This window comes from Capsicum annuum, chromosome 8 (assembly GCF_002878395.1).
Source record: "Capsicum annuum cultivar UCD-10X-F1 chromosome 8, UCD10Xv1.1, whole genome shotgun sequence".
Taxonomy (NCBI): Eukaryota; Viridiplantae; Streptophyta; class Magnoliopsida; order Solanales; family Solanaceae; genus Capsicum; species Capsicum annuum.
The window spans coordinates 8,061,376-8,205,554 of record NC_061118.1 but is presented as its reverse complement, the minus strand read 5'-3'; the positions used below and the strand labels follow the sequence as shown (position 1 = coordinate 8,205,554).

At 36.2% G+C, this 144,179-nt stretch overlaps 1 pseudogene; it reads right to left on the bottom strand.

Moving 5' to 3' along the window:
* Positions 1-28,373: 28,373 nt before the first annotated feature.
* On the bottom strand, positions 28,374-108,139 carry LOC107879141 (annotated as a pseudogene).
* Between the last annotated feature and the right edge of the window lie 36,040 nt (positions 108,140-144,179).

Sequence of the window (144,179 nt, the reverse complement as noted above, 5' to 3'; positions counted from 1 at the left end):
ATAAAATCGAGATAAGAATGACAGAAACCACATATCAAAAGATTTAAATAGGAAACAACCTAACGTAACAACACAACTAAACATTCTTCTTTACTAAAGAGAAACCTATGGCCTTTAAGGCTTTTATAGCAAACAACCTAGCAAACAACATAGCGATTACGGGTTTATGGAGCAAGTGATGAAGAAAATGATACTAAACTACACTTAAAATGACACAAATAAACTGAAAACATTCAAACACTACAATAGCTAGTCAAATCATAATACTCCAAAATATGAAGATAACATGCTCGGGATGAATGACCTCTAATGTTACAACAGTTTCGAGAGCAAGCCTAACAAAAGAAAATATGAAATTTAAACCAAATCGATCCAAAGTTCTGAATAAATTTAAAGAAAAACTACACATTTTAACATCTTACAACATGGGTTTTTAACGTAGGATAACACAATGAACAGGGAAAGACAACAACTTGGTGATCAACGATGCTTTAACTAATTAATATATCACCATGAAAAATATGCTTAAAGAAATCACAATGTGGGATAACCAATGGTTTAGCAAACATCATAATGATCAATCAAATCCTATGACCGAAAAGGCCTCTACAGGTACTCCAGCATACAAAATTATCGCAAACAGCACTATGTCTACAGAATGATGAGATGAAGTAGAAATAACTAAAAACTAAAGGGGACTGAGCATTACCTATTTTGGAGCAGCAAAACGGGACTCGAGGCTTCGACGGAATTTCAACTACCACTGAAAAGTTGATGTCTTATACAAAAATCTTGACTGGCACATCGCTTTCTCTAGAGTTTTTTGCTAAGGAACAGTTCCCTCTTCTCTCAACCCCTCTTTGCTCTACTTTTCCTTTGCTTTCATAGAAAGAAAATTTTTTCACTCTCTCTTCTCCGACCTAGCTAGCTCTCAGAAAATCTTTTTGCACTGAAATTCCTAACCCTAGAAGTTTTCCAAAGAATTTCCAATTCTAGAATCTCCCCCCTATATTTGTTTCTCCCCAAAACAGTGAAGCAATGAGTCCTTATATAGAAGACCGAATTAGGGGTTTTTAGGGATTCCAAAAATAGGATTTTATGAATTTAAAATTCAAAAAAAATCCCTCTACAGCTTCCGTATTCATCCTCAAATCCCCCAATTTTGAATTTTCCTCCAACAGATTTTGAAAGAGGTCCAATAGAAAATAGGGAAATGGAATAATCTCTCTCAGGCCAATCAAAATTATCCAAATATGTACCTTCATCCCAAGATTTATGGAATATGGACGTTGGGCAGGATACCCCATCGATCTTCTAGAAGATTTTTGAATCCTTTTATTGTCCTATGGATGTGTGAGATGCCTGTGAAGAAAAATAGATGGGTTGGGGCTGATGGAATTGGGTTTTCGCTGGTGTCATTGAAGCTGATGGAATCGGGTATTTGGAGTTGGTCGTGTTGCTATGTTGAGCGATTTGGGGATCTATTCTTGCTCTTGTTGAGGGTTGTTGTTTGAGAGAGATTAAGAAGTAGTATTGGGCCGGGTTAGGTGTAGTTTGGATGGGCCTGGGCGGTCTAAGTGTGTTTTGGGAATTAAAATTGGGATATTAAATTACAACTTAGGCCATTTCATTTAAATTCTTGCCAAATTGAATATCGATTGGCTAATTGTATCACAATTGGGGCCCATTTGATTTCAATTAAAGTCAAATTTAATTAATGGACCAAATTAAATCACAATCCAACACGAATTAAGTGAAAAATTAATTCCGAGTTTCTCAATTTGATAAAAATCAAACAAATATTCCTCCAAACAAAATAATTTGAGAACAAATCACATTTAAAATCAAGACTTTATCTATTTGGATTAATTTTCAAGTTTAATCAAGAAAGTCTAATTTTGATAAAAAAAATGTTCATTTAAATAACAAAATTTATATAATCTCGTATATGTAAATACGAAAACATATAATCGTTAATTAAATGATAAAATTAATTCAAATAAATATTTTAAATTGTATTTATTTGAATAAAATAATTGTTGTGATTTTATTTTAAAATTGAAGAAACTCAAAATTAAATTGGGTTGTGGAGGACAAAAATTAGGTGTCAACAACTGCCCCCTCCCTTTGGGTAGGATGAATGCAAGTAGTTTTGGGAAAGGGAGGTTGACGTTCCTAATTTTTGTCCGACCACAAATTCAAATCTGAAAGAGGTTGGTTTTCTATTGAGTTTCATGGAGCTATGGCCGGACCTTGGCATCAGGTTTCCTACATATCTTAGGTCACATGAGAATTTAGGCCACTTGTAGTTCATAAAGCTTGATTTAAAACATTATTTTTTTTAGAAAATTCACCAGCTATCTCGGTTTTAGAGTTTTGATGAAACCGATAAACTGGGGAATGAGGGGATTTGGGAGAAGGTTAGAACGCAGTCGAGTTTTCTACATAGATACCTGCCTACATAGCCCTAAGACTCAAGGAATCAAACTGCTTGTAGTTTGACTCAATCAGTAGAAAAGATAGTCTTTTATTTCAGACGATCTTTGGCTCAGGATGAGTGACAAGTTGATCGAGTTGCGAAAAAAAAGATTCTAACCTCTTAAACATGAACATGGAGCTCTTCACATCCACAGGTGAGAATTTACTTGGGCATAATTTCCAGAACTCTAGGAGTCCTATCACTCAAATTTGGAAGAAAGAGAAGGTTAACCTCGGCATGAGTTAAGAAATATCCCATTGTTAAAGCTAAGACTTAGAATATCCCAAAATACCCACATGCCTTCTAACAGGGGTATGATTGGATGGTGGTGGCGATCATCCTTTAGCTCGCATCCAAAGAGTTTGACGTCCCTCTTTAGACTATGTCCCGTTTTGCTGGTAAGAAAGTGTTCCACGTTGTGCTGCGTCCTATCTGAAGTCGCCTGCACTTGTGGTTTTGATTTGAGATTTTCATCCTCTCGGATGCTCTCGACAATGCTTCAAACAAAAAATATTAGTGCTAAATATAATTCATGAAAGAGGTATGCAGTCTTTTACCATATTTCCACGTGAGTTGTGGCCTGAAAAGCAGAGTCATATCTTCATATACCTATTTGAAATGAAATAACTAGAAACAACAAACACAACAACCCTCTTGGTTGTTGTATAATTATGACATTTGTCGGTTGAATATGTCTTCAAAGTGGGGTAGCCCTTTTGGACACCAGCGATACTTTATGCAGAACGGTCCCTACAACAGTATAATCTGTGTTGGTGTGTCAACCCTTTTGGTTACCTATATCACTTGTTGTATGTGGAATGATAACCCCTCCGATCATAGCCAATGATTAATTTATAAATTTCTCTTAAATTATCAATCTTTGGATAATCTTGTGCATTTGTTGTTGGATACGAGGTGACTTACAAATGTTCTTTGAATTGCTATCTTTTAGGTAATCCTGCACATTATCCGACCTTGCATAAGAGATGGCTTATAGGTATGCCTCCAATCGCTATCTTTCAGGTGTTCCTGCACATCACCCGACCTTGGATACAATATGACTTATAGATATCTCTCAAATTATTAGTCCTTGGGTAATCCTGCACATAATCGATCTTGGATATAAAGCGGCTTATAGAGAATCCTTGGATTTATCAATTTGATAATCTCGCATATTCTCCGGTAAGGATTTAGTTGCGACTTATGGATAACCTTCAGACTGTTGATTTTTGGGCGATCTTGCACACTATCCGATTAGGATGTTGTCGTGGTTTACGAATGACCTATAGGCTATCATCTCATAGGTGATCTTTCACACTATCATATTTCAAATAATGTGACTTGTAGATGACCTTTAAATTGTCAATTTCTAGGAAATCTCATATATCATCCATCTTTAGACACTGACTTAAAGGAGTCCCTTCGAATCGTGTACTCTTGATGCATTCAGATGTTGATTCATAAAATGATGAGATATCCTCGATGCCAATATTTGTGTCCAGCGTGTCAACAGATATTAAATGATGATGATATCCTCGATGCCAGGGTTTATGTCTTGCATGTCAATAGATATAAAATACTGATGATATCCTCGACGCCAATATTTATGTCTTGCATGTCAACAGATATGAAATGGCCTTCTCGGCAAATGATATGAATGGCCCTCTTGGCAATGATATGAAATATCCCTAATGCTATGAAGTGGCTCTCTTGGCAATGATATGAAATGGCCCTCTCGGCAATGATATGAATTGGCCTTCTCGGCTATGATATGAATGGCCCTCTTGGCAATTTGAAAATAGTTTCACCTGAGTTTGTTTGTCTGCGTCTTGTTTTCTACATGTACCTGTACTCAAAGTAGACGATTAGTAGACACAAAGTCACTTTTTCTAGCGACTATTTTTTAGAAAATCTCTAAATACAATATTTGTAAAGAAAACAAGACATTTTTGTTTGTCGTCCATGATCTCAAAAAGTGAGATGGACAATTCAACAGGTCCTCAATAAATGGGTATTAAACCCATTTTTAGGGCTACCTAAAAATACCGTTCTTGAGCATTAGTGCTCTGGTGTGTCTTCCAATTTGCTCGGGAATTTTTGAAAGAGACTCTTATTTTTGTGTATTGGTCCCTGCATCCACAGAAAAATGATTAGTTTGAGTGAAACTACTCCGTGTTGACCTTCTTCGATTCTCCGTTTGCTCCACGCCATTTTTTGGGTACTCCACCATGTTGGTACCTCCACCCTGGCTCCCTGCTCCTATAGACGCCTAGGCAATCACTAAGTAAAAGATTTTGTAAAGATTTTTCAAAAGTAGTCTTATTTTAGTAAATAGTTTCGAAAGTTTCTATAAAAGCTTTCTAAAATCTCTGTCAGTCATGTCATGTACTAGCTCAATGAACGTATTCCTCTTAGTTTTGACTATATCCGATGGAGGAGTTCCAGAACTCATAATCATTGTTGGAGGGTTCTACAAATGGTTTTGTCATAACGGAAGATTTAGTTTACCTAGACTTTATCACAGGTGGTGATTCTCAAATCTCGACTTCGACCTCTAGTACCGGGGAATTTGAAATATCTTCTAGTATTTGGTGGAAATTTTGAGGCCTCCCTCAAAATTTTTGCCCCAGTTTAAAGTTGTTTGATATGATGCCAACTCGAGAAGATCCGAAGTCTTTATTGGTCTTCGTTCTCTTTGTTGGATGACAATCTTCCTTTTATGAATTTTTGAGATTTTTTCTTGAAAATTTTGCCCCAGTTTCCATTTCCTGGGGTTATATGACTGAGCCGTTGGGGCGCTTACGTATCTCGTTGAAGCAGGAATCAGGTCAAACATAGTTCAAGACTACGCTAAGGATATATAGAAAAATCTAATAGGTTGAGCGAAGCCGACATAGGCCACCTACGTATCTTATTCTTGAGAATTCAGGTCATCACGTAGTTCATACATAAAAGGAAAGGATAAATTTTCCTAAGGGGTTGACCGAAGCCGACATAGGCCGCCTACATATCTCATTCTTGAGAATTCAGGTCAAACGTAGTTCGTACGTAAAGGGAAAGGGTTCTAGGCAATTACATATCATAAAATTAATACTATTATAAAGGTGATTACAAATAAGCCAAGAAACAAAAACTATAACATCTTTCAAGCACAATTTCTCTTTACCGCATCAGAATTAATTGGTTTGGTCTACTCTTGACCATCCATCTCAGGTAGGATTAGGGCTCCTCTAGGTTGGGCTTCTTTTGATTTTCACATTTCTCTGTATCTACTACTAACTGCTCCTCATCACCTTTTTTATTTCATCATTATTTCCTTCGCTTTGTCTAACCCTTGACATGACATGACATTGGCAGGTTTTTAAATTATTGCTACCAAAATAAACCATGCTAGATAATCATATTTTAAAAAATTACTTCTTAAATAAAGGGAGTTTTTTTTTTTGGAAAATAAATAAAAACTATGGCTCATGACCCACAAAAATATGGGCCCATGCCTTTTTGAAAGTTGTAAAACACGAAACAAAAATTTGAGACATAAAAGGGTGGATCACAGGGCCTTCTCCGGATCATCACCGATTTTAAAAACTATTAGTAATTGCCCTTTCATCTACTAAGATGGGTGACGGGTTATAAGTAGAGTGGAGGTCCAGTTTTGCAAGGCCTCCCCTGATGCAATCTCCTTCACCCCACCGGACTTTGGGAAATCATCTGGTAGAGCATTGCATCCTTCGAATAGATCTCCTATCCCATCCCCAAGACCATCATCTTTTGACATCTTATGTACGGGAAATGACTGGTACAAGAGCGACAAGGGCCTAAACAGACTCTCCTTTGAATTATCTTCAATCTCATCTTTCTTTCTTGGTTGGTACTCTATTCTCTGCTTAAATACTTTTTCTGGGACCATAACAGGCTCAATAATTCCTTCCAAATCCTTACTTAAGGCAGCCATAACTTTCTCTATCTTCTCCACTTCTTCTATTCTTTTGAGTCCTTCTAATTTACCTTTGTGATGGCCTTGCTAGATGCCTATTCACCCTCTTTTTCAATCATATTAACTATAGGTCCCCCATGATTAGGCAATGGATTACTGTTAATATTTGGTGTCGGTGACTGAAGCGTGATGACCTTCTGATCGATCAAATCTTGGATCTTATGTTTCAAGTTAATACAATCCTCGATACTGTACCCCGCTGCTCTTGAATAATAGGCACAATTTTGATCGGTATAAAAGAATTGAGAATTAAGATTGGTAGGCTTTGGTGGAATAGGCTGGAAATAACCAACCTTCATCAATTTTTTGAAGAACTGGGTACGACTTTCAGCCAATGAAGTGAATTTTCTAAGGGGCTTCTTTTCAAGGTTTATACGTGGGGGGTTATACTGATTTTGATTAGCAGGAGGAGGTACTTGATGATAGTTTGGAGGTGCTTGGAAGTTTATTTGATTGTTTGGAAGAGTAGCTTAAACATAAGACTGATAATTTGGCTGCAGAACTTGACATTGGGGAAATGGAGCTTGATATTGGGGTTGGGCATCAAATACAGGCTGAAGAATTGATGATGGTGGTGAGGAAAGAATATTCCTAGGCTTGAATTTCCTCTTCAATTTTTTGAAAGAATCAGTAGAGACCTAACCTATGTCTTTACTTTTCTTATTTGGGAACATGGAAGTCCCAGATGATGTTGGGGTTTTGACAATCTTTCCTGTTCGAATGCCTTCTTCTAAAGATTTCCCAATTTTCACCAAATCTGTGAATGTTTCCCTGACCGTGGATACCATCCTAGTATAAAATTCTCCCTCCTGAGCATGAGAGAATACAAATACCATCTCCTCTTCAGACATAGGAGGTTGCACTTTAGCAGCTTTTTTCCTCCAACGGAAGGCGTAGTCTTGAAAGCTCTTGTCATTCTTCTGCTTAATATGATCTAGTGAGTATCAATTAGGGACTATCTCAATGTTAAATGCAAATCTATCGAGAAAACGTTTAGCCAACTCCTTTCAATTAGACCATCTTTTCAGTTCTTGAGACATGAACCAATCTAAGGCTTCCCCGCTTAAGCTTCAGCTGAATAAGCGCACCAATAATGACTCATTTCTTTCTATCCCAACTATCTGATCATAATACCTTCTTATATGGACCACTAGATTGCTGGTACCGTTAAATATTTCAAATTTAGGGATCTTGTAACCTTCTGTAGATCTACTCTGGGGTGCACACATAAATCATCGTACCCTAAAGCATTATTATCACCCGCCCCATGAGATTCCTTGATTCTCATGATCTCTTCATTTATGGCTAGCAACTTATTTTCATGCTCAGTCCTTCACTCCTTCTCTTTCTCCTTGTAATGTTCTATCTCGAGATTAGGAAGGGCATTATAGATGTCAGGGGATATGATGACTTGATGAGGATATAGAAGAGCATCTTGATTTCATGGGTGAAAGAAAGTTGGTTGGTAGGTGGGGAGGGCATTTTGAAAATTGGAAAAGATCTGTGGAATTTGAGAGTAGTTTGGTGGAATTTAAGAAGGATTTTGCGGATTTGGAAATGAATTTGGTGGATTCAGAGGTAGATTTGATGGATTTGGGGATAGATTTTGTGGATTTAACAATGGGTTCTGGGGATTTGGGATTGAATTTTGTGGATTCAGAGAAGGGTTTTATGGGGCGAAGGATGGATTTTGTGGATGGTAAGCATCTGGGTTATTTTCACGATTGGTATTTTGGACAAGTAGAGGGGAAGAGACGGACGATATATTATTTGACTGATCCCTAAGAATAGGCGTACTGAGGGGAGGTATTTGGAACGGAGTCTCGTGTCCTTCTAGAGCGGGAGCATTGACAGTGATGACCAGGTTAGCTAAATCTCGAGTACGATTTATTTCTTCCTGAAGCATTTCTAGCTTTCTTGCGAGTTCCGCAATTATCTCACTTTGTTCCACTATTACATTGTCCTCGATGGTCAATGTATTTTCTTCGTTATTTCCAGTCAGAGGATGGGATTTTGTGTGCTTTTGGCCGGGTGAAGTAAGGATGTTCTGCCAGCTTATTTCAACATGGAGTAGTTTTTCTATTATCTGTAAAGTAAAACAACTCAAAGGCAAACGTGTTAGTTTCCACATGTGATAAGTAATGCAAAATACTTGACAAGAAATAGCCACTTAGAGTTGTTTGTATCATAGCCAAATTCATCCATAGGAGCATAGTGGATAAACTTGCCTTTGATCCAAACAAACGCACATAAACACATAAAATAGTTATAAAAACATTATAATAATGTGTATCCTAACTAGGGTGACCCTTTTAAGCCAAGGGTTTGGGCCTAACAATTTTTAAAGAAAAAATATATGCTTGTTTAAGGTCAATCCATTAGCCCCCAACTTTTATAGACACTAAAAGGGCATAAATACCTACAAAAAATAGCAAAAGAGGGATACAATCTTTAGGCAAAGAGAGATAACAAGAAAGAAGACATATTCCCACAGGGGATAGAAAATACTAATTCCTGAGTGCTTCTTCTATCAGCCTTCGTCTTTTTAGCTTCGTCCATTTCTTATATTGGTGACATCCATTGACGTTCAAACTGTGTCTTAGATGCAACCTCCCAAATCGATCAATTTCTTGCTTAACTTGCTTCAATTCTTCTTACGAAAGTAAGCAAATCAAGCTTTTTCCCAACCCCCAAAGGATAATAGATTCAATTAGACAGGCATACATTTTCTTCAACACATAAATATGGTTCGTCTATAATTGAATCGGGGTCAAAGACGCAGGGCAAGTTTTCTAATGGGCCCAATACCCCGCTCGATTATTAATAACCAGATGAGTTCTTCACTTGGGTCCTTTTAATGGAAAATTTCAAAAATAAAGGGTTCATCCACACGCAAAATTTCTATAGAGCTAGCAGAAGAAGAGGAGCCCTCTACGCAATAATCACCAATTCCAACAATTCAATTTCAGTCACTTTCAAAAGGGAATAGTCACTAATCCTCTGTAGACATAACAATTTCTTATCTTCTCAGAAAGTAGGGAAGGAGTGAGTGAGACAGAGAGAATGCAGAGTTATAGTACAAGCTAACAGACTGCAATGTTTGTTAAATCATCCATACAAATTGGGAGAGAGCAGTCTGAAGAAAATTGGGAAAAATTATTGCAAAGTTAGAAAGAAGAACATACCTCGATTTATGAAGAATTACAAATCGATATGGTGTTGTTGGAGATGTTTCAAGGATCATATTTGAGTGTTTGCACATACAGAATTGAAAATCTTGTGTTTGAAGTGGGAAGATGGAAAGATGGATGCTTCTAGAGGTAGATCATAGAGGATTTGTTAGCGATGAATTTACCTTTCTGCCCTTGGTCATCCTCAAGTCTCATTTTTTATATAGTAGAAAAAAAAAGAATCAGTGAATTTGCTATTAAATTGATAATAACCATCACTGAAGTTTGTAATATTTTAAAACTATAGCTTAGTTTGGTATATCTAGTAGTTATGTTTGTGTAGATAGATAAATTTTTCAAAATATTTTAATCAAGTCCCCTTAATTTCATTTCGTTATAAAACAAATTTATTTCTTCAAATTTAGATTTTTTATTAAACCACCTTACTGTTACGTTAGAGCAAAATCAATCTATTATATATTTATAATATCTCAGATAGACTTTTTCTTCATAATCATCTAATTATGGATAAATAGGTTTTTGCTTCATGCCCATATAAACATTAGACTTTGACAAAGACATTATTTTTTAACTTGGGACTCTTGAGTTAAGATTATGAATGAACAATTAAATTAATTGATAAAATTTAATAATCCATGAAAATTTAGTTCGATAGTATACAAAGTTTATTTGGAATTCACACCAGGTTATGTAATAGTGCTTTCATGCAATGATAATAATATATTGTTAATCTAAATAAAGTCTTCCAAATAATCTTTTTCTTCAAGTACTTACAAAATCTTGATCAATTTTCAATTGAAAAATCAATAGTAATTTTCAATGATTATGAAGACTTAATTATTGACTCATCAAAAAATTGTGATTTAAAACGAGTTAATCTCATTTTATCCCCTAATATTTAAGGATTGGAAAATGATATTAAGGGAATATTTCTGCACCAAATACTAAATTCGAGAAAATTTCTATTTGACGCTATGTTCAGGGTATTTACATGGTCATTGATTTTGTTTTTGAGCAAGAAATTTGTGTAGTTTCAATCTGCAACAAGGGTTAGTTGGTTAGTGGAGTCCAACTGTCATTTAATGTAACTAAGATAGACGAGTCAGTTATTCTTGTGCCTATATACACATAGTAGAGGAGTTTTAAATAGCACACTACAATAAAACATTACCAATTACTTTTTCTCCATTTCTTAGCTCTAGAAGCTTCTTCAATGGCAGATGCTCATTACCTGCAACTTTAGAATTCTCAAATTTGATATGGTATCAGAGAGGCAATCTTTCCTTTAACTACGCTTTAATTTTTCGACCAATTCCGTTGTTAATTTCTCCATGGGAGAATAACAATCTTATGCAACAGCTGGCGTTCCTGCAGTAGCAGCACTTGATCATCATTATCCTCTATATCTCCATGCTTCTGATTCTCCGGGAATAGTATTGATTCCAATCAAGCTCACAGGGCAAGAAAATTAATCCTTGTAGAGCAGATCCATGACACTAGCACTGTGAGGTAAAGGTAATCTTAGCTTTGTCAATGGAACTTGCACTAAGAATATGTATAAAGGAGAATTGGAAAAATTGTGGGAGAAATATAATGATATAGTCTTATCGTAGATAGGTAGCACTATTTCTGCTGAGTTACTTTCGAGCATTGTGTATGCTTTGAATGCTAAAAAAGTTTGTACCATGTTAAAGGAATGATTTGATAGGTCAAATTTGACTAGAATCTACAGTTTGTGGTCTGAAATTGCAAATTTGAAATAGGTCACTGACTCAGTGACTAGTTATTACTCGAAAATGAGAGACTTTTGAAGTGAAGTTGATGTGATAGTACCATCACCCTCTTGTGACTGTGAAGAATCCAATGCCTATGTAGAACAATTAAAATCGATTTGAGAAGTAGCATTTTGTCTCGAAGTCCCATTGTTACTGTGAATGAAGCATATGCAACGATTACTCAAGAAGAGAGTCAGAGAACATTGAGGGTAATGGATGCACAGAACAATCTGTTGACTATGTTAGCTGATAGAGCTTAGGATTTTAGACCCAAGAAGTCTGGTCATTATAAGAAAAGATACAAAGGATCTGGAAGACCAGGGGGTTCAGGCTTTGGAGAATCTGGTAGCCCTTGTATACATTATGGATTTAAGGGACATTCCAGTGATAATTGCTATAGGATTATTGGCTATCCTCCTAATTTCAAAAGCATAAAAAGGCATATCAACAAGCACAACAGGGTCAGATGGTTACTTCAAACCATCTGCAAATGCCACTACTAATGCCATACCCGCACCTTCTTCTTCATATTTACTAGCTCTGAGTACAAGCTATTTCCCTACTGAGAAACAGTATTAACACATGTTGGACAAGCAAGGTTTAGCTGAAGGTATTAGTGAGTGTGCATCCAACATTGTAGGTATACATTCATCACTGTCTAATAGTTTCTTATGAATGGATTGTTGATTCTGGGGCATCACACCATATTACTCCTTGTAAAGAGTTATTATATGACATTAAAAACTTAAAAGATTACTTGAGTGAAAGGTTTAGGTCCCTACTGGTGGACGATCTTAAATTGCTAGTGCAGGCAGTACAATAATTTTTGGTTTGTCAAAAATGAAGAATATGTTGCATGTCCCTGACTTCAAGTTCAATCTTATGTCAGTGTCTAAGATAACCAAGGACTTGTCATGTGTTGTTCTATTTTCCCCAGATTTCTATGTATTTCAGGGGCTTTACAATGGCAAGGTCTTAGGGATTGATAGAGAGAAAGAAGAGCTATATCTTCTATAGGAGAAAGTTAATCCACATGCAAATCCTGTAATTTCTCACAGCAATACCACATGTGACCTTTGGCATCTTAGATGGGGACATCCCTCATCATATGTGATGCATCAAATAATATTTCTTAAAATGTTACTGTACACCAACAACCAAGATAAGTTCCATATCTTCCCTTTAGATAAGCATCACAAACTACATTTTCCCACTAGCTATAATAAAGCTTTTGCCTATTTTGATTTGATTCATGTAGATTGTCACGACCCAAACTAGGTCCTGGTCGCGACGGCATCTCAATTCCATCGAGGACCGAAAACTTCCCCCTAAGCTTATTCCAATATAACCAAGAACACCTAGCAACGGATGGATACCAATATAAGGCAAGATATGAAAGATAAACTCAAAAGACTATATAAAGTCAAAATCTGAATCTATCCACAATAACCATGTCCACATTATCCATAAAACCTCTAACAAAATCGAGTACCAATAAAGTGTTGGGACATGCCCACGACCATAGCCCAAAACAAAAATGAAATAAAATTTATAATACAAGAAACCAAACATGAAATGAAGTCTTCCAAAGAATGAAATCTCACCACTTTAAGTCAACTCCCAAACTAACCACAAACACCCGATCACTGTGCATGAGGAGCAAAAGTATGGGCAATTCCTTCATCGCGTGGGGATACAACGTACGAAGATGGTTACCGGTTGAAGCGCTAGCATGTAACTCAGGGACAAAGGAAAAAATAATGCCATGCATAATAAAACTAGTAAAAAATCATACACACCACCAAACGTAAACATATATATATATATCACATGCCGAGGAAGGGAACAAGACTTAGCATACACTTCAAAACTTTAACCTGGACTATGTAGCTCAACCGTCATAAACAGTACCCACGAGCTGTATGGGTTTAGCTTCCCTGCTGAATGGGCCCTAGTGCGTGTTAGCCGCATGAACTGAAGGTATCGAGGAAGACCAGGGAATGTCCCGACCCCATGTAAATCCTAGATATAAATATACATCAATAGAGTGAACTATGCATACAGGTCATGAAAACCAAACCTCATGTCGGCAAATATGAGTTTCTAGTACAAGTCATCCAAGACCCAAACCTTCACGGCTTAGCTACATAATCCCCTTTAAGATTAATTTAAAATATGTTTCACATAAACTATTTATTATTCAATAATTCAACTTTTAAGGCACACATTGACATCGTCATACCCTTACGCTTGCAAGGTTATCTCTATGCCATAATAATTACATTAATTTAGGAGAATGCCTTGACCCTCTTTATGTTCATTAAATCAAGACATAGCCAACAAGGCCTTTAATATCCATGTTCATTTCTTAACCCTTTTAAATCATGTAATTATGTAGGGGGATAAGTCAAACCAAGTGAAGAAATCATATTTGTTGACAATTTCACAAACAAGTTGAGGGCACATAATTTTCCAAAATCATAACCAAGTAATTTGAGGGAAATCGTACTACCCCAAAATCCATTTACCATTACCATGCATCCCACAATGTTCAAATCATAAGTAAAATACGACTGTTGCACAAATAACCATGGAAAAATAATTAAATAACCAACAATGTCAAAAAGCTCTCAACTATATCACTACCTACATCAAAACCATACATTAACAACTAATTGATGTTATTAAGAAAATACAAGTTCAGGGGAAAAAGGTACATGCCTTAAACACAAGAGAATTGGAAGAAAGCAACACCTTTCATCATCCTTGAAAGAAGGATGAAGGTGAACTCGAGGTAACCAATAACATCCTTGTAAGAGGGTTATAAGGGGACAAGGTAATGTTGGACAATTGAACCTATGGTTTACTACCTTTTCCAATCTTAGAAATAAGTGTATTTGGAGTGTAAGTCATGTCAAGAGCATCATCCTAGAAATAGGCATGCTTGATTGAGGTTTTGGGTGATTACGAATTACACACTTGTTAGGTGCTTGAAAGAGCCAGTGGGTGAAATCATTGTAGTTTTATTGAAAGATTGACTACAATGACTTTTGACCTAGCCTAGCCTTTCGTCAACAACTAAGTTTCATGGTAAACCATTATCAACCCACATGCTTTACCTTTAGGTATACATAATCCCAAGATCTTCTCTAATCTTGATTTTAAATCAAAAGTGTCATATTCATGCATTGGTAGTCGAAAATTGTTACAAACAAATCCCCCTATTTTATTTTACATGTCTTGTTTATTATCATTCCGGGATTAGAGTACCCATAGGACTTGAAATTTATAATTCATTCCTTGTGGATTCGACCGCAACTCTAGTTGGGTTATTGGCAATGGCCACCTCACCCCTCAAACATGGGAGTGAGTTGAGCGTTATCACTAGCTTCCGTGCTACAGACCCTATCACGGTGACCCAGCCTCTATGACACAAAGGCTATCGCGGAGACTAGCCTCCGTGATACGGGGCTATCGCGGAGGCTCACTGCCTCCATAATCCAAAATGCCTCAAACTTCATCCAAAAATTCCAAAACTCTTCCGAGTTACCCTTTTAACACCCCCAACTATGCTTGAGTCAAAAATTGATATTTCCAGTTTGGAAAGGCCAAAAATAAAGTACCCAAAATTTTGAGGGTGTTACATTGTCCCTCCTTAGGATCATTTGTCCTCGAATGATGGGCTAAGACACGTTTTCCATGAGAATAACTAAAATATACTAGAAGCAAAGTATAAACCCAGATAATAACAAGTAAGAATAGAATTCATACCTTAAGATTCTTCATCCGTCACATGGAATAGAAATGGATACTTAGCCTTCATATCCTCTTCCGCTTCTTAAGTGGCTTATGCCATTTTATGATTCCTCCAAAGGACTTTTACTAATGTTATATCTTTAGTCCACAACCTACGAACTTGTCTATCCAAGATTTCTATCGAGAAATCTTCATAAGATAGGGAATTCAAGACACCAACATTCTCAATCGAGACCATCAAGGAAGGATAACCTATGTATTTCCTCAATATGGACACATGAAACACAGGGTGTATAGAACTCAAACTCGCAGGCAACTCTAACTCATATGCAACATTTTCCACTCTCCTCATAATCAAACATGGACCAATGTAACGGGGATTGAGCTTCCCTTTCTTTCCAAAATGTATCACTTCTTTCATGAGAGATACTTTTAGGAATACCCAATCACCCACATTGAACTCCAACTCTCTCTATCTCACATCCGCATAGGACTTTTGGCAACTTTGGACAATCTTAAGCCTATCCTGGATCACCTTTACCTTTTCCATAGCTTGATAGACTAAATCAGGATTGAACAACCTTGACTCTCCAACTTTGAACCACCCAATAGGAGATCTACACCTCCTACCATACAAAGCCTCAAACAGTGCCATAGTAATGCTAGAATGATAGCTATTATTGTGCGCAAACTCTACAAGAGAAAAATGGTTAACCCAACTACCACCAAAGTCAATCACATAAGCTCGAAGCGTATCCTCTAAAGTTTGAATGGTCCTTTTCGCTTGCCCATCCATCTGCGGGTGGAAAGCGTTACTAAGGGTCACCTTGTCCCCAAACCTCAGTGAAACAACCACAAAAAAAAGGATGAGAACTAAGTGCCATGATCTGAAATAATAAAAACTAGAGTACCATACAACCTCACGATCTCCTGAATAAATAACTTGCATAATTCTCAGTAGAATAGTTAGTCCTCACTGGCAAGAAGTGAGCAGACTTAGTCATCCTATCCACGATGACCCAAATAGAATCAAATTGATTCTAAGACAGCGAAAGACCGATAACAAAATCCATAGTTATCACTTCTGTCTTTGATACCGATAACTTAATTTCTTGAGATAACCCACTAGGACTCAAGTGCACCATCTTCACTTGTTGACACACCACATACTTAGCAACAAATTTTACCACATCCCTCTTCATGTTATTCTACCAATAAATCTCCTTAAGGATATAAAACATCTTTGTTGAACTAGGATAAACCGAATAGCTCAACTCATGAGCTTCGGCTAAAATTCTATCTCGCAGCCCATCTTCATTGGGAATACACAACCTGCCTTGGTACCTCAAGATACCATCATCACCAATCTCAAAATCTATCATCTTCTGCTTACTTAGATCATCCTTTATTTGCATCAAGATAGAATCTAATACCTTTTTCTCCTTTACCTCAGTACCAAGAGATGACATCACCACCTCTTGCACAAACATACCACCATCCTCAGAATCAAAGAGATGAACTCCAAGATTAGCCAAGCGGTTAATATCCCTCACCAAGTCCCACTTCTTCTCATCCACATGAGACAGACTTCCCATAGATAACCTGCTAAGAGCATCAATAACCATGTTAGATTTAACTGGGTGATAGTAAAGACTCATGTCGTAGTCCTTGAGTGACTCAAGCCATCTCCGTTGTCTGAGATTCAATTCCTTTTGGGTAAACACATACTGCAGGCTCTTATGATGTAAAATGATATCAACATGAACCCCATATAGATGATTCTGCCAAATATTCAATGAGAACGCCACAACTAGCAACTCTAAATCTTGAGTTGGATAATTTCTCTCATGTACTTTTAACTTCCTAGAAACATACGCTACCACCTTGCCATACTACATCAATACACAATCAAGTCCCACATAGGATGCATCATAATATACCACAAAGCCATCGCTACCCTTGAGAAAGGTTAAAATCAAAGTAGAAGTCAATTTAACTTTCAGCTTTTCAAAACTCCCTTCATAAGAATTGGGCCATAGAAACTTCACCTTCTTCTGAGTTAACCTAGTCAAAGGTGCAATAATCGTCGAAAAGCTCCTCACAAATCTCATATAATAACCTGCTAAATCTAAGAAACTCCTAATATTGATTTAACTCATGGGTCTAGGACACTTCTTAACCACCGCTAAGTTCTGAGGATCCACTATGATCCCTTCAGTAAAAGCAACATGACCTAAAAAAGTAACAACATTCAACCAAAATTCATACTTAAAAAACTTAACATACAATTGTTGGTCCTTTAGGATCTGCAATTGGCATGATCCACCTCACTCTTTGAATAGACCAAAATATCATCAATAAATACAATCATAAATAAATCCAAAAACTGACAAAACATTCAATTCATGAGATCTATAAACGCCACTGGGGTATTGGTCAAACCAAAAGACATGACCACGAATTAAAAAAATGTCCATACCGAGTACGAAAGACGGTCTTAGGTATGTCCTTCTCCCTAATCTTTAGCTGATGATAGCCCGAACAAAGATCTATTTTAGCGAAACGATTATCACCCTGAAGCTGGTCAAACAAATCATCTATTCTTGGAAGAGGATATTTATTCTTTACCATCACCTTATTCAATTATTGGTAATTAATACATATCCGAAGGAAACCATTCATCTTACGCACAAAAAGAATGGGAGCACCTCACAGAGACACACTAGGACGGATAAAGCCCTTGTTAAAAAAATCTTTCAATTGCTTTTTAAGCTCCTTAACTCAGCTAGAGGCATTCTATAAGGAGGGATAAAGATAGGACGAGTGTCCATAACAAGATAAATCCCAAAATTAATTTCTCTATCAGGAAAAACACCAAAAAAATCATTAGGGAAGACCTCAAAAAATTCACTAACCATGAGAACATATTGTTAAGAAAGACCTTTCGAGTTAGAATCTTTAACCCAGACAAAATGATAAGGACACCCCTTGGAAATCAATTTTTAGGCTCTAAGATATGATATAAACCTCTCCTTAGGCACTAAGGAACTCCTTTACCACTCAATAGCTGACTCATTAGGAAATTTAAAGATGACCGTATGGGTCTGATAGTCTAAAGAGGCATAACATGAGTGCAAACAATCCATCCCCAAGATAACATCAAAATCTAACATGTCTAATTCAAATAGATCCACTAAGGTTTCTCTACCATAAAAGATACCACACATACCCTATAGACTCTTCTGGAAACTACAGAGTCACTCATCGGGGTAGAAGTAGAAAAAGGGTCCAAAATACACTCAAGACTAAAACCAAAATGCACAACCACAAATGGGATCACATAAAAAAGAGTAGAACTCAAATCAAGCAAGAAATATATCACCACAAAAAGGAAAGTTTCAACATACCAGTGACGATATTAGGTGATGCCTTGGGTTCCTGACGGGTAGTGAGATCATAAAGATGATTCTGACTAGTGCCAGAGCTAGATGTGGAACCTTTTTATATAGGCGCAAATGAAGAGGCTACAAGAACCTTATTTGCCCCGTAACAACATTGCCTAAAAGATAGTTCCTCTAAATATGACTAGGTTGGCCTCATCTAAAATACTTATTCCTCACTACATCACAAAAACCACGGTACAATCTCCCACAAAATCAACAAGAGGGATATGACGGAGCTGACTGGGCCATACTGGCCTGAGATTGAACACCCTGCACCCAATAACCATCATCATTCTAAGAATAATGATCCTTGGATGGCTTTGGATAAGGAGCACTAGCTGTAGAATAAGAACCAGAGTTGTCCCACTTCTTCTTAGACCACTTACAACCATCCTACCACTTTTTTATTTACCTCTGCCCTATTTTAAATATTGAAACTTCTTGCTCTGTCTATCCTTTATATCGGCTTTTTTTTTTCCTCCACCTCCTCAACTTGCTGCTTATATACTACTAGTTTAGAGATGTCCAAATCCTTATTAAATAAGGCAACTTTGATTTACAAAATCAACTCATGAGATAAACTAAAAGCAAATTTCCTTAATCTATCCCTCATACTAGACACTAGCTCGGGAGCATATCGAGACAATTGGTGGAATTTTAAGGCATACTCTTTTGCTATCATTCCATATTATTTTAAGTTCATAAAATCCTCTGCTTTTGTCTCCCTCAATCCTGAGAAATAAAGCGGTCAAGAAAAGCACTAAAGAAGTCATCCCATAAAGTAGACTCAGTACCATCTCCCCTAAGATTCTCCCACTCTTTGTACCATTGGTACGCTACATACTTCAATAGATAAGTAGTGAATTCCACACCTTCTATCTCAATAGCATGCATAACTCGGAAGATCTTCTCCATCTCATCTATAAAACTCTGAGGATTCTCTACCTTAGTACCCCTGAAGTAGAAGGGCCCAACCTTATAAACTGGTCAACTCTAGTGGCCCCAAAAGAGCTTACAATAATACCATAAGAACTCGTCTGAAGTGACTTAGATATAACCAACTGGGTTAATAGATTAATGAATTAGTAAAACTCTGCATTAGTAATATCTCCCTGAGGTGGCTGAGTTTGAGTACCACCAGTTGGATAAAGATCAGTGAAAACACTGGATCTCCACAAAAATACTCAGAAGTAACAACCCTAGATCAGGTCTGTACCCGGGGAGTAAGACGAGATCTATCCACATTATCCCCAGTCAAAACAAATGAGTCTCTAATAATATTAAATCATCTGGGAGGCATGATCTAAAATGTGAATAAATGGACATTAGAAAGATTTGAGACCTTAGACTCTATATCCCAAAATAGATAACAAGAAAGGAAAGCATTCCTAAATGTATTGTAGCCTCTTCCTTATAAGTGTGGTATGCTACACACCCACATAAGACACTCCACTGGACATGGCTTTATAGATACCCTATGACATCAAAACCTAAGATCTGATACTAATCTTGTCATGACCCAAACCAGGGGCTAGTCGCTACAGGCATCTCAAGTCCACCGAGGACCGGAGACTTCCCCTTGAGCCTATTCTAATATAACCAAGAACACCAAGTAGCGGATAGATACCAATATAAGGCAAGATATGAAAGATAAACTTAAAAGACTATATAAAGGCAAAATCCAAAACTATCTAATACCCAGTCCACAATATCTACAAACTTTAATAAATTTGAGTACCAATACAGTATCGGGACATGCCCCAACCATAGCCTGAACCAAATATGAAATAAATTCTATAACATAAGCAATCGAACATGAAATAAAGTCTTTCAAAGTATGAAAGTTGACCATTTCAGGTCAACCCTCGAACTAACTACGAACACCTAACCACTATGCAGGAGGAGTAGAAGTATGGCTAGTTCCTGTATCGCATGGGGATACAACATCTAAAGATGGTTAGTGGTTGGAGTGCTAGCATATAACTTTGGGATAAAGAAAAAAATAATGCCATGCATAGTAATTCAAAACCAGTCAAAAATCATGCATACCACCAAATGCAAATACATATATATATATATATATATATCACATACTGGGGTAAGGAACAAGGCTTAGCATGCACTTCAAAACTTTAACCTGAACTATGTAGCTCAACCATTATAAACAGACACCCATGAGCTATATGGGTTCAACTTTCCCTGCTAAAAGGGCCCTAGTGCACGTAAGTTGTACGAATTAGAGGTATCGAGAAAGACCAGGGAATTCCCCGATCCCATGTCAACCCAATATACAATATTTATCAATAGTATGAATCATGCACACAGTTCATCATGACTAAATCTCATATAAAAAACATGAGTTTCTAGTATAAGTCATTCTAGACCCACACCTTCACGGCTTAGCTACATAACCCCCTTTAAGCCCAATTTAAAATAAGTTTCACATAACTTATTTATTATTCAATGATTCAACTGTTAAGGCACACATGGTCATTGTCATACTTTTAGGCTTGCAAACTTATCTCTATGCCATAATAATCACATTAATTTAGGGGAATGTCTCGACCCCTTTTCTATTTATTAAATCAAGACATAGCAAAAAAGGACTTTAATATCCATGTTCATTTCTTAATCCTTTTAAATCATGCAATTACATAGGTGGATAAGTCAAACCAAGTGACAATATTAGATTCGTTGACAATTTTACAAACAGGACAAGGGAAAATAATTTTCCAAAATTGTAACCAAGTAATTGGGGGAAACCATAGTACCCCGAAATCTATTTACCTATCCCATGCATCCCACAATGTTCAAATCATAAGTAAAATTTGAATATTGCATAAATAACCTTGGAAAATTAATTAATTAACCAACCATGTCAAAAAGCCCTCAACTATATCCATACCCACATCAAAACCATGCATTAATAACTAATTAATATCAATAAGATAATATAGGTTTAAGGGAAAGAGGTACATGCCTTAAAAACAAGAGAATTGGTAGAAAATAATACCCTTTGGACCCTAGATGATCACCTCTTTGAGCCCAGTCTTAACTTGAAAAGGGGATTTTGAGAAAGAGTGGTTGAGAGTAATATAAATGAATTTCATAGGATAAAAACTAATGGAAATAGGCCATTCTGATGTTTAAAAGTCATGTATGAGTGAAAGGAACTTACTACCCCTCATCCTATTTAAAAATAATAAGACAACTAAAAAATAACACAGGTTCGTGGAATGGACCTCATCGTGAAGGCTAGCCTCCGTACCGTGGACCCTATTATGATGACCCATAATCTGTGACACGGAGTCTATCACCAAGACTAGCCTCTGTGACAGAGCTATCATGGAGGCTCACTGCCTCCATGACCCAAATCTGCCTCGAACCCTATCTAAAGTTTCTAAAACTCTTCTGGGTTACCCTTTTAACATCCCCAACCATGATTTGATTCAAAAATTGATATTTTGAGCACAGGAAGGAAAAAAGTAAAATACCCAAAATTTTGAGGGTGTTACATAGATGTATGGGGCCTTATAAGAAGTCTACATATGATAAAAAAATAATACTTTTTTACTATAATCAATGCATGGAGAAGATACACCTGCATTTGTTTGATACAATCTAAATATGAAGTTGTTATTGTTTGAAAAATTTTCTCTCTCTTATTAAGACTCAATTTGATGTTACTATGAAACCTTGAGATCTGATAATGGGATTTAGTTTCTCAACTCTCACTGTTCTCAATTGTTTGCCTTTCATGGAATAATTCACCAAAGTAGTTATTATTACACTCCTCAACAAAATGGTACAGTTGAAAGATAGCCCAAAAATATTTTAGAAGTAGCTATAACACTCAAATTTTAGAGTAAAGTACTAATAAGTTTTTAGGGAGATTGTGTCAACACTTTTGTTTACTTGATCAATAGACTACCTTCAAAGGTATTAGAAGGGAAATCACCTTATACCTTATTGTATGGAAAGGATCCTTCACTTGATTCTCTCAGAGTGTTTGGATGCCTTTGTTATGTCAGTAGATTACCTAGAGGTGACAAGTTCTCTGCAAGAGCTAGAAAATCAATCTTGGTAGGTTATTCTCCAACCCAAAAAGGCTATAAGTTGTATGATTTAGAAGATAAGACCTTCTTTGTCAATAGGCATTTTAGTGTTAGAGAAAGTAAATTTCTCTTCAAATCAAGCCAGTAAATTGACAAAGCGAACTTAAATTTCTTCTCTTCTGCTAAATTTAATATTCTATTGGAATATGATGATCCAACTCTTTTTCCCTCTACACCTTCAGTTGCTACACCCGTTGATGTTAATTTCCAACTTGGAGATGATATTGGAGAATTAAACCTTACTCTTGAATTACCTTCTAACTCAGCCATTGCAGTTCCTACAGAAGGTGTTGAAATTAACTCAGAAGTTCCTGATATTATTGCTAAGCCAATTAATTGCATTGGTACAAAAGTCCCTATAGTACCATTTTCTGCTAGACCTACCAGGACAACTAAACCTCTCATTTAGATAAGTAATTATTTTTCAAATATCAAAGAGAAAGGTCTTAGTGGTCATCTTATATCTAATCATGCATCATATCATCACCTTTTCTCAACTTATCAAGTGTACCTACAAAATTTTTCTAGTATGACTGAACCAAGTTCATTCTAAGAAGCATCATAATATCCTCAATGGGTTCATGCAATGCATTAAAAAATTAATGCATTGGTAGCTAATAACATATGGGAGATCACCCATCTACCTCCTAGACAGAAGACTATAAGTGTTAATAGGTATACAACATTAAATACAAATCTAATGAAGAGGTAGACATGTACAAACTAGATTAGTGGCTAAAGGCTACACCAAAGGTAAGGTCTAAACTATTATGAGACATTCTTTCTAGTTGCCAAGATGGTGTTAGTAATAACTCTAATTAGTATTGCTGCTTTAACAGGTTGGGATATGTATCAGATTGATGTTAACGATGCTTTTCTATGAGGTGATTTGGATGAGATTGTGTATATGGACCTTCCCTAGGGATTCTATAAATAGGGGGAGATAAGGGTTTGATAACTTTTAAAGTCCTTGTATGGCGTGAAACAAGTTTCTATGCAATGGAATATTCAGCTTAACTCATCATTACTGGAAGATAATTATACTCAGAGTCCACATGATTATTCTATGTTTACTAAATGATAAGGTTCAAACATTATGATCATTCTTATTTATGTGGATGATCTTATTATCATAGAAAATAAGCAAAATCTCATCAATACAATTAAAAAATACCTACACAATAAGTTTAAAGTAAAAAATCTAGGAGAACATAAATATTTCCTAGGGATAGAGGTGATGAAATCCAAGAATAAAGTTTTACTCAACCAAAGAAAATATGAATTGAAGAAAATCTCTAGTCCTGGTTTAGGTGGTGCTAAACCATATTCTGTACCATTAAAATAAAATGCAAAGTTGAAAAGTGTGGCTTATGATGATCAAGTGGGAAAGGTACATGGTGATACCTTATTAGAAGATACTACTGCTTATTAAAGACTAGTTGGAAAATTGATTTATCTGACAATTACAAGTCCAGACATTTGTTTTGTTGTACAATTACGTAGTCAATTCAGGCAACAACCCAAGAGGTTTCATGGGGATGCAACTCTAAGAGTGGTTTAAACATTCACCTGGATTAGGGGTTTTTATAAAGAAAATAGCTGAGCTGAAGTTGAAAGCTTATTGTGACTCTGACTGGCAACTTGTCCTAACATTAGAAGGTCAGTGACAAGTTATGTATTTCAATTTGGAGGTTCGTTAATCTCATGAAAATCAAAGAATCAACACATTATCAGTCGTAGCTCAGCAAAATCAGAGTGCCCAAGCATGGCTTCAATAGTCTCTAAGATAATCTTGATAGTTGGTTTTTTAGAAGTCATTGGAAATCAGGTTCCTAATCCTGTAGAGTTGTTTTGTGATAATAAGTCTGCAATTCAAATAGCCTCAAGTCCTATATTTCATGAATGCACCAAACACATTGAAATTGATTGTCATTTTGTGAGTTAAAATCTTCAATTAGGACTGATCAACCAGCTTATTTGTCCACTACCTTGCAATTAGAAATTTACTTACTAAAGGTCTTGGTATAGGTCAACATTATTTTCTTTTATCCAAGCTTGGTGTTTTAGACTTATTTCACCCTGTAGCTTGAGGGAGTGTATTAAAATGATTAGTTTGAATCTACAATAAGGGTTAGTTGGTTAGTGGAGTCCAACTGTCATTTAGTGTAGCTAAGATAGATGAGTCAGTTATTATTGTGCCTATATATACATAGCACATGGAGCAGTTGTAAATAGCACACTTCAATAAAACAATACCAATTTCTTCTTCTCCATTTCTTAGATTTCGAAGCTTCTTCAATGGAAGATGCTCATTATCTGCAGCTCTAGAATTCTCAAATTTGATAGATATGATTAATTTCTGAGACACTTACTCTATTATTTCTTTCACTAATAGATTAAAATATAATAACTCAAGAAGGTAGGTGTTATTAATTAGCCCATCTTGCAGATGCATTTAAGCTATCATAAACAAATACATTTTTACAAAATTTTTGTTGCTATTTTTTTTGTTGAAACAGAATATTGAAGATTCAATTATTTTGCTTTTTGAAGTTACAAAAGAATTCAGGATAAATTACTTAAAACAACTTTAGTTTATATTATTACACAATATCTCAAATCCCAAAACTAATTACAAAAATACCATTTTTATAATTTCTCTCTATAATTCATATACATAACTCTACCTTTTCATTTATATGCTTTTTTGCCTTATAAAGTGACAACAATAAAGGAGTCGTATTCAAGAGGTTACCAAGTTTGAATACAAAACAGAAAAATTCCATCATGGAGCAAAACTCCATCAACTATTTCCTCTTTTCCCCCAAAATTGACACTTCTTCAACCCTCAAATTCACCCTGCAACTCCTTTAATCTCCATTTTCTTCATTCTTTGCACTCTATACTTTCAGCAATTCAACCATACCAACAATAACACAGAAAAATCCTATATCTAGTGGTTCAAGAGAGCACTAGACTTAAATAGTAATTCCACTTTGTTAAGAAAAGTGCGAGGTTGATAGCCTTAGAATTTTCACTTGCTTGATTCAATAGCAATGAATACCAAATGGTGATATCATTCTTATTGGAAAAAAAGAAAAAAAGAGGGAAAATGGGGAAGAAAAAAGGTATGTATATGTATGGAATTTGACATTCCCAAGAGTTTTTATGTCACAACATTTACATATGTATGGAATTTATTGTTACTTCATCCCATATACATAACATTATTATGTTCATGAGCCCGTATACTTAAATTTGTTATGTATATGTGGTGAAATAAATATTGATCGACTTTTTATTTTAGAACATATACATTAGAAAGTTATGTATATGTTACGCATTAACAGTTTTATACATAAAACAGTTATGTATATCTACCCATTTACCTTATTCTGTTATGTATATGTGTTGAAACAGACACTTCTGGACTGTAGTATTTTTAGAACATATACATTATAGAGTTATGTATATGTTATACATTAACAATGTTATACATAACATAGTTATGTATATGACTCTGTTAGACAAGTTAAGGTGTGTTTATTTCAGCCTATATACATAGCACTATTATGTATATGAAAGAATATTAGGCATGAATATTAAGTATTGTTTTATGTTTTCAAGTTTTAAAATTTTTTGTTTAAGTTTTGTTACATATTAAACTAATATTGGTTTGTAATATATATATTATTACAAGGGATACAATTCGGATGCAATTATCGAAATCAACCCGAGATTCCTCAATCTCTAATTCTGATAGTTGAAATTGATTTGGTGGTTCAAAATTTTAAAATTGAAAATTTATTATTGAATTTAAGGGATCCATTGTTTACAATTCAATTAATATTGAGTTAATTGTGTTATGTATTTAATTCAAATATTTTATTTTCTTAATTATAGTTAAATTTGTTAGTTCAGATACATAAGTAGTAAGTACATTGGCGTCCATTTATGTATATGAATAATTAAAATCTGGGAGAGAGAAAAATTAAATAAAATATTGAGAGAGGGGGTAATTATGAGCAAACTACTGTGATTTTTGTTATTTACCCAAAAATTTATCCCCAAAAACTTAGCCGGCGTTTGGCGATGAAACCTAAAATTTTTGAAGCTGGAGTTATGTTTGACCATGTCTTTTTGAAAGATTTTTTAGACTTTTGAAAAGTCCTTTTTAAATATAATTTTATATCCCTAACTTTTAAAAACTATTAAAATCGCCCAACTAACTAATTTACCTACTAACATACAACTAAATGTGATTCTTAAAGTTAATTTAAAGCCTTTAAAGCTGTTATAGCAACACAGAGTACTTGAATATGGTACTGGAACCATAATACTCATAAGAGATGAAAATACCATGTATAATAATTATTTTCTGTAAAAAGAACAGCTAACCCGATTTCAATGATGAGACAAATCCAAATAATTTTGTTATTGTGTTACCCCTTTTGTAACACCAGCTAACCAAATAACTATACAACAGCTAACCAAATAAAAAGTTAGTGACTTCACGTTTTGTAGCATCGCTTTCATTTTAGAAAGAAAGACAATTCTATCATCAATAGGCAATTTGCCTCGATAAGCATCATAATGTCGGCCAGCTTGAGCATACCTTAATTAATATCATGAGATAACTGCTACCTCCAACTAGTGAGAGAGGCTTTCCTAGTTCTGTGAAATCATTTATAGAAAGAGGTTCATAACATTGTGAACTGAATCCAATGGCTTTTTTTGCTTGCTTATTGAAAGGAGGCTTTAATGGCCCTCTAAGGATGTCTACATAATGGAGTGGAATTTTTGGATCACTTCATTGTCTACATCAATAGTCCCTTCTGAAGGAAGGTCACTCATATTTGGATTTCTTAATCTCAAGCAAAGATACCTGAACTATTTTACTCTCGCGGCATAGTGAGTTATTTCTTTTGGATACAACATAGTCTCTAATAACTCAGTTGTTTGGCTATCACCACCATTGCAAAAATTAGATATTGTTGTTGGAATCACATCCAGTCTTATGGCCTATATTATCAGAAACTATACCATCACCAACTTATATTGAAAAGTAAAAGCGATTCTACAAAATAAAACAAGGATAAACTGCATAAAACAAGACTTTGATCAATACAACTGTTGGGTAACTTGTAGATATATAAGATATATTAGGAAGTCAACACTTTTTTTAAAAATATTTTTAAGTTTCGCGTATGCTCAGTTCTTTCTAAAACTTGTGTATATCCATCACAGATATAAATAAGAAAACATTTTTAACTTTGGAAGAGCTCTGACAAAAAAAACTATTAGTAGCCTTAAAAAAATTAGATTACCTATATAGTAGCAGAGCGACAAGGTGATCAGTTGAACATTTTTCTTCAAAACATAAAGATTTAAATGTCAAAAAAAATATATGACAATTATATTGCACAAAATTGAATTCTTGAATTATAATGAACCTGCTTTCTTGTCCAATGATAAATACTAGATCTGTCCATCTTCAGAAGTCTTGAAATGAGTTTCTCGACAACTTATACTATTGTTGCAGTTCTTTTTTATGTGATAAACATTGAGTAGACAGGTATAGCGAATCTTTTTATGTGTGTAAAATGTATATTTGTACTTACACTTGTCCAACATCTCTAGGTATGTTGGTCAGTTGACTTGAGATCCCCAAAATTAAAACAACATTAAATACACTCTCCGTTGTTGCCTTTAATTCAGGTGCAATACCCATTATTGGAACACTCATCAACCTAACCGTTCCATTAACATAATAACACTACAGGTATAGTTTGTCAAATTTTCTATATCTCGACTCCCACAAGTCCATACGCATTTCTTCATCACATCTCTAAATGGCTACAACATATATCAAAAGATTAGACAATTTACGTTATTAAAGAAAACAAATCAAATTATGTGAATGAATAATGTATCTATTCTAAAGAAAAAAGCCAAAAAGTGTAGTAAATACATTAAGAAACTTATGATTCACATACAAAACAATACAAAAAGGTGAAAAAAGAAGTGTTCAAAAAACTATGAAATAGAAAATGGAGTACATGTAGAATCTAGGATGAGATAAATAGATCCAACTAAAGATATGAAAGAATACGAGTAATGTATGTGGAGAACATTCAGCTAAAGTGACATAGACTCTGAATAAAACAAAGATAAAAATCATAGAATTGGAAGATTGGCCTAAATATCAATTGGAAATTTGGAAACTATATCAGACAAAGCAACATTAAGCATGTCAAGTAGCCGTTCACTGACAACATCTTCTAGAGTTATGTGTGATGCATTCAGACCATCAACAAATTCATCTGTTCTCCTATACCATAATGTGTAAACAAAACATAATAAGAAATTTTTTAACTTCAAGTTAGTGAAACTCAGATTTTACCTATTACAGGTGACCCTCAAACTCAAATATTAGTTTTTTTTTCTTTTTCTTCGATTTATCATATATGTTTGGGTGTGTATCTAATACTAAATGGCTAAAATCCTCGCCATATATTTTCCAGATAGCATTTTTTCTCTCTAGAGTCATTAATATAGTTCCTAAATAACCAAACAAAGATCAAACTTTGTCTTTATTAGTTACATTAACAGGCATATATATAGTCCAAAGTAGAACATATAAGGAAAAATTTTGGAAAACGAATGAATAGATTGAAGAACATAACCTAAGTAAAATGTCTTTGTGTACTCTGCACATACTTCACTACACCTATCATATATGTCACAACTCGAACCAAGGCCTGGCTGTGATGGGTATCTTAAGTCCACTAAGGACCTAAGATCACCCTTGCGCACCTAACCAAACAACATAATATCCCCAACATCGAAGCAATTTTGAACATATAACAAGATAATTTTAAATAATAAAGGGTATGTCTATAACCGAATAACCATTGACCAGCCAAAACAATCGACCAACATCACCCAAGTGCATAATAATCAAACAAAGCCTTCTAACACAAGAACCAAAACCTGTCTTGGTCGGGACATATCCCTGACTCTAACAAATGACAATGAAAATGATAATGTTAATGATAATAAAAAATCTTAATTCTAGTCTATGATAATAAAAGGATGAAGTGTCTAAGTCTTTGGAAGAATGAAAGCTCACCACTTCATCACAATGAAACGATGAACCGACCCGATCCACCTAACTCTGTATAGAAAAAGTAGATATATCTTCTATGCTTGTATCCCATGGGGATATAATATTTAGAAACAGTTAGTGGGGGTGAACACTAGTATGTAATAGGTGGTTAATGATAACATAATGATATGGTCATCAGTTCAAAATCATTCAAAATCAATGTACATAATCAAATATATATATATATATATATCTGTAATATGCTGGGATAGAAAACAAGGCTTAAAATGCCCTTTAAGACTTTGGCCTGGAATGTCTAGCTCAACCTTCATTACATAAGAAGGCACCCATGGGCTATATGGGCCCAACTCTTCCCCAGCTGGTAGGCCCCCAGTATGTGTAGCATATGCACTATGGGGGACTCAAACCTTCTGGCATATCAAGGTTACACAAGCATCAAATCATATAGTATAATATAGGGGAGTCGAACCTTCTAGTCATATGATAATAATAAGAGGGACTCGACCCACCCGATCATATAGGCCCCCATGCCGATAATCACAGTTTTCAGTATTGGTCCTTCAAGACTTTCACTTTCATGACTCAGCTACACAACCCTCACTAAAGCCCAATTAAAAAAATTAGCACATACGTTATCATTTATTGAACCATGATATACATTTAGGAATACATTGTTGGTATCGTCATATCAAATACACTTGCAAGATAACATCAACATGCCAAACTAATTGTCATCACTTAGAGGAAATTCGCAACCCCATTGGTTCAAATATACATTAGCTTGGAGAATAACACAATCCCTTAAAGTTCAATTGAAAAATTATTATGCTTCATTGACTTTTTACATTATGCAATAGTTCATGAGTAGTTCAATATGCATACTTTTCATATTCAAAACCAATTTCACAATATGGGGTTGGGGTCATAATCACTTCAAAAGTCACAAGTTTGGGAAATCACAATCCCTAGTTCATTAACCACTCATATACATCAATTTAATTTTTAAAACCACCATATAAACATAACCTATTATAATACCCCGTACTTTTCCTAACTTAATTTCATCCCTAGAATGCCAAGGATTAGCTTTTAAGATGAAAAACTTTTTATTTCATATGTAATTTTCCAGATTTAGACATTCCATTGTGTGGAAAATTGAATAAGCTTTCCATCAATATAAAATTCATGCAAATCCAATACTCAGCAAAGAAGTTAGGGCATTTTTAGTAAGCAGTATGCCAACTGGGCAGTCACCGCACCGCGGTGAAGGACAATTTCATAATTGTCATTTTCCAGTGAACCTCCACAATATTAACGCATTGCAGAGAAGTCTAATTTTCCAATTGTCAGTTTCTAGTAAGCCCACGCGATTTCACCGCATCGCGATGATGGTCAAAATGGCATTCCAAAAGGGCACCACGGTAGTTCTGTATCACAAAGAGTTTCCAGTTCCCAATTATCCCTTATCTAGTGAGCTATCATGATAGTGGCACGTCGCGGTGGCCTATTAAATAAGGATTTTAGTTCTCTTTTTTAGTTTTATTTAGAAGTTTAAAAAGGGTATTTTGGTCAATTCCCAAGCCCCAATCCATCCAAAACAAGATATTAAACCCATTCTAAGACTATTATGCACATTATTCATCAATTTTCTCTCAAACAAAAACCCTAGAACTCGAAATCTTCTTGTCCAAGAAATTAATTCCACTATTGTTTCTCCAAGAAAGCTCAAAATTGAGGATTCCCATGACAAGATAATGAAGAACTCAAATAGGAATCAATAATTCAAGTTTCTTCATCTAATCATCAATCAAGGTATATGGGGTTTATGAACAAAGATCCTCTTTCATCCTTGTGCCCAAAACTAGCTTTTAACAACAAATTTATATGGTTTTATATGAATATACATGATTTTTATATTAAGGTTTATACCCAATGTTGTTATTTGTAAGATTATGAGATTTCAAGTGTTTATGAAGATGAATTTCATATTTAATCTCATATTTTCATGCTCGTTGTAGTAAATTTCAGATTTTGAGTTGAATTATCATTATTTTCATTACCAAACATGATTATTATGACGTTTGATATAAATTTGAAGCATGGGTTACTAAGCCCAAATTTGTATATTGATATTTCAAGAAAGATGATGCTTTAAGCATCCTATGATCAGACTTTCAGCAAAGCTTTGATCTTTTGATCCTCAGTTTAGTTATGGAATCCACTTTATAGATTTATTACAAATTGCAGAGTTCAGATCAGCTTTATTTATAGATTTAATCAGATAAATGCATAATTGATTTTAGATAAACCCTTATGCTAGTTTTTAAAGTAGATTTCTAACAAAATAAGAATACAGATTTAAAGGGAGTAGTATTTAGCACTAAGCGAGAAGTGTGGGATTAGCATGCCCTATCTTCCACAGAATTATGTAGCCAACATAATTACAGATTATCAAATTATTCCCATTCTAATATGGATGACAGATTTAGCTTGTGATCGATCATATGGACAGTAGGTTATACTCTCTAGAAAGAGTATTGCACCTCTTCTCATTGTGAGTTTTCCCCTTAGGGGAACAAGATGTTGGACTCTATGTTAGCTTATATAGTTTACGTTATTTTTTCCTAATAGTAAATGCTTTTCTAAAAAGAATAACAGAAAAGCTTTTAGAAAACTAAGTGTAAAAGGCTCACAAATTTATTCAGATTATGCTTTACAGAAAGATATTAGCTACAGATTTTATCTTTCAAATTTTAGTTACATAAGTGAGCTCTTTCTACATTTAGACAATATAATTTATAGACAAAACATTAGCACAACTTTTAGAACTAAATGTTATGACTCACTAGATTTACAAAGTATGATTTGCTATTCATGATTTCAGATTACAGTATTTTAGATATTCCAACTTATGTGAGTCATTTACATTTAGCATGCATTGTTCTACAAATGATGATGATGAGATAATGTTTTACTTATGGATTTCACCCCTATATACTCAGTACATCCTCAAAGTACTGAGCCGCATATATGTCTATGTGCTACATTATCTCATAATGTAGGTTTAGGTGCTCAATATCAGCAGCATGGGTAGTTCGAGCATCTTCATCTACATCCGACAGTTGGTGAGTTCTCATAGTTTGGGGACTTATTCATTCAAATTTTGCCGCTTATTAGTTTATATGATTTAGTATTGTCCTCTAATAATTTGAGTTAGCTGGGGATTTACCTACGTGAGAAAGGTTCTTCCCACATGAGATGAGGGAACTTAATATAGAGGAGTTTGTGAATTTGAGGTAGGGCTCAATGACAGTGAATAAGTACTGCCTTAAGTTCAATCAGTTCTCTAAGTATGCCCCTGCTCCTAGAGCAAGTATGAGTAAGTTTGTTACTGGAGTATCTAATTTGGTAGTTTGGTGTGTAGGACTGCCATACTTATTGGAGACATGGATCTTTATTGATTATTGATTAATGCTCAGCAGATTGAAATCGAGAAGTTGAAGGAAAGAGAGAAAAAACAAGAGGGCTAGAACAGGGCAGTTTGAGTATGGCTAGGCTAGGTCTCAAGGTGGAAATCATTTACAGATTCAGAATTGTTCATCAATGCCAAAACCATCTTTAGCTAGTGCTCCCTCTCCCAGAGGTAGGTAGAAGCAGTGGGGTAAGTCTTCTATGTCCAGATCCCAGAATAGTATGAGTGGTAGGCCTAGTTATCCTCCATGTTCTAGGTATGGTAAAAGTCATCTTGATAAGTTTTTAGTTGGATAGAAAGGTTATTTTGGTTGTGATAAGTTTCTGCATGGGATTAGAGATTGTCTGGATACTAAGCAGGGAAACAAAATTGGTTTTATGCTCAGGCTACTAGTGCACCAACTCCTTTACGTCTCCTACTTCCTTCTCAGGGCATATTATCCAGTACCAGTAGTGGTTAATGCCAGAATTAATTTTATGCTTTGCCATCCCATGAGGAGCAGGAGGATTCACCTAATGCTATTACTGGTATGCTTCATGTTTTTCATCTTGATGTTTATATGCTATTAGAGGGTCGAGTTTCTCTTATGTGACCTCATTAGTTATAGTAAATTTTGAAATATTTCCTGTAAAGATTCCTAAGTCTTTCTTAGTTTATACCTCAGTGGGTGAGTCAGTTATTACCAAATAGATCTATAGAAAGTATTCTATCATTGTCCTTCATAAAATCAAGTTAGTAGACATAATAAAGTTAGATATGGTTGACTTTGATCTTATTCTTGGTATGGATTGACTCCATTCTTATTATGCCTCCATAGATTGTCGCACCCGAGTGGTGAAGTTCTAATTTCTATTTGACTGGAGAGGTAATTTAGTGTCCCCCAAAAGCCATTTCATATCTTATCTTAAAGCCAAAAAGTTGATCTCCAAGGATTGTATCTATCATCTAGTTCAATTCAAAGACACAAAGTCTGAGACTCCGAAAAATTAGTAAGTTAGTGTAGTCAATGAGTTTCCTGATGTCTTTCCCAAAGATTTGCTAGGGATACCTCCCGATAGGGAAATAGAATTCGGTATTGACCTTTTTCCAGATACTCAGCCCATCTCAATACCTCCATATCATATGGATCCCTCCGAGATCAAAGAGTTAAAAGAGTAACTCAAATATCTTTTAGATAAAGGCTTCATAAGGCTAATATTTCTCCATGGGGAGCTCCCGTCCTATTCCTGTGAAAGAAAGATGGTTCTTTGCGTATGTGCATTGACTAGAGTTAGTTGAATAAAGTTATAGTCAAAAACAAATATCCTCTTCCTAGAATTGATGACCTATTTGATCAACTCAAAGATGAAAGTTATTTCTCATAGATAGACCTCAGATCCAGCTATTATCATCTTAGAGTAAGGGAATGCGATATTCCAAAGACAACTTTCAGAACCCATTATGGTCATTTTTAGTTTCTAGTCATGTCCTTCGGGCTAACAAATGCCCAAGTAGCCTTCATAGACTTGATGAACAGAGTGTTCAAATAGTATTTAGATATGTTTTTCATAGTCTTTATCGATGATATTCTTGTCTACTCTCATAGTAAGGATGATCATATAGATCATCTTAGAATTATGTTATAGACTCTTAAAGACCACCAGTTGTTTGGCAAATTCAGCAAATGTGAATTTTGGCTAAGATCAGTAGCTTTTCTTGGTCATATTGTTTCCAGTAAGGGTATTAAATTTGATTCCCAAAAGATAGAAGCCATAAGAAATTGGCCTAGACCAATCTCTTCATCAGACATTCAGAGTTTCTTGGGTCTAGCTACTTATTGCAAATGTTTTATTAAAGGTTTCACATCTATTGCGTATCCTAGGTCTAAATTGACCCCAAAAAGTTAAGTTTCAGTGGTCAGATTCCTGCAAGAAGTGTTTTCAGGAGTTGAAGACTCGACCCACTTCAGCCTCAGGTTTAGCATTACCTGATGGTACAGATGGTTTTGTGGTTTATTGTGATGCCTCCAGAGTTGGTTTAGTTATGTTTTGATGCAGAAAGGTAAGGTTAATTCCTATGTCTCTAGACAGCTTAAGACTCATAAAAATAACTACCCTACCAATGATCTTGAATTAGCTGCTGTTGTGTTTGCTTTGAAAATCTGGAGACATTACTTGTATGGGGTGCATGTTGATGTGTTCACAGATCATAAAAGTTTGAAGTATGTGTTTACTTAGAGAGAGTTGAATCATCCTTAGAGGATATAGTTAGAGTTATTGAAAGATTATGGTATGAGTGTGTTATATCATCTGAGCAAGGCCAATGTGGTGGAAGACGCCCTTAGTAGATTATCCATGGGCAGTGTTGCTCATGTGGAGAATGATAAGAAGGATATAGTTTGAGAAGTTCATTAGTTAGCTAGATTGGGTTGTGAGATTGGTTGATTCACCTGAAGGAACTATTTGGGTTTAGTGTAGTTTCAAATCTTCTCTGGTTTCAAAAGTAAAAGAGAAGCAAGATAAGGATCTTGTTTGGTCAAACTGAAGGAGTCGATTAACGACCAAAAAGTAGAGGTTTTCTCCCAAGGGGGAGATGGTGTGTTGAGATAATAGAGCAGATTATGTGTGCCATGTATAGATGATTCAAGTCAGCGGATTATGACGGAAGTGCATGGTGGGCTTATTCCATTTATCCAGGTGATACCAAGATGTACCGTGACTTACGAGAAATCTATTGGTGGAGTGGTATGGAGAGAGATGTAGCAGAGTTTTTAGCAAAGTATGCAACTTGTCAATTGGTTAAGGTAGAGCACCAAAGAACTAGTGGTATGTTGTAAGAGTTTGGTATCCCCAATTGGAAGTGGGAAGAGGTGAATATAGATTTTGTGACTGGTTTACCCTATAGGCGTCGTCAACACGATTCGATTTGGGTGGTAGTAGACAGATTAACTAAGTCAGTGCATATCTTGCCAGTTTACACATCTTACACAGTTAAAGATTATGATAAGTTTTATATCAGAGAGTTAGTCAGATTGTATAGTATTTCTTTGTCCATCATCTTAGATAGGGGTACTCAATTTACCTCTCAATTTTTGAAAGCTTTTCAAAAGGGTTTTGGTACCCAAGTTCTCCTTAGTTTAGCTTTCCATCCACAGACAGATGGTCAGGCAGAAAGGACCATTCAAAAACATAAGGATATGTTAAGGCGTGTGTTCTTGATTTCAAAGGTAGTTGGGATGACCATTTTCCATTGATTGAGTTTGCTTATAATAACAGTTATCATGCTAGTATTCAGATGATGCTGTTTGAGGCTCTTTATGGGCGGAGATATAGATCGCCGGTTGGATGGTTCGAAGTGGGTGAAGCCACTTTGATTGGGCCAGACATGGTGTTTTAAGCCATAGAAAAAGTTTGGTTGATTAGAGAAAGATTGAAAGTGGCCCATAGTCGTTAGAAATCTTATACATATTTAAGAAAGAGAGATCTTGAGTTTACGGTAGATGATCATGTGTATTTGAAAGTTTCACCCATTAAGGGGGGTGAATAGATTTGGCAAAAAGGGGAAGCTTAGTCCCCATTTTGTATGCCCCTTGCAAATTTTGAGTGGTGTTGGGAAGGTGGCATTTGATCTTGAGATACCCATAAATTTATCCTCAATATCCAGTGTTCCATGTGTCCTTGTTGAAGAAGTGCATGGACGACTCAGTTGTTATAGTTCCTCTAGAAAGTACAGATATTCAAAATAACCTTTCTTATGAAGAAGTTCTAGTAGTGAGTCTTGATCATCAAATTCATAGAGTAAGGAACAAAAAAGTTCCCCTAGTCAAAGTTCTGTGGCTAAATAAGTCCGTTGAGGGTGCTACTTGGGAAGCAGAAGCAGACATGCGTACAAAGTATCCTTATCTCTTCTCCACAAACTTATATTTAGCCGAAGGTAATAGTCTTCCTTCATTCAGTTCATTTCCAATTTCAGATTCAACCATATAGCTATTTTTAGGCAAATTCATGCACTCTCAGATCAGTTCAGTAGCTCATTAGGATGAGATTAAGTCATTCAGTTTATTTCAGTTGAGCATGATAGCTTATAGCCTTAAATTCCTCAGTATTTTTAGATTTAATTAGCCACATTTGAGAACGAATGTTCCCAAAGGGGGAGATATTATAATACCCCATACTTTTTCTAGTTTAATTTCATCCCTAGAATATTAAGGATTAGATTCTAAAATGAATACCTTTTTATTTCATATAGAATTTTCTAGAGTTAGACTTTCCATTATGTGGGAAATTGAATAACCTTTCCATCAAGACCAAATTGGCCTAAATCCGACACTTGATGAAGAAGTTATGGCATTTTTAGTAAGTAGTTTGCCAACTGGGTAGTCACCACGTTGCGGTGATGGAAAATTTCATAATCTTCATTTTCCAGTGGACCTCTGCGATATTGGCATGTTGTAGAGAAGTCCAATTTTTCAATTGTCAATTTTTAATAAACCTATGCGATTTCGCCGTATCGCGATGATGGTCAAAATGGCATTTCAAAGGGGCACCGCGATAGCTCCGCATCGTGGAGAGTTTAAAGTTCCCAATTGTCCCTTATCCAGTTAGCCACCATGATAGTGTCACATCATGGTGGCCTATTAACTCAGGATTTTGGTTCTCTTTTTCAGTTCCGTTTAGAAGTTTAAAAGGCGTATTTTGATCAATTCCCAAGCCTCAATCTGTCCAAAAGATGCGATTAAACCCATTCTAAGCCTATTATGCTCATTATTCATCAATTTTCTCTCAAATAAAAACCCTAGATCTCAAAAGTTTCTTCTCCAAGAAATCAATTCCACCATTGTTTCTCCAAGAAAGCTCAAAATTGAGGATTCCCAAGATAAGATAATCAAGAACTCAAATAGGAATTAATAATTTAAGTTTCTTCATCTAATCATAAATCAAGGTATGTGGGGTTTATGAACAAGGATCCTCTTTCATTCTTGTGTCCAAAGCTAGTTTTTAACTGTAAATTTACATGGTTTTATATGAATATCCATGAGTTTTATACTAGGGTTCATACCTAATGTTGTTATTTGCAAGATTATGAGATTTCAAGTGTTTATGAAGATGAATTTCGTGTTTAATTTCATATTTTCATGCCTATTATAGTATATTTGAGATTTTGAGTTGAATTATCATTGTTTTCATTACCAAGCATGATTATTATGATGTTTTGATATAAATTTGAAGCATGGGTTATTAAGCCTAAGTTTATATGTTGATATTTCAAGAAAGATGATGCTTTAAGCATCCTATGATCATATTATTTACAGACTTTCAGCAAATCTTTGATCTTTTGATCCTCAGTTTAGTTATGGAATCCACTTTACAGATTTATTATAGATTACAGAGTTTAGATCAGCTTTATTTACAAATTTAATCAGATAAATGCATAATTGTTTTATGATAAACCCTTATGCTAGTTCTTAAAGTGGATTTCCAACAAAATGAGTATACTAATTTAAAGGGAGTAGTATTTAGCACCGAGTGGGAAGTATAGGATTACCGTGCCTTATCTAACATAGAATTACGTAGCCAACGTAGGTACAGATTATCAGATTATTCCCATTTTAATATGGATGACAGATTTAGCTAGTGATCAATCACATGGACAGTAGGTTATACTCCCTGTCAAGGGTATAACACCACTCCTCATCGTGAGTTTTTTCCCTTAGGGAAATACGACGTTGGACTTCTTGTTAGCTCACATGGTTTATGTTTGTAAGAAGAACCTCCCTTATATATATGCTTTAGATAAAGTATTTTTCCCTAATAGTAAAGGCTTTCAGAAAAGAATAATACAAAAGCTTTTAGAAAACAAAGTGTAAAGGCTTACGAATTTATTTAGATTATGCTTTACAAAAGTATATTAGCTATAGATTTTATATTTCAGATTTCAGTTATAGAAGTAAGTCCTTTCTACACTTAGATAGTATAATTTACAAACAGAACATTAGCACAACTTTTAGAACTAAATGTTATGTCTCACTAGATTTACAAAGTATGATTTGCTATTCATGATTTCAGATTTTAGTATTTCAGATATTCCAGCTTATGTGAGTCTTTTACATTTATCATGCATTGTTCTACAAATAATGATGATGAGATGATGTTTTACTTATGTATTTTACCCCTATATACTCAGTACATCCTCAAAGTACTAATCCATATATATGTTTATGTTCTACATTGTCTCATAATTTAGGTTCAGGTGCTCAGTATCAGCAGTGTGAGTAGTTCGAGCATCTCTATCTACATCTGACAATTTGTGAGTCCTCATAGTTTGGGTACTTATTTATTCAGATTTTGCAGCTTATTAGTTAATATGATTTAGTATTCTTTTCGAACAGTTCGAGTTAGCTGGGGGTTTGTCCTAGCGACTCTCTATTTATTAGTAGTAGAGGCTTGTCAGATTGCTAGATATTATTCAGACTTACAGTATTGATTTTCAGACATTACTTCAGATTCATTATCAGTTATTTCAGACAGTTTTCCACATTTAGTATGGCTGTGATGTCTATGTTTCCTTTATTATGAGATCCAAAATTAGTAATAGGCGATGGGGTTAGTTTAAGTCTGCTCGTAGTCTTGAGCATCGTGTGACGTCTTGAGAGTAGGTTTTAGGGAATTACAAACTTAGTATCAGAACCTAAGATTTATAAGAGTCCTAGGTAGTCAGACAAGCCACGTTACGTAGAGTTTTGATCATGGGTGTAAAGCGTTCCATATTTTTTAGCAAGAGGCTATGGGAGGTTCTTAGGAAATCATCTCTTTCTTTCATGATCTATCGTGCTTACATTATATCTGCTTTTAAATTATGCTCTTACATGACTATTTAATATGCCTCCTCGTTGAGCTAATGCTCATAGAAATAATAACCATCCACCGCAGCCTGCTGATCCTCTGAATGAGAATGTATTCTTTGCTGAGTTTAGGGCTATCTTTCAGGAGTTGGCCTAAGATGTAACAGCTAATGTTCAGGGAAACCATCAGGCTCCATCCCACTTCAATAGAATGGGGATTTAGATACAGCTAGAATTAGAGATTTTATGAGAATGAATGCGCCAGAGTTATTTGTGTCAAAAGCAGGTGAGGACCCACAACTTTATTTAGATGAGGTAAAGATGATCACCCAGATTATACATGTTTCTAAAAAAGAGAGTGTAGAGTTAGCATTCTATAGATTGTAGGATGTAGCGTATGATTGGGTAGTGATGTGGAGAATGGTAGAGGTGAGAATGCTTCTCCTATGAGTTGGCAGGTGATTCAAGATTTTTTTCTAGACAAGTTATTCCCATGTAAGATAAGAGAAGATAAGATAGAGAAGTTTGTGAATTTGAGACAGGACTCAATGACAGTGAAGGAGTACTACCTTAAGTTCAATCAGTTATCTAAGCATGCCCCTAATATGATGGCTGATCCTAGAGCAAGTATGAGTAAGTTTGTTACTAGAGTATCTGGTTTGGTAGTCAAAGAGTGTAGGACTTCCATTCTTATTGGAGACATGGAACTTGCTATATTGAAGATTCATGCTTAATTGATTAAAGCAGAGAAGTTGAAGGAAAAAGAGAGAGGAAATAAGAGGGCTAGAATAGGGTAGTGGGGTAGGATCACCATCTTCAGCTAATGCTCCTACTCCCAGAGGTAGGTAGGAGCAGTGGGGTAGGTCTTCTATGTCCAGATCCCAAAAAGTATGAGTGGTAGGCCCAGTTATCCTTCATGTGCTAGGTGTGGTAAAAGTCATCTTGGTTAGTGTTTAGCTGGACAGAAAGGTTGTTTTGGTTGTAGTAAGTTGGGTCATGGGATTAGAGATTGTCTGCATATTAAGTAGGAAAACACAGATGGTCGTACTCAGACTCAGGCTACTAGTGCACCAACTCCTTTAGGTCGCCCAGTCCCTCCTCAGGGCGCATCATCTAGTACCGGTAACGGTCAGTGCTAGAATTAGTTTTATACATTACCATCCCATCAAGAGCAGGAGGATTCACCAGATGTTATTACTTGTATGCTTCTTGTCTTTCATCATGATATTTATGTGCTAATAGACCTAAGTTCGAGGTTTTCTTATGTTACCCCATTAGTTTCAATAAATTTTGAAATACATCCTGAAAAGATCATTGAGCCTTTCTTGGTTTCTACCCTAGTGGGTGAGTCAGTTATTTCCAAACAGATCTATAAAAAGTTTCTTATCATTGTGCTTCATAAAATTATGTTAGCAGACTTAATAGAGCTAGATATGATTGACTTTGATCTTATTCTTAGAATGGATTAGCTCTATTCTTATTATGCCTCCATAGATTATCGCACCCGAGTGGTGAAGTTCCAGTTTCCAAATGAGCTAGTCTTTGAGTGGAGAGGTAATTTAGTGTCTCCCAAAAGACATTTCATATCTTATCTTAAAGCTAGAAAGTTGATCTACAAAGGGTGTATCTATCATCTAGTTTGAGTCAAATACACTAAGTCTGAGACTTCGACAGTTCAGTCAGTTAGTGTAGTCAATGAGTTTCCTGATGTCTTTCCTGAATATTTGCTAGGGGTACCTCCTGATAGGGAAATAGAATTTGATATTGACCTTCTTTCAGATACTTAGCCCATCTCAATACCTTCATATCATATGGCTCCCGCCGAGCTCAATGAGTTTAAAGAGTAACTCAAAGATCTTTTAGATAAAGGCTTCATAAGGTTTCTCCATGGGGCGCTCCCATCCTATTCATGTGATAGAAAGATGGTTCTTTGCGTATGTGCATTGACTATTATCAGTTGAATAAAGTTACAGTAAAAAACAAATATCCACTTATACGAATTGATGACCTATTTGATCAACTCCAAGGTACAAGTTATTTCTCAAAGATAGACCTTAGATACGACTATTATCAGCTTAGAGTTAGGGAATATGATATTCCAAAGACAGCTTTCAAAATCCATTATGGTCATTTTGAGTTTCTAGCCATGTCCTTCGGGCTAAGAAATGCCCCAGCAACCTTTATGGACTTGATGAACAGAGTGTTAAAATAGTATTTGGACATGTTTGTCATATTCTTTATTGATGATATTGTTATCTACTCTCATAGTGAGGATTATTATGCATACCATCTTAGAATTGTGTTACAGACTTTTAGAGACCATCAGTTATTTGCCAAATTTAGCAAGTGTGAATTTTGGCTAAGATCAGTAGCTTTCCTTGGTCATATTGTTTCCAGTAAGGGTATTAGAGTTGATCCCCAAAAGACAAAAGCCATAAAAAGTTGTCCTAGACCTATCTCTCTATCAGACATTAGGAGTTTCTTTGGTCTAGGTGGTTATTACAGATGTTTTGTTTAAGGTTTCTCATCTATTGCGTCTCCTATGTCTAGATTGACCCAAAAGAAAGTTAAGTTTCAGTGTTCTGATTCCTGCGAGAAAAGTTTTTAGGAGTTGAAGACTAGACTTACTTCAGCCCCAATTTTAGCATTACCTGATGGTACAAATGGTTTTGTGGTATATTGTGATGCCTCCAGAGCTGATTTGGGTTATGTTTTGTTGAAGAGAGGTAAGGTAATAGCCTATTCCTCTAGACATCTTAAGCCTCATGAAAATAACTACCCTTCCTATGATCTTAAATTAGCTGCTATTGTGTTTGGTTTGAAAATCTGGAGACATTACTTGTATGGGGTGCATGTTAATGGGTTCACGAATCACAAAAGTTTGCAGTACGTGTTTACTCAGAGAGAGTTGAATCTTCATTAGAATAGATGGTTAGAGTTATTGAAGGACTATGATATAAGTGCGTTGTATCATCCGGGCAAGGCTAATGTGGTAGCAGACGCCCTTAGTAGATTGTCCACGGGCAGTGTTGCTCATGCGGAGAATGATAAGAAGGAGTTAGTTTGAAAAGTTCATAGGTTACCTAGATTGGGTGTGAGATTGATTGATTTAGCTAAAGGGAATGTTTAGGTTTAAAGTAGTTCCGAATCTTCTCTAGTTTAGGAATTGAAAGAGAAGCAAGATAAGGATTCTTGTTTGGTCAAACTTAAGGAGTCGATTAAAGACCAAAAGGTAGAGGTTTTCTCCCAAGGGATAGATGGTGTGTTGAGATAATAGAGTAGATTGTGTGTGCCATGTGTCGGTGATTTGAGGTATCAGATTATGGTGAAAGTGCATGGTGCACGTTATTCCATTCATCCAGGTGCTACCAAGATGTACCGCAACTTATGGGAAATCTATTGGTGAAGTGGTATGAAGAGAGATATAGCCGAGTTTTCAGCAAAGTGTGCAACTTGTCAACAGGTTTAGGTAGAGCACCAAAGACCTGGTGGTACGTTGCAAGAGTTTGGTATCCCCACTTGGAAGTGGAAAGAGGTGAATATAGATTTTGTGTCTGGTTTACCCATTTGTGTCATCAACATGATTTGATTTGGGTGATAGTAGACAGATTAACTAAGTCAGCTCATTTCTTGCTAGTTCACAGGTCTTACACAGCTGAAGATTATGCTAAGTTGTATAACAGAGAGTTAGTCAGGTTGCATGGTTTTTTTTGGTCCATCATCTTAGATAGGGTTAATCAGTTTACCTCTCAATTTTGGAAAGCCTTTCAGAAGGGTCTTGGTACCCAAGTTCACCTTAGTTCTGCTTTTCATCCACATATATATGGTCAGGTAGAAAGGACCATTCAGGCACTAGAGGATATGTTAAGGGCGTGTGCTCTTGATTTCAAAGTTGTTGGGATGGCCATTTACCATTGATTGAGTTCGCTTATAATAACAGTTATCATGCTTGTATTCAGATGGCTCCGTTTGAAGGTCTTTATAGGGGGAGATGTAGATCACCTGTTGGTTAGTTCGAAGTGGGTGAAGCCACTTTTATTGGGCTTGACATGGTATTGGAAGCCATAGAAAAAGTTTGGTTGATTAGAGAAAGATTGAAAGTAGCCCAAAGTCGTCAGAAATTTTATGCAGACGTAAGAAGGAGAGATGTTGAGTTCGCGGTAGATGATCTTGTGTATTTGAAAGTTTCACCCATGAAGGAGGTGAAGATATTCGACAAAAAAGAAAAGCTTAGTCCCTGATATGTAAGCCCCTCCCGGATTTTGAGTTGTGTTGGGAAGGTGGCGTAAGAGCTTGTGCTACCTGCAGATTTATCCTCAGTTCATCCAGTGTTCCATGTGTCCTTGTTGAAGAGGTACATGGACGATTCAACTGTTATAGTTCGTCTATAAAGTACATATATTCAGAATAGCCTTTCTTACGAAGAAGTCCCAGTAGAGATTCTTGATTATCAAATCCATAGACTAAGGAACAAAGAAGTTCCCCTGGTCAAAGTTCTGTGGCAAAATCAGTCTGTTGTGGGTGCTACTTGGGAAGCAGAAGAAGACATGCATACCAAGTATCCTCATCTCTTCTTCACGAGCTCAGATTCAGCTGAAGGTAATAGTCTTCCTTTATTCAGTTCTTTTCCAGTTTCAAATTCAGCCATATAGCTATATTTATGCGAATTCATGCACTCTCAGATTAGTTCAGAAGTTCATTATGATGAGATTCAATCATTCAGTTTATTTCAGTTGTGCATGATAGATTATAGCCTCAGATTCCTTAGTATTTTCTACTTAAATTAGTCATATTCGAGGATGAATATTCCCAAGGGAGAGATATTATAATACCCCATACTTTTCCTAGCTTAATTGCGTCCCTAAAATGTCAAGGATTAGCTTCTAAAATGAATAACTTTTTATTTCATAAGGAATTTTTGAAATTTAGACTTTCCATTGTGTGGGAAATTGAACAACTTTCCAGCGATACTAAATTTTCCCAAATTCGACACTCGGTGAAGAAGTTAGGGCATTTTTAGTAAGCAGTGTGCCAGCTGGGCAGTCACCACATTGCAGTGAAGGAAAATTTCATACTTGTCATTTTTTAGTGGACCTCCGTGATATTGGCGCATCGCGGAGAAGTCCAAATTTTCAATTGTTAATTTCCAATAAGCCTGCGCGATTTCATCGCATTGCAACAATGGTCAAAATGGCATTCCAAAGGGGCACCGCGATAGCTTCGCATCGCGGAGAGTTTCCAGTTCCCAATTGTCCCTTATCCAGTGAGCCACTGTGATAGTGGCGCGTCGTGGTGGCCTATTAAATTGGTATTTTAGTTCTCTTTTCTAGTTCCATTTAGAAGTTTAAAGGGGGTATTTTGGTCAATTTCCAAGCCCCAATCTGTCTAAAACATGAGATTAAACCCATTCTAAGCCTATTATGCTCATTATTCATCAATTTTCTCTCAAACAAAAACCCTAGAACTCAAAAGCTTCTTATCCAAGAAATCAATTCCACCATTGTTTCTCCAAGAAAGCTCAAAATTGAGGATTCCCAAGACAAGATAATCAAGAACTCATCTTCAAAAACTCAAATAGGAATCAATAATTCAAGTTTTTTCATCTAATCATCAATCAAGCATTGTTTCAGATTTTGAGTTGAATTATCAATGATTTTCATTACCAAACATGATTATTATGATGTTTTGATATGAATTTGAAGCATTGATTACTAAGCCCAAGTTTATATGTTGATATTTCAAGAAAGATGATGCTTTAAGCATCCTATGATTAGATTATTTACAGACTTTCAGCAAAGCTTTGATCTTTTGATCCTCAATTTAGTTATGGAATCCACTTTCCAGATTTATTATAGATTACAGAGTTTAGATCAGCTTTATTTATAGATTTAATAATATAAATGCATAATTGGTTTCTGATAAACCCTTATGCTAGTTTTTAATGTGGATTTCTAACAGAATAAGCATACAGATTTAAAGAAAGTAGTATTTAGCACTGAGCGGAAAGTGTGGGATTAGCGTACCCTATCTTTCACAGAACTACGTAGCCAACGTAGGTACAGATTATCAGATTATTCCCATTTTAGTAAGAATGACAGATTTAGTTTGTGATCGATCACATAGGCAGTAGGTTATACTCCCTGGCAAGAGCATAACACCTCTCCCCATCGTGAGGTTTTCCCTTAGGGGAACAATATGTTGGACTCCTTGTTAGCTCACATGGTTTATGTCGGTTAGAAGAATCTCCCTCATAGATAATCTTTAGATATAGTATTTTTCCCTAACAGTAAAGTCTTTCAGAAAAGAATAATAGAAAAGCTTTTAGAAAACTAAGTGTAAAGGCTCACGAATTTATTCAGATTATTCTTCATAGAAAGATATTAGCTACAAATTTCAGCTTTCAGATTTTAGTTATAGAAGTGAGTCCTTTCTATACTTAGACAGTATGATTTATAGATAGAACATTAGCACAACTTTTAGAACTAAATGTTATGGCTCACTAAATTTACAAAGTATGATTTTCTATTCATGATTTCAGATTTTAGTATTTAAGATGTTCCAGCTTATGTGAGTCATTTACATTTGGCATGCATTTTTTTTTACAAATGATGATGATGAGATGATGTTTTACTTATGCATTTCACCCCTATATACTCAGTACATCCTCAAAGTACTGATCCACATATATGTCTATGTGCTACATTGTCTCATAATGTATGTTCAGGTGCTCAGTATCAGCATTGTGAGTAGTTCGAGCATCTTCATCTACATCCGACAGTTGGTGAGTCCTCATAGTTCGGGGAATTATTCATTCAGATTTTGTAGCTTATTAGTTTATATGATTTAGTATTCTCTTCAGACAGTTCGATTTAGCCGGGGGTTTGTCCCAGTGACTCTTTAGTTATTAGTAGTAAAGGCTTGTTAGACTGCCAGATATTATTCAGAATTACAGTATTGATTTTCAGACATTACTTCAGATTCATTATCAATTATTTCAGACAGTTTTTTGCATTTAGTATGGCTGTGATGTCTATGTTTCCTTATATGAGATCTAGAATTAGTAACAGGCAGACGGGGTTAGCTTAAGGCTACTCGTAGTCTTGAGCACCGTGTGACATCTCAGGACCAGGTTTCGGGGCGTTACACCCATACAGGGACAAACACGAAACATCACATAAACAACAGTTATTCAAAACCCTCAACCCATGTTTTCAATCCAGCCTCAATACTATATGAACAACACTTTAAAACTTATGCTTTTAGCAAATTAATAATAAGGGAAGAGTAACTTATCTGAAATACCAAGTTTCACGAAAAGAATTCAAACCTTGAGCCATTGGATGGCCTGCTTCTTAGAAACCCCAAGTATCATTGCTTGAGAATTTGAGAGAGCTTTGTAAGTGTTTGAGTATGTTATGTATGAGAAATAACCCTTAAGTGATTTATGAACATGGGGTTTCAAATGGGTGAGAAGGAAATTATCCAAAGTGCCCTCAATTTAAAACCAAAATTTAGTTGTCAGTAATTAGGAGTATCTATATGACACGTATAGACTCATAACGACTTATCACTACAAGTCGTAGCCAAGACAGTCTCCAAGGAACTCACAATCTATTGACTGTATGACTCAACCTATATGACTCATAATAGGACCCTATGACTTGTAGGGTCTAGTCGTAGTCAACCCAACAACTATTTGGGGTATACACTGGACACCTACAATTTATACCAATGACTCATAACAAGTCCTTATGACTTATAGTGAGCCACTCGTACTCAGAGTAGAACTCAGCCACACACTTTCTGATTTGGTTACGATTTGGTCCAACTGCTCACCAAGACCCTATGACTCGTCAGGTGAGTCATAGTCAAGACAGTGAAGATAAACTTTCAGAAATTTTCAAGGACCAAAAACCTAGGGCGTTACATACTTCCCAATTAGGATCATTCGTCCTCGAATGACAGGACAAAGCAATTTATTAGTATGGTTTGACTCTACATACAACCATACTTACCTTTAACAAAACAAAAAACAAAGATATTAAGGAATACACATACCTCAAGCACGATTATCTAGAATGGGAAACAAGAATAGATACTTGGACTTTATGTCCTTCTCGGCTTCCCAAGTAGCTTCCTCGACCTTTTGGTTCCTCGAAAGAACCTTTACCGATGCCAAATCCTTGGTCCACAACCGACGGACTTGCCAATCCAAAATCTTGATCGAAACTTCCTCATAAAACAAGGAATCTAAAATACCCACCTTCTCCACAAGAACAATCATCGAAGGATCACCCACACATTTTCACAATATCAAAACATAAAACACTGGATGAATGGAGGTCAAACTTGAAGGAAACTTCAATTCGTATGCAACATTACCAACCCTGTTCAAGACCAAGTACAAACCAACATAACGGGGATTGAGCTTTCCTTTCTTACCGAAACGCAAAACTCCCTTCATAGGAGACACCTTCAAGAACACCCAATCACCAACACTGAACTCCAACTCCCTTTGCCTCATGTCTGTATAGGACTTTTGGAGACTTTGGGTGGCCTTAAATATATCCTGAATCACCTTCACCTTCTCCATGTCTTGTTAAACCAAATTAGGAACAAATAACTTATTTTTGCTCGACCTCAAACCACCTAATGGGAAACCTACACCTCCTACCATATAAGTCCTCAAATGGGGCAATACCAATGCTAGAATGATAACTATTGTTGTAGGAAAATTCTATGAGAGGAAAGTGGTCAACCCAACTACCCCCAAAATAAAAAACATAAGCTCAAAGAATAATTTCCAAAGCCTGAATTGTCCTTTTCGCTTGCCCATCCATCTGCGGGTGGAAAATGGTCTAAGGGTCACCTTAGTCCCCAAACCTTACTGGAACGACCTCTAAAAGTGAGATGAGAACTGAGTACCCCAATCAGATTGGATGGAAATTGTAGTACCATGCAATATCATGATCTCCTCTATGAACAACTTGGCATAATCCTCTAAAGATAAATTAGTTCTCATTGGAAAGAAGTATGCAGACCTAGTCATCCTATCCACAATGACCAAAATCGAATTCAATTATTGGCGGGACCTTGGAAGACCAGTAACAAAATCCATATTAAATATTTTCCATTTCTACATCAGTATCTCAATGTCTTTAGTCAACCCACCAGCCTCAAGTGCTCTACTTTCATTTGCTGACACTCTATGCACTTTGCCACATAATTGGCCACATCCCTCTTTATATTATTCCACCAATAAATCTCCTTAACATTATGATACATTTTCGTCGAACCAGGATGAATAGTGTAATACGACTCATGGGCTTCGACCAAAATTCTTCCTTGCAACCCATCAATATTGGGAATATATAATCTACCTTGATTCTCAAGATATCATCACCACCAATATAAAAAATCATCACTTTCTGCCTGCCTACATCATTCTTAATTTGCATTAAGATAGGATCCAACATCTACTTCTCTTTCCTCATCACCAAGAGATGACTTCACCACCTCTTGAAAAATCACACCACCATTTTTAGAGGCCAAAATACAAACTCCAAGATTAGCCAAAGGGTGAATATCCTTCACCAAATCTCGCTTCTCTTTGCCCACATAAGATAAGCTTTCCATGGACGACCTGCTAAGAGCATCAACAACCACGTTAGCTATACCTGGATGATAGTGAAGACTCATATAATAGTCTTTGAGCAACTCAAGCTATCTCCTTTGCCTGAGACTTATCTTCTTCTGAGTGAACACATATTGCAGACTCATATGATCATAATAAATATCGACATGGGCCCAATACAAATAATGTCTCTAGATCTTTAATGCAAACACCACATCTAACAATTCTAAATCATGGGTCGATAATTCTTCTTATGTACTTTCAATTGTCTAGAGGCATAAGAAACCACTTTTCCATGCTAAATCAACATACAATCCAATCCTACCCGAGATACATCACAATAGATAACAAAACCATCAATGTCCTCAGGAAGAGTCAAGACTAGAGCTAAAGTCAACTTATCCTTCAGCTTCTCAAAACTACCCTCACAAGCATCAGACCATAAAAATTCTACCTTTTTCTGGATCAACTTAGTCAATAGGGTAGCAACATAAGAGAAACTCTCCACAAACCTTATGTAATATCTAGCTAAACCCAAGAAGCTCAAAATATCGGTTGGAGTTGTAGGTCTAGGAAACTTCTTAATCACCGCAACCTTTTGTGGATCCACTATGATCCCTTCACTAGAAATAATATGACCCAGATAAGTCACAGTATTTAACAAGAACTCACACTTAGAAAATTTATCATACAACTGCTGTTCCTTAAGGGTCTGCAACACAAGGCGGAGGTGATTGGTATGATTTGCCTCACTCTTTGAATACACTACAATATTATCGATAAAGATAATCATGAATAAATATAAGAACTGATGGAAAACCAGAGTCATAATGTCTATAAATACTGTCGGGGCATTAGTCAAATCGAAGGACATCACTAAAAACTCAAAATGACCATACCAGGTTCAAAAAGCAGTCTTAGGGATATCCACATCCCTAATTTTCAATTGATAGAAATCTGACCGAAGATCAATCTTACAAAAGAACTTAGCATCCTAAAGCTGATTGAACAGATCATCAATCCTCGGAAGAGGATACTTAATCTTCATGATCGCCTTATTATTTGGTGGTAATCAATATACATCTGAAGGGACCCATTCTTCTTATGCATGAATAGAATATAAGCACCCCATGGAGACACCTAGGGTGGATAAAACCCTTATCAAGAAGATCTTTCAACTGCTCCTTGAGTTTTTTTAACTCAGATGGAGCCATTCTATAAAGAGGGATAGAATAGGATGAGTGTCGGGAAGAAGATCAATCCCAAAATCAATTTCCCTATGGGGAGGAACGCTAGAAAGATCATTAGGGAACACCTTTGGAAATTCACAGATGATAGTGGTAGTTTGTAAGAAAGGATCTTCAGATCTAGAATCCTTAACATGCACTAAGTGATATAGGTACCCTTTAGAAACTAATTTTTGGGCTCTTAGATATGGAATGAACCTTCCCTTGGGTACTAGGGAATGAACTACCTTCCCATTCAATCACCAGCTCATTTGGGAAATAGAAACTGACCATTTGGGTCCGATAATCAAGAGGTGCATAACACGAATACAACCAATCCATTCCCAAAATCACATCAAAGTCTAATATGTCCAACTCTATCAGATCCACCAAGGTCTCTCTACCATAGATCAACATCACACGACCTCTATAGACCCTTCTTGCCATAATAAAAGTCACCCACTAGGGTGGACACAAGGAAGCGGTCTGAAATACATTCAGAATCAAAACCAAAATAGATAGCCAGATAAGGGGTCACATAAGAGAGGGTAGACCCGGGATCAAGTAGACAATATACATCATAAGAGAAGAGTTAAAGCAAACCAATAACAACATTGAGGGATGCCTTAGAATCCTAGTGGGTGGAAATAGCATACAGACAGTTCTAACCAGTGCCAAAACTCGAAGCATACGTAATACCTTTTGGTGTAGGAGCTAATGATGTAGCAATAGAAATCTTATTTTCCCCAAAAGAAACCTTAGAAGGACAATCCCTATGCATATGAACAATATGACCATATTTAAAGCACTTGTTCCCCCCTCTTTACAAATACCACAGTGCACCTGACCACCGAATCTATATGGAGGGTACAATGGAGCTGACTGAGCCCCACTATCCTGAGAACTAAGATCTTGGTGCTCTAAACCCACTATTATACTGATAATGACAATTACTTGATGGCTTAGGATAAGGAGCACTAGCCATAGAGTAGGAACCAGAACTGCCCCACTTCTTCTTAGACCATTTTCTACCACTTTGCTACTGATCTCTACCCTGATTCAAATAGCAAAACTTCTTATTCTGCTTTTCACTCATCTCCACTTGTTTCTTCTTTTCCTCTGTAAACCACAAGTCTAGAGATGTCCATATCTTTATTCAACAAGGCAACCTTGCTCTCCAAGATCCAAATCATGGGACAGCCCAGAGGTAAACTTCCATATTCTATCCCTCATGATAGATACCAATTCAGGAGTATAACACAACAAATGATGAAACTTCAAGGCAAACTCCTTTACTATCATCTTTCCTTGCTTTAAATTCATGAATTCCTCAGCCTTCACCTCCCTCAATTCTTGAGGAAATAAGCGACCAAGGAAAGCACTAGAGAAATCATCCCACAAAGTAGAATTGGCACCATCACCCCTAAGCTACTCCCACTCTTCATACGATTAGTATTCTACATACTTTAACTGCTAAGCTGTGAACTCTACACCCTCCACAATAGTAGCATGGATCATACGAAAGATATTTTATATCTTGTCAATGAAATTATAAGGATCTTTCTCAACTTTACAACCAGTGAAAATATAAGGACTTAACCTCATAAATTGGCCAACTCTAATGGCTTCAGAAGATAAAGGAACAGAAGTAACACACTTAGTCTAGGAGGCTATCAACTGGGTAAGCATATAAATCAGCTGGCAAAACTCAACTTTAGACACACCAGCCTAAGGTTCCTGAAGAGGGATAAGGGAAACTGGTAGAGCTCTTTTAGGGCAATCAGAAGCAGCATCCCTTAACTCGATCTGACCTTTAGAAGTAGGATAAGCTCTATCCACATTGTCCTAAGATGGGACAAAAAAGTTTCCACAAACATTAGATCATCTAGAAGGCATGATCTGGAAAGTGGACATACAAAAATTAGAGGAGATTCAAGACCTTAGACTCTACAGCTTGAAATAGAACAATAAGGAAAACATTTCTAAATATCTCGTAGACTCTCCTTTAAAAGTGTGGTGTGGTGCATACCCATAATCAAGATTCTACTTGACACGACTTTGTTAGACACCTAATGACACCAAAGCTAGGCTCTAATACCATCTTTGTCATGACCCAAACCAAGGCCTGACCATGATGGGTATCTCAAGTCCACTAGGGACTGGAGACCACCCTTGTGTACCTAACCAAACAACACAGTATTCCCAATGTCGATTGAATATTGAACGTATAACAAGATATGTTTAAAGAATAAAGGGTATGTCTATAACCGATAACCATCAACCTACCAAAATAATTGAGCAACATCACCCAAGTCTACAGTAATCAAACAAAGCCTTCTAACACAAGAACCAAAACTAATCTTTGTCAGGGCATATGATAATAATAATGTTAATGATAATGAAAACTATTAATTCTAGTCTATGATAATAACAAATGAAGCGTATAACTCTTTTTAAGAATGAAAGCTCACGACGAACCAAGCCGATCCACCTAACTCTGTGCTGGAAAAGTAGAGGTATCTTCAGTGCCTGCATCGCATGGGGATACAATATTCGAAGATGGTTAGTAGGGGTGAACACTAGCATATAATCAGGGATAAGGATAACATAATGCATTCAACAGTTCAAAATCATTTAAAATCAATATACGTAATAAAATGCGTACATATATATATATATGTCACATACGGGAATATGGAACAACGCTTAACATGTACTTTAAAAATTTAGACTAGATTGTGTAGCTTAACCATCATAACATAAGAAGGAACCCATAAGCTCTATGGGCCTAGCTCTTCCTCAGCTGGTAGGGCCCTACTATGTGTGGCAGCTTAAACTAGAGGGTATACTTATGCATTATGGAGGACTCAAACCTACCGATATATCAAGGTAATACCAACACCAAATTATGTATTATAATGTGGGGGACCGAACTTCTTAATCATATGATAATAATAAGAGGGACTCAAACCACCCGATCATATAGACCCCTGTGTCAGCAATCATGGTTTCTAGAATTGGTCCTTCAAAACCTCCACTTTTATGACTCAGCTACAAAACCTTCATTAAAGAACAATTAAAATATTTAGCACATACATTACTATGTATTGAACCATGATATACACGTAGACATACATTATTGGTATCAAAATACCAACTACACTTGTAAGGTAACATCAACATGCGAAACAGTTATTCAAAACCCTTAACCAATGTTTTCAATCCAACCTTAACACTATATGAACAATACTTTAAAACTTATGCTTTTAGAAAATTAATAATTAGAAAGAGTAACATGCCTAAAATACCAAGTTTCATAGAAAGAATTCAACCCTTGAGCCCTTGGATAACCTACTTCTTGGAAACCCTAAGTATGGCTTCTTGAGTGAATTTAAGAGATCTTTAAAAGTGTTTGAGTACATTATGTATGTGAAATAACCCTTCTTAAGTGCTTTATCAACGTGGGGTTTTAATTGGGTGAGAAGGAAATTATCCAAAGTGCCCTTAATTTAAAACCAAAAATTAGTCATCAGTTATTACGAGTCTCTATATGACTCATATAGACTTATAACAACTCATCACCATAAGTCGTAGCCAAGGCAGTTTCCAAGGCACTCACAATCTGTTGACCCTGTGACTCAATCTATATGACTCATAATAGGACCCTACAACTCGTAGGGTCCAATCGTAGCCAACCCAACAACCATTTGGGATATACACTGGACACCCTACAATTTATACCCAACAATACATAATAAGTATTATAACTCATAGTGAGCCACCCGTACTCAGAGAAAAACTCAACCACATACTTTTTAATTTGGTTATGATTTGGTTCAACAACTCGTAAAGACTCCATATGACTTTCAGGTGAGTCATAGTCAAGACAGTGAGGATAAAAATTCTAGAAATTTTTAAGGAACAAAAACCTAGGGCAATATAATATGCTTGACTCAACAAGCCCAAAGTCCTAGAATAGGTATGTACTTCTTCACTTCTAACTCATCGATAGATCTCAGCTGCCTAAAAGATGCATTTGAAGTATAAGAATAAACTACAATAAAAATATGAGTCTTATTATATTTCCATAAGCAAAAGATCTAGTTCTTTCCAATCATTTTTAGGATAAGGATCATTAACAAGGAAAAAAGCATCAAGAGGCAATATTTATCTCTTTTCCAAATTTTATTAATGAATCCAACTTTAAAATAAGATCAACTCAAATAAGTAACACAAATTCCATTTATAAATTTTGCATTCAATTTCCACATGAACCAATTGATGTGCTATAAAAATATAGCACTTTCGATGCTTAAAATGATGAAATATGCAAGTTTCTTAGGTTGTTTTGTTAGATATGATATGTTTTGGGTATGTTTTGTAGGAAACTAGGTTTTGGATGCTAGGTTCAAGAAAAATATGAAAGATAGAGTTTTTGACCACTTACTTGATCATTTTTTGGCATTTGTGGTACTTACCAGAGTACGTGACCAAAGCATGTACTAAAACTTGAAGTTTTAAAGCTTGGTTGCAAGAATTTAAAGACATGGAACTTACCTTTGTCCACATGCGGACTGCATATAGCACATGAGGTTCATATATGACTATGGTAAGTACCAGAATTAAAGATCTTGAGAGTGAAAAATCTGAAGAAAAAGTTCCAACACTTACCTATATCTACATGTTAACCATATGTAGTACATGCAAACCACAAGTGGGAAAGGTAAGTGCCAGAAGTATAAAGTCCCAAGAGCAAATAGTGTAGGAATATTTTTTGGCACTTACCTGGGTCTATATGTGGACTGCGTATGGTACTTGTGCCTAATGGATGACCGTATATGACCCAAGTAAGTGGCACCATTTTTGTCCTTTTTTATCCTGGCTTTGATTTTCAAGGTTTTCTCATGTACTATAAATACCCTTCATGTTTTTTTAGTAGAAGTTATGCATTCTTGATACTCACAAGCATGTATTTTATTTTGAGATCCATCTTAGGTCTTGGAATTATTCTATTTTGATTTTTGTTGTTAATTAACTTAAAGTTTTAGGTTTTCCAGCTGTTAATTATTGTGTGATTATTGACTGTCTTCAAATATGAATTTGTTTAATCGTTACACAAGTATGAGTGGATAATCTCCCTTAGATAGGGTTGTGGGAACCTTGGCTACATAATGAAGTAGGGGAAGTGTTCTTTCCTTCTATAGTATTATTGCTACATGTATTGAGGTTTCCTTTACTTTGATTGATTTCTTAATGGTTGTAAACATTAGGATCCTTCCTGTAATCACTACGAACCTGAGAGAGAGAGGTAGAAATTGGGAAAAGGGAATCACAATGGTGATTTGGGTTTAATTATCAATACAAGCTTAATTGGACTCTCGTCTTAAGCCGGTTAAATCTCATCTAATCAACTTGATACTGAAAGAAGATAGTTGTAACTAGGGTCCAAAGTAAGGGTTAGTAATGTGACACTTTGGGATCAAGAGAAGATGAGTGAAGTTACTAAATGGTTTTGAGAGGCAGTTGGTGATAACTATCTTACCAGACTCTACATGCACACCAGTTATATTGTTGGATTAAACACGAGAAGTTGACTGAGTTAGAATCCAGGGGATACACCACCCTAGTGATCGTCTATGACTAAATTACAACCAGAGTGAATATTCACTACTTGTTCGATATAATCACTTCAAACCCCCATTTACTTTCCAGTTTTGCCCATGAACTGCAATAGTTAAGATCCACAAGTCCACATATTCTCATGGGATTTAACCCCAACTTTTATTGGGTTACTGTATTTGACAGTGACTGGATAATCTTTAAATTGAAGGTGTAGCTTAGGCATGATCATATCTTGCCACCATTGTCAGGGAGTACGGTGTTGAGTTATGAATTAAAGTTATTGCAGTTTATAGGTCTTTTTCTTTTTGTTCTTAGTTGGGTATACACCAGTGAATGCCTAAAACATAAAGTAGAGACGGTCCCTTACTTCTATGGAATCCAAATCTAGAGAGGATCCTACAAATATCGAAAAGGATGATAGATCTAAAAAGAGATGATATTTGTGAAGGGGTTGGTGATGATCCATGCTATGTGCCTTCCCCTTCTCCTAAAGGAGTTTAGTACATTATTGATTGACAAAATGATGAGATGTTAGCACAAGCTACTAATCAAAGGTGGGAAGAAGATGCTTAGCACATAGCTTGGGAGGCAGAGTCATCTATATAGAGACCGGTAGCAGACCATCGAGTAGCACTAGGTGGTAATTAGAATAGAGTTAGAGGTGGCCGTTCTCAAGTGATCCCAATGTATCAGTATTTGTTGCCCTATAAGGATTATGAAGAGGATCTAGGGTACGTCGAGCAAATATATACTGGATCTATTATTCCTCTTATGTTCACCCAGACATTAAGTTTGACATAACGAGTGCAATGATTTAGCTATTAAATCTGAATGGTGTATTTGCGGGTTTATCTACAAATGACGCAAACATGAACTTTGAAAATTTCACTGGGATCTGCAACTCATACTCAAATCTAGGAGTGAATTAGGAGGTGTATATATTAATGTTGTTCCCTTTCTCGCTTAATGGAGAAGCATCTTATGGGTAAGGAAACTTCCAAAAGGATCTATCACTATATGAAATAAGTTGTGCAGACGATTTTTGAAATAGTTCTTTCCTCTATCCAAGATGTTGTAGCTTAAGGATGAGATTTATAATTTTGGGTAGCGGCAGTCAGAATTTATGTACGAGGCTTGGTTTATGTTCAAGAAGAAGCTAAGTATGGTGCCTAACCATTGGATTTCAGGGACAACTTTATTAGAGATCTTCTATAGAGCTCTGACCATCAGTTCCAGAGCTATGGCAGACACTATCTCTGGAGGAGCTTTTATGAGACTGGACTGGAAGATAGATTTAGATATCCTACATCAAATTTTACTCACTAACCCAGGGTGGAAAACTCTGAAAAATGAGAGGGGATCTGGCACATATGCTATTGGTGCCTCCTACGACCAGAAAGTAGTTGATGATTTAATAGCTTAAGAAATTATGATGTTAAGAATTGATCTTGGGTTATTGCAAAAGTAGTTTGCGGCAATAAGTTCTGAGAGAGTGAACACAGTAGGAAAACAAGGGTCAGCTTACAAAGCTTATGAGTTAGAGCTAAAAGAGGAAGAAAAATATATGGATCGTTAGTTGGCGGGTTTCCAAGCCCAAGGACAGGAAAACCAAGGTTAAAACTATTATGATAGATACAAAACCCATAGTAGAGAGCGAGATGGTGACTAGAGAAAGAAGGATGACTACAGAGAGAAAGGAGACCTATATGTTTCACCTGGCAGATGAGATACAAAATCAAGAATGGAAGAGATATCAACTAAGTTGGTAAAGGGGAAAAAAAATTAGGAGAACAACCTTAAGGAAATTAACACTGACATTTTAGGGTTGAACCAGAAGGTTGACTCTCATGCCACTGGTATCAAGCACTTGGAGCACCAGTTCAGGCAGATGTTAGAAACACTGAAACAAAAGCAGTTAGGTGTAACACCACAAAATCTCATTCGGAAGTGTCACACGGTGCTCAAGGTTACAAGTATCCCCAAGCTAACCCTTTGAGCCTGTTACTAAATCTAGAGCTTACTTTAAGACAAATAGGGAAAAGAAACAGTATTGTCATATCATGTCCAAACTAAAATATGAAGAAATACTGTTTTCATATGCAAAATACTAAAAAGTCTAAACACAACTGATAGTCTAGTCTGAGAAATCCTCTACTACTCAAGAACTAGAGAGCTATTGGGACAGATCCCCAACTGGCTCATACTCAACTGAAAAGAATTAAACCAACTACTATGATGACTGAAATTAGGGAAAATAGGTGAGGACATACCAACTGTGGAAGAGTAGATCAAGGTACTCAGAGATCACTGTCGCTGCTGAGACTGAGCACCTAAACCTATATTATAACACAATATAGCACACAGACGTATACGTGAATCAGTACTTTAAGGATGTACTGAGTATATGGGGGTTTATGCATCTAGTAAACAATATCATTACTTTATAAAACAAATGCTTGCTAAATATAAATGACTCACATAGCTTTAATAAATTTGATAAGTCATGAATAGTGAAACTTGTAACATAAATCTCGCGAGTCATTATACTTAGTTCAAAAATCTATAGTTCTATTCCCTCCTCAAAACATATAGAATAAGTGACAAAGAGCTCAACTTTGCATTTGAAAGCTAATACTTATAGCTTTGAAACTGAAATTTCAAGTAAAGTAATATCTGATTAAGTTGTGAGCCTTTGCACTTAGCTCCCAAAATCTTTGGAGAAAACTACTCAAAAGTTGTTCATTTACTTTTACTAGCAGGGAAAATATACTTTCTTTAAGGGAAAAATACTTTAAGAAACTACTCTGAAAATCTTACTATTAGGGAGGTTCTCTTAACCGACATAAACCATGAGAGCTACATGAAGTTCAACGTTTTTATCATCCAAAGGAAGAAACCTCATGCTGGGGAAGGTGTTATAATCTTGCCAGAGAGTATAACCTCAACTTAGTGATCAGTATCTTAGCCTTAGGCCCAAAAGTCTTAACCCTATGGTGGCACATAGTTTTGGGGTATGAAACCATAGTAACTTACCCAACTTTGTGCTAAATACTACTCCCTTTTATTAGCTACGCTCATCATGTGGAAATCCACATTAAAACTCGCTTAAGGATTTATTAGGAAACCAGTTATGCACTCAATCATTATATGAATAACTCTGTGAAGTGGATTTCAAAACTCATACAAGGATCAAAGATCATATACTGCTTATATAATTGAGTATCAATAAATCAAACTCATGTAAATGCATGGCAAATCAACATGCTTTGCAAGCTTTTCTCAAAATGCTTCAATAATATCAAAGTAATAGCTTCTAATCATAATTTCATATTCAATTCAATGAAAAAAACTATAAACAATGTCTCAAATCATGCTCATGGTATTCTAAGTCACAAAAGATCCTTCTTTAACTCAAGGAAACCAAAAAATTTCATAATTCAATCACATCATGCTCAAAATTCATCAACAAGATACTTTGGGTGTAAACCCTATATTCAAAATCATAAGAAATCCGTTAGAAACATAATTTTTGGGCACAAGAGCAAAAGAATTGCTCTTGTTCAAACCCCATATACCTTTATGGTGACAAAATCATTGAAATATTGGACCTTCAAGATTGATTGTGCAACCTTAGTTATTTTTCTCCTATAGTGCTCTTAGATGATGAACTTAGGATGTTAATAGGGTTATAATGTGATTAGGGGCTATTAATTTCATAAGGATAAGTTTAGGTATGTTTAAGGAGTGTCAAAAGACTTAGTTTCCCTCAAAATAACTCAAAAATGGAGAGTTTACCTCACTTGGCCCATAAGGTATGTGCCGCATTGCCCATCACCTAAGCTAGGTTAGGCGGCGCATTGCCCATCGCCTAAGTTAGGCTAGGTGGTGCTCAACTTATCTCCTAAGCTTGGTTGGGAGGAGATTAAATTATGGCATAACCATTCCAATAACCTTTGGTGATTAGTTAAGCAACACACTCTATTTTGCAAAGCCATAACTTTTTACTCGGTTGCCGAACTTTTGCAAAATTGGTATCGTTGGAAAGATAATTCGATTTTCTACAATTTGGTGGGTCTAAATCTGCCAAAATATCAGATATACATCAAGTTATGCTAGTTCAAAGATGACCTTTGTGAAATCAAACACCAAAACTTAATGGATTCAAAAGCTCTTAGCTTGCATTACTTTAAGTGACTCTTATGAACACGTTTAACACATCGTAAGCTCTCTTCTCACTAGGATACTCATTGTAAGTCATGTACTTAAATATGAATGACAAGATTAGAGGTTTCAAATGTAGGAGAAATGGTTTGTTTTCTAGCTTAGGAATATACAGGGTATTATAATATCTTCCCCTTGGGGACATTCGTCCTTGAATGAGATTCACTAGTTAGGCTAAGAACATTGACAGAAACAGGGGATGCACCGCTGAAATAACTTGCTAAACTGACTGTACTTTATTCTAAACCTTTGGGTACTTCATAGAATGCATGAACCTATAATAGGAATAGCTATATAGCTGAATCATTGATTAAAAAGGGGCTGAATTAAGGATAAGTAATACCTTCGGCTGAATCTGTATTTGCAAAAAAGAGATGGGGGTACTTGGCTTGCATATCTACTTTCTCTTTCTAAGTAGCACCCTGAACTGACTGGTTCCACCAAAGAACTTTGACCAAAGGAACTTCTTTGTTCCTTAGTCTACAGATTTGACAATCTAAGATCTTAATTGGAATTTCTTCATAAGATAGGGAGTTCTGAACATCTGAGCTTTCTAAAGGAACTACAGCAGCGGTGTCACCAATGCTCTTCTTAAGCATACATACATGGAATACTAGATGAACAACTGACAATTCTGCGGGCAACTCAATCTCATAGGCTACTTTCCCAACATGGCTCAGATCCCTATAAGGGCCAACATAATAGGGACTAAGCTTCCCCTTCTTGCTAAATCATTTCACCCCTTTCATGGGTGAAATTTTTAGGTATACCAAATCATTAACTTTAAACTAAAGGTCCTTTCTCCTCACATCTGCATATGACTTCTAGCAACTCTAGGCTATCTTCAACCTTTTTCTAATCAACTTAACTTTCTCCATAGCCTCAAGCACTGCATTTGGTCCAATCAAAGCGGCCTCACTCACTTCGAACCAACCTATGGGTGATCTGCATCTCCTCTCATAAAGAACCTCAAACGGGGCCATATAGATGCTAGAGTGATAGCTGTTGTTAAACGCAAACTCAATCAATGGAAAATGCTCATCCCAACTACCTTTGAAATCAATAGCACATACCCTCAACATATCCTCTCGAGTATGGATGGTCCTCTCAGCCTCACCATCTATCTGCTGGTGAAAAGAAGAACTTAAATTAACTTGGGTACCAAGACCCTTCTGAAAAGCTCTCCAAAACTGAGAAGTAAACTGAGTACCCCTATCTGATATGATAGACAAGGGAACTCCATGCAATCTGACTAACTCTCGAATATATAAATTTGCATAATCCTTAGTTGTATAAGATGTATGCACTAGCAGGAAATGCGCTGACTTAGTCAACCTGTCTACAATAAGCAAAATTGAATCATAATGACTGTGAAAAAGAGGTAAACCAGTCACAAAATCCATGTTCACCTCTTCCGACTTCTAAGTGGGGATACCAAACTCTTGTATCTTACCACCAGGCTTTGGTGCTCTACCTTAACCTATTGGCACGTTGTACACTTTACCATAAACTCTGCTATATCTTTCTTTATGCTATTCCACCAATAGATTTCTCGCAAGTTACGGTACATCTTGGTAGTACTGTGATAAATAGAATATCGTGCGCCATATGCTTCAGCCATAATTCTATAACTTAAATCATCAACGGAGGGAACACACAATCTATCCTGAAACCTTAACACACCATCTCCCCCTTGGGAGAAAACCTCTATCTTTTGGTCTTTAACTGACTCCTTTAGTTTGACCAAACTAGAATCCATGTCTTGCATCTTCTTCACTTCCAAAACGAGAGAGCATTCGGAACTACTCTGAACCCATATATTCCCCTCAGCTGAATCAAGCAACCTAACACCTAATCTAGCCAAATGATGTACTTCACGAGCTAACTCTTTCTTACCCTTCTCCATATGAGAAACACTACCCATAGACAACCTGCTAATGGCACTGTCACTTGGCCTTACTCGGATGATACAACACACTTATATCATAATCTTTTAGCAACACTAACCATCTCCTCTGGCAAAGATTCAACTCCCTCTTAGTAAATATGTACTGCAAACTTTTGTGATCCATAAACACATCAACATAAACACCATATAGATAGTGTCTCAAGATTTTCAAATGAAAAACCACAACGACTAATTCAAGATCATGGGTTGGGTAACTCTTTTTATATGGTTTTAACTTTATAGAGGCATAGGATATAACCTTATCTCTCTGTATCAACACACAACCCAAACCAACTCTAAAGGTATCATAATATACCATAAAATCATCTATACCATCGGGACAGTTAACACAGGGGCTGAAGTGAGTCGAGTCTTCAACTCCTAAAAACTCTTCTCACAGGAATCTGACCATAAGAGCTTAACTTTCTTTTCGTTCAGTTGGGTCATGGGAGAAGAAATAGATGAGAAACCTTCAAAAAATGGCGGTAATAGCCAGCTAGACCCAAGAAACTCCTAATTTCTAACAGAGAGATAGGTCTAGGCCAATTCTTTACATCTTCTATCTTTTGGGGATCAACTCTAATGCCTTCGGATAAAATAATATAACCCAGAAAGGCTACAGACCTTAGCAAAAATTCACACTTGCTGAATTTGGAGAACAACTGATGATCTCTAAGAGTTTGCAAAATATTACAGAGATAATCTGCATGGCCATCCTTACTATGGGAGTAAACAAGGATATCATCTATGAACACTATGACAAAAATATCAAGATATTGTTTGAACACTCAATTCATGAGGTCCATGAAAGCTGCTGATGCATTGGTTAGCCCAAAAGACATGACTAGAAACTTAAAATGGCCATAACGGGTTTTAAAGGCTATCTTTGGAATATCATATTTCCTTACTTTAAGCTGATGATAGCCAAATCTAAGGTCTATCTTTGAAAAGTAACTTGCACCTTAGAACTGATCAAATAGGTCATTAATTCTAGGAAGAGGGTATTTGTTCTTGACAGTGACTTTATTAAGCTAATGATAGTCAATGGAAATATGCAAAGAACCATCTTTCTTCCACACGAACAAGACAGGTGTGCCCCATGGAGAAACACTGGGCCTTATGAAATCTTTATCTAAAAGATCTTTGAGTTGCTCTTTCAACTCCTTAAGTTCTACAGTAGCCATGCAATACAGAGGGATAGAAATAGGTTGTGTATTGGGAAGAAGGTCAATCCCGAATTCTATCTCTCTATTGGGAGGTACCCCTGGGAGATCTTCTAGAAAACCTTAGGAAACTCATTAACTATACTGACGGACTGGATAGTTGGAGTCTCAAACTTAGTGTCTTTAACTCAAACCAAATGATAGATACAACCTTTAGATATCAACTTCCTGGCTTTAAGGTAGGATATAAAGTGACTCTAAGGAGATACAGAATTTCCAGACCACTCAAAAACTGGCTTATCAGGAAACTAAAATTTGACTACACAGGTGCGACAATCAATTGATGCATAACAAGAATGAAGCAAATCCATCCCCAGAATAAGGTCAAAATTGACTATATCTAACTCTATCAAGTTTGCAAACATGAACCTATGAAGAACAGTAATAGGACACTTCTTATACATTGCTTAGCAACAACTGACTCATCTACTGGAGTAGAAACCAGAATATGCTTAGGGATCTTTTCAGAGTTTATCTCAAAATTCACATCAACCAATGGTGTCACATAAGAAAAACTTGATCCAGGGTCCAACAATACATACACATCAAAGTGAAAAACACGAAGCATACCAGTAATAACATCTGGTGAATCCTCCTGCTCATAGTAGGATGGCAAGGTATAGAAGCGGTTCTGGCGCTGACCGCCAGCAGTACTGGATGAAGCGCCCTGAGGAAGGGCTGGACGACCTAGAAAAACTGGTGCACTATTAGCCTAAGTCTAAGAACAAAATTCTCTATTACCCTTCCTAGCATGCAAGCAATCTATAATAACATCACCCACTTTACCACAACCAAAAAACCCCATCTGTCCGACCAAGCACTCACCAAAATAGTCCTTATCCCACTTAGCACATGGAGGATAACGAGGTCTTCTGCTTACATTGTTCTGACATCTGGACATTGAAGACTTACCCCACTACTCTTACCTATTTTTGGGTGTGGGAGCACTGGTTAAAAAAGGTGAAGGCATAGACAAATGATTCTAAAACTGTAGACAGTTCTCTCTATGGGATCTAGCCTAACCATACTCAAGCTGCTCTGATCTAGCCCTCTTATTTCCTTTTACTCTATCTCTTTTCCTTATCTTATCTTCTTAAATCTATTGAGCGTGCATCATCATCCTAGAAAGGTTCATGTCTCTATTGAGTATGGAAGTCCCACACTCCTTCAACACCAATCCAGACACACCAGTCATAAACTTACTCATACTAGATCGGGTATCAGCTATCAACTCAGGAACATACTTAGCTAACTGGTTGAACTTAAGGCAATACTCCTTTACTGTAATGGAGCTTTGCCTTAGGTTCATAAAATCCTCTACCTTTGCTTCTCTTATCTCTAACAGAAAGAAATTTTCCAAGAATGTATCCTGGAATACCTGCCAAGTCATACGAGCTTTATTCTCCCCTCTACTCTTTCTCCACATTACCACCCAATCATAAGTAATATCTTTCAAATAAAAAGAGTCCAGTTCTACAATCTTCTCTTCAGTTATATACATAACTTGGGTGATCTTCTTCACCTCATCTAGATATAACTGTAGGTCTTCACCTACCTTTTACCCAAAGAATTTAGGTCGATTCATCCTCATAAAATCATAAAGTCTAGCTATGGTTGCATCACCCCCTTACTGACATAAAATAGTAGCCTGATTATTAGCTTGCACAGTAGCAGTCACAACTTAGGCTAATGTTTGAAAAGCAACCCAAAATTCAGCCTGAGAGACATTCTCTCTCATAGGATCTATAGGTTGAGGTGGCTTGTTATTCCTATGGGCGTAGGCTCTGCGGGGAAGCATTTTCTATCATAAGAGAGCATGATTCAATAGCAGATAGAGATAGATATGAGCACGATGGATTTTGAAAGAAAGAGATGACTTTTTCCTAAAATGCTTCATAGCCTCTTTCTTATAGATATGGTGCACTTCATACCGATGATCAAGACTCTACGTAACGCAGCTTGTCAGACTCCCTAAGACTCTCTAAAACTTAGAATTTGAAACTAAGTTTGTAATGCCCTAAAATATTATCTTGAAGCTTCACACGATGCTCAAGGCTACAAGTAGACCCAAGCTAACCCTTTGAGCCCATTACTGAATCTAGATCTTACTTTAAGGCAAATAGGGCAAAGCAACGGTACTGTCATATCATGTCCATACAAAATATGAAGAAATATTGTTTTTATATGCAAAATACTAAAAATTCGAAACACAACTGATAGTTTAGTCTAACAAATCCTCTACTACTCAAGAAATAGAGAGCCATTAGGACAGATCCCCAATTGACTCATACTCAACTGAAAAGAATTAAACAAACTACTATGACGGCTGAAATTAGGGAAAATAGGTCCTCAAACCATGAGGATTAACCAACTATGGAAGAGTGGATCAAGGTACTCGGAGATCACTGTCGCTACTGATACTGAGCACCTGAACCTACTTTATAAGACAATGTAGCACACAAACGTATATGTGAATCAGTACTTTGAGGATGTACTGAGTATATAGGGGTGTATGCATATGGTAAACAACATCATTACTTTATAAATTAATGCATGTGATATATAAATAACTCACATAGCTTGAATAAATTTGATGTCATGAATAGTGAAACTTCTAACATAAATCTCGTGAGTCATTATACTTAGTTCAAAAATCTGTAGTTTATTCCCTTCTCAAAACATATAGAATAAGTGACAAAGAGCTCAATTCTGCATTTGAAAGCTAAGACTTGTATCTTTGACACTGAAATTTCAAGTAAAGTAATATCTGATTAAGTTGTGAGCCTTTGCACTTAGCTCCCAAAATCTTTGGAGAAAACTACTCAAAAGTTGTTCATTTACTTTTACTAGCAGGGAAAAATACTTTCTTTAAGGGAAAAATACTTTAAGAAACTACTCTGAAAATCTTACTATTTGGGAGGTTCTCTTAACTGATATAAATCATGTGATCTACATGGAGTACAACATTTTTGTCCTCATAAGGAAGAAACCTTATGCTGGGGAAGGTGTCATACTTTTTTCAGGGAGTATAACCTCAATTAGTGATCACTATCTCAGCCTTAGGCCCAAAAGTCTCAATCGTATGGTGGTACACAGTTCTGGGGTATGAAACCATAGTAACTTACCTAAATTGGTGCTAAATACTACTCCCTTTTATTATATATGCTCCTTTAGTGGAAATCCACATTAAAACTCATATAAGGGTTTATTAGGAAACCGGTTATGCACTCAATCATTATATGAGTAACTCTATGAAGTGGATTTCAAAACTCATATAAGGATCAAAGATCATATACTGCTTATATAATTGAGTATCAATATATCAAACTCATGTAAATGCATGACAAATCATCATGCTTCGGAAGCTTTTCTCAAAATGGTTCAATATATCAATGTAATAGCTTCAAATCACAATCTCATGTTCAATTCAATGAAAGAGACTATAAACAATGTCTCAAATCATGCTCATGGTATTAAAAGTCACAAAAGAGCCTTCTTTAACTCAAAGAAACCATAAAATTTCATCAATCAATCACATCATGCTCAAAATTCATCAACAAGATACTTTGGGTGTAAACCCTATATTCAAAATCATAAGAAATCTATTAAAAACATAATTTTTAGGCACAAGAGAAAAAGGATTGCTCTTGTTCAAATCCCACATACTTTTATGGTGACGAAATTGTTGAAATATTGAACCTTCAAGCTTGATTGTGCAACCCTACTTATTTTTCTTCTATAGTTCTCTTAGATGATGAACTTAGGATGTTAATAGGATTATAATGTGATTAAGATCTATTAATTTTGGTAGGTTACGTTTAAGGACATTTAAGGAGTGTCAAAAGACTTAGTTTCCCTCAAAATAACTCAAAAATGGAGTGCTTACGCCACTTAGGCCATAAGGTATGTGCCGCATTGCCTATCGCCTAAGCTAGGTTAGGCGGCGCATTTACCATCGCCTAAGTTAGGCTAGGCAGCACTCAACTTATTGCATAAGCTATGTTGGAAGGCGCTTAACTTATGGCATAACCATTCCAATAGACTTTGGTGATTTGTTAGGCGACGTACTCCACTTTGCAAAGCCATAAATTTTTGCTCGGTTGCCGAATTTTAGCAAAATTGGTATCGTTGGAAAGTTAATTCAATTTTGTAAAATTTGGTGGGTCTAAATCTTCCAAAATATCACATATACATTAAGTTATTCTCATTCAAAGATGACCCTTGTGAAATCAAACACTAAAACTTGACAGATTCAAAAGCTCTTATCTTGCATTACTTTAAGTGTCTCTTATGAACACGTTTAACACATCATAAGATCTCTTCTCACTATGATACTCATTGTATGTCATGTACTCAAATATAAATTACAAGATTAGAGGTTTTACAAATTGAAACAACGGTTTGTCTTCTAGCTTATAAATATACGGGGTATTACATTAGGTACCCTTTCGAGCAACACTGTTCAAAATCTGAAAAATAACGATCATGTTCTTGCTATTACCATAAGGAGTGGTATAGATACTATTTATCCTACACTAACTGGTGTAGAATATTCAAGCCATAATGAAGTTTCTATTGATGAGACACCTGTTGTGGACTCAGAAAAGGCAACAAGTGGTAATGATAAAGTTGGATTGAACAAAGGTAAGAGTTAGGTCTTTGAGCTAGAAGTGAGACAAATTATATCACCATTTTAAGACCTGAGGCAACCCCTAGTTGTAATATGATTCTTAGAACTACAAGTTACCCCAAGCTAACCTATGTACTGGCATGATACTTGAGCAACAGATTTAAGTTGTATAAAAACTAAATTTACTGAGCGGAAAAATTATCATGAGAAAGTCTGAATAAATGTAATACTTATAAAGTTTACAATATGATAAAACTAAAGAAAGAAACTTGAATTACATATCATGAGTCTGACTAACTATCTATGAAGCCTTTTGATGTTGGGTGTATTTATGCATTCTAGTGTCACTATTCTAGCCTTTTTAGCCTTGTTTTGAGGATTATTCATGTTACATATGAATTGATAATGATATAAATGTGTATCAAAGTGTTAAATCATGTGTTTATGATATTATTAGTGAGTTCCGAACAAGTTTGTTCTTTAAAGATTCATTTAGAGTTCAACCCAGAAAACTAGCGTTACTAGCTTGAGCTAGGTGTTTGTCTAGTCATCGTGTTGGGTTCTAATGTATTTAATGAGTTAATAAGGTTGTTATTATGTATTTATATGTTAAAAAATTCATTTATAATGCTCAAGGGTCAATTGGATCAAGCCAAGGGTCAAAACAATGAGTTAAAGATCAACGTGAAATTAGGCTATGCTAAGCTTATGTTTCTAGTTCGTCGTGTTGGATGTTGTGTTTTTTTGAGCTTTAAATTGTTATGTTTAATGATATATGATGATTTATAAATGGATTATGATGATATATGAAGGATATAAAGGCTTCAAATCATGTGGAAACAACTCAAAAAGGCTCAAAATGGATCAACAAAGGCACAATATGCAGATTGACGCACTTTTGAACCCCTTGAATTTCTAGGGCGCATGTTTCTTGTAGGAGTGATGAATGGAATTTTGAAAAACATAAATGGATTCATAATATTTCCAAAATTATAACCATATGGTGCGTGGTGGTCCTAAAGGCGATTAGTCCACGACACGGGCTCATTTTTGTGCCTCCTTTGCCTTAGAAACATTTCTGAGAATCCATAGAGGTAGGGCGATATTGAGGCGCAGCCCCACCCACTCTTGGGCTCAATAACTAAAGGTTTTCAACTCCAACATGGATTGGGCTTGATCCTATACTATAAATACATGTTATATCATATTTTTACATACTTTTGGACATCTTGGAGCATTGGAGGATACCAAAACTTCTTTTTAGGTTTTATCATTCTTTAATTTAGTTTCTTTATGGTTTGTATAATCTATCCAAGAGATTGGATGATGAATATTTCCATTAAAGTCTAAAACTCTGTTTTCGGGGTTAAGGCCAATATCATGATTATGTCGTTTTGAATTAAGTTTGTTGATTTTCTTATCATTATTGGTTGCTTGTTTATTCTTGTTTTAACTATTTTATGGATTAGCTACCTTGTGATCTTGGGAGACGGAATAGTGAGATATAATAAGGGAATAAGCAAAGTAGGGTTCTTGTTTCTTTATAAAATAAGAGATTTGAATTATCATCTCGGACAGGGATGTACTTAGATGCCTTACTTGATTCACACGTAGGAAGATAGCTTAAATAACCTAATTGGATCATTACATCCCCTCTCAACGATGTAGTTGTAAGGTTTAACTTAGGTAAAGATAGAGGTTTGGAAACTATAATTATGCAACTGACCCTACGAATTAACAACCACGATAAGCAATTTAACTAATAAAGTTCAACAACGTAGTATGATTGGTCGTAAACCTTAACCCTGGGCTTCTATCCATTGATTGTCCTAAGTTATTTACTTTTCTGCATTAGTTTAGTTTCTTTTTAGTTTACAATTCTTAAACCTCCTTATTTACTTTTTCTCAATTGTTGAACTAGAATTAGATAGGCGGCGAACGCAAGTTCCTGTGAGATCGATACTTGGGCTTTCTTGAAGCCACTTTACTACTTGATAAGACCACGTACACTTGTGTGTGCACTTGGGTGATGTCACCTTTACTATACTGACTATAGATAGCTGGGACATGCCACCAACTACCATAAATCAATACATAAGAATGATAACATTATAGTACATGAACTATAATTGTCTGGAGTTCATACAATAAGAGAACTCATCACCTGTTGGCTGAAAGCTGAGAACTATCTGACCTTGGTGTATGAGCTACATCTAGCACCTATATTATGAATGATATAGCCACAAACGCATATATGTGGGCAATACATTGGAATGTATTTAGTATATGGAGACATGCACTAAATCATAGAAATATTTAAAACATGCTTTAAAACTGAGGACATACGTTATTTGCTGAAACATGCGTTTAAAACATGGTTGTATGTGATTAATATATGTCAAAGTGAGATTTATAAATCATGAGGTGAACACAATTCTATAAGGTGGGAAGCATTAAAAACATTAACAATGCATACAAAGCTTTTTAAAGCTTAATATGCTGTAAAACTGAAGTGAGGATCATGTATGGATACTGAGAATGAAACCATGAACATGCAAAACTAAGAGTGCAAGACCAAGTATTGTGTACTGACATGATCTGAATAACATGAATAATTTGTAAAATTGACTGTATAATTACTAAAATCTGATTACTTGGTCAAGAAAACCAAAACTGAGATAAACTGAATACTGACTAAAAGTATGAGAGCTATCATGTAACCGACATAAGCCATGTGAGCTATCATGGAGTCCAAGGTCTAACCCATGTTGAGAAGGGCTATTCTATTCTTGACATTGGAGAAGAACCTAAACTGGAGTGATCATAAAAATGAGCCCATATTGGCCAAGGGGAAACACTATCTGGCGAGGACCCTAAACCTACGGTGGCACGCAGTTTTTGGGGAAGTAGGATGTACTGAACCCACACTTCTCACTCAGTGCTAAATCCTACTTCCAGCTGAAAGACACTGAAATAATAACTAGTACATGCACTGATAACTAGTAAGCTCAGGTCATGGTATTTTTGAAAACAATAGTGCATACAGATTCTTAATTAATTATAAACATGTAAATTGATAGTGCCTAACATAATCATAACAATCCGAGTTTAACAATAAAATTATGAGTTGACTGACTCATTACGTAAAAAGTCTGCAACATAAGTAAACATATAGGTATCAGGTGTTCATAACCTGCCAGCACTGAATGATAACAAAATTTGATAGAAATACCTAAAAACAGTGACATGATGTCATAATTCAAAGACCCAAAGCATGAGATATTTCAATAGTCTGATAAATTTCATGAATGTAAACATGGGAATGAGTTAACCTTGGGAAAATATCATGTTTATACAGTTTAAATCCTAACTAAAGAATTTGACATGATGCCAACTGAACATTTGAAACTTCAAACATATAGGAGCATGATTCACATGGGATAAAACTATTAGCTTGGCTTGAACGTAAAATTAATGAGAAAACATGGATAAAATTCATAGTTTACATGGAAGTTGATCATAATTAGAGCAACTTCATACTTTAATTAAAAGAGGGTTTTTGGGCTCAATGGGTGAAAGGAATTAATTAATGAATACCCCACATACCTCAATTGGATGAATTCTTGAAGGAAAATTTTAAATTGGAACTTGAAGCCTTGAGTTCTTAAGAGATGAAACTTGAATTTGGTTCTTGGGAAAAGGGGAAGGGTTTTGAGTCGTATACTGGATGTTTTGGGGGTTAAGAGAGTGGAAACAACATATTTTTCAAACCCCTAAATTTGTTTAATAATGCTTAGGAATGGTTTAGGAGTGTGAAAAGATCTCAACGCCCTTATTTAAGTCAAAATAAAGCAACTTTTGGCACTTTGCTATTGCTGTGTGGCGCATGCCAAAAGTACACCTGAGGTTGTGAGGTGCTAGCCAATACAAGACCTAAGGTTGTGCGGTGCACACCAATATTACACCTCATTCAGTGGGTATTTGCAATTTCCATACGATACATGACCTTAGGATGGTCAAAACTTTTCTCTCAGATATCGGATTAAGGCAAAATTGGTATTATTGGAAAGATAATTCAATTATCTATAATTTAGTGGGTATTAAGACGCAAAATTACACATATTAAAAATGTTATAGACGTTCATATTTACCATTGTAGAATCAAATACCAAAATTTGGCTGAGTCAAAGGCTCTTAGCTCAACTTTGCTCTAAGTGATTCCTATGAACATTTTTCACCTAATAAGAACTCTTCACACTAGGATAATGATCATGACACATGTATTAAAATACTAATCATGGGATTCAAGTTTACACATATAGGAACAACAGTTCAATATCTAGCCTAAAAATGTAGGTTGTTACATTATCTCCCCCGAGAATCATTCATCCTTGAATGATGGATAGAAACTTGTTAAAGACTTAGAAGTGTGGAATAATGTAGACATAATAAAGGATGTATCTTAGCTAGAACATTATAAGTTTCATCATGAAACTGATTTTTGAGCTAATTTGACTTTATTAACTATAAGGAGCTGATTTATGCTGAGAGTTTAGAACTCACTTGAAATGTTCATGATATGATCATACATATAGAACTACGAAGTAATAACTGATGTAACAAAATCCCAAGAGTTACTAAGGATGGAATAAAGTTTGTAACTTCTCATTAGGAATTATCCCTCAACAATAAACGTATAGGAATCAATGAAACAAGGGCTTCATGGCATCGCCAAGTACATTATATAGGCACAAATCCTGAGATAACAGACCAAGGTCGTACAATGGGTATTACCATGTTTGAGATGGAATACTTGGAATAATGAGATCATTAACTAAACACTTATGAACTGAATCATGACTAAGTATCTAGATCGTAGACATGATGCATGGACTGAACTGAATTCACAATTTGCATGGATGCAAATATTTTACCTCATAGAATAGTCATACTCATGAAACTTCAGATAGTATGACTAGATGGAAAGTTGGATAACTATAGGAGCTTATCTGTTTGACTGCTAGAATGAATTGTGGTCTGTACAGACTAAATTATACTAAAATTTTATACTCAACTGGAGTATTACCTTTAATACACTTTCTAAGAAGTTCTATCAATATTAGGGAGCAAAAGAATTCTTGGGCATGATCTAAGTAAGTTATTTGAATAAGGAATCGCAACATAACTACAACTTGATAACATGGAATATAGGCCTCTGAAACATAAGCTAGGATAGAATTACAATGCCTTAGGTAAGGCAACTTCTAACTTTCAAAATTAGCCATACTTCTTAAATCTTTTCTCAATCATACTTGTCCACTTAAATACCATGCTTATTTGATTAAAATTATAATTTTTATATAGGTATGAATAACTACTTCAGCCCAAGTCTGAGTTAAACTACATACTCTTACCATGTTCAATGCTAACTCAAAATTATAGAGTGCCACACACAGCACCGTACTACCAGTCTAAGCCATGAATTCGATACCTCATGCATGTTTCATAGCTCCCATCTCAAGAATAATTCTTTTTACCATTTCAATAACTAATTCAACCTCTTACTAGGAGTTCACTAGCTCATAACGGATCCATCCACTTATACACCAACATAACATTCAAGCCTATTGTTATAACCACATATAAACTTCTAGGCAAAAAAACCCACCAAATCCTATTTCCTATATTCTCTAATACCTCTATCAATAACAACATTCATGTAATATTCCCAAGAAAACACGCACAAAATTTCAACTAACCATGACATATACTAAAAGTTTTGCCTTATTCTTTCTTCACACTTATAGCCTTAGATAAAACAAGCATACAACAATCTTTCCTTAACATGAAACATTTGCTCTCTCTTATCTAAGCAATTACACATCACCACTATTATTTCATAAGGAGAGGTCACTGAAAGGTTAGAACATGAGATCCTGAAGTAGGGAATGAAACTATACATATCTTGGAAACTTAATTGAGGCCTGAGGAATAGAATATCAATATAATAAATTCATTAAAGAGATCTAACCTGAGGACCTACATGACATAATCTTATTTCGCTGATCATTAATAGTGTAGCACGAGTTCCTGGAACTGCACAAACTGCAAAGAATGAATACATGAGTCATGAGCTACATAACCTGAGTTTGAAGTTCATGAATTCATAGAATATGATTTGTACTGCTGAGTGAACTGGAACTCCTTATACTAGGAACTTGAAGAATACATGATTATATGGCAAATGCATGAATATGAGCTATGATCATGGAGCTAACTTGTGAGGCTTGAGTAGATGTCGTGAGGATTGAAGTACAAAAATTTGCACTAAGATCAGAATGGGTCAGGCATCTTCCTCCCTTACAAATGTTCTAAAATACATTGGCATCAGTACTAGAATCTAAGAGCCTGTCTTTGTTCTTTGTTCTATCATCTCACCCTTAGGTTTAAGCCATCATTCTAAGTCTGTGGACCCCTTTAATAAACTCTAAACTAAATTGTAGCCACTTTACTCTAAGAGTCCGAGATATAATACTACATATAGATAATCACCTTGAAAGACTACACCTAAAAGTGTAAAACCCACCGTTAGTACTTACTTCTAAGATATAATTCTTAACTTTTTATAGCACCACTATTTATCATATAAGAACTTGAATACTTACTAACTTAGAATCTTCTTGAGTATCACCATACCCTGAGTTCACACCATCTAGATTTTCAACTCTTCTTTTTATTAGCTCAATCCATAGTAGAGTATGACTACAGATTGAAAGTCGCACTTGACATACATATTATGAGGGTGGCTGAGCATAGACATGAGAGAGTTGAGATAGCTAGGTAGATCACCAACTATATTTCACCTTTAGGAAATGAGACCTCTTGGATCGAAGGACAGTACATGATAAATAAGGCATCATTTACTTTTTCTGCTAAGGTTTGGTGGTTGATCATCAGATACAGATTATTCTCGACTACTTCAAGTAATTTATTGACTAAGGAGAAAGCCTCCCTGATTTTAGTATGATGGTTGGGTATGATATCAACTTTGTTGCCATCCTTTGGAATGAGATTCCTGATAGAACCTTTAGGGAGAAGACAAATTTGCCCTTTACTTGCCTTATTCAGAAGTTGTGTGATGATGTTGGTGTACAAAGATAATGAGAGTTGATGAGAGAGTATAAATTATATCCACTATGCAAACAAAAATAATGAAAGATCCTACAGGCCCAACCCTTCTTAGAAGACCTAATGGGGCTGCTATAGTACCTCCATCCTAGTCTGAGGGCCCATCAGTACCTACAGATTATAGCAAGGTATAAAGAGAAGATTGGGAGTAGTTATCGATTTGTGATAGGGAAGAAGAGAGAAACCCTTGAGGTTAGTATACAGGATGAGGGGAACCTAGCGATATCCAAATTTCCCCCGACTTCAACCTCAGAGCCAGTTGGCATATCTTTAGGGACCACTCACCTATTTATTTTGACTACTGCATCAGGTATGGTGTTAGTTTCTTATGTATATTTGCAGAGCTTAGTGGATAGTCAGAGACCGACCACTAGACTACTAGAGAACATAGAGGCAAAGGTGGCTACTTTGTATGAGCAGATCTGGCCTTGGGTTTGGAACAGACTAGAGATGGCCAAGACTCGATGGGAGTCTGCATACATAGGTGCTATATCATAGTTACATACTAATATACATGCACATATTGATGCTTTTGAGAGATGTATAGCTGATAGGTTTACAATGATTGAGATGCCATATCTGGGATCTTTAAGAAAGGAGATAAATTATAGTAGACAGGTTCATAATGATTGAGATGCCATATCTGAGAGCTTTGAGAAAGGAGATGGATATACTTAGAGCTGAGTTGTGCTCATTGACTAAGAGGCATACATCAACCATACCTCTATTTATACCCCCAATTGTACAGTCCGCACCTCTACCTAGACCCAGATATTTTGACCTATTTGCGATTGATAATGATATGGTTCCCATTATTGTGACCAAGAGAGGATATGTGGGGGACCTATAGTATCTTAATATTCCATATGATCAGGCCCTAAAAAGGGCCAGACATGAGTTGGTAGAGTCTATAGTTGTTGAGAGGTAGAGATGTATTAAGATAGCAGTGGATGCATCCTCTAGTATTGCATCGCCACCACCCTACCTCCACTAGTAGATATACCCCCACCCGGGGATGCTCATGAAATGAATGCTTAATATGTCCAAGGTATTTCCTTATTCCCTTTATTTTATATTATTTTAGTACATTGGTGATAGTGCATAGTCTTTTAGTTGGCGGTAGGGTATACTATAGTCGTCAGGGTTTTTTTGTTGTTATGCTTATTTTTCTATCGGCCGTGGTATGGTTGTAGAACTGACATGTCTAGGTTAAAAATTTGTGTTGTATTGTGTTTTGTTTTGTATTATGTTGTGTTATTGTGTAATTAGGAGATTTTTAAGTATTTAGGGTAGTTGTCATGTTTTTAATTAATTTTTGAGAAAAATGATACCCCTCTAAAATTTTAAGAACTGTGTGAATATATATATGTGTGAACATTATGGATCTTGCTATGCCATTAGAATTAGGTACATGATAATCATTTGCTAACTATTGCATGAACCAGATAGGTAGTAGCTTGTGATATTGATTTTGTGCCATGTGTGTGAGATACTACTTGGTTTCCTTTATGTATTAAGACAAGAACCTGCCCAATTAGTCTTACCTAGGTTATAGGAGTGTTGGTTGGGAAAGGATCTAGGAAAGGATCATAGGCCGTTTTGATGTTAGTCCACTTTTAGCCTAAATGACCTTCCATGTGTAAATTGTATCCCTTGATCCCTAAGTTTGAGCCTTATGGCCTATTTTTCTTATTACACCTTTCACCATTCCATTTGTGTCGCTATAACCCATTTTGGCTCGTTTCTCCTTAAACATTGTGTACCTCAACTCAGGCAAATCCCTTAAGTTGAGGGTGGCCATTATTGAGGTATGTGATGTAAAATGGGTATGCAGAAGGGTAAAATGATAGAAAAAAAATAGTAGAGATTAGTGTGTAGAAAAATAAAAGAAAAAGAAAAAGAAAAAGAAAAAAAAAATTGTGAAAAAGTGAAAAAGAAAGAATAAGAAAACCACACCTAACCTGAATGTGTAATAAAGAATAAAAAGGAGAAATAAGGGTATAATAAAAAGAAAGATGGTTAATGAGTAGACGCCAAAGTTAGTGTAGTGTCAAAGAGGCTTAGTAACTTGATATCCATATGTACCATACCATCCCCCAATCCTACATTACAACTTGAGAAAAGTCCTACAGTGATCCTAACCTGACTGTCTGAATATTAAGGTAAGGAAAATAAGGTCAAGCTATGGTGTTTGACATATATTGATTGGAAATTCTCTTTTGAGTGTGAGTGTTTCTTGATTATCCGTGCATTGACATGTATTATTTCATAAGAGTGAGTGGGACTTCATTGTTGTGAGGGAACATGAGTCCTATTACTAGCCGTTTACCTGGTTTGGGTAGTGTAACTTGTATATACATGCATGATAGTCTATTGCTAATGTAATTACCATACCTTGATCCCATTGTGTCATATTTTTGTGCTTCATATGCACACACAATTGGTTTTGAAAGGTTGAAATAGATGAGGGTATTATAGTTTGAGCTTAAAATGTTGATCGACTGCCTTGTATAACTTAGATTATGTGTTTTGTTTTGTTTTTCGTGTTGTGTTGCCTGAGGACATGTAAACTTTCTAAGTTGAGGGTGTTTATGTGCTATGGAAATATAGCACTTTCGACTCTTAAAATAATGAAAATATACAAGTTTCTTAGGTCATTTTGTTAGATATGATGTATTTTGGGTATGTTTAGCAGGAAACTAGGCTTTGGATTCTAAGTTAGACAAAATATGAAAGATGGGGCTTTTGGCTACTTACTTGATCATTTTTAGGCATTTGTGGAACTTACCATATGTACGTGATCAAAGAACGTGCTAAAACTTGAAGTTCAAAAGCTTGGTTGCAAGAATTTGAAGGCCTGACACTTACCTATGTCTATATATGGACCGCATGTAGTATATGTGGTCCATATGTGACTAAGGTAAGTACTAGAATTGAAGATCCTAAGAGTACAAAAGCTGAAGAAGAAGATGTTCTGACACTTACCTATGTCTACATACGGACCACATGTAGTACATGCAGACCATATATGGGTAAAGTAATTGCCAGAAGTCCAAAGTCCTGAGAGCAAATAGTGCAGGAAAATTTTTTGGCACTTACCTGGGTCTACATGTGGACTGCATATGGTACTTGTCCCTACTGGCAGATCACCTATGGACCAAGTAAGTAGCCACCAACCCTTTTTGTCCCTTTTTCTCTGGCCTTTGATTTTTAGGGTTTCCACATGTACTATAAATAGCATTTATCTATTTTTAGTAGAAGTTACACTTTCATGATACTCACAAACATATATTTGATTATGAGATTCATCTTTGGTCTTCAAATTCGACTGCATTGATTTTGGTTATTAATTAATTTAAAGTTTTGGGTTTTTAACTTTTTAATTATTGTGTGATTGTTTAATGTCTTCAAACATGAATTTGTTTAATTGTTACACAATCATGAGTAGCTAATCTCTCTTAGCTAGGGTTGTGGGAACCTTGGCTACATAATGAAGTAGGGGAAATATTCAATCCTTCTATAGTATTATTGTTGCATAGATAGGATTTTCCTTTACTTTGATTGATTTCTTAATGGGTGCTCATGTTTGGATCTAACCTATACTATGAACCTGAGAGGGAGGTAGAGATTGTGAAAAGGGAATCACAATGGTGATTTGGGCTTAATTGTCGATATGAGCTTACTTGAACTATCTTATCAATCCAATTAACTCCAATCTAATAAAATTGAAACCAAAAAGCTATAGTTGTAATTAGTGTCCAAGGTAAGGGTTAGTAATACAACACTCTAAGACCGATAGAAGATGAGTGAAATTTACCAAATGGTACCAAGAGGCAGTTGGTTATACCTATCTTACCAGACTCTATATGCACAACTGTTATATAGTTGGATTGAGCCACCCTAGTGTTTGTCTATGACTGAATTACAACCAAATTTAATATTCGCTACTTGTTCAATATAATCACTTCAAACCCTTCATTTACTCTCTAGTTCTGCCCATTGACTATAATAGTTAAGAGCCATAAATCCACAAAATTCTTTGGGATTTGACCCCAACTTTTGTTAGGTTACTGTATTTGACAGCGAGTACATAATCTTTAAATTAAAGGTGTAGTTTGGGCATGATCACAATACTCTAAATTTTCAAGCATTACAAAGTCAGAAACTACTGTGTTATTCCTGTGAAATGGTAGTAAGCAGGATTATAATGGCATAAGTGTCATACTTGAATAACATATCTTCAAGGTGATGCACAAATGTTAGACAAACTAGAAAAAATAGGTGATAACACATTAGGAGATAAAAGTTAAGGAACTTCATGCAAAAATTCATCCAATACTCTTTAAGTTACTCTTTAATATAATCCTTCCACACGGTGTGAATAATTTCTTCTCATCAGAAATGTATTTCTCATAGAAACATTGTTTATCCTAACCAGTTATTCACTAGGTTCATCAACAACTACACCATCATCTTCATAATCTGTAAATATTTTATCACTGCTTTGATGTTCCCTCAAAAAGTTGTGCAAGACGGCACAAACAATTACAACCCTAACTTGTATTTCTCTATCATAGTTGTTCATGTCTTGTTGTAATATTCTAAATCTAATTTTTCATACTCCAAATGTTCTCTCAATCACATTGCATAGAGATGAATATCTATAATTGAAAAAATCTTTTCCATTTTTAGGATCTTTTTTACTTCCTCTGTAGTCCTACAAATGATACTATATTCCTTTGAATGGAGCTAAATATTCTTTCGTATTCCACAAACTAACATCAATAACATAATATTTATCTATCATAATTATTAAATAAAATTAATGTACTTCAAGTTATGTTAAAGATAATATTTATCTTTCATAATAACGTAGGATTTATGTATCATAATATATACCGTATGGTGGAAAATAAACTTTTACCTCTGGGTTAATTATCACATTGTCAAGTACTCTACAGTCATGTGGAGTACCTTTTCCACCAACTACAATAAATTTTAACCACATATCAAAATCACATGCATATAAGACATTTTGTGAAGTGAATACCTTACAGTTTTGATATGCTTGTTGCTTATCCTTTTGCACCTCCACTTGTACATAAGTCCCAATAATTGAACCAATACAACCCTATCAAATATGATTATAAAACTGTTAAATCTAAACAAATATGATAAGTCCTTTAAAAAATAGCTTTAAATTTTACCTTAAAGTAAGGCAATCAACAACTACTCTGTAGAATCTTTGGATGTACGCTTGACATATTATTTGGACATATAATTATTGGTGTTGGTCGACTAACTTCTTTAGCTACTCTTCTAATGTGCTGGTTCACTATCTTAAGAGAATGTTGAAAATGTTCACTTGTCGACCGCTGACTATCATTTTGTGCAATAATAGTAAGAAAAATAGCTACAAACTCCTCAATTGAAACATGTGACGTTGGTTGGTCGGTTGGTAAAAAGTTGTTTTATTTTATCATGTTGATTAGCCGGCAAAATATTTAAGGATAGAAACATGTTGTGTCATACATACACATGTGATGCTCATGAAGAAGATCAATAACCCATGTCATACCGATGTAATGAACCTTTAGGTCATTTTTTATATTTCTTCTCATTTTTTCTATTAGAGATTTTCCATAGCTACTCTAAGTCATCTATGACTTGTTGGAGCTTCCACTTGGTTACTAGATAGTTTGTTTTGTTTTTAGAGTTAATTCCCTTTTTGTAGTATTCGTTAGTTCCAAATATAAACTGGTAAAAAAATTTAGAGAAATGACCCCAAATGGAAATTTTGACTACACCATCATCTCCAGAATATCAATTTTAGGCTAGGTAGATGTTGGTTCGTGTCCCGATGCACCGAGTCCATTTTAATCTATTGGTTGAAAAGATAGAAAATAAGAAATTTGAGTGTGGGACCCATATTTGATCGAAACAATCTCAAATAGAAAATCTAACTTTTCCATTGCATTCAAAGTGTCAAATCTAGTGTGGTTACATAGTTCATTTGCATATATTAGATTTCAAATGAATCTCGAGGATATGACTAAAACTTGGAAAATTTCTAAGTTCTAGCTGCTATTTGGTGTGTCGATGATTGCCAACCATGGGCGGCTATTGCGACTCCTCGAACAGAGGATATGGTGAGATTGCCATGCCCTTTCTGCAATTGTGACTGGCCTGTCTAGGATGGGGATAGTGCAATTACATATCTGTCCTTTGTGATAGCCAAAGTTAAGGACCTTGACTGGGTATAAAGTGTGCCCATTCTCCATGATTTTGGGAAATTTTCATCCATACCTTGAGAGAAAAACCCTAATAGAGTGAGTTAGCATAAAATGGAGACTTGTGGGTGATTTGGGAGCTTGATTAACATCTATTTTCACATTTATCTTTTGAATTGAGGTAAGATTTCAACCTTTTCTTGGAGATTTTAGTGATTTCTTGACCAAAAACCCAAATAGCTTGAGGGCCTAATTTTGGCCGCAATTTGGCTTGGTTTTCACCCTTTTCTTAAGGGTTATGATTCCTTGATCATGTGTTGGCATCAAAAATGTGATTTCCATAAGTAGGACCCATATTGGGGTTTTGAGGTGATTTGTGTGACCCAAAGAACAATCATTCAATATAGGTATTGATATTCTTGTATTGATGAGTAGAATGTGTTTTTTTAGAGCTTAGCATCTTAAGGAGGCTTCTTGAAAGGGAAAATAAAAGGTTTAATAGTTTGTTGAGCTTTCTTCGATGTCAAGGTAGGCTAGGTGTAAACCCTTATTAGATTGATCTACTTCATAATATAGTTGTGATATTATGTTGGATTTGGGATGGGTTTTAGGGTTGGTTGATGGAATTCAAGACTTGGGGTTAGTTGAAACGTTTAGTCTATTTGGATATCATAAGCTTGAAACACTTAGCTTGTTCCCCTGTGCTTTAGGTAAAATAGACTTTATTCCTCATGTTTAGCATGAGAACATATTAGGTTACTCTAATTAGGCATAATTGACCTAATTTATCATATATTAGGTAAATTCCCTATATTAGGGCTAATTGAGGCTTGTTGACATCTAAAAATAGATTTGAGGACTAGAAGTGGACTCTTAACCCACTTTAGGCTTGATAACATCCAAACAATACCTCCTATCAGATGATGATATGGTCTCTGTAAGAATATAGAAACCAATAGAGGTTGGGGTCGAATCCCAAGGAAACATGTGGCTTTGCATATCTCAGCAGTTGTAGTCAACGGGCAGAACAGGAAAAGTGAATAGGTTTTTTTTGTAGTACACTCGAGCAAGTAACTATACTAACATAGGTTGTAATTAGTGTAGGTGAACACTAGGATTGTGTTACCCCTAGCTTCTCGACTTCGTAGGCTTATCATGCTTTATTTAACCAACCTGATACTTTGTATGTAGAATCGATAAGTTATGTGCCTTCTGTAGTCTTTTAGACGAGCAGAAGGATTTTACCCAACTAACCTTTATCTTGATCCCAGTTAACTATTACCTTTTGAGTCTCTAGTTATTATGTGAAAGCTGACCATCTTACTAAGATAGAACCTAGATGCATAGATTGATAGTTAAACTCCAAATTACTATTGTCTTTATCTTTTCCTAGTCACTACTCCTCTTTTCGAGTAAGAAACAATATCTAGGAAGGATCCTAACGTGTGCGCCCATTAAGAAAACTATTTTAACAAAGATAAGGCAATACAAGCATGGGTATCGGTTCAGAATAACAAAATCACTTCCCCTACTTTGTCAATCCACTAGGGTTTCCACAATTTAGCAGCTCATGCTTGTGAAGAACTCAATAACATTCATATTCTAAAGAATAGATGAATTCAAAATTATAAGAAGTAATAAAACCCACAACTGTAATTGAATTAAAGAACCAAAGTCAATACAAGAAAATTCCAAGATCAAAATCGGATCTTGAAATCAAATATGTTTGTGAATATCAAAAGTGCATAACTCCTACTAAAAACACATAAAAGGTATTTATAGTACACGAGAAAACCCTAAAATCAAAGCCCAAACAAAATAGGAGAAAATTGGGTTGGTGGCCACATGTGGTTTATACCTGTGGTCTATACCTGGGCGCAGGTAGTACCTACGGTCCTGACCTTGGTGCAGGCACAAATCGCAGGTACCTGATAAATTTTTTTTACAATTTTAGTTCTCGGGATTTTGGACTTCTGGCACTTGCTTTGCTTACCTAGGGTCCATAGGTTGACATAATAGATGTCGGGAGTCATATTTTCAGCTTTTCTTTGATTCTCGAACATGCTTTGATCACGATCAAGTCAAAAGTGTCCTATACATCCATAATTGCTCCAAACCTAGGAAAACACATCTTTTTCACAAATTTATCATCCAAAACATGATTTCCTGCAAAACATACCCAAAAAGCATCATATCTAACAAAATAACATCAAAAACTTACATCTTTTCCTTGTTTTAAGCATTGAAAGTGCTATATTTATATAGTACATTACCACCCTCAACTTAGAATGTTTTCATATCCTCAGGCAAAAAAACACAACAAAAACAAAAACGATGCTTAACTAGGAGAAACTAAGCAATTCAAAGCAGTCAGTCAACATTTAAACTCAAAACACAACATCCCCTCCAATCTTATTTTTCAAAACCAATTTTGTATGAACATGAAGTATAATAATATGACACAATGGGATCAAGGAATGGCAATTAAATTGGCAAGAAACAACAACTCATATATATAAGTTACACTACCCAAAACAAGCAAATAGCTAGTAATATGACTTAAGTGCCCTCACAACAAGGATGTCCCACTTACTCATATCAAATTATGCATGTCAATGCAAGGACGACCAGTAGACACTCACACTTAAAATAGAATTTCCAATCAATGCATGTCAAATACCATAGGATTGCCCTTATTTTCTTTACCTTAGCATTCAGATAGTTAAGTTACGATCACTATAGGACTTTTATTGGCTTGTAATGTAGGCTTGGGTGATGGTATGGTACATATGGAAAGATCAAGTGACTAAGCCTCTTTCGAACTACACTAACCTTGGGGTCTCACTTACTAGAAATTTTTTTTTTACTCCACCCTTATTTCTCCCTTTATATTCTTTACTGCACATTCAAATTGGGTGTGGTCTTTGATTCCTTCTTTTTCTCTTTTGCGTAATTTTTATTTTTTTTAAAACCACATCAATCCCTACTAACATTTTTCGCTTATTTTACCCTTCTTCATACCCATTTTACGTTACACACCCCTATGATAGCCACCCTTAACTTAAGCATTTTACTTGAGTTGAGGTGTACAATGTCTAAGGAGGACCAGGGCTAAAATAGGTTCGTTGTATAATAAATGAGAAGGTGAGTGGTGAAACAAGATAATATGCTACAAGGCTCAAAATAGGGACCAAGGGATATAATTTACACATGGAATGTCATTTAGGCTAAAAGTAGACTAAAGTAAAAAATGGTCTATGATCCTTTTTTAACTGACTATCCTTCAACCTAGGCAAGACTAACCAAAAAAGTTTTGATTTTGATACACAAAAGGAACTACGTAGTAACTCACACACACATAACACAGAGTCAACATTACCAACTACTACCTATCCATTTCATGCAATTGTTAGAAAGTGATTATCATGTCCCTAATCCTAATGCCATAACAAGATCCATAATGTTCACATATATATACATTCACATAGTTCTAAAACACAAATTTTTTTAGGGGTATCAAAAATTAGTAAAAACTTTACTCTTGCACTAAATACTTAAAATCTCCTAATTACACAAAAAACAAAACACCATATGAAATAACATAAAATACAACATAAAATTATCCTAGACATGTCAATTCTACAATCATACTGCGACTGATAGAAAAAGAAGCACGATAACAAAATCTCGCGATGGCATGGTATACCTATCCCCAACAAAAAATTGTGCATTTTTCTCAATGCACTAAAAGAAAGTAAAATAGAGGGAAGTAAGAACATACCTGGGATGCACTAGGTGCCTAAATCAAGAGCATCCCCAGATGGGGGCATATTAGTTGGCGGATGCGGTGGTGGCGACGATGCACCTACTACTATAGATGAACGCCTCTGTCTATATATGAATGAAAACTCTATTGAATTATTCCTAGCCTTTTTAATATCCTGGTCATACGGTAAATCGGGGTCCTGCAAGTCATCTATTAGACCTCTCTTTTCCCTAATTGCTAGGACCTCTTCATCACCTTCCACAAATAAATCAACTCTCTTGGTGCATGTGTAGGTCATATCTGGACCACCAGAGTGATAACCGAGGGAGTGACTACAATATGGCTCTCCATGAGAGAATGTATCTCTGATCGTAATACATTAAACTCCTCACTCATCTAGGCTAGATCTGGTGCAGCTGTCTCTATGTATCAATTTATAACTTATCTCTAAAACTTATCGAGCCATGTCTAAAAGTAAGAACATAGCTTAGAGAGTTCAACACTTAGTGTGACCTCCGATCAGGCCTGTGCCTACTCAAATATAGTCCTAACCCCTGATCTCATCTGCTCGTAGATGGTAGTCATCTCAGTCTTAACAATCCTTACTCTAGCATCTGTGGCCCTCTAGATATCCACTAAGCTCTGCAAAAACTCACTATATATAGTAATCATACCTAAAGTAAGAGATGTAGTAGATGGGTGAGTAGGCTTTGAAGGTACACCCACCCACTCTAAGGTTGAGGTCAGGACTGAGGAAAAAGCAGTTGGTGTCCTCTCGACCTGTGTAATGGAGTCTGGATCCTCTCTCTACTCCCCTATCTCTATATCAATACTAACACCCATATCACTTTGATGTGCCTCATCAAGCTTTGTGCAAGATACTGAGACCTCAGTCTAGGCCTGTGGTACTACTTTCTATTGTCTTGATCTCCTAGAAGAGCCTAGCTATTCTATTTCCCTCATATTCCTAGTATACAGAGTCTCCATCACAAGTACCCTCTCGTCTACACCTGCTATCTCAAGTACATCGGCCTAATTGCATAACCTCTGAATCATATAAGGGAATGAAAGATTAGTCAACTCTTCAAAGGCTCTATTATGTAACTCATTCCTGAGGATGGAAACAAAATCAACATCATAACCAGCCATCATACAAGCAACCAGTGCAACTCGCTCCCACGTCAATGTATTGTCCGAAGCAGTGGGTATCTGATGAGTGGTGATTTTACCACTCATTTGCACCAAACATTTGTGCACACTACCATGATTTGTATGATAAAATGAGACATCATCATTATATAAATGAACTAATAACCACATTTTATAGGTATATAGTTAAGAAGGTGAAAAGATATGGATCGGAGCTATAAAGGGGTCAAATAGAAGCCAAAAGAGTCTAGCTAGAAACCTGGAGCAGTTCAGCCTCAGTTATCGCAACCATGGTCTTCAGTCCATAGTCATGGTCAGTTAAGATGGTTTGTATAATATGATCATAGAGTACAACTGCGGTCGCATAGCCACGATCGCGGTCAAACCTGCACGATCGCAGTTCAGTGGGAATATGACCTAGGGCAGTTTTGTAAAATTGCATAGATGAATCCCAAATCATATTTAGGAAAGAACCCTTTCTTTTTTAGGTATTGCTTACCTCATAGATATTTTTGAATTGAAAGGAATAAAACCTAATTGGGCAAGTATGTAACGACTCTTGGAGACTTAATTTCTTAGTAATTTTATGAAGAATGAATGTTTTGGATAATCCTTAGGGTATATGTCTCGTTACTTTCTTCATGAGTAGTTAAGTAAATTATTCTTGGGATTATGTTGAACTAAAGTGTAAATTAAATTATTCTTGGGATTATGTTGAACTAAAGTGTAATTGTGTGTGGGTGTTGTTGTGTTTGCATGATTTTTAGTTTTTAAGTATGGATTCCACCATTTCTTAGGTTAATGAGTTAGAATTTGATACGTGAAAACCCCAAAATTTCCAAATAGTTTTGATGGGTGAAAACTCCAAACTCTAAAAACCTTCATCATCCTTGAAAGAGGAATGAAGGTGAACTAGAGGTAACCCATAACATCCTTGTACGAGGGTTATAGGGGGACAAAGTAATGGTGGACAATTGATCCTATGGTTTACTACCTTTTTCAATCTTATAAATAAGTGTATTAGGAGTGTGAATCATGTTAAGAGCATCATCCTATAAATAGGGATGCTTGATTGAAATTTTGGGTGATTACGAATTGCACACTTGTTAGGTGCTTGAAAGATCCAATGGGTGACATTGTTGTAGTTTTATTGAAAGATTGACTACAATGACTTTCGACCAATCCTATCCTTTGGTCAATAACTAAGCTTCATGCTATACCATCATCAACCCACATGCTTTACCTTTAGGTAGACATAATCCCAAGATCCTTTCTAATCTTGATTTTAAATCAAAAGTGTCATATTCATGCATTGGTTGTCAAAAATCATTACAAATTAATCCCCCCATTTTATTTTAAATGTTTTGTTTATTATAATTCCAGGTAACCTTTTAGAAATTAGAGAACCCATACGACTTTAAATTTATAATTTGCTCATTATGGATTTGATCGCAACTCTAGTTGGGTATTGACAACGACCGCCTCACCCCTCAATCATGGGAGTGAGTTGAGCATTATCAAAATGGAACCTTTGTCGAGGAGAGGAATATAAATTTTACTTGTTCGTTGTGTTTCTTTCTTGGGGAATACTTGGGGTGGTATAATTTACTTTACTTGTTTTTTTGATCTTTTTTAGACAATCAAAGTCTTAATACAGCAATGAGTGATAGAGCAAGAAATATAGGCCCCTTTGATGCCCCTCTAGATGATGAGGGACCACTAAATAAAGCAAGACAAATAAGTTCAATCCGTATCCCACAAACTAATAGGAACGGAGTCTTCCATGTGACTAACGTCATGTTCACATATTGTAAATGAAAGGATTGTATGGGAGTCAAGCCTTTGAGGACCCAAATATCCATTTGAAGAATTTTGCGAAAGTGTGTGTGCCATTTAATATATCACACATTACTTAAGAATCCATTCAAATTTGCCTCTTCCCATTCTCACTAATGGGTGAGGTGTTTTTATGGCTCCCCTCACTTCCACCCGGCTCAATTACATCTTGGGAAAAGCTTACTATGGTGTTTCTTGATAGATATTTCCCACCATAAAAATGCTTTAAAAATGAGACTAGAGTGTGAATTTTGGACAAATAAATGGAGATTCATTATTTGAATCTTGGGAGAGGTTTAATGGTAAGATAGGTCAAAGCCGAAATCATAAATTCTCGAAGAAGATCCTTCTCGAGATCTTCTACCGTGCCCTTGATCCATTAAATAAATGGTGGTGGATAATATGGCGGGCAGTTCCCTACTAAAGTTGCACCACCATGCAACCTTTCTATTGATTGTAGAAGTGTCAAAGAAAAATTGGGGTTGGCATACCCGAGAAATTGAAGATCCCAAGATCCCTTCTACTACTTCCATGGTCGATAATGAACAAAAAAAGCAGAATGAAGAAAAGAAGGACAACATGGCAAAAATGATGATCCAACTTGAACTCTTGACAAAGCATGTTATGGGTGCACCAGTGAAAGTGGTAAACACCTAGGCATCAAAATCTTATGAAGATGTTAAAGAAACAAAGAAGTTAGCTGAGGAAATCTGGTATTTGGCTAACTACTTGGGGGGTTCCCGCCCCACCTATCAAAGGCAAGTTGGGACCAAGGTTGGATGGACTGTGAGAGTGATAAAGATTAGAGAGATCAGGAACACAATTATGACCGTTATTTTCCCCCTCATGATCGAGCTAAGGTCAAGGAGTCAAGTGCAATTGACCCTAAAAAATTCAAGATCCAGGATGTGTTAGCAAGAATATTAAATACAGTAGAAGGTACAAACAAAATGGTACATGAGTTGAAAGGTGTCTTTTCTCAACTTTCCCAAACCGTAGTGTCTCACTCCACCTCTATTAAGAAATTGGTGACCCAAGTCAGGAAAATCTCCACATAACTAAATAGTAGGCCTAGAGGTGGACTCCCTAGTAACACGATTGCTAATCGAAAGAATGATTCCTTAGTTCTAGAAATTGTCACAAGGAGTGGAAAGACCCTTGATGAACCCTCTAAAGGAGACATAATTGAGAAAATGCCCAAAGTAAAGGAAAAAGAGGTGTTACCCCAAAGTCAAGAACGAAATGATAAGAAGGAAATCGATAAAAGTGCTAAAGAAGGGGTTGAGAATAAAAAGCTATAAAGTGAAGCAAGGCCCATAATCCAAGTTCTTCCCCAGTTCCCTCAATGATTGCATAAAAAAGAAAAAGGTGACAAATTGAGGAAATTCATGGCAAAACTTAGCAATCTATAGATAAACATTCCGTTGCTTGAGTCTATCCAAGAGATCCTAAGATACGCTAAGCTAATGAAAAAGTTGATGTCTAAGAAGAAACTTATTAAAGGGGACACCATTTAGGTGACTCATGGGTGTAATTCTATCATGGATAGTAAGGTTGTGAAAAAGAAAGATGACCCCAAAGCATTCACTAGCCCTTGCACAATCGGGACGTATAAGTTTGTAAAAGCTCTATGTGAACTTGGTGTGAGCATCAACTTAATGGATTTTATCATCTAAAGAAGCTCAGATTGGATTTCTCTACACCGACCTCTATGCGAGTTCTCATGGCGGGCCGATCCATCAAAAGTCTAGTGGGAATTTTGTTTAATGTCCTTATTAAAGTGGATAACTTTATACTCCCCGTGAACTTTGTGGTATTGGATTGTGAAATAGACCAAGAGGTACCTATTATCCTTGGTCGTCCTTTCTTAGCCATCGGAAGGGCCATTATCGATTTAGAGATGGGGGAAATAAAGTTTAGGGTATAAGAGGATGAGGTCTCTTTCAAAATATACAAGATAAAAAAGCATACCACAGAGCTCCAAGTTATTTTTGTGGTGGGTGTGGAGAATGAGAGGGATAATAATAAGGTGGTTGATGACCCACCTTAAATATTAGAGAAGAAATATGTTGTGCCATGATGATAAATAAGGCGCTATGTGGCAGCCAACCCACAAATGCCATAAAAGTAGCCTGTATCCTCTTATCATGTTTCTGTAGTATAGATGTTATCTTTTGCATATGAATAACTCATGCATTTTTAGCACTATGGAAGTACGTTATATGAGCTTGGAAAGATGCTTTGAATAATTTAACAATGGAAAAAATGGTAAAAATTAAGCAAAGAACTGAACAGGGGAAAATAGAAGAGCAGAACTGCTCTCAGTTATAGCGATCATGGTCACCCGTGTGTTTACGATCGCGGCCACCTAACCGCGATCGCGCTCACTTCAGCCAGTTAATCCCTAATTTATGTTATTTCTCTCACACTCCCTTTCATAATTGTACTCTATAATTTGGGCTAGATTTTGGGCAAGTTTGTGAGCTCTCCAATAGCATCCTTGTTTCCCTCTTGCATCACAACTTTGGTGGGTATCATGAATCTATGATTTTATTTTTGAAAATAGTCCCTAGATTACATTATTAATGGAGGGCCTAAAGTTTTGATTGTTATGCTTTCCATGTTGTCATACTTGGTGTTGGTTTGGTGATGGATACTTGAATAAGGTATGCACACAAGTGGGGAAATCTTGAGTACCCAATAATGTGCGGAAAGAGTAGACAAATAAGATGTGCATACTAAGTGTTTGACACGTTTCCCAAATGAACTTGCAATAGTGATAATTGCATTCAAAAGGGCACATTCAAACTCTTATTCACATTGATCAATTGTTTTTTCTGTAAATCCATATTGTAGATTATGCTAGTAGCCTAAAAACATGGGAGAGATTAAAACATAGGAAGCTAGCATAAAACCAAGATCAGGTATCATGACTTTGGTCACAGTCTACGATCGCGACAATGCAATTGCAGTCTTGACCCGCGATTGAGGTAACCGGGGCTAGTTCCCTACCATGCCAAAAATCTTGCACTCCCAAATTTTCATCCTAGTTTCATCAAGCACCTTTTCCAATGAGCACTAGTGAACAATGAGGTACAATTTGCATGATAAAATGCCATTGATTGATATAATGAGTGCCTAGTGTTTTCAGGACAACCTCATGGGCAAGTATGATCATATCCGATTCATGGTACCAGAGTGCCACACTCACTACTATAGTGATCTTCCAAGGACAAAGCTGCTCTCAAAAAGAGGTATTTGCTTGGAGAATGTGTCAGAGAAACTACTAGCATTTCATGAAAAACTTAAAGCCATAGGGTGGCAATGCTTTGCTCCAGAGCTTTATGTTGCAAATGATAACATCAGTGAAGTGTCCCTCGCGGACCCATTCAATATGACTATTAAGATTTGGGGCTAATCAGTGAAAGTTGGGGCTAAACAAATCAATGATGTTTATGGGCTCCATTATACAGACATAGGTGAATTCAAAGCAAAGAGTTGTAAACTAGGGAGTTGGTTGGCACAATGGCTATGCCCCAAAAAGGAAGTGTCTTAGGAAAAGACTAAAAGAAACATCTCTATAAGCGAATTTACTTTTAAGGCTCAGGTATGGATACACATTATTTGTAGATGAGTCTCTCCTTTCACCCACATAATAGTAGTCCTAGATCTGCGTGCTCGAATGGTTACTTGCATTCTAGACGGCATCCTTTTGTATGTTGGTCAGCTTGTAGTCAATGAAATGGATCATTTCAAGAACCAAGGTGGTGCGCATCTCTTCTTCCCTTTTTTTATTATTGAGCTTTACAGGAGAGAAGGGGTTAAAGAGTATGCTAGTGATATGTGGGTGTATCTTTGTGCTCATATCTACCCCTTGAGTATTTGAGAAAAGGGTGCACTTGGCAAAGGAAAAAAGTGAAAGATTGACTTGAAAAATCCAGCATGTATTAAGCCTGAGTCTTATAGGACAACCACTACCAAACTTCTTGAGGAGATTGGTGTTGATATTGCAGCCATCAAGGAGCTTGTGTCTAGTTTTCCCCAAGGACCGGGAGAGCCTTCCACCACCTATCATTCATATGTGTCATATACCGATTATGACAAGTATAGGGAGAACCAAAAGAAGAAAGAGGTTACCATTTCTAATCTTGAGAAAGCCTACTCCTCTTTGGTAGAGTCATACTGAGACCTTTGGATTAAACATAAAAAATGGTTACAACAGAGAAAAAGAAGGATTGGTTCTTTATAAAGAAGGGGGTGAAGGGTCTATGAAAGGTCCTAAAACCCCGAGATAGACTTCCTTACTCTTGGGTAAAGAGTGATGATGAGTCCCTAACTTAGTGGACCAATCTTGAGAAGAATGATGATGATGTAGAATCTGAGAGTCAAAGCATCCCTTAATGCGGTTTTAAGGAAAACCCTTATCTATTTTATCCTTGATTATTTATGCAGTGGAGATGCTGCTATCCATTCAGTTGGGGATGTTTGCTTATTTATTTGATTTGGGCCTTTATTATTGATATTTCATCATACTTTTCTACTCTTTTGGATGATTCTTAGTTTTATTTGGGTTGTAATATTCGGGCACTCTGATGGCATCCACATTTGCATGGATTAGTTAATTTGTTCTTAGTTTGGTACTTTAGTTTAGTTTTAATCGATGATTTTTTCCCTGTGATAGACTGAATGACAACATTCTTAAGCAAAAATAATTGTGATTGGGTTTTTAACCACGGATATGGAGTAAGTCTGAGTACCCATGGCATCATGGTCAATGCAAGTGAAGTCTGAGTACCTATGGCATTAATGATTTTGGGATTGCACTCATACCCATTGGCAAAGTCTAAGTAGCCATGTGGGTGGTCCTCTCATATTAGATCCATAATGTAAGACATCAACTTGGGTTGTTACTGTGATTAGCAAATTATGCGTGGTGCGAATGCAAAACAAACAACCCCTTTCATCCAAATTTTTTGCAAAATTCGAGGGCATGAACGTGAGTAACCTTGTAAAAAAACTTTTCCTCTTTCTATGAATCCAAAAATTGACTTTAGAATAATAGTGAATACTCCATTCTTGCCTCGAGCAGGATGAAAAATTAAACCCCCTTGACCAGATTCGCATGCCATGTGTGTGAGCTTAATTGCCTATATCTCATGTGTACTTGTACCATCTATAACTTGCCTCATTAGTCTTTCAAAGCTAAATTTTGATTGTTCTTGGTTGGTCAAATGATCATAGTCCATTTTCTAACATTGGAAGCCCACTCTAGCCTAAAAAGTCTACTAATACATAGGAGTTACCCCTAGTCACCCTCTTTGAGCCTTTGGACTGTTCTTTGACAAACACATTACAAGCACTGACCTTTCTATTTATCTACTTTTCAAACCTATCCTCTTTGAAGTTAGGACACAAGTTGAGGCTAAAAGCCTAAGTAGGGGGTGGTGTAAATTGAAGGAAATATAGTTGGGCCACGAATTCATAAAAAGATGCTGATGTGCTTAAGCAAATAAACCATTTGATTTGAAAAAAGAAAAGATCCCACAAAGTAATGAAAGGCATTATTTATGCACAAAAAAAAGAGAGAGAAAAAGAGGAAAGTGGGAAAGCAAAGAAAAGGCAAAATAGGCAAAATAGTAAAAGAAAAAGAAGTGGCCTAATAGCAAAAAAAAAGGCAAAGAGATTATGATGTAGAAGTTCAAGGAAAGTTTATCCCTATTGTCCTAAGTTGATATCCTACCCTTCCCTAAATCTATATTACATGCTCAAAAAGTCCTTTGTGATTCCCAACCTAGTGTGGTCATTATAGTGGCAATAGAATAATAGGGGTAAGCCTATGGCATGACACTTGTTAGAATGGAGAATTTCTTGAGAGAAAGAGTGTCTGCACTTAAAATTCTTTGTTGTGTGATTATTAACAAGGTGTGTGAAATCTTCTTTCTTATGAGAAGACATGCAAACAAGTTAAGGTGGGTAATTTTGTCATCCTCCGTACAATGAGATAAAAAGGGGTATAACTTGGTTGTAGTCAACAAGTGAGTTATTTCTAGAGTGTTAGTGGTTGTTACATGGTTGCTCCTAAAAGTCTAATGCATCTTTCAGATAATCCATTTTCTTGAGGGGTATTTTTGAAACCATTTTTCCTATGTGCAAAGAGCTATTTGTGGCAGCCATCAATTTTAAGTCATTTTGATCATTGGGTGACAGAATGAAGGAATACATGTGAAATTGTCTTATAGAAAAGGGTGGTGTTTCTTGAGGATAAGCAAAGTCTTAACTTGGGGTGTTGAAAAGTGGTGATTTTACCACTCATTTGTACCAAACATTTGCACATAATACCATGTTTTTTATAAGAAAATGAGACATCATCATGATATAAATTCACTAATAACTATATTTTGCAGGCATATAGTTGAGAAAGTGAAAAGATGTGGATCAAAGCTAAAAAAGGGTCAAATGGAAGCAAAGGATTTCAACTGGAGACCTGGATTATTCAGCCTCAGTTACTGCGATCGCGGTCCTTATTCTATGGTCATTGTCAGTCAAGATGTTGAACATAGTATGATCGTAGAGCACAATCGTAGTTGCATAGCCGTAATCGTGGTCAAACCTACGCGATCGCAGTTCAATGGGAATGTGACCCAAGGTAGTTTTGTAAAATTCCATAGATGAATCCCAAATCATATATTGGTAAAAACCCTTTCTTCTTTAGGTATTGCTTACCTCTTAGATATTTTTGAATTGAAAGGAAGAAACCCAAATTGGGCACGTGTGTAACTGCTCTTGGAGGCTTAATTTCTTAGTAATTTTTTGAAGAATGAATGTTTTAGATAATCCTTATGGTATTTCCTTCTTTACTTTTGAGTAGCTAAGTAATTTAGTCTTGGGATTATGTTGAACTAAAGTGTAATTGTGTGTGGGTGTTGTTGTGTTTGCATCATTCTTACATGTTGAGTTTTGATTCCACCATTTCTTAGGTTAATGAGTTGGAATTTGATGGGTAAAAACTCCAATTCTCCAATTAGGTTTGATGGGGAAAACCTTAAACTCTAAAAACCCTTCATCGTTCTTGAAAGAGGGATAAATGTGAAATTGAGGTAACCCATAACATCCTTGAAAGACGGTTATAGAGGGACAAGGTAATAGTGCATAATTGAGCCTATGGTTTACTATCTTTTGCAATCTTAGAAACAAGTGTAACTGGAGTGTAAATCATGTCAAGAGCATCATCATAGAAATAGGGATGCTTGATTGAGGTTTTGGCTGATTATGAATTGCACACTTGTTAGGTGCTCAAAAGAGCCAATGGGTGATGTAGTTTTATTAAAAGATTAACTACAATGACTTTTGACCTAGCCTATCCTTTGGTCAACAACTAAGCTTCATGCTAAACCATCATCAACCCACATGCTTTACCTTTAGGTAGACATAATCCCAAGATCCTCTTTAATCTTGATTTTAAATCAAAAGTGTCATATTCGTGCATTGGTTGTTGAAAATTAATACAAATTAATCCCTCTATTTTATTTTAAATGTTTTGTTTATTATAATTCCAGGCAACCTTTTAGTAATTAGAGCACCCATAGGAGTTGAAATTTATAATTCGCTCATTGTGGATTCGACTGCAACTCTAGTTGGGTTATTGAAAATGACCGCCTCACCCCTCAATCATGAGAGTGAGTTGAGCATTATAAGTATAAATTTGTATCTATGCAACAATCACCAAAACTTGGCCTCAAATGTCATTAGGCCCTTCTTGATTATAGCATATACTCAATCCATGGGGTCACATCACCCAGAGGTAAAATATAACTGGCTATCCACCTAGCCATCTCAACATTCTCGCATAAGTGCTTAGTCTCCCACATGATATGTCGATCATGTACAATCCTCAGTCTATGGTCACACTCAGCTGTAGATACAGGAGCAATATAATTTGGGACTAAGATAGCTCTACGGATAGATTCTATAGATATGTCAGCTCTGACCCCTCTAACCTATGTGTGCTCAAGCTGTGGCTCTTTAGGAAATCTAATCAAGCCTAGATGTCTGTGCATAGGAAGGACCACGGTAGATCTGTAGGGTGCATAAAATATTTGTACTATAGTCGAGATATAAGAACCGAAAGGTCTAGTCATCCCACTCTAGCTGATATTTTTCAAATACTGCCCACAACTGTGGTACTCGATCTAGCCTCGAAAGGTCAATATGTTGCTCCTTATAAATATACCTCGTAGGCCTTCCTTCCTTCCAAATATGACTGTTAATAGTAAATATCTCCTGCATCCCTAGCACACACCACCTTTGATGTCCCTCATTAGAAGGTGTATCATAAGCATGTGCGGGAAGAGGACTCTACCCCAGCTGTACTAACTCATCATGGGTATCCTGCTCTATACCCCCTTTAGACTGGGGTACATCTTTCTGTTGTACATGTGTAGTGGTACCCTCATCAGACTAGGGCACTACATATGGCTCCTCCTACTCTACCTCATCTGATAAATCTAGGTACCCCTCCTCAGACTGAGGGTCTGAGCGGCAACCTATAATGTAGACTCAGAATCTATCTCCTTCTCTTTATTATCATAATCAGGTGGAGAAGTGTGTGGTGGTGAAATCCTAGCTGAATTCATGTTGGGCTAGGCTATAGATGAATTAGCAGCCTGGTGAGTCTATCTTCTCGTGACTCTACATGTTACCTCAACTGCAGCATCTCTACATCACTACCTCCAGTACTCCTCCACTGAACCGCTACGCTCAGGATACTCTACTTATCTCTTCAAAGTAATGAACTTCATTTTCTTTATAGCATTAGGTGCCATATGTACCTGAAAAACTAGTCATTAATTTCTAACAAAAGTGAGGGATAGTAAAAGTTGAAGAAAAATTCAAAATTCAAAATTCAAAAAGTGCAAATTTTGCTTTAATTTTCACACCCCTATAACCTATTTTAAATTCAAAAAAGTCAAATCTACACACACTTATCATAAATCACAGCTTTCAAAGCAAACAAACATGCTCAACTATTGATATTACTTTCATTCATTCAAGTTTAACTTCTGGTTGGAGCCTAACTTTAGATTTTTCTTCAAAACAAGACCCAACATTAAGTTTTTAGGCTACTTCAAGGATCCTACTTACAAACATGATTGTTTCTTTATATTTTGCTATGGAATATACATATCAACTTGTTTAAACAATAGATAGATCAATACATAACTAATAAGAGCTTAGAAAGTTACCTTTTATATGAAGAACCGAAAGAGAATAATGAAGAAGTCAATCAAACCAAAGTTGGAATGTGTTTTTAGTGTGTTGGAGCAAGTTGGTATCTCAAACAAGTTACAATTTAGCCTTTACTTAAGTGTGGGGTTAGTTAGTTTTTTAAGAAGGAAGTTTGAATTCAAAGGGAAAGTGAAGTTTTGAGGATTAGAATGAGTTAGAATGAGGTTATCATTGTTTAAATATAGGTGGGGTTTTTTTTAGGTCATATATAAGTGTTTGTGGGACTAAAATTTAAGTTAAAAGTTTGGCCCACAATTGGCCAACCTACAGCATCTACCTGCGGCCTGAACCTACGGTCAGGTTATGGGCACAGATGCCACCTGTGGCCAGCAGGTGATGGGTGTAACGGCCAGGAAAAAGATTTTGGCTTGCTTTCATGCAGTACAAAATTGGTGTTTCGATATTTTCCAGCTACTTATGGTCCCATAACCTAAGTTTGAGGTCCTAAAAGTAAAAATAGATGTCAAAGACCACAACCTTACACCTTTTGTTCATCCTCAAAATTTCAACTTTTTAGCTAAATACTCAACTTACCTTGTGGGACTTGTGACCATGATGGGTTGATCACATAGCCCTCTTACCTGAAAATCAATGAATGTAGCAATTTTTACCATATTCTGGGTAATTCCATGAGCTAAAAACCTATAAAAAAGAAAAACAACAAAATTGTGAAAACTAAAAATAGTGGGTTGTCTCCCACTCATTATTTGATTTAAAGTTGCGGTACAACATGGTTGTGTTGGTTATTTAGACTTCACCAACAATCCCATGGTTACTTTCTATGCAACACTTAATTTAATATCGCGACACGATGTGGATATCTTGACTACTCATAATTCATCAAGATAACTGAAAGAATATCTTCCAGGATCATCAATACAATTAATCACCGACACTACTGTCATGTCGGTTGGCTACTTCATTAATTTTTAGATATTTAATGTAGCCTCCTCACCATTAACTCTGAATTTTAGTTTACCTTTCTCCATGTCAACCATAGCTCTGCCTGTGGCTATAAATGGTCTTTCCAATATAATGGGCATCTAGGTGTCAACCTCATAAGCCAAGATAATAAAGTCATCCAGAAAGATAACGTTATCTGCCCTCATGATAACATCAAAAGAGATTCCTATAGGCTTTTTCACTATGCGATCCGCCATCAATAGCCATATCAAAGTCGATTCCAGAGGTTTTAAGCCCAATTGCTTGAATACAGCCAATGATATTAAATAAATGTTGGCCCCTAAATGTACAAGCCTTTGGTAAATTGAGATGACCTAATGGTAAAAGTATAGTGAATGCACCAAGATCATCCTTTTTCTATGCCAAAAACTTAGTCGTGACTGTACTGTAGTGGTGCATACCATCAACATCCTTAAATGACACTCTTTTATTCATTATGACTAACTGTTTCATGAACCTGGCGTATCCATGAATCTACTCCAATGCCTCAAGAAGAGGTATGTTGCAGCACAATTCTTTCAACATATTAATAAATTTCTTAAGCTTAGCTTCCTTTTTCTTCTGCTTCAATCTCTGATGATAAGGTGGGGCGGTCTCAAAATCTTCTTGATTTCTGGCTCAATGATCGGACCCTTACCTTTGTCTTCAACAACTTTACCATTATCACCTATTACCTTATCAAACTCAACAACATATGTCTCATCATTAATAAATTTTACAATAGGTTGTGCGGGATCCATGGTAGTGATACCACTCCTTGTGGTAATAGCAAATACGTGATCATCATTCTTTGGATTTTACATCGTGTTGCTCAAAAGGGTACCTGGATGCCTATAATTTAAAGTTGCTGACATCTGCCCAAACTGGTGCTCCAACTTCTTGATAGTAGTGGCATATGAATTGACCTTTTAGGTCAATCTTGAAATGTCAGCCTTAATCTCTTTATGGTTGTTCTCTTGATTTTCCTTACCCTTCATAAGCTTAGCTAGTATCTCTTCCATTCTAGATTCTGCATCTCATCTGCTAGGTGGGATGTATCTATCTCCCTTCCCTCTTTAGTCATCATTTTTTCTCCAGTCACTATCTCGCTCTCTAATACGATCTCTATATCTATCATAATAGTTCTGACCTTAGTTCCCTTTCTCTAGGGTTCAGAAACCCGCTATATGATAATCCAGATAATTCACTTCCTCTTCCAATTCTGACTCATATGCTTTGAAGGCTAACTTTTGTACTGCTATTGCATTCACTTTCTTAAAAGTCGTTACTAGAAGCTATTTTTCTAGTACCCCAAAATCAGTTTGTAGCAACATAATCTCCTACTCTACTGTGTCATCGACTACTTTCTGGTCGCAGAAGGCACCAAAAGCATAAGTGTCAGATCCCTTTTCAGCCTCCCGAGTTTTCCACCCTTGGTTAGTGAGCGAGATATGATCTAACATCTCCAAAGATACTTCCAAGTGTAATCTCATAAAAGCTTCTCCAGATATGGCATCTTCCATGGCTCTAGAGATGATGGTCAGGGCTCTGTAGAATATCTCTAATAAGCTCATCCCTGATAACTAATGATTGGGCACCATACTCAACTTTTTTTGAACCTGAACCAAGTCTCGTACATAGACTCTGACTGCAACTGCCTAAAATTATAAATCTCATGCTTAAGCTGCAATATCCTAGATAGAGGAAAAACCTATTCAAAAATTAGCTACACGACTTATTCCATGTAATGATAGAGCCTCTTCGTAGTTCCCTTAATCCTAAAGATGCTTCTCCTATAAGTGAGATGGGAAAAAGCCTCAATCTAAGTGATTCTTGATTCACCCCTAGATTTGTATATGAACTGCAGATCCCGATAAAATTGACAAGGTGTAAATTTTCATCATATAGAGGCAAACCTTCAAACACACCCTTCAAATTTAGAAGCTGTATCATTATGCTCATGGTATCAAACTTGATGTCAATGAGCAAAATAGAAGGAAATATGGCTCTAGTATCTGCCGTTTCAACATATACCAAGTATTTTTCATCATATATATATGGCTACACATAATGGTATGTTGGGGTCACTTAAACACGGGCACCTCTATCTCTAAGAGGCCCAAGTACCAGGGTAGATTTGGTAGGAGCCGTAGTAGTTCCTAATTCATAGGTGGTAGTTATGATGTTGGATATCTTTGGCGTCCATCTTTTAAGCCTCAGAATTAGACTAGTCGACCAGTTTAGATAACTCTTCAAACTACTAACGGAGGTCAGTTTAGTACTAGTGGTCTCCCTTGTAAGAGTGGTGATCATTCTTTGAAAGGTTGGTATACGGGTCGTGCTAAACGTGATGGTTACTCTATTCAGTTGGATTAATAATTTTTGGTTTTGCTCATGACTCTTGTTTTACTTATGGGCTGCCTAGTCATTTTTAGTGAGAGTGCCCTAGTCGTGGGGTGATAGTTGATTTATCCCAGGGTGCTACCCCTTCTATGAAAATTTATCCCTCAGGTAAAGGTTGTTCGTGAGGTCACAAGGGTGGTTATGAGGGTGCTCGAGGTGGTACACAGGCTGCAGGATAGGAGGTCGATCAGGTTCCCAGCTAGGTGGTGGGCGTAATCAGTTATATACTATACTCGCTAGACCCGAGGCTGAGACTTCAGATGGTATAATTATAGGTACAATTTTGGTATGCCTCAAGTTGTTTCTTTCTTTATTTGATCCCAGATCCACTTATTCTTATTTATCTACTTATTATGCACCACAATTGGACATAAATAGTGATTTATTATTTGTGCTATTATGTGTATCTACTCTCATAGGTGATTATTTAGTAATGGATCGAGTATTCAGATCATGTGTTGTGATCGTTAGTGATGTTGATACTTATACTGATCCTATTATTCTGGATATGCTAGTTTTCAATATAATTCTTGGTATGGACTGGTTATCCCACTGTCATGTGGTTATGGATTATTTCGCCAATACCATTACCTTAGCCATGCCCAGTGTAGCCCCATTCGTGTGGTAGGGAGCGGATAGCTACGAGCCGATGGGGATTATTTTGTATGTTTGTTCTAGAAGACTTATATTAAGTGGCTGAGAGTCAATCTCGCTTATATATGTGATACTCGTGTAGAGAGTCCATCGCTTGACTTTATTTCTCTGATGTGTTTCCTATCGACCTGCCTAGTATTCCCTCTGACCATAAGATTAAGTTTGATATTGACCTTGATCCTAACACCGATCTACTTTTATGGAACCTTACTATATAGCCCCTACTGAGCTTAAGAAGCTGAATTCTCAGCTTCAGGATCTTCTTGGTAAGGGTTTTATTAGACCGAGTGTATCCTCGTGGGGGGCTTCTGTACTATTTATAAATAAGAAATATGGCTCTATGCATATGTGTATTGATTATAGGCATCTCAATAAGGTGATAGTGAAGACCTATTATCCTATGCCTTATATAAATGATTTGTTTGACCAGCTTCAGGGTGTAACCATGTTTTCTAAGATTGATTTGAGATCCAATTATCATCAGCTGAGGATTTGGGTCGAGGATATCCCAAAGACAACTTTCAGTACCCGTTATGGTCATTATGAGTTCTTAGTGATGTCTTTCTGGCTGACTAATGCCCCAACCGCATTCATGGATTTGATGAACCATGTGTTCAGTCCCTATATAAACTCCTTCATTAGTGTGTTTATTGATGACATTTTTCTGTATTAGAGGACTAGTGAGAAGCATGCACAATATTTGAGGGTTGTGCTCCAGACCTTGTGAGATCATGTGATTTTTTCCAAGTTCTGTATGTGTGAATTTCTGGTTGAGTCAGTGTCATTCCTTAGACATATAGTATCTAAAGCCGGTATCATGGTAGACCCAACTAAGATTGCAGCGATTTGTGATTGGACTGGGCCTATGTTTTTGACCAAGGTTTACAGTTTTATTAGTTTGGCCGATTATTACAAGTGCTTTGTTGAGAGATTTCCCACTATTTTAGCCTCTATGACTAGATTGACTTGGAAGAAAGTTCCTTTCTGATGGTTCGAAGAGTGTGATTTGAGCTTTGGAATGCTCAAGAATTGTCTTACTTCATCTCTAGTCTTAGCTCTTCCTGTTGAGGTTGAGGGATTCACTGTGTTTTGTAATGCTTCAGGTCTTGGTCTTGGTTGTGTTTTGATGTAACAGGGTTATGTCATCGCTTATTCTCTAGATAGTTTAAAGTGCATGAGCGCAATTCCCCCATTTATGATTTAGAGTTGGCGGCGATAGTTTTGCACTCAAAATTTGGAGGCATTATTTGTATGGGGTGCATTGTGCAATTTTCACCAATCATCGCAGCCTTCAGCATCTTATGACCCAGCAAGAGCTAAAAGCTTGACAGTATGGATGGATGAAGTTGCTAAAGCAATGATGTTTCTATCTTGTACCATCCAGGTAAGGCAAATATGGTAATTGATGCCTTGAGTTGCAAGGAAGTGAGTATTGGTAGCTTGGCATGCATATTAGTTTCTCAGAGGCCTATGTCACGGGATATTCAATCCTTAGCCAATTTGATAGTTCTCCTTGATATTTTGGATCTTGCGAGAATTTTGGATTGTGTGGATGATAGGTCCTCCCTATTTGAGTAGATTCATGATCGTCAGTATTAGGATAACAAGCTGTGTTTCTTCCATGATCAGGTGGTGGATGGTAAGTCTGAGAGGCACACCATTGATTTTGAGGGTATCTTTAGATTTTAGGGTTATATTTGTGTTCCCCAGCTTGATTACTTGATTTAGTTGATTTTTCATGAGGCTCATAGCTCTAGATATTCCATTCATCCCAGTGCAGCTAATATGTGTAGATATTTGAGGTAACATTATTGGTGGGATGATATGAAGAGAGATGCGGCAGACTTTGTGGCTCGTTTCTAAGTTGTCAGTAGGTTAAAGCTGAGAATCAGCATCCTAGAGGATTTACTTAGAGGTTACCCATCCTCTAGTGGAAATGGGAACAGATTACTATAGATTTCATTAGTGGTTTACCTCATACTTCCTATGGACTTGATGGTATTTAGGCTATTGTGTATTGTCTGACCAAGTTAACACATCTCATTCCTATTCAGATGACCTTCAGTGCTAAAAGATTAGCCCATATTTATGTTTGGGAGATAGTTCATTTGCATGGGGTACCCATTTCTATAATATCATACCGTGGTTCTATATTTACGTCATAATTTTAGAGAGCATTCCAGGAGGAGTTAGGTACTCAAGTGGATTTTAGTACCGCTTTTCATTTGCAGACCGATGGTCAGTTTGAGTGGACTATTCAAGTGATTGAGGATATGCTTTGATCCTATGTTATGGATTTTTAAGGACAGTGGGATCAACACTTAGCATTGGAAGAGTTTGCATACAACAATAACTATCATCCGAGTATTGAGATGGCGCCTTATGAGGCTTTGTATGGCGTATGGCAGGAGATGTCATTCTCTGATATGATGATTTAAGACTTTCGAGGTAAGACTTCATGGAAAGAATTTTCTTTAGGACTCATTCGATAGAGTCAGGGTAATTAAGGATAGGCTAAGAGTAACCTAGAGTAGGCAGAAGGCCTATGCCGGCCGTAGGCTCCGTTCCTTAAGATTCAAAGTTGGAGATCATGTGTTCCTTCATGTTTCACCTATGAGAGGTGTGATGAGGTTCAGAAGGAATAGTAAGATCAACCCTCGATATATTGTCCTTTTGAGATTCTCCGCGCAGTTAGCAAGGTTGCCTATGAGTTAACCTTGCCTCAAGATTTTATTGTTATTCATCCAATTTTCCATGTCTCCATGTTGCGAAAGTATATTCCTGATCCGTCTCATGTACTTAGGTGGGACTTAGTCCAGATGGATGAGCAATTGACCTTTGTAGAGGAGCTCGTGCTTATTTTGACTAGTGATGTGAGGCAATTGCGTAACAGAGATATTTCTATAGTTAAGGTTTAGTGGAGGCACCGCTCAGCCGATGAGGCCACTTGGGAGATCAAGAGTGAGATGCAGACCCAATATCCTCACCTGTTTGAAGCTTCAGGTACATTCTTTATCTTTAACTTTCAAGGATGAAAGTTCCTTCGTAGTGGATGTTGTAATGACCTTTGAGGTCATTTCTCGTGATTCTACTTGTTTTAACCATTAGAGTTTTCTCATAGCCGCCCCAAGTTATTTATGACTTAGTGGAACTGATAGTTCGATTATATAGAAATTTGTTTGGTTTTTAGAACCATTTACCAACTTAGAAGTCGTCGTTGGTTCCAAATGGCCATCAAGAAAAAACCTCAATGAAACAATATCAAATGTGAATTCTGATTACATCAACAGCTCTAGAATATTGATTTTAAGTTGGGTAGAATTTTGGTTTGGGTTCCGCTGTACCCAAACTCATTTTGACCTATTAGTCAGAATGTTGATAAATTAGAAATTTAGATGTGGGGTCCACATATGGTCGAAACAACCTTAGATGGAAAATCTGACTGATCCAACCCATCCAGAATGTTGAAATTAGTGTGGTTTCATATTTTATTACCTCATATTGAATTCCATATGCATCCTGAGGCATTTATTCCAAGTTTTAGTTGTCATCTAGTGCAGCAGAAGGTATTACGATTGCAGAGGGTGTATCGCAATCGCGATGCTGCAATCGTGGTTCGCGTACTCGTGAGTGCATGACCAAGGACGTGGGAAGGGGTATTTAAATGACTCTTTGGTAAAAAATTGGCCATTTTTCTGTTGCTTTGAGTCCTATAAACCCTAATAGAGTGTGTAGTCCACAAATTGAGTCTTGGGTGTTGATTTGGATCTTGAATAACTTGCATATTTGTGATTAACAACAAATCTAAGGTATGAATCCTTCTTTTATAGTGTTTAATTCTTGACTATTTGACCCAAAACCCTGACTGGCTTGAGGTTTTGACTTTAGCCCAAATATGCTTGGCTTGCACCAAATTCTTAAGGGATATAACTCCTTTGTGGTATTTGAACATTGGGTTGGTCTCAGAAACTCATTTTCCATATGTGGGACCCACTTTGGGGGTTTTGGTGTCATTTTAGACCTAAAGCACAATAGTGCAATATGGGTTTTGATATTCTCATACTAACACATAGATTGTGTTTTGATAGCTTGGCTCTTTGAAGAAGCTTTGCGGAAAGAGAAAGCAAAGGTTGTTGGTTCGTGAGCTATATTCGGATTTGAGGTAGGTTAGGCTTATTTCTTAAAAGATTGAGCTTTATTATAGTATGAATTTGATATTTTGTTAAGATTGGTAGGGTTTTAGGTATTGGAAAGGTAGATGGTAATGTTTGGAATTAGTTGAACCACAGATCTTAGGTGTATTTATACGCCTAAGCACCATAATTTATCCATATTTTAGCTATGTTTAGAAAACAAAGTGTCTAGTTTCTTATGTTTTTACTCTACTTTTATGTGATTGAGCTAATCGATGTGATTAGCATGATTTCAGGTATTAATGAGGTAGATGAAGACATTATGGGACTATGGAATACAGATGGCATATGACACAAGAGAGAGTAAGAGAGGTACTAATGAGGAAGATCACGACACTTTGGGGACCTGTGGATAGCAAAGGAAACTTCACATAAAAGGAAAGCTGCTTTTGGACTAAATGTGACATATGGGAACTTTTTCCCAAGAAAACTCAATATTTTTAAATAGTTTAGGACTCAGTAGCAATTTATTAGAGAAGGATGTTATTAAAAGCCTTATGGCTGAATTTTTAGAGGATTCATTATTCTGTATTTTTTTTGAGAGAGAGCAGAGAAGGGTGGCTTAGCTTGAGAGTGAGAGAGAAAAGTGTTTTTTGCTCTTGCTCTTAGTAGTCACACACCAAGATCGTCTTCTAGTTTTTGGTATGATGACTATTTCTATTGTGACTTTCATTTTATTCATGAGTAGCTAAGTTTATTAGTTAGGGTTATGGAAGCCTTGTAGCATACAATCTATTACTTTGAATTTTGAATTCATTATGCATTGATTTGTTTACATCATACTCTCTTCGTTTATCTTGAATTCTCGTGGTTGCAAACATAGAGGATATGTCTTAAAACGCAACTTGTTCAAAAGAAAGGTTGTTGTTCGTAAAGGAGAGTAGTGACAAGAAAATAGGATTACCAACCCCTATTTCATATGTTAATGCCTTAGAAGGATTAACTACTTGGAGATTTCGTATTGTTTTTGGTAAATGCTTTTGATTCAAGAGAACTAAAGTGAATTAGTCCTTGATAGTTGAGAAACACTAGGATTATGTTATTAAATACAATACGTTTCTCTGTAAGCATGATGCATGTATGAATTCGTAAAGACCAGAGTTAGAAAGTATTGAAAACTACAAGGTGGACATAACCCTAGCTTGCTCTTTCTCTAAATTTGAATAGTACTACACTTATTGCATCTTGTTAAACTCAAACCATTAATTTTTGAACTGAATCAAATCCCCCTATTTATTTTACGCAAAAGAACGATTAAAAGTCAACTAATCTGCATACAACTTAATAAGCACTATATTCCCTATGGGATTCAACCCCAATCTAGTTGGGTTATATATTTGACAACGACCACTTACTCTCTTGTAAGAGAGATGTAATTTGGGCGTATCAAATTTTAGCGCCGTTGCCGGGGAATACGGTTGTCGATTGAGTTTATATGTGCAAGTTGATTGTTAGTCAAGTTTCCTTATTTTACGTTTCTTTGTTGTTTTTCTTTGTTATAGACTCATTGTTGTTTATGCCACGAACCAGAAGTTCAGGAGAACCATTATTACCCTTCAGTCTTGAACCTCATCTCATTGAAAGAAACCAATAGGAAGCTGAAAGATTAGCCGCTTTGGCTAATACTCAATTAAACCTCCAAAATGCTGATAACCCAGTTCGGGAACCTAATCCAGATGAAGAGGACTTAGGAGACAATGAGTTGTTGGGTCTAGTAAAACGAAGGCGTGCAGAGGATATAGTTGCACCAGTGAACAGAAATGTGGACAGAAATCGTTCTTTCAGAGCAAGACCAAACGCCAAGCTATGCATTTTAATCGGGAGGATGATGATGATGACTTGGATGGAGCCGGTGCAACAGGGGCTATTATTCCTCCACCCTTAGCACCCGGAGCCAAGTTTAATATTACAAGTACTATGATCCAGCTATTGCAACTCAAAGGGTTATTTGGTGGACTTGCAGGCGACGACCCGAATATGTATTTGGTTAATTTTGTCTCAACATGCATGTCGTTAGACAACCCAGGGGTTGGACAAAATGCAATTCGACTGCACCTTTTTCCATTGTATCTATCTGGAGAGGCAACTCTATGGTTAAGTGGGCTAACTCCTGACTCTATTACAAACTGGAGGAAACTGAAAGATGCTTTCCTAGAAAGATTCTTTCCACCATCCAAGAGAGCACAATTGAGAGATAAGATAAGCAATTTTAGAAAGCTTCCAACTGAAGCTCTCCACGAGACTTGGGAGAGGTTTAAGAAGAAGATTATGTGGTGCCGAAATCATCAGATGATCAATGTCCACTTAATGGAGATATTATATCGGGCCTTGAATTCAATTACCAAGACAGTGGTAGATAATGCTGCGGGTGGATCATTCATGGACCTCTTTTTTACTGAAGCTTCTGAGATGCTTGATTGGATGACAAAGCAGAGTAGAGCTTAGCATACCGGGGATTCTGAGGTAGCAAGCTCTACTGTATCTATTGGTATGACTGCAGAACAGAGGCGAAGAGAAAAAGAGCGTGATCAGGACATGGCTCACATGAAGACGCAAATGGATTTTCTCACTAAACATCTATTATCAGGAAAGATAGAAAAGGTTAAAGCTGTAGCATCATAGGGGAGGGCTGACTCTAATCCTGAGGAAAAAGCCAATTACTTGAACAATCAGATGGGTTTCCGAGGTGGTGGCCAAGGAAACCAAGGTTGGAACCATCAAGGAGATTAGAAGAGTAAAAGTGATAGGAGTGTACTGTATGTACCTCCTGGAAGCCGTGAGAATTCTGCCACCAGTTCAGGCAAAATGTCCATGGAGGACATGATGGAGAAACTATTAAAGGGAGTTGAGGCGACAAAGTCTGGGGTGACTACTGTAAAGAGTGAAATATCTTCCATGAGTCAACTAGTAAATTCGCACTCAGTCGCTATTAAATAATTGGAGCAGCAGATGAGCCAATTATCCGCAGTATTCAACCAAAGATAGAATAGGACTCTACCAAGTGATACGGTTCAAAATTCGAGGACTGATGGATCATGTATGGCCATTACCACTAGGAGCGGTAAGATGTTATCTATTCTAGGTTTGGAAGCTTTCTCTTATACTGATGAGGTTAAAATAGATTGGGAGATGGTTGATGAATCTCTAGTGGTGCCTGTGGAGTTGGGAGGTTTGAAAAAGAAGAGTGCGGAAGTTGAACAACCAACTAAGCCAAAGCATATTAGTGATATGAAGCAAGGCATAAGAAAGGAGCTAAAAGTTGCTCCAACTGAAATCCTAAGGCCGCCACCCCCATTTCCACAATGAATAAATAAGACAAAATATGATGGCAAGTTTAGCAAATTCATAGCTATGTTGAAGCAGTTGACAGTGAATGTGCCCTTAGTTGAAGCACTGGAACAGATGCCCTGATATGCTAAGTTTATGAAAGACCTATTGACAAAGAAAAAGACTATGAGCTATGAAACGGTAGACAATCTTCATCATTGTAGTGCTATTGCTACAAGATCTATTGTCCAGAAGAAAGATGATCCGGGAGTATTGACTATTCCATGTACGATTGGATTGCTAAAGTTTGAAAAGGCCCTTTGTGATCTTGGGGCAAGTATCAATCTTATGCCATTGACAATTTTCAATAAATTAGGTTTAGAAGATCCTACGCCCACCAATATACGGCTTCTAATGGCGAATAGATCGGTAAAAAGGCCGATTGAGATTCTACATGATGTAATTGTAAAATTTGCTGATTTTATATTTCCTACAGACTTTGTAATTCTTGATTGTGAAGTGGACTTTGAAGTACCCATAATTTTGGGTAGGCCATTCTTACCAACTGGGAGAGAGTTAGTTGACATAGAGCTGAATGAGCTGAAATTTAGGCTCAATGAGAAAGAAGTTAGCTTTGAAGTATGTCGGTCTATGAAATAACAAAAAGATATTAGTGTCTTCTCAATTATTGATGTATTCTTTGAAGATGTGTGAGATGTACCAGTTAAGGATATGTCTTTTGTGGAGACCATTGCTGGTTTGGTTGAACTTGCAAGCAAGGATGTGAGTGACTCCAATGTGGTTGGATTAGGAATAAAGCATGTTCTTGATCCAGCAAATGAGGTACAAAAGGTATCATCAATGTATCTTGACGAATTCTGAGTAGTCAAGATAATTCAGTCATGCCACGACGTTAAATCAGGCACTGCATGGGAGGCAACCCATGATTTTATTTTCACTTTATTATGTTAAACAAAATTGCTAAAAGAAGAGTCGAGCCACGACCGAAACTACGACACTTGGTGGGAGGCAACCTATCTTTCTAATTATTTTTGCTGTTTTTGATTAAGTGTAGGTGCACAAAGTACTAAGGAGAAGATTAGTACCAATTTTGATTTGGAAGTGAGCCATGTCAATGGTTGTAAGTTTAGGAGTTATAGGATTATTACAGGTAAGTTGGAGTGGTCAAATGTGTAAGGCTAAAGTATGATTCTCATTAGAGTCGCACTTCAAATTATGTTAATCCGACCTAACAAGTTTCATGGTGTAACTTTATTTTGTGACTTTCAATGAGGTATATGATGGTAGCATAGGGATCGAACCGATAGGCCCGGTCCCGAAGCCCACCACTGACCTCGATGAGGGTATGGGGGCGAAGCCCCCGCAGTATGGACCTTTCCAACCAATAGTGCACTGCACATCTTAAGATATGCGCCGCATTGTAAATCGCCTATGCTCACTGCCTCACTTAGGTGATAGGTTAGGCGCCGCCTATGTCAACATAGGCGATAGCTTAGGTGCCTCCTATGTCAACATTGGTGATAGGTTAGGTGCCACATATACCATTGGCTATGCTCACTGTCTCACTTAGGAGATGGGTTAGGCGCCACCTACTTATGCTTAGGCTATTTCATGGGCGCCGCCTATCAGTGTAAGTTTGCCTAATAATCTGTATTTTTTTTATTTGATCAACTCGACCCAAATATCACCCTTTAATAGAATCCACACCATGAATGCCCAAAGTCATCCATATTTCACTCCTAACCTTCATAAAATTGCTCTCACCATTCTATTTATCTTTCAACATAAACTATCTCAAGAATTTTCCTTTTCTTTCACCAAACCTTCATCTTCAAGGTAAGTTTTACTTTCTTAATCATTAGTTATTATGAATCTATGTTATAGCTAAGTGATTTATTAAGGATTACGAATTAAATTTTTTCCATTTTGATGTTGTGAAAGTGATGGCATTTTGTACATCTTGATATGGTTGAAAGTGTAGAGCATGATTCTATTCAAAAAGTGCTTCCTTGAAATAGAATTAGGGGAATTAAAGTGAATGAATTATATTATGACTAATGTTGATGCACCATGTCAAAGTGTATGTAGGTGAAGTCTGAGTACTCGATAAAAATACTTAATCGGTTTATACTAACAAATTAAGTATGGGGTGGTGACTTCACCATCTCCATCTTAATTGAAGTTAACTTGATTATGTGTAACTGACATGGATGATATGGGTGATGTGATGAGTATAGGAAAAATGGTTCCAATGATGATCTCCATGCAGGTGGCATAACTCCTAATATGGATGACAAGTAATACTAGTCAGGTTCTTTATCTTGTTATTTGCACAAGGGACAGTGTTGAGCTTAAGTGTGGGGTGGCTGGGTACTTTTCTACTTGTTTTGTAAGAAAATAGGTCCTTCTTGTTAGCATTTTTTTGTGATAGGATTAGCTATTTTGTTTATTTTGTTAGTTATGTAGTCATAATTAGGTGCTTTTCTCGATGATGGATGGATGACGACCGTAACTGTTCTTGTGGGTCACATGATATTATAACATAAGTATGTGATGGATCATTGTGTTTGAAACACCTAGGCTCTAGTTGTCTCTTGTTTTGATTGTTGGTTTTATTTGAATTCACATAATTGTTGGGTCGAGAATCTATAATGCTCCTAATTGAGTTGACCATGTTCCATGAGTGTGTAAGATTGTTGTATATTCCTTATTGCAACTGATGCTAGAACTTGCCTCGTGTATATAAAGAGAAATAAAGATTGTGAGTTTAGGAGATGATTTAGGCATTTCTTTGATAGCCATTGTTCATACCTTCTTTTAACCTACCTTTGTACATTATCTTCGCTAGCCCCATTGAGCCATTAGCTTGTTCTTTTGTTATCCTCATATGTAGCCTATTCCATTCTTTAATAGACCGTAATTTTATCCAAAGGCTCCTAAGCACTTTAATGTAAAATCAATATGAGTTAGGAGTTTAACAATAAGAGGAAAAAAGTGAAATTGATGCCCCAAAGTCTAGTTATTGGCGTGAGCAATTGATGTGGTTGGGAGTAGCTAAAATTGTTGAAAATTTTCAAAATTTTATCCTGGACATGTTACAATGAACCTATTTTGGCCCTGGTCCTTCTTGAACATTGTGCACCTCAACTAAGGCAAATTTCTTAAGTTGAGGGTGGCTATTATAAGGGTGCGTAATGTGAAAAGGGTGCAAAAAAAATTATATATATATATATTTGAAAAGGTTGCATACTCCCACTATAGTGTTATTAAGTAAGCTTAACAAGTTGGGGTGAAAAGCAAATCTGTGAAGATAGCAGAAGTGGAAATTGGTTTATAGAGATTGATCTTAATTACATAATGTAGTGTATTAAAGCGCTTAGAGAAGATAGTCACTATTTCTGGCCAAAATAGTTCCTACCCATCCTTTAGCCTGTATTACAACCCGTAAAAGACCTATTTGATCCTAATCTTAGCATTCTGATCTTAGTAAAGCATTACACTAAGGGCAAGCATATGGTCATCAGTTGTAATTTGAGAATTCTTTGTGAGAGTGAGCGCAACTTGATTCTTGTACCCATTTGGTTAGAAACTCGATGATTGTGAGTGATTATGGGTAACTTTCTTGTTGTGAGGGCACAAGGTTGATGAAGGTTAGGTAATTTATATAATTTCTACGCTTAAACGATATGCATGAAATTGCCAACTTGATGAGTCTATTCTTGAGGGTAGGTTGTCTCTAGTAATGATTCCTGAATCTACTTCTTGTTCATAATTGTTGTGTGAGCCTATTTGAGCATCTTGTCTTCCTTTGTGGGTGCTAAGGCTTGTGTAGTATGTATAAATGGATATGTTGTTCGAGGAAGAACAAAGATTTAAGTGTGGGGTGGTGATCTTGGGTTTATTTATACGCCTAAGCACCATAATTTATCCATTTTTAGCTATGTTTTGAGAACAAAGTATCTAGTTTCTTATGTTTTTACTCTATTTCTATGTAATTCAGCTAACCGATATGATTAGCATGATTTCAGGTATTAATGAGGTAGATGAAGACATTATGGGACTATGGAATACGGATGGCATATGACACAAGAGAGAGTAAGAGAGGTACTAATGAACAAGATCACGGCACTTTGGGGACCTGTGGATAGCAAAGGAAACTTCACAAAAAAGAAAAGCAGCTTTTGGACTGAATGTGATATATAAGAACTTTTTCCCAGGCAAACTCAATATTTTTAAATAGTTGAGGACTCAGTAGCAATTTATTAGAGAAGGATGTTATTAAAAGCCTTATGGCTGAATTTTTAGAGGATTCATTATTCTGTATTCTTTTCTTTAGAGAGCAGAGAAGGGCGGCTTAGCTTGAGAGAGAGAGAGGAAAACATTTTTTGCTCTTGCTCTCAGTATTCTTACACCAAGATCGTCTTCTAGTTTTTGGTATGATGAATATTTCTATTGTGATTTTCATTTTATTCATGAGTAGCTAAGTTTCTTAGTTAGGGTTATGGAAGCCTTGTAGCATACAATCTATTACTTTGGGTTTTTAATTCATTATGCATTGATTTGTTTACATCATACTCTCTTCATTTATCTTGAATTCTCGTGGTTGTAAACATAGAGGATATGCCTTAAAATGCAACTTGTTCGAAAGAAAGGTTGTTGTTCGGAAAGTAGAGTAGTGACAAGAAAATAGGATTACCAACCCCTATTTCATATGTTAATGCCTTAGAAGGATTAACTACTTGGAGATTTCGTATTGTTTTTTGTCAACGCTTTTGATTCAAGAGAACTAAAGTGAATTAGTCCTTGATGGTTGAAAAACACTAGGATTATGTTATTAAAATACAATACGTTTCTCTGTAAGCATGATGCATGTATGAATTCGTAAAGCCCATAGTTAAAAAGTATTGAAAACTACAAGGTGGACATAACCCTAGCTTGCTCTTTCTCTGAATTTGAACACTACTACACTTATTTCATCTTGTTAAACTGAAACCATTAATTTGTGAGATGAATCAAATCCCCCTATTTATTTTATGAAAATTAATGATTAAAAGTCAACTAATCTGCATACAACATAATTAGCACCATATTCCCTGTGGGATTCAACCCCAACCTAGTTGGGTTATATATTTGACAATGACCGCTTGCTCTCTTGTAATAGAGGTGTAATTTGAGCGTATCAACCACATAGGCTATTAAACTCATAACGTGTGATACTTGACTTATAGACTAGAACCTTGGTTAGTTGGATTTTTTATCTTATGATTAGCACGAGAATGCTCTAGTTGTTCTAGTTAGATGGGAGGGACCTTATCACTCATATTAAGGAGTAAGTTGACCTTAATTATATATACCTGTGGAAATTTCCCTAGTTGCTTCGAATGAATTAAGAGAATACTTGAGGAAGAATTGTACCATAGAACTAGTGTGGATTGATAAACCTCTAAGACATGACATAGATGGCTTAGCTTAGTCCCAAGTAGTAGTTAGATTTGTGAGATGAATTTGGGGTATTAGAAGCGAAGCTTGACCCTCCTTAAGCATGGACTATGTGGTTTCATTAGTAATCTAGATACTTGTTAAACGCATAGCATGTGCCTTTGGTAAAATGATGGATAACCCTGGTAAATGCTTTATTCATGATGTTGGTATTGAAAATGATGTGCATGATTGGTTGCTAATAATTGCTAATGCTTGGATAGAAATGAAATGTCTTATAGATTGAGATCATGACTATGCTGTCACTTAAGTGATTGACTAAATTACCACGTGAACCTTGGATTATGTTATTACTCATGTTATGTTCAAGCCTAGTAGATAACTAATGTTTGTGCTAAAAATCCTCTTGTGTGCTTATAATGTGAATCATTCTAATAAGAACGGGCTCTAGAAGATATAACTATGGCTTTGCATTTGACCATGCTAATGATTATGTTAAGCCTGGTAATGTATTGAGTGTTCATACCATATGAATATACATGTTCATGCACCTATTAATATATTATGTTGATAATGAATGATGAGGTACAGTGGTCTGTCTTTCCTTACTTCTCTTTCGCTCTATCCCTCGTGGGGCTTGCATTTATTATTGATTTGATTGCACATATATTTTGATGTTATGATGAATGTTGATGATATGATGATACCTGGAAAGGCCGGAGGATATATTGATGATATGATGATGACCGACAAGTTCAGAGGGAATATTAATGATATGATGATAACCAGAAAGTCCGGAGGTTATATTGATGATATGATGATACCTGAAAAGTCTGGAGGATATATTGATGATATGATAATGTCCAGAAAGTACAGAGGACATATTGATGATATGATGATTCCAGACAAGTCTGGAGGATGTATTGATGATATGATAATGCCTGGCAAGTTTGGAGGATATATTGTTGATATGATGATGCCGGACAAGTTCAGAGGATATAATGATGGTTATGTATGGTAAGAATATTTATCTTTATGCATGGTTATGCCTTTATATGCTTACATTTGTATGTTCTTTGAGGTTATGATGTTATTCTTAGGATATCGATTATAATTCTTTAATACTAATCACTTGCTGAGTGGCATAGCTCATGTTAGTGCTATATATTGTCACGACCCAATTTCTCAGGTCATGATGGCGCCTACCATAACCCATCAGTAGGCAAGCCAAACCATAGTCTGGAATGGATAGTAACGGTCTACTCAATAATATAAGGAAAAGAATGCATAATAAGTGGAAAAGATCAATACAAAATAGAATCCCAAAACCTGGTGATATCAGTATAAGAGCTTCTAAATATAATAAGAGTACAAAAATGAGATATCAAGAGAAAATAAATTGATACAACTTATCTCCAAATACAACTTAGAGGCTATTTAAATACATAGGATAGAGATAATTAATACTCCGAACGTCAGGAGCTTACTCGAAGTCTCTGAACCATGTCTACTCCGCACGATGCACACATCAACGACGATAACCTGTACTATGATAGTATGAGTACCAAATGAATAGTACTCAGTAGGAAAGTATCAATTGAACTCCAAAGATAAAGCAGATATGTACAACATATAAACAAAATGAAAACTACACCCAAGAGTCCAGAAATCATATGACAAGTAAATAAGATAATAAGGAATTGCTATCCTGCTCATGTCCAAGAATCTAGCATAATCAGACTAAGGAAATATCAAGGTGAAATATCCTATTCCAGCTACATTCAATATACGTCAATGTTATACTATATATCCCAGGTCAATATATGAACAAAGAGCGAAAGAAAGATCATACAAGGTGAAGAAACGACCATATAATATGAACAACGAAGGAAGGGATATACGGTAGTACCATAGATTCATATACATAGAAATATATACATATATATACACATATAAACCTGATATCATATAGATGGAAAGATGTTTATATTCTCATGTAAAGACCTCCTTATAATACTATCAGGATTTAATGCTATCCTACTCAGGGATTCTAATCTATGTGGCTAGACATGAAATAATTGTGCATAATAGTACCATCACAAAATAGAAGAGGTTATAGACATAGCTCAGATTTCGATATCAAATCAATGGCAAATTTGTCATAAGCTAGCCATAATAATGATCATAAAAATGATAACAACAATATCAATAACAATGTGAATAGCCACCGCCCCAGACTCGGAAGGTTCAATCAACATACAACAACATAAGGAATACTTTTCACCCATATCTATGCAGCTGTCCCATACCGGATGATAAATGTAGGTGCATACTGGTGATAGGCGATGCACATGCAGGAGTGAATGCAAAGAACAAAAGCAATATTACAATCTTATCATCACAACCATCTCCATCATAATTGTTATCATCATGCCCATCATCAGTATAATTAACCTCCAACCTTGTTGGGTATCAATACATCATCACCGTATCTTTTGGCCTTGTCGGATATAAATAATATCATCATAATATTCTTAAGCCTTGTTGAGTATCAATATATCATAACAATATCCTTCATCCTTGTTAGGCATCAATATATCATCATAATATCCCCGGGCCTTGCCGGGCATTAATCTATTCTCATAATATTCTCCATCCTTGTCGGGCATCAATATATCATCACAGTATCCTCCGACCTTGCCAGGCAACAATATATTATCATAGTATCCTCCGACCTTGCTGAGCATCAACATATCATCGCAGTATTCTCTAGCCTTGCCGGGAACTAATTTATCATAACATCAAGACACATATATTTATAAACATATAATAGGTGCACGAGCTCATGATGTGGAAAGGAGGGGTAAATCTGTAAGCCTATTAGCATATTCATAATCATGACCGTATCATTATAAAATATATAACTTGTTGATACTTCCCAGCTATTCGATATTAGCTAACCAACGCTTATTATCATTAAACCACTAGTTCGCTAGTCTTCACATGATCTCTAATTATTAGCCTAAACAATATCCTTCACATAATCCTTATTCATGGGATAGAAACTTATCACTACATAATAAGTAGTCAGTACCTAATATATAGTCAAGATTCATCACTAGACCATAATCACTATTTTATTAACTAACACCATTCATTAACTAACTATCATTTACCAACTAATCCCCGTTTAGCAACTAATCCTTGCTTACCAAATATACCTCACTATTATTAAGTCATCTCTAATCACTAACAACTCTTATTATCTAGCCTCATTGATACGCACTTTTCGTTTAACAACTAATCAATATCATAAACTAAGTCATCAAGTTTTATAGTCACCTAATAGACAACTAGCTACCACATATCTTAACCCTTAATTAGAAAAAACAAACATAAGATAGTATTTCAACTAGAATCACATCAATTACCGATATAATAATCATGAGTGTACCAAATCTATGCATTCCATCACCCGTATTCAATCAATGAAATAATAAGCATCATACCGCGTCTTCCTCCATCCCATATCGGAGAGATGTGTATACAAACATATATATGTATATTCATAAACTGTAATTGTATCCTTTATAATGATAAACATTTCTCAAATATCTTATCAATATAATAACACGGCCCTCGGTCCAATAATATGTTTGAAATAATCACTATATTATAATCACAGCCTTTGGCCTATATACGTATCCAGAACTTATATCGATAATCATAATTGTAAGCCGTAGCATATCTCTAATCATCTCACGTATAAGAGGCATCCCGCATATAGGAGGCATAATATCAATAAACATGTAATCATCTCTCACATAGGAGGTATCTCACATCTAGGAGGCGTAATATCGATAAGCATATAATTATCTATAAGCTAACTCATATCAATAGGTCATACATCATGATTTACGAGAAATGTCACCTCTCAGATAATTGGCATGTCTATGAGGAATATCGTCTCAATAGGCTCAATAATCATAACTAAGAGGAAAACTATCTCTATAGGCCCAACCATCATATCTAAGAGGAATATCATCTCTATGGTCCCAACAATCATAACTAGGAGGAGTATCTCTATAGGCCAAGAAATCATATCTAAGTGGAAATGACACCTCTATAGGCCAACATCATATCTAAGAGGAAATAACATCTCTATAGGCCGACATCATATCTAACAGAAAATAACATCTTTATAGGCCAACATCATACCTAAGAGAAGCGTCATAACCATAACCAAAGACACAATCCAAGGAACATCATTGCAAGTTACCAAATCATAAAGTAGCCTTATACTAAGGTTTGCTAGTCTAAACTATGCATAACATCCGCAACTAAGTCCACAAGGCTAACATAAGTCTTGACCTAAGTGGGCCGGACGATCACACTTCTAATCCTCAATTCACATATTTAGACATACTATGCCCCAAACTAGGCTAAGGTATCTAGTCCAACTTCTATATGTCAAGTAAGCCATATCCAAGTCTAAGATCGGAACTTCTACTAGAAACAAGGGCATTTTGGTCAACTCTATCCGCTTTATGATTTCAATACCACCATACTAGCCCAATAAGATTAAAATATACTAATCATGCTTCAAATGCTAAAACCACATCCCAAACCTAGCATTATATCACATTTATGATACAAGATAATCTAAATTAGGGAGAAGGCAATAGGATTCTAAAAGGGTTATAAACATACCATCTTACGAGTCCAAAACCTTATCTAATCCCTAAATATCCACAATCAAGGCTAAGGTATTCTACTCATAATCAAGCCTAACATCCAAATTCACATGCAATATATACCACACATCATCTATGAAGATAAGTAGACAGAAGCCTACCTCAAAGTCGAATCACAAACCTCACATCAAGCACCACATGCTTGTCTTTCCTTCACAATCCCTAAAATTCTATCACACTAACAAAATCATAATCTACTCATCAATACAAGTCTAACTATACCCATATTCCAATTTTGTGCTTCAGGTCCAAAAATGACATTAAAAACTCCAAGTGGGTCCCACATAAGGAAAATGAGTTTTTGAGACCAATCCATTGTTCAAATACCATTAGGGAGTTATAACCCTCAAAAAATGGGTGCAAACAAAGTCAAATTTAGGCTAAAATCTAGCCTCAAGCCATTAGGGGTTTTTGGTCAAATAATCAATAATTCAACACTAAAATTAAAGGATCCATACCATATATTCGACGTTAATCACAATTACGTAAGTTATTCAAGCTCCCAATCAGCACCCAAGACTTAATTTAAGGACTTCACACTCTATTAGGGTTTATGGGTTTCAACATAATAAAGAAGTGGCCAAACCTCGGCCAAAAATGTCTTTTTAAGGACCATTTCTAGGCATTTGGGTCATGCAATCGCACACCTATGCTAACCATAATTACAACATTACGGTCGTGAGTCCCCTTCCATAATCGCGGTCTTCTACTGCAGCAGATGACAACTAAGACTTTGAAAATATTCCAAGTTTTGGCCAATGCCTCAGAATGCATCCAGAATCTAATTTTCACAAATGAAATATGAAACCACACTAAATTCGATATTCCAGATGCGTAGGTAGATTTAGCTTTTTCAATCCAAGGTCATTTTGACCAAATATAGGTCCTACGCCTATACTTTTAAATTTTTAGCTTTTCGATCATTAGGTCAAAATGGGTCTGGGTAATTAAGGACCCAAACCAAAGGTCTACCTAGCCTAAAATTGATATTTTGGATCTGCTAGTGCCATTAGAATTTGCATCCGATATTGTTTTACTGAAGTTTTTTCCCATTGGCCATTTGGAACAAATGAAGACTTCTAAATAGGAAATTTGTACTAAGAACCAAATAAACTACCCGGTGATTGAGCCATCATTCCCAGTAATTTATAAATAACATGGGGAAGCTAAGGAGAAGCTCAAATGGTGGAAATAAGTATAAATATAGAAAGTGACTTGAAGTTTCATTACATTATCCACTACTAAAAAGACTTTCATCACCAAAAGTCAACGGATAGAAAGAATCTCAAAAGCTCGAAGGGATGAGATATTGGGTCCGTATGCCCCAAGCATGACTCTCTAGATAACCTCAGTGGAGAGAAAATGCTTCTAAGAGATTTTTACACGAGTATCCTTTTTTCAACTAACACTGTCATTCTTCTTCCCAACAACTAAAACTCAACTTAACCGCTAACTGGCCTCAAACTGAACCAAGAAAATTGATGTACGCATATCCGAACCACATCACACTAATACCATCTCTATACCCACATAAATTAATAAAATCCCATCTAAGCCAAAGTTAACCCAAGTCATGAGTCAGGCCACCAAATCCAAATCAAAATATAAAATTCCTTTAACATTTTATACATGCTATCTACTCTAAGCCAGGAGGAAAATTACTTGAGTCTCGCCCACACAGTCTCCCCATAATGGACTCAAAGAACTGAAGTTGATCTGCTGAAAGTCCATACAGTTAACAAGAGAATAAGCACATAAGGCACTGTCTGGGAAAAATTATGAAGATAATTGAGAAATGCAATCCATGCAAATGTTGCAAGTAGTATGGATAAACATCAAATTCTGACCTTAAAAGTAAAGGTATAACTACTCATTACTAAATATTCCACTCCAGGATGTCTCATCCACCGAGAATAAAGCCATAATAAATCAAACTCAAGTATATTACTTCCATTAATTAAATCATCTAAAATTCCCATGGAAAGCTGAAACTTGAGGTCAAAATTAAAATAACCATATTGGGTCCATGGGATATTATCTGAACACTTATCAACCATAATCCAACCGACGTCAAAAAAAAAAACAAATAGGCAATCACAGAGTAGGATCAACTAGCCTATGAATGAAATCTAAGGAAAGACGAGTCTAAAACAAAAGTTGCATGCAAGCTCAATAACACCAAGCTGAAATCTCTATACCAAGGCTGGATTGCTCAATCTCAACTGTCTAAACTAAAACTAAAAATAGGTAGGCATTAAGGCAATAAATCTATCATACTTCTAAATCACGGTTCCATGGAGTCAACCCAAAAATTAATCCAATAGGACTATATCAATGTCAACTATCTCAAATTGACTTTAGTATCCAAATCTAACATACCCGTAATAAATCATGCCAAGCCACTATCGAGATATATCTGAAGAGCAAATTACCACAGGGACAACCACTAACTAATTTTATAATAAACCAACTCTATTTTATCTAGAGGGTATGAAACATTGCCACAAAATAAAAATTTTGCCAAAGGATGAATCATTGGCTGAAAATGCAAATAACCCACTCCATATCTGCTAGAGGGCTTAAACTATCCAAACATACTCAAAAACTTCCCAAGACTAAAAACCATACCAATATTATCAAAAAATCTAGCAACTCATAGAAATGTAACTTCAGCCGACAACTAATCAAAATAACACTCTATCTTAGCAATGAATAGCCACAGGAACATATTATCTAGGAGAAATAGTCCACCAAGACTTCTTAGGCCGTATAAACTCTAAAATAAGGATCTCCCAAATCCACCTAAGAAGAATGATAAGTCGTCAATTTGATGACTTGCTAGCACCTTTTGAGCCAAATTATCATGTTTTTCCATTGATTTGATGGTAATCTCTTACATAATGCCCATTTATGTAGGTAAAAGTAAAAAAAAGAAGATTGGGCAAGTCATTAAAGTTATCAAGAGACCAAATATGAAAGAAATGAGTCATTCGCTTTGCATTCACTTCGCATCTGCTTCACATCTGCTTTGGAGCTGCTAGCCATCTGCTCTCTTTCTACTCTTTATTCGCTTTGAATCCGCTCAATCAGATCAAAAATAAGGTGGTAGTTTTGTAATTTTCATCAAATGTAGAGTGGAATTTAAAAGGAGTCTTCTAGCTCATTTTTCAAGACCTAGTTTTCATCTTTTGAAGATAGCCTCCCTTTTAGCTCTTAGCTTCTCTCTTCTCTTTTAGCACTTATTTTTTCATATTTTGAGAATTTTGTACTAATCTTGAATGAAAAATACACGGTAGTGATTTTCCTTTGAAGAATTATTGAAACCCCAAGTGTGGAATTACATTGTCTCTATCTCTCATGGATGAGGTTAGTAATAACTTTGGTGTATTGTTATCCCTTTTATCTGTGAGTAGCTAAATTTCAATCTTAGGGTTATGCTTTCTTAGGTAGTGGTAGTGCATGGGTTTTAGCTTATTATTTCTCTAATTAGTTAGTTATGGTGGGTGTTGCATTTATTTCATAAATTAATTGAGAGTTGGGGGTTGCAAACTCCAACCACCCTAGAACCCATGTCATTCTTGGAAGAGAGGACATGGGTGAGGGATAAATGCAACCAATAACTTGATTCATTTCATTAATGATATCTCTTAGACATAAGGATGTCAATTGAGGCAATAGATGTGGAGAATTGTCACAATTGTGAGGTGTTTGAAAGAATCCGGTTGTGAAATTTGGTGTTGTAATTGAAAGATTGAAACTTATACATTGACATCTATCCTACCCATGACTTTTAGCTAAAAGTTGAATAAATGGCCAAATACGCATGCATGATCCCACACCTATAATTGTATAACCCCAAGGCTTATTCTCTATTGAATTCACTCTTAGAATTTTTTAACGTCAAGATAGTGCACTAAAATTGAAGTACTTGTCATTTATAAATACATTCAAACTAAATCCCCCATTTTACATTTATGCTTGCTTTATTCACACTACTGGTCATCTTTAAGTAGACTATTAATACTCTTGAGTTTTGAATTCCATGCTTTCACTCCTTGTGGATTCAAGCCCAACCTAAGTTAGGTTATTATATTGACAACGATCACTTACACTTATTCAAGAATGTAATTTGAGCATTATAAAACATGGCACCATTGTCGGGAAGTGAAACATAGTTTCACTCTTGTACTGTTTTTAGGTACTTTGGATTAGCCATAGTGTTTTATTTTACATTGTTTGATGTTTTTGTTCTTTTGTCAGGTGCGTATAATAGTACGATACTATGAGTCAACATGTTAGTAATGCCAGGACTGTTGATGGATATTTTGAGGATTCAGATCACCTCGGTGATGCGGGCCGAGCTAGTGCTATTTGTATTCCACCGGCAGAAGGAAATGGAGTGTTTCACATTACTAGTGTGATGCTTCATTTTCTTCAAATGAAAGGTTTATTTGGAGGCCAAGATTATGAGGATGCTAATCTACACTTGAAGAATTTTATTGATGTGTGTTCTCCATTTGACATAGCCCACATATCTCAAGAGTCAATCCGATTGCATTTTCTTCCATTCTCTTTGATGAGAAAAGTGGTTTTATAGTTGTGATCTTTGACCGCGGGATCCATCACTACATGGAGTAAGCTCACAGAGGTATTCTTGGAAAGATATTTTCCTCTTTCTCAAATATTGTAACTAAGTGATGAAATCATCAACTTTCACCAACTTAATGGCGAACCATTTCATGAGGTTTGGCAACGATTCAACAATAAGATAATGTAATGCCCAAATCATAAGGTTCTAGATAAGATGCTTGTACAAATTTTCTATAGGGCATTAGATCAATTAAACAAGATAGTAGTCGATAATGCGGTTGGGGATTCTTTTGTTAGACTATCGTATGGTGTTGTGTCAACTTTATTAGATCAAGTGACCAAGCAAAGTAAAAGGTGGCACACAAGAGATACTGAGGTGGTTGTGGGGGTTTCCTTCACAGCTTTTGTGAGCCAAGAGCAAAAGAAAAAAAAAGAGATACAAATATGGCTAAAGTAATGACATAACTTGATCTTCTTACCAAGCATATGATGGGGGATCCTCCAAAGGCGATTAACGTTGTTGCTTCTAAGAGTGCTAAATATTATGATGATAAGGAAATGGAGTCTCTTGATGAAGAAATTCAGTTCTTGTTGAACTAATCGGGGGGTTCCCTCCCTACCTACCAAAGGCAAGGTGGGAATCAAGGTTGAAAGAAAAGAGATCATAATAGAGATTGGCGTGATAGAGATCGTGATTGGAGAGATAAGGAGAGAGATTATTATTGGTATGTACCTCCACATGATCGGGAAAAGGGTAAAGACTCAAGTTCCATTGACCCGAATAAGCTCAAAAGTGAAGATGTCCTTGAGGGGACCAACAAGATAGTGAGAGAAATAAAAGGTGAATTCTCACATCTAAATCAAATGGTGACATCTCACTCGGCCTCTACCAAGCAACTCGAAACTCAATTAGGCCGAATCTTAACACAATTTAATACAAGACCAAAGGGTGGATTACCTAGTGACACGATTGGCAATCCTAAAAATGATGCTCATATCATGGCTATTGTTATTTAAAGCAGTCAAACTCTTGTTAAATATGTTGTTGATCTTGGTGAAGACCCCAATGAAAAGGCAAATGCAGAACAAGACAATGCAAAGAAAAATCGGCTAGAAGAGCCAATTGATAATGATCCAAAGCCTAATGAGACAAGTGTTAAACGGTCAATGGTAGTTGAAGAAAATGTTGAAAGTGAGAAAACTCTGAAGGTGATTGAGGATGATACTCCAAAAATGGATGAAACTCCAATTGTTCTATTTTCACAAATAAAAATTCCTCCCCTATTCCCGCAAAGGCTCAAGAAGAAGGATGATGATACCAAGTTCAAGAAGTTCCTTGCAAAGTTTAGCAATTTATCGGTGAATATTCCATTGCTAGAAGACTTACAAGAAATTCCCGATTATGCTAAATTTATCAAGGACTTGGTTACAAATAAGCGAGTCATGGATTTTGAAACAATTTAGGTAACCCATAATTTTAGTGCTATAATGTCTAGCACAATGGTGGTGAAGAAAGAGGATCTGAGTGCATTTACTATTCCTTCCACAATCGGAGTCTATAAGTTTGGAAAAATGTTGTGTGATCTTGGGGAAAGTATTAATTTAATGCCATTTGCTGTGTTTCAAAAGCTAGGCTTGGGTGCTCTTAAGCCTACCACTATAAGGCTTCTAATGGCTGATCATTCAATCAAAAAGCCCATGGGTGTGTTGTATGATATTTTGGTGAAAGTTGACTAATTTATCTTTCTGTCCGACTTCATATTCTTGATTGTGAGATTGATCATGAGGTCCTAATCATTATTGGTAGACCATTCTTAGCTACCAGAAGGGCCTTAGTGGATTGGAATGTGGGCAGATGAAATTTTGGGTGAATAATGAAGAAATATCCTTCAATATGTGTAAGTCCATGAAGCAACCTATGAATTTACAAGTTATTTCGGTGATTGATGTGGTTGGTGATGAGGTAGATAACACCATTGAAATGGACCTTGTGAATGACCTTTTGTGGGAGTGTTGTGGAACTTTATAAGTGAGGTGGTTGAAGAATATGATGAGGTGGTAGCTTCATTGATGGGCCTTGGATCTTACACCAAGAATCTGATCAAATTGGATCTTAATTTGAAAAATCATGAGATTCCACCTGCCAATCCATCTATTATTGAACCATCTCAACTCGAACTTAAGTCGTTACCATCCCATCTCCAATATGTTTTCTTGGGTGAGGATAATACATTGTCAATTATTCTAGCGGGTGATCTTGAACCTTGTCAAGTGGATGTCGTGAAATCAATTATGAAAAAGTTTATTCGTGTCATCGGATGAACTATTATGGACATTATAGGCATTCCTCCCAAAATTTGTTCTTATAAAATAAATATAAATTTTGATCATGTTCCTAGTGTGAAACACCAAAGGTGACTAAATCAATTGATACAAGAGGTGGTCAAGAAGTAAATTATTAATTGGCTTGACGCAAGAGTTGTCTACCCAATTTCAAACAGTACATGGGTGAGTCTGATTCAATGTGTTCCTAAAAAGGGCGGCATGATGGTGGTCCCAAATGAGAATAATGATCTTGTACCTATGCTCCTGGTCACAGGTTGGAGAGTGTGTATGGATTATCGCAAATTAACTCGTAGACTGAGAAAGACCACTTTTCCATGCCATTCATGGATCAAATATTGAATAGGCTGATCGATCGAGGTTGGTATTGCTTTATTGATGGTTACTCGGGGTACAATCAAATTAATATCGCCCCTAAAGACCAAGAAAAAACCACTTTCACTTGTCCCTATGGAACATGTGCTTTCAAGCGCATGCCCTTTAGGTTATGCAATGCGCCAGCCACGTTCAAACGATGCATGTTGTCCATTTTTGCCGATATTGTAGAGGATACAATTGAGGTTTTCATGGATGACTTCTCCATAGTTGGGGATTCATTTGATTCTTGCCTCGCTCACTTGAGTAAAGTCCTTGAGAGATGTGTGGAGACTAATCTTGTTTTGAATTGGAAAAAATGTCAGTTTATTGTCATGAAAGGCAGTGTTCTAGGCCATAAAACTTTGGGAAAGGTCATCCAAGTGGATTAAGCAAAAATTGAGGTGATCACTAAGTTACCTCCACCGATCTCCGTGAAGGGATTAGAAGTTTTCTTGGTCATGCCGGGTTCTATCGGCACTTCATTAAAATTTTTTTGAAGATTGCTCACCCTTTGTGTAAGTTTCTTGAAAAGGAGACAAATTTTGAGTTTGATTGTGATTGCGTAAAAGCTTTCAATTGTCTCAAGGAACTCCTTATGTCGGCTCCTATCATAGTAGCCCCAAATTGATCATCGCCCTTTGAATTAAAGTGTGATGGAAGTGGTGTTGCTCTAGGTGTGGTTTTGGGCCAAAGAAAAGAGAAGTTGTTCTACCCAATTTATTATGCAAGCAAGACGTTGAATGATGCCCAACGTAGTTATACGATTACGGAATAAGAGTTATTAGCGGTGGTGTATGCTTTTGAGAATTTTCAGTCTTATTTGTTAGGAATAAAAGTGGTTGTACATACTCACCATGCCGCTTTTCGATATCTCTGGCAAAGAAAGAGGTAAAACCTCAATTGATTAGGTGGATATTGCTCTTGTAAGTGTTCGATTTTGAAGTGAAAGATCAAAAAGGGTGCAAAAATCAAGTAGCCGACCACCTTTCCCACCTTGAATCCAATCATGAAAAGTGGGGTAAGATTGATATTGATGATACCTTCCTTGATGATCTAGTCATGTCACTTTCGGGAAGTATTAAACTTTGGTATGCAGATTATGCTAACTATATGATGAGCGGTGTGCTTCCCGATGAGCTTAATCATTATCAAAAAAATGGTTCCTATTTGATGTCAAAAAGTATTTTTGGGATGAACCATTCTTGTTTAGGGAGTGTACGGATGGTGTGATCCATAGGTGTGTCATGGAAGCAGAAATGATAGATATTGTTGAGGGTTGTCACTCCTCTCCATTCGGTGGTTATCATGGTGGGATCTGAACGGCCGCTAAGGTCCTTTAAAGTGGATATTGTTGGCCTAACCTTCATAAAGATGCTTATGAAATGGCCAAAACATGCCTTCAATGCCAAGTGCAAGGTGGTGTTTCGACGAGGCATAAGATGCCTCTTAAGCACAATCTCGAGGTTAAACTATTTGATGTGTGGGAGATCAACTTCATGAGTCCCTTTGTGAGCTCTTATGGTAATAAATATATCTTGGTAGTAGTCGATTATGTCTCAAAGAGAGTGGAATCCATTGCTTTACCGAACAACAAAGGCAAGAGTGTCACCTTTTTCTCAAAGAAGTACATTTTTACAAGGTTCGGGACCCCAAGGGCGATATTACTGATAGCGGCTCTCATTTTTGTAATTGGGTCTTCGATGCTTTGCTTGATAAGTATGGTGTGAAGCATAAGGTTGCTACTCCTTATTATGCCCAAACTAGTGGCCAAGTTGAAGTCTCGAATCATGAAATCAAGTCCATCCTTGAGAAAACCGTGAATGTTGGTTGTACGAATTGGGCAAGGAAACTCGATGATGCTCTTTGGGCATATAGAACGGCCTATAAAACTCCTATCGGTATGTACCCCTACCAATTGGTGTTTGGGAAGGCTTGTCACTTACCTGTTGAGTTAGAACATAAGGCTTTATGGGTTTTGAAGAAGTTGAATATGGATTGGGAGGACGCTTCAAAATCGAGAGTGAATCAACTTCATGAGTTGGATGATTTTTGACTCAAAGCATATAAAAGTTCCGTGTTATACAAAGATAAGATGAAGAGGTGGCATGATGCCAAAATCATAAAGTGAGAATTTCACGTAGGTGATGATGTACTCCTCTTCAATTCAAGATTGAAACTCTTTACGGAAATGCTTAGATCAAAGTGGTCGGGCCCGTTCGTGATCTCAAATGTTTACCCAAGTAGAATTATTGAGTTAGAAGATCACGAGAAGAAGAAATTTATGGTGAATGGCCAACGGTTGAAGAACTATTATGTGGGTGGACCTGGAGCGACTAAAGTCGAGTCGCTTTGCATCAAAGATCCAAAATGATGATCAAGTGATATCGTGCCAAAACTATAACTATGGCACTTCTTGGGAGGCAAACCAAGATTTTTTTTTGATGTTTTTAATATTTTATTTTATCTTCATTTTGATAGGTACAGGTAATATCACACAATTGGGGTGCAAGAAGGTAGATTCGGAGGCTCGAAAGTGAGATTCAAACCAAGAACTTGGTTTAAAAAATTCATGGGCTAAGCTGGAACAACATGTATTGTACCTGCTTGAGCAGGTCAACCATAGGTCAAAGGAATGTTGGATGCAGATGGGGCAAAGTTTTAGGCAAAGGAGAAGCAGCTATACTGTCCAGACCTGCGCTGGAACTGTTCAGGCAATCCAGGCATAGGCCAGCCACACTTAGGATGCAAGTAGCCTGAAAATTGAAGCCAAGAACCTGTACTCACTGCAACTATATTCACTGAAACTTCTTAAGCAGTCCAGCCGCATATTCAATGCAGAAGGGACGCAGAAAACATGAGTTTTAGGCCAAGAAGCTGCAGGTAAACAGCTTGGACCTGTGCTGGACCTGCTGCAATAGTCCAGACGCAGGTTGGTCACTTGTTGGATACAGGTTAGTTGATAGGTACTATCCCATTGTGCGCTAGAACTGCTTAAGAAGTCCAATCACGGGTTGAATATAGATGGCGCACAGGTCTTTTAAAAATTCACTGATGTTTAAAACGGATTGGATTTTAAGGGGATGACCCGACCCAGTCATCCCAAAGTCTTTTTAAAACACTTAAAATGACCCAAAAATAGTGAACATTTAAACTTTCTCATTACAACTCTTTTCCAACGTGCCTTTCTCCCAAACACAACATAATCTCTTTCTTGAACAACAATTGCTAAGCAAGAAGTGAAAGAATTCTTTTGGACTTGTGCTTTAATTTTTCTGCTCTCTCAAATTACTAAAGGTATGTTCTCTCATGACTTCACTTTTGAATTCTATCTTAAGGGATGGACATAATACTTGATACCTCATGATAGTTGGTTATGTAAAGTTGGTTTTTATGAGCTTATTGTGGTAATTAATACTTGTTGTAATGATTAGATTGTCATTAGTGTCTTGTTTCACTAGTTTAACTCATAATACTCTCGTAAATGAAGCTAGTGCACCATGTGTTTGACAAAATGCCCATAAAACCTTTTTTTCTTATTTTGTAGGGTGGGTGACTCAAGTACAATAGTATGAACACCTTGAATATGTGTGGAGATGATTTGGTGGGATGAGCTATCTCTCTAGTGCTCTCATTCTCTTTCTCCAAGTTCTTGGTTGACATGCCCAGTATGTGTTTGATGAAATGTCGTTAAAAGAGGAATGTATTGTATGCTTGTGATGGCCAATGTAACTTTCCTTAGGACATGGTGTGGTCATTTCTTATGCATCATTTTAGGTTCAATTAAACCTAATAATGAAATAGTTGGTAGTCATTGGTTAAGGGAGATTGTTGAGAAATAGGAAATCCATGGTTCTTGTTGGTCACTAAGCTTAACCCAAAAACATGAATGCTTGCCTTGCCCTATGATAGATTGGATGACATCATTCTTAAGGGTATTGATCATTATTGTTTCCATTGGAGTTTATGGATGTCCTATGAGCTAGTTTTGAGAGATGTGAAGAATGTGAGATAATGTCATTCCTAAATAATTAAGTGTTGTAATAAATAAAACCCATGGACCCTAGTGATGAGTTACCTTGCATCTTTCAACAAATTACTTTTCTTATCTTTATTTTCTTGCTTAACTTACAAAATTCCAAAAAAAACATGTTTTACCTTTAGTCTTTTGTTTTGGTTTTGTTTTGTTTCTTTCCCATAGGTATGTCTCCAAGAAAAAACTTACCGCGAGAAGTTAGAATGGGTAATGACCCGGATAAAGGCAAGGCGAAAGCTATGTTTGGAATGGTTAAAGTACCGGTCTCCAAAGAAACTCCGAAAGTCCCAAATGCCCAAGCTATCAATAATTTTGCACGGGAGGTAGGAAAGTAAGCGAATCATATTTGATTTGGTGTAAAAGGTGTGAAGGAGTTATATGATGAGTGGGTAACTACTCGGGGGTTCAATCCTGAGAAGATCTTTAGCATGAAGGGAGTGAACACCCATTTCCCCAAAATTATTACCGAAATTGAAGAACGAGGTTGGGAAATCTTCACAGATGTGATGCCCCTTTCTCACCCATTATGCTATTTCCTGGTGATTGTTCGGGAGTTCTATGCTTCATATGTTGTTAGTCACAATTACAAAAAATACAAAATGCCAATTTCCGTACAACCTTGCATTAAGAGTGTATTTGTTCGAGGATTGGAAGTCCCTTGCACGACCTTGGAGATCACTAAGATCTATTTTGTTTGTGACTTAGATTCAACGGTGCAATGCAAAAGGTTGATATTTAGAGGATGTCAGAGTTATCTATATCTTTCTAGGGTGATTGCAAAGGGTCTTCCTCCATGGGCTAATTGTGTGGGTCAAATCAAGAGGAGAGATCTTTCGGTTCAAGCCAAGCATTGGCTTGGATTTGTGGGTAACCATCTACTTCCCTCAAGAAATGACCAAGATGTCGCGGTTGATAAGGACATCATTGTCGGGTGCATCATGGATAAAATTTCTATCAATCTAGGAGAGTTGATAGCAGAGATGATTAAGTTTAGGGCGAAGAAACCAGGTACTTTATTGACCTTTTTGACACTCATATCCATGCTTTATCTTAAGTTCAAAGTCCCGCTACTCTCTATGATTGATCATCGGGTTATATGCACCGACGTCATTGACATCACACAGTGTAAGGATGAGGATAACCCTACGGGATTAAAAAGAAAAGCTTTGGTTTTGGTAGATTCGGGTGCAGAAGGATTACCGAGCTTAGAGGGGGTGGAGATTCCTTTAAATTCTATATTTCATGCCGAGGCCCATCAGGATTCTACCGATACTTTTCTATCATTGAGAACCACACCACCACATCGGTTCACACAATCGACAAGGTCTTCTACAGTGACGTTTGCCAAGGATGCTTCCATGACTTTGGCAAACAATGTTACGCTTGCCCGATTAGTGGTGGACATTCCCCAGTTTATTCAAGATTCTATAGCACCTCTTCATGCTAGTGTAGCAAAGTTAGAGTATAGGATGACCACGCTTGAGGCGAGGGGAGATTGTGATAGGGTGGCATCTGTGAGGGCAGACCTTAATAGTTCACGGGCGGAGATTCACTCCAGACAGCCCTCCTTCGGTCTTGATAAGGCAGAAATTGCTTTTCCACCAGAAACTTCAGGCCCAGTGCTTCCATTTGATGATATTTTTGGAAAGGGTCAGGAGAAAATTGATGATGAGGTCGAGGTTGATCTTATAGAGGGGGTACCTGAGGCTCGATAGGTTGAGCTCGCCATGCAGTTATCCAGGGATGAGAAGTATGCACGGAGGTTTGGGATAGTTCTAGCTCTCGACATGATTATGAGTCACCCTTAATAGCAGATTCAATGAGAGGAGCCCAGTTTGACTAAACTCTCATTGAGACAGTGCAATCATTCATCGATAGGGATCCGAGCACCTAGTGCGCCACAGGGACTCTCTACCCTTCCTACTCTCTTTTACTTTTGCATTGGGGACAATAAAATATTTTTAGTGAGGGTTGGGTATGGTTATGATTCATTTGATGGTAGGTACCTACTATCTTAGTTTATGGCATCTGGTTTGATAGATTATAGAGACATATTCTATTTTATTACTTTCGATGTTTATGGCATTTTTTTTAATTTTATTATTATTGACATTGCTTTGTATGGGCCATTATCGGGGCATTTTAATAATGATGTCAAATATTGTCGTTTTGTTTTTCAATTGGTGTCATGCGCTTAATTTAACTATGGTATTCGACTGTGCGCATTGCTCTTTTTACCATTTGTATATACGTGTCTAATAAACTCTAAGGGTTTTCTTCGAAACTCGGTTCTTTCCTAAGGAGAAAATTTTTATTTTGTCTTTCTTTTGATCTTTATTTTTAGTTTAAGTTTAGTTTCTTTGTCGAACCGAATGATAATTCACCCATGAGGGATGGCAAGACGATGTCCTTAGGTGAACTATCTAGTCATTTTGGTTAACTAGGAAGAAGCAAAAATTTGAAAATACTTCCAAAATGTCATTGGCAAGGAATAAAATGTTTTTGAGAAAAAACCAAAAATATCGATGTAAGATCAAGGATGTCTTGAGTTTTCTTTTGGGTGAGACCATTAAACTCAATTTTTGGCTCTCTCTTTACAAGGATGAGTCATTGACTCGGAGTAACTTATGAAGCCCAAATTGCAAAAATTAATTGAGAGACTAACTTCTTGCTCTATGAGTACGATGCCATAAGTGGTGAGATTTTTGAATAATTTTTGTGCATTTATGTAGTCTAGAACTTGCCCCAGGTGTATTCAAAGAAAAATTCTAGGCAAGCTTAGTTTGGAGGATGACCCGAGGCCTTTTTTGACCCGTCACATAGCCAAATTCTCACCTTAATATTGTTCCCTAGTTAACCCATTAAAAACCATGCTAAAACACCGAAACCCTTTTGAAAACCTCTCTTTTGGCACTTAACCTCTTTTGATGCGTTGCATGATTCTAGATATTAGATTATAGGCAAAAGCCTAAGTTTGGAGGGTTGTGTATTTAGGATAAGATGATAAAATAAAAGATAATAAAGGTGTATGTAAGGATGTCAACACATGTGCTTAAAAGACAAGAGAAGTGCTTGGTGATAAAATTGAATAGCCTAGCCCGTAGAACTTGAAAAAAAAAAGAGAAAAATTGAATGGGTGAGGGGATAAGAAATGCTTAGAGGTAGAAAATCTCTTGAAAAAGTCAAAGAAGTGGACGAAAGAAAATGGTGGCTTTGAATGGGTTTGTAAATGCTAAACAAATTGTTAGGAAAATATGGGAAATGATTTGAAAAAGAATAAGGTGGGTGGTTTGAAAATTTTGAGAGTCGAAAGGATTGAGTGATTGCATTTAAGGAGTCTATTTAGTCACTTGATCCATATGTATTCCTTCCCTCACCTTAAACCTTCATCTTGACCTATAAGACCTTGGTAATTCCAAACTAAGTAAGTCTACATTAGTGGTGAAAAACACAAAGGGCAAGCCTATGATTTTATTCAATGTACTTGAATCTCTTTGTGAGAGTGAGTGTGAATTCTTTATTTAGTTGAGCTCTCTTAAGAAGTGAAATGTCTTTGGTGTGTGGAGCTAACTCTTGCATGGGAGCGGCATCAGTACTTTTGGGTAGAGGGTGATGTTTTACTATCGGTTTGGGTAAATGAGTGAAGTAAGTTGCATTGTGAAAATTGAGACAATCTTTGATGTTTTTTTGTCTTATCTTAAGATGTTTTGTGATTTGGAAAATTCATTTGATACAAACTTGTATACTTTCTTCATAAATATGTGCTTATTGAAAAGTTTTTGTTTACTTGTTGCATGACATGTGTGGAAAGTGTTTGTAGAGTTTTGTTAGACTGTTTTTTTAGTATAGTTTTGTTCTATGTGGATTTGAGCTATATACCCTATCTCATTCAATTATTCTTAGTTGCTTGAGGACAACCAATAGTTTAAGTTTGGGGAGGTTGATAAGTCATCAATTTGACGACTTGCTATCACTTTTTGAGCCTAAATTATCATGTTTTTCCATTGATTTGATGGTACTCTCTTACGTAATGTCCATTTATGTAGGTAAAAGTAAAAATAAAAGATTGAGAAAGTCATTAAAGTCATCAAGAGACCAAATGTGAAGGAAATGATTTATCCACTTTGCATCCACTTTACATCTACTTTGGAGCTGCTAGCCATCTGCTCTCTGTCTGCTCTTCATCCGCTTTGGATCTACTCAAGAAGATCAAGAATAAGGAGACAGTTTTGTAATTTTCATCAACTGTAGAGTCGAGTTTAAAAGGAGTCTTTTAGCTTATTTTTCAAGACCTAGTTTTCATCTTTTGAAGATAGCCTTCCTTTTAGCTCTTAGCTTCTCTTTTCTCTTTAAGCACTTATCTTTTCATCTTTTGAGAATTTTGTACTAAGCTTGAATGAAAAATTCATGGTAGTGATTTTCCTTTGAAGAATTATTGAAACCCCAAGTGTGGAATTACATTGTCTCTATCTCTCATGGATGAGGTTAATAATAAATTTCGTATGTCCTTATCCCTTTTATCTATGAGTAGTTAAACTTCAGTCTTAGGGTTATGTTTTTTTAGGTAGTGGTAGTGCATGGGTTTTAGCTAATTATTTTTTTAATTAGTTAGTTGTGATGGGTGTTGCATTTATTTCACTAATTAATTGAGAGTTGGGAGTTGCAAACTCCAACCACCCTAGAACCCATGTCATTCTTGGAAGAGAGGACATGGGTGAGGGATAAATGCAACCAATAACTTGATTCATTTCATTTAATGATATCTCTTAGACATAAGGATGTCAATTAAGGCAATACATGCGGAGATTTGTCACACTTGTGAGGTATTCAAAAGAACCCATTTGTGAAATTTGGTGTTGTTATTGAAAGATTGACACTAATACATTGACATCTAGCTTACCCAGACTTTTAGCTAAAAGTTGAATAAATGACAAAATACCCATGCATGATCTCACACCTATAATTGCATAACCCCAAGGCTTATTCTCAATTGAATTCACTCTTGGCATTTTTCAACGTCAAGCTAGTGCACTAAAATTAAAGTAGTTGTCATTTATAAATACACTCAAACTAAATCCCCCATTTTACATTTATGCTTGCTTTATTCACACTCCGGGTCATTTTTTAGTAGACTATTAATAATCTTGAGTTTTGAATTTCATTCTTTCACTCCTAGTGGATTCAACCCCAACCTAAGTTGGGTTATTATATTGACAACGATCGCTTATACCCATTCAAGAGTGTAATTTGAGCGTTATCAAAGGACAATAACCACTTGATCCATCCAAGAATCACATCATCATTGAAGAAATACCAATCTCAAAACTAAGGTCAATGTCGAGACCAGCACTAGAGAATCAACAACTCAAGCCAAAGAGTGTCTAACTAGCCAACTTAATGAATGATCATAGGAAATACCACCTGCCTCTAATTTTCCAAATCCTCTATACATAACCATATCGCTGGAACAGAGTACCCAATCTCCATACTAATAACAAGGGCAAACCATCCCAAGGGAATGAACCCAACAAACCTACAAGATGATTGAAGATATCTCAGCATCAATATCAAAATTTCTATTGGACAAAGAAATAGCCACAAATGAGAAACTGACCTCAAACTAGTCCATCTCACAAATGGGTTATATCAGAAGGGATAGCCAAAACAAAAAGCCTTCGCAACATCGGAGGCAAGTCTAAAAATCTCAAACTCAATAACAGGTGATACAACTAAATTGCCAACTCTAGGGTCATAATAGAACCACAAAAGGTCAATATGCCTTTGATATCAGAATACATCCCTGAATCAATCTAATATAGCTAACCAAGAGGGAACATAGTCAACCTGGCCGTGCTAAGGGAAAGAAATCATCAAATCGGGCTATATCTACTCAACTCACTAATTATATCACAAAAAAATAAAAGTCGAACTAGATAACACTAGTATATAAAGGAACCCAGCAAGGATCAAATTCAACAAGTAACGACATCAAGTAATAATATCAAGTAATGTCAATAACCTCACCAGTGGTAGCAATAGCAACAATAATATCAATATCAACATACTGAACATGAGGTGCCAAAATGAACATCAATATCATGTACCACTCAAAGGCCATAATAGAGCTAATGTGCCAAAATAAATGGGACTCCTACCTAAAAACCACACCCATAGAGGAAACATTAATACAAATCTACTCCATCCACTATTAAAAAAATAAACCACGGTGTAGTAGCATAATCACGAATTCATTAATAAGGCACACAATGAACGATATCAATTCATCAAAGGACATAATCATCAATGGGTATAAAAACCCCAATATACATAATAAGAGATAAATGCGGGAAATAAAAGAACACCAACCATGGTGACGTCTGTAATCACATGCCTAGAGAGCATAGGAAAGAAATAAATCTGGACGGGTATAACTCGAACCTGCTGACTGAATCGTCAACTGAGGTGCCACACTCACTACCTCTAACAGAATATGCCACAATATCACAAGGCTAATCTGAATAAGATGAATGTCTGGAAATCTTATGCCATGGACACTCTCTAGACTAGTATCGATCTTTCTATATTCGTAGCAACTCTTGAAGTATTAATAAGGAGAGAACATATACTGAATCCAAATTGCTAGTCAACTAATGTTCAGAGAAATCCACAAAATTATATCCATACTTTCATAATCATAACCTATCTCAGGAACCCTAGGCTGGAAGGGAATACGTGTTAACTCTAGCTTAATCATCTTTCTCATACCTGAGGCATTCTCTAAACTAGTGTCTCATCATGACACAACCAAACTAAGATCCTATGATACTTCAAGATACTGCCCCCTCATAACCCAGAATGGTCTCCATGGCCTGAAGAACCATACCACACTCTACAAGTCTGATGGAGACTCTTTCTACTATGATCATCATGACTAATCTGAGAACTACTCATAATTTGGAAAACTATCTGCGTAGAGCTAATAGGCTGCAACTGAAGCTGAACTCCACCGAAACAATCCTTACTTTCAAATAAAATACCTGTAGCACTATACTAATGGCATGCCTCTTACTGCCATTTCGATAGGTCTCAATACTTGTACTCTCTATGGTCTTCTCCATAATTAACATCCTAACAAAAGGAAAATCTTGTTGCTATCCAATGATTCGATGCCAAACAGAGTGACAATTCTCACCCTCTAACACATCCATGCACCAATGTTCGAATCAGAAAGATGTAGCATAGGAAAATGCCTAGACCATACAAGAAATACAATCTCGTACTTAAAATTGGTGAAGAACCTTGATGAACACCAATAGACCCAACTCTGGTCTGAAGGATGTTGATGAATCAACTGTCATCCATGGATAAGAGGGATCTATAACATGACTCAAATTCCCAATGCTGAACCTCAAAGGCTGAAGTAGCCACAAGCTCGACTGGAGTATAAGTTGGCCTAAACCTTTTTAGCTGTTACTGAAGAACTTCTATATCCATCTTTAACTCTCTAGTTTAATGCTGTACTAGAACTCTTAAATCATATATTAAAGTTTAATCTATATCTATTGATAATGCTGAATCATCCTTCGGGGATAGTATAGAGCCAAATAATGTGTTTGAGGTTCATAGGAATGTAGACACACGATAAAGAGACAAGAAGCAAATTTCCTAAAATATCCCTATAGCCTTATAAAGATAGGTTATAAATGTCTCCGCACTGATCTACAAGACTTTAATAATATTAGCTCTCGTACTAACACACCGATGAAACCTAGGTTCTAATACCAATTTGTTATTATCTAATTTCTTAGTTCATGATGGCGTCTAACATAACCCCTCAGTAGGCAAGCCAACCCGTAGTCTAGAATAACTAGTAATAGACTACTCAATAATACAAGAAAAAGAATGCAATATAAGTGGAATAAAGATCAATACACAAAAGAATCTCAAAACCTGGTGGTATCAGAACAAGAGTTTCTAAATAAAATAAGAGTTCAAAAGTGAGATATCAAGAGAAAATATATTGATACAACTTATCTCTAAATACAACTTAGATACTTATTTAATATGCAAGAGTGAGATAAGTAATACTCTAAATGACAGGACCTCACTCTAAGTCTCTGAACTATGGTTGCTCCGCATGATGCACACATTGATAAAGATAACTCGTAGTATGATCTGGTAGTATGATCTGTAAGCTGCAGTAGTATAGTATGACTACCAAATGAATGGTACTCAGTAGGCAATAGCCAACTGAGCTCCAAAGATGATCCAGATATATACAACATCTAAACAAAATGAAAACTACACCCAAGAGTCCAAAAATCATATGACAAGTCAATGAAATAATAAGGAACATCTTCCCAGCTTATGTCCACGAGTCTAGAATAATTAGACTAAAGAAATATTAGGATAAACAATCCTATTATAGCTACATTTAATATACGTCAATGTTATACCATATATCCTAGGTAAATATACAAATAAAGAACCAAAGAAAGATACACAGTAGTACACAAGGCAAAGAAATGACCATACAAAATGAATAACAAAGGAAGGAATAGATGGCAGTACCATAGATTCATATAGCTATCCATATATACATATATATATACATGTAAACCTGAGGTCATATAAAAGTAAAACCTAGATCTTCATATTTTTATGTTAAGGCCTCGTTATAATACTATCAGGATTTAATGCTATTCTTCTCAGGGTTTCTAATCCATATAACTAGACATGAAATAATCATATATAATAGTACCATCATAAGATATCATAGGTCGTAGAAATACCTCATATATTGATATCAGATTAATGGCCAATCTATCATTAGCTAGCCATAATAATGATCATAATAATGATAACAACAATATCAATAACAGCGTGAATAACTGGCTACTTTGGACAACTAAATACCTAGACTACCATATACATAACTCCACTACCCAAACTCGAAAGTTTAATTCAACATACAACAACATAAGCCATACTCTTCACCCATATCTATGTAACCGTTCCATTCCAGGTGATAGACATAGCTGCATACTAGTGATAGGCGATGTGCATGCAGGAGTGAATGCAAAGTACATAATCAATATTACAATCTCATCATTATAACCATATCTATCACAACTATCATCATCGTTCCCATCATCTACATAATCAACCTTTGGCCGTGTTGGATATTAATACATCATCACATTATCCTCCAGCTATGTCGGGTATCAATAGTATCATCACAATATCCTCCGTCCTTGTCGGGTATCATCATATCATCACAGTATCTTTTAGCCTTTTCGAGCATCAATATATTATCACAATATTCTTTGGTCTTGTCGGGCATCAATATATCATCACAGTATCCTCCATCTTTTATGGGAATCAATATATCGTCACAGTATCCTTCGGCCTTGTAAGGCATCAATATATCATCACAGTATCCTCCGGCCTTGCTGAGCATCAATATATCATAACATTAAAACACATATACTTATAAACATATAATTGGTGCACGAGCTGAAGCCGTAGAAAAATGAGGGGTAAATCTGCAAGCTTATTAGCATATTCATAATCATGACGATATCATCATAAAACATCTAACTTGTTGATACTTCCTAACTTTTCGATATTAGCTAACCAACACTTATTATCATTAAACCACTAGTTCACAAGTCTTTATATGATCTATAATTATTAGCTTAAATAATATCCTTCACATAATCCTTATTCATGGGATAACAACTAATCACTATATAATAAGTAGTCAATACCCAATATCTAGTCAAGATTTATCACTAGACCATAATTTCTATTTATCTACTAATCAACATTATCAACTAATCACTCCATATCCATTAATCGTTCTTATTCGACACATTACCATTTACCATTAAACCATCTTTTATCAACTAACATCATTCGTTAAATAACCATCATTTACCAACTAATTCTCATTTTCCAACTATTCCTTATTATTAACAAGTCATCTCTTATCATTAACATCTCTTATTATCAAGCCTCATTGATACACATATTTTTTAACAACTAATCAACATCATAAACCAAGTCATCAAGTGTTATAATAACCTAATAGACAACTAGCTACCACGTAGCTTAACCCTTAATTAGGAATAACAGACATAAGATCATATTTCAACTAAAATCACATTAATTACCAATATAATAATCATGAATGTACAAAATCTATGAATGTCATCACCAGTATTCAATCAATGGAACAATAAGCATCATATCGCATCTTTTTTCATTCCATACAAGAGAGATGTGTATACAAATATATATATATATATGTATATTTATAAACTATAATCGTATCTTTTATAATGATAAACATTTCTCAAATATTCAATAAATATCATAACATGGCCCTTAGCCTAATAATATGTTCGAAATAATCACCACATTATAATCACGGCCTTAGGCCTATATATGTATCCAAAACTCATATTAATAATAATATTTGTAAGCCTAAGGCCATGATTGTAATATGGTGATTGTTTCAGACATATAATTGGGCTGAGGGTCGTGTTATGTTATCAATAATGTGGTAATTATTACCATTTCTATAGGCCCAACAATCATACCTAAGATAAAATAACACATCTATAGGCCAAAATCACATCTAAGAGGAAATAATATCTCTATAGGCCGACATTATATCTAAGATGAAATAGTATCTCTATAGGCCAACATCATATCTAAGAGGAGCGTCATAGCCATAACCAAAAACACAATTCAACTTACATCATTGCAAGTTACCAAATCATGAAGTAACCTTATACTAAGGTTTTCTAGTCTCAACTATGCATATCATCCTTAGCTAAGTCCACAAGTCTAACATAGGTCATGGCCTAAGTGGGCCGGATGATCCCACTTTTAATCCTCAATTCACATATTTAGGCATACTATTCCCCAAACTAGGCTAAAGTATCTAGATCAACTTCTAGATGTCAAGTAAGCCATATCTAAGCCTAAGATAGGAACTTCTACTAGAAACAAGGGCATTTTGGTAAACTCTATCTACTTTACAATTTTAATACCACCATACTACCCAATAAGATTAAAATTCACTAATCATGCTTCCAATGCTAAAACCACATCATAAACTTAGCATTATATTACATTCATGATACAATCTAATCCAAATTAAGGATAAGGAAATAATATTTTAAAGGGGTTATAAACATACCATCTTACTAGTCCAAAACCAATATCTAATCCCCAAATATCCATAATCAAGGCTAAGGCATTCTGCTCATAATCAAGCCTAACATACAAATTCACATGCAATATATATCACACATTATCTATGAAGATAAGTAGACAAAAGCCTACCTCAAAGCCAAACCATAAACCTTACATCATGTACCACATGCTTATCTTCTATTCACAATTCCTAAAATCCCATTACACTAACAAAATCATAATCTACTCATCAATATGAGTCTAATGATACCTATATTGTACTATTATACCTCAGTTAAAGATGACCACTAAAACCCCAAGTAGGTCCTACATAGGGAAAAAAAGTTTTTTAGATCAACCCATTATTTATATACAACTAGTTTTGAAAATTCAAAATAAGGAGGGATGTTGTGTTTTGAGTTAAAGTGGTGATCGACTGCCTTGAATAGCTTAGTTTCTCCTAGTTAAGCATCATTTTTATTTTATTGTGTTTTTATTGCCTAAGGATATGCAAATGTTCTAAGTTGAGGGTGTTGATATGCTATAAATATAGCACTTTCGATGCTTAAAACAAGGAAAATATGCAAGCTTCTGAGTACTTTGTTCTATATATGATCTATTTTATCTAGAGGGCGAGTCATAATTTGTGTACACTCGAGGTAGAGAACAGGCGTAAGGATCTGCCCCATCCGGATATAGCACTAGGGGAATCTCCCCTGAGCCACAAGTTGAGCATATCAGAGTTATGGGACCTACTCTGAGCCTATAGAGTTCTTCTACCCTTGTCTTAGAGGGGTTGTTGATTAATTTGTAGTCCCATTTTGAGAGTGCTCGTGTGAGTTCCTATGGTGTTCCTCCCATCTTGAGTGTGAAACCTCTTGTTATATCAATATTTACTTATGGTACTCCACATACTTTGAGTAGTGTTCATCTTTTAGTGCTTGTATTTGAGTATTGTATTCTAAGATTTGGAGATTAACCTTCTCCTATGTTTCCTACTCAGGTAGGTTCTAAGATAGCCAAATTTATTATGCCTTCTATTATTGCAAGTATATTTATGTCTTCTAAGGATTATAAAAGGTTTAAGAGACTCGCTCATTTTGGTCCTCCATGACCTAGTGGTGCTATAGGAAAAAATAACTATGAGTTCTTGATGGATTATCATGATAAGTTGCATAACCTTGGTTTGTTTGAGTTGCATAGCTTGTGTATACTACTTATTAGTTGATAGATACAGCTAGATATTAGTGGAGGTTACTTGTTGGTTATAGACCTCTTGGTTTGCTAGAGATTAATTTAGGTAACTTGTTGGCTATCGACCTCTTTATGCATTTTAATTTGAGGGATAAGATGAGAGATTAGTTTGATCACTTGGGGAATGGATCCAATTCTATTGCAGAGTATGAGGCATATTTCTATGCCTTATCTAGATATTCTTATACTTGTATTTTTATCCTATCTAAGAAGATTTAAAAGTTTGTGAAGGGGTTGGGCAATTTTTTTCATCTTGATACGACTCAGATGGTAGTGCATGGGGCATCGTTTTAGAGTATTATGGATCATGCTAAGATGAATGAGTCTATTCTTTGAGAACCTCAGGGAGGCACTAAGAAAGTGCACCCTCAGGGCGAGTTCAAAGGTAACTCTTCTCAAGGTATGAATTCTAAAAGTTTTGTGTGTATTATGGTAGACCAATGGAGGCAGCTTTGTAGAGTTCAAGTAGTAGGTCTTTTATTTTAGCAACTTTGAGGGGTCATCCTAGTTGGGTCATACCTCCTTCTATTGAGTTAGGCCATAGGGTTTGTTATGTGTGTGATGAGATTAGCCATTTAGACAAGGATCG